The 136,280-nt window shown below is 53.9% G+C and overlaps 7 protein-coding genes across 21 annotated transcripts in view; 4 read left to right on the top strand and 3 right to left on the bottom strand.

The window, feature by feature from the left end:
* NDST1 (N-deacetylase and N-sulfotransferase 1) overlaps window positions 1-13,303 on the bottom strand; it is a 20,860-nt gene extending 7,557 nt beyond the window's left edge. Inside the window, exons 1-3 of the mRNA XM_066329173.1 lie at window positions 13,235-13,303; window positions 1,166-2,067; window positions 151-633 (exon numbers count right to left, since the gene is read on the bottom strand). Of these exons, the coding sequence (XP_066185270.1) occupies window positions 151-633; window positions 1,166-1,675 (993 nt within the window). The 5' untranslated portion in view covers window positions 1,676-2,067; window positions 13,235-13,303. The remainder of the gene's footprint in view (window positions 1-150; window positions 634-1,165; window positions 2,068-13,234) is intronic.
* A 4,866-nt stretch (window positions 13,304-18,169) lies between these two features.
* Window positions 18,170-21,108, top strand: RPS14 (ribosomal protein S14). The gene is made up of 5 exons (XM_066329181.1): window positions 18,170-18,327; window positions 19,491-19,641; window positions 19,942-20,103; window positions 20,272-20,348; window positions 20,997-21,108. The coding sequence occupies exons 2-5, from the start codon at window positions 19,493-19,495 to the stop codon at window positions 21,062-21,064; spliced, it is 456 nt and encodes a 151-aa protein (XP_066185278.1). The 5' UTR covers window positions 18,170-18,327; window positions 19,491-19,492; the 3' UTR covers window positions 21,065-21,108.
* Window positions 21,109-26,185: 5,077 nt separating this feature from the next.
* CD74 (CD74 molecule) lies at window positions 26,186-30,247 on the top strand. 3 transcript variants are annotated; one of them, XM_066329178.1, is made up of 9 exons: window positions 26,186-26,311; window positions 27,504-27,679; window positions 27,793-27,884; window positions 27,966-28,019; window positions 28,199-28,294; window positions 28,536-28,626; window positions 28,969-29,157; window positions 29,432-29,524; window positions 29,644-30,247. In XM_066329178.1, the coding sequence occupies exons 1-9, from the start codon at window positions 26,241-26,243 to the stop codon at window positions 29,646-29,648; spliced, it is 867 nt and encodes a 288-aa protein (XP_066185275.1). In that variant the 5' UTR covers window positions 26,186-26,240; the 3' UTR covers window positions 29,649-30,247. The 3 variants fall into 3 exon arrangements, with proteins under 3 accessions (XP_066185275.1, XP_066185274.1, XP_066185276.1); XM_066329177.1 differs by having other exon boundaries at window positions 29,641-30,247; XM_066329179.1 differs by lacking the exon at window positions 28,969-29,157 and having other exon boundaries at window positions 29,641-30,247.
* A 275-nt stretch (window positions 30,248-30,522) lies between these two features.
* Window positions 30,523-51,030, bottom strand: TCOF1 (treacle ribosome biogenesis factor 1). 11 transcript variants are annotated; one of them, XM_066329167.1, is made up of 18 exons: window positions 50,896-51,030; window positions 50,289-50,344; window positions 46,893-47,035; window positions 46,053-46,162; window positions 45,430-45,775; window positions 44,523-44,608; window positions 43,850-44,071; window positions 43,001-43,267; window positions 38,929-39,103; window positions 38,640-38,782; window positions 36,653-36,787; window positions 35,971-36,202; window positions 35,661-35,743; window positions 34,726-34,954; window positions 33,145-33,714; window positions 31,970-32,095; window positions 31,513-31,536; window positions 30,523-31,056 (listed from the first exon to the last, which is right to left on the bottom strand). In XM_066329167.1, the coding sequence occupies exons 1-17, from the start codon at window positions 51,004-51,006 to the stop codon at window positions 31,517-31,519; spliced, it is 3,054 nt and encodes a 1,017-aa protein (XP_066185264.1). In that variant the 5' UTR covers window positions 51,007-51,030; the 3' UTR covers window positions 30,523-31,056; window positions 31,513-31,516. The 11 variants fall into 11 exon arrangements, with proteins under 11 accessions (XP_066185264.1, XP_066185259.1, XP_066185262.1 ...); XM_066329162.1 differs by having other exon boundaries at window positions 31,513-31,549; window positions 31,974-32,095; XM_066329165.1 differs by having other exon boundaries at window positions 31,513-31,546; window positions 31,974-32,095.
* Window positions 51,031-70,981: 19,951 nt separating this feature from the next.
* On the top strand, window positions 70,982-73,762 carry ARSI (arylsulfatase family member I). The gene is made up of 2 exons (XM_066329157.1): window positions 70,982-71,301; window positions 72,358-73,762. The coding sequence occupies exons 1-2, from the start codon at window positions 70,982-70,984 to the stop codon at window positions 73,760-73,762; spliced, it is 1,725 nt and encodes a 574-aa protein (XP_066185254.1).
* Window positions 73,763-80,606: 6,844 nt separating this feature from the next.
* CAMK2A (calcium/calmodulin dependent protein kinase II alpha) lies at window positions 80,607-114,711 on the top strand. 3 transcript variants are annotated; one of them, XM_066329176.1, is made up of 19 exons: window positions 80,607-80,844; window positions 86,334-86,428; window positions 89,301-89,360; window positions 92,966-93,020; window positions 93,267-93,332; window positions 94,825-94,897; window positions 95,265-95,367; window positions 95,861-95,944; window positions 96,511-96,605; window positions 96,989-97,111; window positions 97,835-97,918; window positions 99,248-99,290; window positions 100,958-100,998; window positions 105,572-105,604; window positions 106,691-106,739; window positions 108,039-108,114; window positions 108,955-109,049; window positions 109,397-109,634; window positions 109,834-114,711. In XM_066329176.1, exons 1-18 carry the CDS (start codon window positions 80,783-80,785, stop codon window positions 109,627-109,629), a joined length of 1,470 nt encoding a protein of 489 aa, XP_066185273.1. In that variant the 5' UTR covers window positions 80,607-80,782; the 3' UTR covers window positions 109,630-109,634; window positions 109,834-114,711. The 3 variants fall into 3 exon arrangements, with proteins under 3 accessions (XP_066185273.1, XP_066185271.1, XP_066185272.1); XM_066329174.1 differs by having other exon boundaries at window positions 80,689-80,844; window positions 109,397-109,625; XM_066329175.1 differs by lacking the exon at window positions 105,572-105,604 and having other exon boundaries at window positions 80,689-80,844.
* A 2,325-nt stretch (window positions 114,712-117,036) lies between these two features.
* SLC6A7 (solute carrier family 6 member 7) lies at window positions 117,037-130,531 on the bottom strand. The gene is made up of 14 exons (XM_066328818.1): window positions 130,499-130,531; window positions 124,789-124,969; window positions 123,999-124,130; window positions 123,116-123,350; window positions 122,511-122,649; window positions 122,095-122,229; window positions 121,375-121,478; window positions 120,685-120,809; window positions 120,200-120,312; window positions 119,989-120,120; window positions 119,590-119,689; window positions 119,132-119,232; window positions 118,770-118,937; window positions 117,037-117,831 (listed from the first exon to the last, which is right to left on the bottom strand). Exons 1-14 carry the CDS (start codon window positions 130,529-130,531, stop codon window positions 117,616-117,618), a joined length of 1,914 nt encoding a protein of 637 aa, XP_066184915.1. The 3' UTR covers window positions 117,037-117,615.
* Window positions 130,532-136,280: the final 5,749 nt, after the last annotated feature.

Here is a 136,280-nt window from a genome sequence, read left to right as displayed (position 1 = left end):
AGGTGAGTAGAAGTGTCCCCGAGTGCTTCACAGAGGGGCTCTCAGAGGGACGGCGGAGGCTCTGAGGGCAGGAAAGTCCATCTCTGGAGCATCCCTGAGCAAGCACAAGTGTCCAGCCCTGCCCACCCAGCCAGCAGAGCAGAGACACACCTTGACATCTTCCACCTTCATGCGTGTGCCCTCCTTGCCCACAAAGATGTCATCGATGTCCACCAGGATGTAGCGGTCAAGGGGCAGAGACAACCTCTTGCCCGTCAGGAAGGAGACAGAGTCCACAAAGACCAGCTTGTGCAGCCAGAAGTTGAGGTTGTTGCCGAAAAGCACCCTCTGAATGCCATCGTGGAGGCCCAGGTCCTGCATCACAGTGGTGTGCAGCGCAGCGTCCACGCTCATGTGCGGGATGGACTCAGCTGACTTGGTCTTGGCCAGGAGAACGGGCTCGTAGGTGGAGTGGTTGGACTGGAAGACAGTCCAGTCCTCCCCGGGGAGCACACCCTTCTCCACCTCACTGGGCCGCGTGATGTAGAGCAGGGGCGACTTGGGGTTGATGCTGCAGTCCTTCAGCGCCAGGTTGGAGTGGAGGAAAAGTGGGAAGCCCTTCAGCTGGGCGCTCAGAAGGCTGTTCTCGTTGGCCTGCATGGGGAAAATGGGAGCTACAGGAGATGGTACACTGGGGACAAGGCAGGGGCTCACAAGGAACACCAACAACCACAGCGACCGATGGAGCACCTCATCACCCCTAGAGACTGAGGTTCTGGGTTCCCCCTTCCCCTCTGGAGCATGGGGTGCCCTCAATCCTGCTCACGTCCTATGTGCAAAGTGCCCCAAAGCTAGGAGCACTGGGCAGGAGAAGGGCTGCTGAGCAAAATACCTGTTCATGCTTTTGGCGAACCCCAGCAAGGAAAACTGCTGGAAAACAAGTGCTAAAAGCAACTGGACTGATCCCAGAAGTGTGTTTTTCTCCCTCAAAATCTCCGAAGGCCACACAGCCCTTCCAAAGGGAGAGAGCTAAGATCGTACCCTCTGCTAGAAGCCTGTGCCCCACACCAACTCATGCTGCCTGCAGAAAGCATGGGGAGGGCAAAGTCCCTGTGGGACAGCAGGACACCAGGGCTCACATCTGGCCTGGCCATGGGATTTTGGTTTGCCCCATGTACCCCCTTACCTTGAAGAAGCCAATGATGCCCACGCCATACTCCACACAGTACTTGTCCAGCAGCTCCCTGTTCCAGGCGTCCAGGTTGACATACTTGAGGATGTTCTCGTAGATGATGAGTGCAAAGCGTCCGCGGTCCTTGTCGGTCAGCGTGGGCATGTCCCCCTTCCCCGGAGCAATCTCTGTCCTGTATTTGAAGCGACTTGACTCCAAAATGGCCACAATCTCCTGGCCCAGCTGGGAGTAGAGGCTCTCCACGAAGACCAGCACCAAGGGGTCCGTGCGGGAGGAGTCGGCCACCTTGAGGGTCTTCAGTGGCAGCAAACGGGAAGGGGCGACCTTGGGCTCGTCGCAGTCCGGCCCCGCCACGTCCCCAGAGGGCTCCAAGCCCCTTTTCCACCCATATAAATAATAAGCAGAGACGAAAACACTGAGCAGGCAGAAGGCAAAGAGCAGGAGCAACACCACCTGCGGAGAGAGCTGCCAGATACCCCGCCTGGCCCTGGCCAGCACAGTCATCCTTGCATCCGCTAGGTGAGGTGGAGACCCTCTCCCTGCCCGCCCCCTCCCCTCACGATCCCCGGGGAGGGGAAGAAGCAACCAACCAACCAACAAAAAGTTAGATAAAATCAAACTGAATACTACTAATAAATTAAAATACTAGCAGGCCGCCAGTGCAGGCTCTCTCCCCTCCAGCAGCCGGGCGTCCCTCGCTGTCTGCTTCATGTCACCATGGCAGAGGCACCTAGAGTCCCCTTGCCGAGCCAAAATTCCTGTGGTGACGGCAGCAGCAGCAGCAGCAGCAGCTCCATGGCCTCAGTGGGGCGAGGGGGCGGCGGGTGGCCTTGGTGTGGTTGGTGGTGGCAATGTGGGCATGGTGGATCTCTGCTTCCCCGGCTCCACACGGCACCCTGAGAGGGAGAGAGACGTGGGATGAGAGGGCAGGGACAGTGCCAACGCTGCCGCTGCTATTTCTGCCAGTGAGACAGCCCCAGCAGAGTCCTCATGAGTTTGCTGGCATGCCAGGGCTTGCCACAAGAATGCCAGGAGCTCCTGATGGCGCCAGGGATGCAGCAGGAGCACAGCCACGCCATGGGATCCCAGCTGTGGGCACACCTGGAGTGCAGGTGCACCACCAGTTGCTATGGAGGGGAGCCCCCAGCCCCCTGTGAACCTCTGGTACCTCAAGCAGCTGGAGAAGCAGCCTCATTCCTCCCTGTGCCCAGGAGCCGTGCTCTGCAGAGGAGAATGGGGGCTGGAGTGAGCCCCCCATGGGCCAGCTCAGCTGGCAGAGAGGGACACAGGAGAGACATGAGGAGCCTGCCAGCTGGGCAGCTCAAGGCCAAGCCAGCAGCGCCAGCCAAGGTCACCGAGATGGGCATGTGGGAGTGTCCACGTGGAGCCAAAGGGACCTTGGGAATATTTTTGTCTTGCCTGTGAAAGGTTCATTTGAAAAAAGAAAAGGAAAACAATGAGCACTGCTTGCCAGAAGGTGAAGCTGCCTAGGGGACAGACTGATGAGGCCAATGTGTTTAAAGAAAAAAAGTGACTCACAGCACTGTCCCCAAACTCACTACCAGTGTTGGGGACAAGGGCAGGAGGCCCTGTTCCTCCCAAGGAGAGCTCCCTGTGCCCTGCCAGCACCGTGGCTGAGCACCCTCCCTGCTGACACCAGCCTGGATCCTAACAGGATTAAACGTGGCCGGCTGAGCGGCACTGTGGATTACAGGCTGGGGCTTGGCAGGGTAATCCTGTCATCCCTGCCCTTCCCAGCAGCAACTCCTGCTCCAGGCAGCGCTTCCCAACCCTGCCAACATGGCACTGCTTCAGCCAGGCCTGGTAGGTGCTGCTGGCAGCCAGTCTCCTTCCAGCCTCCATCACTGTCTCCTCCTTCACCATCTCCGTGACACACCAGAAACCTCCCTGTGCTGGGCATGGTGGAACAGCTGGGTTTATTGATTTGTAATTTATCTTTGTGCACATGGATGATCTCCAGGCACGACCAAGAGAGAAGCACCTTCTTTCCTTAGCCCTCCTGAGGTGTGTCCTGCCTGTTCCACCTCACTCATTCTGCCCTCCAGCATCCCTGAGACAACAGCCCCCCGCGGTTTTTGCAACAGGGCATTTCTCCAGGTCAGTTGATTTTAGGGGTGTGCTTGTGCAGGGGCAATCTCCCCGCCTAGGGATGCAGAGAGCTTGGAAGGCATTATCCAGCCTGGCTGTGCCATCCCACTCCCTCTCCATTTCTTTCATCTGCCAGGAGCAGCGGGTGCTGGCAGCTGCATTCCCACAGTGACAGGTGGGCAAATGGCAGCAGTGGTTTGATGCCAAGCACCAGAGCCAGCAGCTGATGGACAGGACTGTGTGTCCATCCCTGCACCACCCTCCATGAACCAGGGAAGAGGGCTCTGCACCTACATCACCTGCCATTTCCAAAGGCGCTTCATTAGTCCATTTTCTCCTAAGAGCTTTTCATTACTGGTACTTAATGACCAGACTTTGGAGAGAGCATCTCCGGCCAGACGCCGGCTGAGTCTCCCCAGGCTGCCACGTCAAACCTGCCCAGGCATGGGGTGCAGCCAGCACTGGATCCCCAGAGCAGCCAGGTGTGAGCTGGGACCAGGATGGGCAGCATCCTGCCCCAAGCACCTGCCAGTGTGGCAGGAAGCAGGCAGGAATCCTGCTCTGCCAGTTCACTGCCAGAGCAAACCCTCCATGGGGAGGATGCCAAGGGCTTTGTGGTGATGCTGCAGGTAGGGATGCCCTTGCCCAGGGCTCTCCTGGTGCAAGTGGGTACTGCCTGTATCCTGCCCAGCAAACCCCTGCACAGCCCCAGCAGTGGTGAGGCAGCTGACAGCTCACTGCCAGAGAATAAAGCAGTTTCATGCCCAAAAGCACAAAACAAGTCCTTGAGACCAACAAAAACGGAAACAAGATGGTAAAATTTAAAAAACCACAAGACCTGGCAGGGTGACAGCCGGGGTCAAACTTCCTTTTAACCTGATTTTTAGATGCTGCTCAGGTGCCTTTTAAAACCACAGTGGTTATTTAAGAGGCACCAGCTGGAAATGTCAGCCTGAGTCCCACACACAGACCTCAGGCCCCCAAAATCTGTGCTGGCAGGCTCCCATCACCAGGAGGGTGCTCAGCCACGGCTGCACATCAATGACCCCGGGAAAAAGAACCCTGGAAAACGCTCTTTTTCTCGTGGGTTTCTCACCAATGCCCTGGCAAAGACTCCACTGGAGAGGAGGCTCAGTGAGGAGGCTTAGCTACTGTGCTCTTAATCCGGCTGCCCTGACAAACACAATCAGGATCCAAGCAGCTTCCCAGCGTGGCTGGGAGCCCGGAGCACCCCGCGGAGCCGGATCCGACTCCAGGACAGGCAGGGAGTGCAACCAGGGGACAGGGATGCCCTTTACTATCAGCACCTTAAATCTAAGAGAGCTGCAGGAGGAAGGGAAAAAACGTTTGAAAAGCTTTTCAAAACCCACACCCTGGTGCAGTTTGGGGATGGTGGTTTCCCCCTGCCCAGAGTTATCTTCCACAAATACTGCCTGGGGAACCACTGCACCCCAGAAAGTCAGGGAGGCACTAGATGGGATGAGAGGGAACGAAACCATCTCTGTTAGTGGCTTACAGCACTCTTCCTTTAAATACCAGTGAGATTTTGCAGACATGCATTGGAAGGATTAAATATAAGCAAGGAAGTGCAAACAGATCCAGAGGAGAAGGAAGGGTCAGTGATCCCAGAAGACAACTACAGCAGGGTTTGATTTATTGAGGGGTGGAATAGGTCTGGCTGCAGGTGCAAGCAGTGAAGATCAGGCAGTTCATAAGTCCCATCTGTTGGATAAATCAACTGTCCCAAGCCCATGGCCCAGAGACCAGAGGTGAGCTCAAAACCACGGGTGTGACAGCAAGAAATTGCTCACACATTTCCCTTGCACCATTTGGAAAGGGCAGAAGGGGAGGAGCAGGCATCCACTGTCATGCAGAAGACACCCCAAGATTTTGTGCAAGAACCTCGGTCTCCAATTCTAGTAGCTCCCAAACCTCCAACATTCAACCCACAGAATGTGAAGCCACATCCTAAACATCACAGCCAGATGGACCACCCTGCTCCCCTCCTGCTGGCACCCTTTGGGTGGGCACCCCTGCCTCTCACTCCTCATCATTGCAGGGACAGACCCACCACTGCTGGGTAATCACCTCCTCACCACCATGCCAGCTCCACTTCTCCATGTAAGCCAGCCCTGGGGGTTAAGCATGGATGGAGGAGGATTTAGAGGCAGGATGCTAAATTGCATTGCACAGCTCAGTGATTTGCAATCACTCCTGCTCGCTCCAACACTTCCCTTCCCCTAACCGACCACTGCAAGGAATGTGGACAGATCAGCCCCACCTACACATCTGCTGCATCTCCCACTAGGAAGCAAAAGGCTACTGGAAGGTCTAAATTTGGCCAGGCTGCGAATCAGGCACCCAGCAGGCAGATAGTGCTGATCCAACTCCACCTTCTGTCTCTCCTGCACCTCAGGCACCCTCACCAGCATCCCCAGCGATCACCAAGTGGTGCCCTGCAGCCCTGGGAATCAGCACTACCTGTAAGAGACGCACAAAAGGCAGCCAAATTATTATTAATAGGTTTAAGTTCCCTCTAGAGGGAATCTCCTTCACTCACTGGTAATATTTAGAGGGCTACAGATCTAAAACCACTGAGCTAAGCACGTCCTTAGAGAGGAGATTAATGCCATCACATTATTCAAGAGACGACTGCAAGCTCAAGACAGGGGAGGTTGCTTTGAAAATGAAAAAGTAACTGGCATGAAAAAATGGCCTTTAAACACCCACCTCTGCACCGCTGCCTTTATCAGCTCTAAATGACAGTGATCCCCAGCTACACTGCAAATATTTGCAGACAGTTGGAAGCTGAAAAAGAAGAGAAAAGAGCTATCTCAGGGTGTGAAGGACCACTGTCTGTCCCTGTCTCCATCTCCTCCCTCCCCAGCTGGACCCACTGACCAAGAGAAACCACAATCAGGAGATGATCTCCTTTACTGTGGTGCATGTTGGTGTGATGATCCCATCAGGATGCTCCTGGAGCTGGGGCACAAGCCCTGTGCCACACAAAACAAAGCCATGCAGCCCAAGAAGAGAAACCCAGCCTAAAAACTTCAGCCACTGCAAAAGCAAGAGCTTCTCCTGGTGATCCCCATGTCCTGACAGCCTGTGTGAGCCTTTAGGATGGGCCCAAGAGACTTGGACAGAGGGAAGAGCTATAGAGACATCCATTTGCCTCCTGCCAAGCTGCAAAGCCTGGGTACAGGGGAGAAGGATGTGGAGTGGACAGAGAGGGGAAAACACAGAGAAGGACACAGAGAAGCAGAAAGGAGCTTGTCCCAGTCACCTACTTGCTGGAGGTTTTCTAATGCCAGATAAGGTGCATCTTAGTGGTAGATTACATAGGCTGCTTAAGTGCTTTGCAAACAGTAGTTACAGCCTACCAGGGAGAAAAACACCCTGCTCTGGGAGAGGGACAATCCCAGTGCTCCTTTCCTGAGGACACCAGCCTTCTGACTGTGCCCAAGAGCTGCCAAGTTAAAAATGGACAACAGCCCCAGCAGCTGACTTTGAGACAGGCAGTGACAGGCAGCCACTGGTGCTGCTCCCACTGCAAACCCACCTGCTCGGCTTCTCCCCTTCGTGCACAGGCTGGATATGACCAAACACAAGGGAGTATCAGGAAAACTCATCCATGATTTATAAGGTCTGGAGAATTTCCACCCCAGGAGGCCTACAGCAGGAAAATCCTCCCTTTTTCTCAGCTCTTTTTTGTTAAGATCTGATTTATAGAGCCTGGCCAGAAATGAGCAGTTGGAGCATCCACCTGGATTGCTGAACCAAGCTTCCCCTTGTCACTTCACTCCCCTCTGGAAATAAACCTCTGGCTTTGCCTGCCCACCACCTTCCTGCTCTTGGGGGAAAGAAACTAATATGAGCAATAAGCCCAGTGAAAGTGGTTAAGAATTTTCACTTTAAAAAAGTTATTTTTAGTAAAGTGTCCAGCTCTGGAAGAGGCATTTTTTTACCCAGAAAGCCCTGTTAGCACTTCAGTTTTACTGCAAAAGATAAAAGTAATGCTTTTCTCAAGTTTTCTTCAAAAAAACAAACATGAGAACAGCTCATTGCCTGCAGAGGGATGAAAAAGCAAGGTTCAGTGTGTGGCATGTATATACTGAATTTTTAGGGGAGAAAAAAACCTGAATAAATCTTTAAAAAATCTAAATCCCTAAAAACTGGCTGAGGTTTCTGGAAGCCCATGATTAAAACTTTTCATGGCAGAGCAGCTGGCAAGCCCAGTTAGTGGGTTTCTAAGACAAGTTCTAGCAAACCCATCCCAAACCCACATCCCAAGGTCCTGTCCCTGCTAATTCCCATCTCCCACCCCGTTCCCCAGCCCCATCAATGAGGCTGTACAGAGGAATCCTCTGCAGAGATCACCCCATTTCTGATCCTGGGGCACCAGTGGCTCCCATCCTCCTTGTCCTCAGCATCCCAATCTGGAAGAGCACCTCACCATCTCCCAACATCCACATGAAATCAGTCTCCTCCACAAACTAGGCCAGCAATTAGCAGCAGTCATTAGTGTTCCTATGCCCCAGGGACACTGGGGTTGGGCAAGTGATCCCTCAGCACTGATGATCCCCAACACCATCCCAACAAAACACCCCAACAGCCAGGTTATGGTTTGGGCTGTGCTACTGCAACCCCCCCAAAAAAAACTGAAGCCCTTCACAGGTGACTCCTCCTCAGGGGTATTTTTTGTCCTTGAATCCTTGGGAACAGCCTCAGAGCAGAGCTTAGGGAATTCTCCCAAACCTTAATTGAAAGAGACGCTTAACGAGGAGAGTTTCTTTTGTCTGTTAATTGAAACAGGTTCTTACCGACAAAACTCCCCATGAATTTTAAGTGGGTTCACAGGGGGAAAAAATCCACTCAATGAATCGTGTTTTCCTGCTTCGAAATGTGCCGTGTCGGTTCCTGTGGCTTTCCAAGCACCCAAGAGCCTTTCTGGATAATCAGGGCCTGAATCCCGAGTATTTTAAAAAGAAAAACGATGAGGGGAAAATAATCTCACATGCATTTTTATATTTTACTGCAGTGGCAGCCTGCCCTCTCACAAGCAGGTCACATAGGGACTCCTATCCAAAGAAAAAATGGACTGAAAGCCCCTCGATGCCACCTTTTACTGCCTTTGACACTTGGCTTGGCCAGACTTTCCCAGCAGAGATACTGGTCCTGCCACGAGTGTGAGGGTGGCACTGGATCTCAGAGAGCCTCGAGGCAGCAGCAATTCCCTGTGCTCAGTCATGGCAGCACTGTGAGCCCCACGAGATGGGCCAGCTGCTTCCTTTGCCTGACAGCTTCCCGAGTTGGTAGGAGAGCAGAGCCATCCTGCCACAGCACTGCCAGCTGTTCTGGGGAGCACAGGCTGCCCTGCGAGCGCTAACCCGGCCCCAAACCAGCACTTTTGCAAAGCAGAATCCATGAAACCACATCATGAACCAGCTCACACAGAGCAACCAACCCCTCACCAGTGCCCACATTCCAGAGAAAACCCTGCGAGGATGGAGCTGCTCCCTCCTCTCAGGAGTTCCCCGGGATGCTCCTGTCAGACCACATCCATCCTGCCTGATGCCCCAGTGCTTTTTTGAGCTGCCTCTGACCTCCAGTTCCCTGCAGTGTGCCAGGACAGACGCTGCCAGCAGCCCAAAGCACCCGCAGGGCCAGTGCTGGCAGCCAGTGCTGAATGAGAAGTCAGAGCAGCCCCTGCCGTGATGTGGGTGTGTCCCTGCGATGGCTCCGGGGTGACAGGTCCTTAGGGAAGGGCAGGGCAGCACACACTGACGCACAGGCAGAACGCTTCCAGGGCCAGCATGCTCCAAGGTCATGGCCGGGACAGGCTGGAGGTCAGATCTTTTATTAGACCAATGGATACAGTTGGAATAAGCGTCACATTTTGGCCGCGCAGGCATTTCTCAGGCCCAAGAGCACATCTGTTTTTTCCTAAAGGTATTAGTGAGGCTAATAAAAGACATTACCTCTGCATGTAAACTTTGTCACCCTTAAAATGTACCAGAGGTTGCAAGGCTCAGCAGCCCAGGGAAAACAGGAGCAGGAAGAGGCACAGAGCACAAGGGACACTTGCAAGATTTGTTTGAAAATTTGTTTTCATCCCCTAGAACAGCACTGGCAAAGGTGACACTTGCCCCCAAAACGCACAACTGCTGGCATCTGAGCTGCCTCTTGCCTCCCCTATTTCCAGATCCAGGTCTGAGGCTGCAGGAACCTAATGGCATGTCCAGGGAAAGCATGTTGCTTTGGTTTTCCTGCTCCAGCATCAGCCCTATCCTCTCCTCTCCTTCTCCTCTGCAGGGGCTCTAAGGCAGCAAATGCTTGAGGAACCAACCTGTCATGCCCCATCTGCACCAACTCCTTCCCTCCTGGCCTCAATCCCATTCTCCGACATAAATCCATGATACCAACAGTGTACCAGCACAGCAAGGGATGGATTAAGGCCAATGGAGGAGACTGAAAATGGCCTGAGCCAAGTGTCCAGACACTGACAGCACTCACAGCCATACTTCAGGACTGTGCAGTAATGCTTTTTAATGCATCCCCTTTTTTTAAGCGCTCCAAGCCCTGGGGCTGCAGGGCTGAACAAGGCCATGATGATGCAGACAGTGTTGGGAAGGAAGGGGAACACTTGGTGAGGTGCTGACAAGTAGCTAGAAGATATCCAGGTTTTGCTAAGAGACAGGAAGGACAGCCAGGAGAGCAGCAGGTTCCTCCAAAGTGCAGCAACATCCTACAGGCTGTCATCCTTCCTAAGCATACCCAGAGCTTTGGGGTGAGACACACATCTCCCTGGGTGGCAGAGGGAGATGAGCTGGACATCCCTCACTGTACATCCAACCCTCAGCATGCCCAAGCTCAGAGACAGGAAACATTTCTTCCCTGCTTTACATCAGAGAATGTAAATTCCAAGATATTTTTGATTCCTTGGCGAAAGCAGGACAACAAGGCATAGGTCCCAGAAGAGAGTCTTGATCTCTCCAGGACAATCTCCATTTCCACAGCTTTCACCAGATCAGTAGCAGGCTGAACTCAGGACATACCCACCACAAACATCAGGGCAGTACCTCTGGGGATAGCACCCATTTAGGGATCTCTTGACCTTCCTAAACCCCTTTGGGAAGGCTTGTGCCACCTGAAGGTAGTGCAGAGGATCCTGTCCCCTTCCAGGGGCAAAAGGCTTCAGCAAGGTCCTGCTGGTTTTGGGAAGAATGTGGGAACTGAGGTGCTCCCAATCCCAGCCCCCTGGCCGCTGGCTGCAGTCACATATGGGATTTATAGCTCAATATTGATTAGTCTTCTGCAAGCTCTGACATTACAGTCAGTGGCTTTTGCAGGAAAACAAGACGAATCATAAGCTACACGCCACCAACTCTCCGTGTCCACAGGGTGTGACTCCAGCCCTTCCAGGGGTCCTGCTCCTCCACACCTGGGGACAGGCACAGAGGGCACCATCTTCCACTGGCACCTGCAGACTGGTCACAGTCCCCAAGGTCACAGCCCCCAAGGTTTGTAGGATGGTCTCCAAGAAAGCAGCACCCCACTTTCCCTCCACCCAGGTACTCCTGCCCCTGTGTCAAGTTCCAATACCACCAACAAACACGTGACAATGGCACAAAGCAATGCCACCACCTCAGCCAAAATCACATAGGGAAGTCAAGGGCTGTCATGAGGTCCTGAAGTTGGAAGGGCTGGAAACATCAGCGAGACAGACTGGAAGCCCCTGTCTTCTGAGGCCATGAAGTAAAGACAAGACATAGGAACTTAGTATCTTGCTTCTCTTGAGTCCTAACTTTAGTCTGGCAAGCTCTACCCCAATAGCCAAAATAAAACCACAACTCATTAAGGTACATCTAGAAGGCAGAATCACACAAAAAAAACCCCAACCAATCCTTTTAAGCAAAACCCTCCATGACTCTGCCCCAGAGTACAGAGAGGCAAGAGAGCAGCTCCATCTCCAGCATGCAGTCAGAAGCTGGCAAAGATGGTGAGACCACAGCCCTCCATCCTCAGCCCAGCACCCAGAGATACCCCAAAATCAAACCTGCTTATAAAAGCCTGTGGAAGAAGACAAGCAGGTGCTGATGGTGACACTCTGCAGCAGGAACACACTTGGCTGTGCAATACTTCACCGTGACACGGTACTGAAGAAAATATTAATCATTCCCTCTTCATTCCAGCCTGGCTTTTGACTTATGAGGTGTCTTCTTCCTTCAGTTTGAATTACCACCAACAGTGTATTTAATATGTCCTGTTCTACAGTTCTGACAGAAAAACGGGGGGAAAACCCAAAACAACCTGTCAGGAAAAGTCTGTTTCCCTGTATGTTGGTGGGATGGATTTTCCAACCCCATCCAAACAAAATCATACCACATCCACCTGCTTCCCAAAGGCGCAGGAAGGGCTTTGTGTGTGTGAGCTTCCCTACCAGCATCCGTGTCCCATGCCAGCAGCTCCAGGATGGAAGGGACAAATTTGGAGGCTGCAGCTGGTGGGGTGTCATGGAATGTACTGGGGCTGGGCGAGGTGACTCTGGTGAGTGACATGGGGAGGTCTTGGCTTCCCCATACCCACACATGGATGCCCCAGGCATGGAGGGCACTGGGAAACATGAGCTTTGCCTTGACTGTCCTTGCCCAAAATGAACACTGACACAGCCAAAGGGAAGATGCTTGGCCATTCTGCCAGAAGCGAACAGCACTGAGGTTTATTTTCCTGCCATATCAAGCCCTGCACGTTTTTTCTATTGTTTAATTTCCTTCTTCTCCACCCACGGCAAGTTCACTCAGAAGAGAGGAACTTATTTCCTATTGAATTTGTCCTGGTTGTTTTATTTGGAAAAGGACAGCTTCCTCAGCTGTGGTCCCCATGTGCAGCCAAGGGGAGCAGGCACAGGGCTGCTCACCTCCCCATCTTCACCAGCCCAGCCCCAGTAAAAACCACTCTCGAGATATGAATTAACAAAGATGCTGCTTTGCTGCAGGAAGAGCTGCTGTTCCAAGGCTGCCGGTGACAAAGGGGCACTGCAAGGTGCCGGTTTCCCAACCCTGCAAGCACCGTTAGTGGGAAGACAATCATCCCCATGGTGTGCTGTGGCAGCAGCTGGCTGGGATCACAGGATGGGAGAGACTGGGATAGTACTGGGAGGGAGCACCAGCCTCGATGGGAAGCAAAGTCTTCCAGGTGATGGCAAAGGTGGCCCAAGCTGGTGTGGCTTCTGTGCCGCCGGGCATCAGAGGCTGCCCCATCTAAAGGGGACAGCCTGGCTGTGCGGTGGTGGAGGCAAACCCCAAAGTCTTGAGGAGATCATACACACAGCTAGACACGAGAGGCCCAGGAGCTCACCAGCGGCAGAGAAAATGCCAGGACCTCTTCCAGAGGGGGTGGTGAGGTGTTCTACAGGAAAGCCAGTCAGGCTGGGCGAGCTGTGCCATGCGCAAGGTGTGCCCCTCCAGGTGCCCTGGCCGCGCTGCCCTGGCTGCTCCGCTCCTGCACGATTTTAGCGACCACCGCTCGCACTCCTCGGGAGCGGGGCCGCCCCAGGCCGTGCTGCACCTCGGCCTCGACCGCTCCTCGGCGGTGCCCGGGAGCGGCGGGGCCAGGGCAGCCCCGGGCACGGCGCGGCCTCGCCGCCTCCTCCGAGCCCCGTGCGGAGAGAGCCCCTCGGCCTGGCGGGGCCGCGGGACGGCTCAGGGCGGGGGGCACCCCGCAGGACCGCCGCTCCACCCGGGCCGGCTCCTCCCGAGGGCACCGGGCCGTTCCGCCGCGGGGACGGGCGGGGGGTGCCGCCGTTCCCGGGGGACGGGAGGAGCCGCCGGGCCCGGTCCCCGGCATAGCCCGGCCGGGGCGGTGCGAGGCCCGGCGGTCCCGGCCCCCGCTGCCGCCAGCCCGCTCCCCCGCCCGCCCTTTGTCTGCTCCGCCGCCCCGTTCGGGCCGTACCTGCCGCCGCCGGGCCCGCTCCGCTCCTCTCCGCTCCGCTCTGCCAGGCCGCCGCCGCCCGCTCCGCCGGCCCGGCCCCGCTCGGCGCGTCCCGCCCGCCGCCCGGGCAGGCACCGCCCCCGCCGCCCCCCGCCAGCACCGCCCCGGGGCCGCGCGGGGCTCCGCCGGGGCCGGGGCTGGCCGGGACCGCGCTCAGCGCAGCGCCGGGGGCAGCGCGGGGCTCGGGGCTGCCCCCGCCACACGTGCCCTGCCCGGCGCAGCCCCCCGCTCCTCGCCCCCTCCGGCCCCCGGGGTGACCGAGAGCCGGGCGATAATCCCCTGGCGGGAGGGCTCAGATCCCCGTGCCCGGGGTGCCTGTGATGATCCTCGTGCTCGGCGATGCTCTCACCAGGCCCCCACATTCCCACTGTTTTCCGGGATGAGCACGATGGGGTGTCCAAAGGGAACGGCCCAGGCTGTGTTTGGTGTTACTGGGGTGTCATCTACACGGAGCCTTTTCATCCTTCCTCCAGTGTGCACACCCCCTTTGTGTCAGATTTTTAAATCTAGTCAGAGCTGAGGTCGTCCCCGGCCTCGTCCCTCTCTGCAGAACCCAAGTGTCATTTTAGGGTGCTGGTATCACGTCATTTCAGTTTTTCCTCCCTGACTTCAAGATAAGCGCAAAGGCCACATCCAAGTTGCTGGCTGGCTGCCCCCAACCTGCATGCACACACACAAAATTCCCTTCATTCCTCAGAGAGGGAGAAAATGAGCTGCTCTGCTCCTGCCCTGCCCTCGGAGGCTGCTGGGGACTGTGCCGGCATGTGGAGACACGTTCCCGTCCGGAGTTCATCACCCACACGAGCCGCCCAGGTCTGTCTCACTGTCCGTGTTAGAAGGGTTGTGGTGCATTGAGACAACCGTCAGGTGTCGTGTCCAGCTCATGGGGACAAGTTTCATGTCCAGCCCGCGGGGATGAGATGTGGCACAAGGTCTGCTGGGTTTGGTTTAGGCAGCATACTCTGGGAGAGCTTCCGACTGAACAAGAGTAAAGGAAGTAATTTCAATCAAATGGAACAAGCAGATAAATAAACAAAAGGAAAACAAGAAAGGAAATTGTAGGGAAAGAGACACAAAGAATGGCAGACTATTATGGCTGCAAATTTTCTGAGTGTTTACTGAAGTCAAAGACTTCATATCCTTAAACATTTCACTTCCCTCACAAGCATTTTCTCTGAAGATCCCTGAATATTTTGCAAATGCCAAAGTTACTTGAAAGCTCAGAAAACAAAAGAGGACAAACAGCAAGTTTTTCAACTGTGAACTGCTGTAAAGGGTATTAAAGGGATTATTTTTTTCAGCCTTAAATGATTTGCAAACTCAGCCTGAAAAAAGTATCTCCCCTGGGAACAGCATTCTGAGGCCATACTAACCTCCGCCAGAGGAGATTCATGCACAAATCATTGAGCAAAAAGCCAGCAGTGAGTAATCAAAGGCACACACCAAACTCCAAGAACAATCTGCAGAATCCACAATCTCAAGCGGTAAAGTTTTCCACTGAATAATTTCTTCTGAGAAAAAGGAATTTGTTGAATTCTAGGTCTGGCATTCGTGAATACTTTTTTTTTTTTTAAAGAGAAAACGACTCACTGGAAACAGCTGCTCAGAAAGGCACTGGGATTTATTAATACCAGCTCTGCCATTTTACATGAGTATCAGGTAGCTTTTTTTCTTGCCTGTCTTCTGTTTGCAAACACAAAGGAAACCAATTCTTTTCCTGCGTGCTTTAAGCTACAGGCTCTTCTTCAGCACATCTGTCAGAAAGCAGTTCAGTGGCTTTCCTCTGCATTGTTTCCAATTTATTAATCAACACTTCTAGCTCCCTACTGAGTTACAGCCACATTATGGTCCCCTTGAAGTCCATGGCAGCACTTCCACCAACTTCATTAGGACCAGAAACTAGCTCTTGAAGTCTCTGCCAACTCCTTAAGTGCTTTAACTTCAGCATTGGAGATTTCTGTTTTAATCTTCTTACGCCTGTTTCTGACACATCTTTACATATGTGCATGCACTAACTGCCCTTCTTGAAATTAAAAATATCCTTAAAAGCAAATGGAAAAGTTTGGGAATTTTTTTTTTACCTGTGACTGGTGCATTTGGGACCCTGAATATCTCTTTGCCAAAGCTGTTAGTGGAGAGATGCCATCTTGAGGGGGCCGTTAAAGAGCCCTAACTGCAGGCCCTGCTCTGTATCAGGCAGAGAGCTGGGGTTCAGCCTGCTGCAGGGGGGATTTTGGCCTCTTCCAGTTCCAGTTTCCGTTTCAAGGCCACCAGTAAGGCCACTGGTCCATGGCTCATGGGAGCAAGTTGCAGCCATGAAAAGAGTGATATTTGAGCACCAAAAATTCCTTCTTGTGGAAAGCCTGGAGCTGGGGCCTTTGCAGGTCAGGCCAGTCACTTCCCACTGACCCCTCTCAGCCTGAACCAGTTTACTCCAAGGCCAAAGCCCGGCAGGAGATGTTCAGAGCAGCATTCCCATTTGCCTTTTTGTTTAGTCACCGGCTGAGTTATGAAATCCGCCTGCAGCGTCACCCTGTCTGTGGGTTTCCCATGGGCTGGAGAGGCTATTACCAAAGAGCAGCTGGAATGTTAATTACCCATTAAGGAACTAAATCTGGGGGATTTCTCAAAGCAAATACACATCATCTCTGGCACTGACCCCACAGTGGCCTGAGCATCCTTCCCAGCCAGGCTGTAGGATGCAATCCTTGCAGCCCCTGCTGGGTGCCTCCCTTCTCATCCCAGCCAGGAAAAGCTCTCAGCGCTGTCCTCAGCAGCAGGGCAGCCTAGCTGGAGCTGGCATTCAAGCCCCAAGAACGTTTTGCAGGGCAGGCAGCTCCCTTGTAGACACACCAGAACTAGTGCAAGGCAAAGTGAAAGGGAAGAATGTGTCCTAGGGAGTGAAGAAAGCTCCATCCTGCTCAGAGGCTGACGGGACCAGGAGCAGTCTATCTCCCAGCAACTTTGAGGCTCAGGGCAGCACAGGATTTTGAACCAGTGGGTTAATTCTTTTAGCAGCACATATAGTTATTTCAGCCTGTTGCTCCTAAGCAGAGGCCTGTCCGTTTCCTTGCCTCTGGCTTGCAGCTGTTCCAGGGGAATATCCAAAGGCTCATACAGTCCTCATCGGAGGGTTGTCACAGGCAGCACCGCACATGTGGCTCCGTGGGGACAAACCCACCCTGCCTGCCTGTCTGTGCACCCCTCACCATGCCCAAGCTCCTCCTCAGACCAGGGCACCCACAGCACACACGTCCTGACACAGGCTGAGCTCTGCAGCACTCCCTGCTGCTGACTCTTTCCTTCTCCTTTCCTCCAAATCAGGCCCCAACCGCTGTCACTGGAGCTCCTGGCTGGAATTACAGCAGCTCTGCCAATGTATATTTTAAAAGTCTCTCCTTCAATATTCAAACAGGAAGATCCCTGATGCAGTGGCAAAAGTGTATCAAACACTGGAGCAACTGAAGGTGTTCCACGGGGTCAGGATACGGGTTACAGTAGCATCCCTGAGCAGAGAGCTTTCCCAGGGAAAAATCCCAGCACGGGTGGAGGCGGTGCAGGGGGACAGAGAGCCTTAAAGACCGAACTTCTTTTCCCTGGTGGCAGCCCAGAGGTTTGCATCCTGGAATACTTGGCAAGAGAAAGGAATGCATGGGAAATGTGGATGGGCAATATGAGCAAGTGGATGCTACCCTAAAAACATGTAGCACTCCACAGCTGCAGAGGTGATGGACTTGAAAAGGGAGGCAGAGGTTTCTGACGGGCCAGCACTAAATACTATCAGTCAAGCAGAGGTGCTGGACCCTCTCTGCAGATGTTTTCAGCCCTTTTGACTGTGCAGGCTCACTAGCAGCGCTGTTATAAGGAGCCTCCCTTGTCCAGCTGCTTCTGCTCCATCAGCCCAGCTCTGAGCACAGTTGTGGGCACAGATCTGAAGGTCTGTCAGGCGTTCCCTTGTGGAGACCCACGGGTGCTCCTGCTCTGTCACTCACACCCCAGCCCCGTGTGGCTCAGGGCTCTGTTTCCCTGAGGCAGCTCGACACCAGGTGAAGCAGCTGGAAGCAGGGCAGGATCATGCCCAGGAAGCATCTCATCAGCAACATAAATTCAATTTCATTGTGCCATTGTGATTTTTGGTGTTCCCCATCCTTACTCTCCTGAGCACTTTTTAAATCACTTGGAAACAGAAAATATTGCCTTGGTGGACCACCTTTATGTAAAAATATACAGATTGACACTCTCTTTCTCGAGGTGGAACAAACCACCTGATCAGGGAGGTTTACATCGCTCACGGTTTACAGCTGCAGTCTCTGCTTCTCCCATCACCTGCAAAGAGCTCCGGAGAGAATCACCGGGATTGAAACCTCTCCCATCAGCTTCTTGACGAAAACACGCCACTTACAAATATTAAACCACCACATACATTCTCTTGCGGGTGAATTCCCAAACACCTCTTTGCAGTCAGGACTCCCGCCGGAGCTCGGGGCAGGGACAAGGAGCTGCCTGGAGACCCCCAGGAGCCCTCACCGTGCTCAGCGCCGGCAGCGGAGCCGTGGGGAAAGAAAGGCCTGCATCCCAACCGGGCACTAACTGAGCTGGGGCAGAGCCGAGTGCAGCGGCGTAGCCGGGGGAAGCAGGATGCTTGCTGGAATTACACCCATTTCCCTCCAGCTGTTTTTAACCCGGTCCGTTTCCAAAGCTCTCTCAGGCCGGTTCTGTCTGGAGCGTTCTGTCTGTCCCACCCGCGCCTGGCGCCATCTTGGGGAGGACGCCGGGGACAGGCCACCGCCATCTTGGGGAGGTCGGGCCGGCGGGAGAGCTGTGTGAGGGGAAGGCGACCGCGCCATCCTGGGGAAATCGGCCCGGTTTGGCCCCGGGAGAGACGGTCACGGCTTGGCCCGGCCTGAAAGAACCGGGATAGGGATCGGGACAAAGCCCTGCGCCTGCGGCAGCGGACACGCCGCCTCCCGCCATCCCTTCCGGGTCAGGCAGTAACCCCCGCCCCCTGACCCCGCCGCTTCCTTTCCGCGGCGGCTGCCGGAGCAGACGGGCAGGTGAGTCCGGGCCGCGCCGCGCCGCATCCGCCGCCATCCGCCCGCCCGCGCCTCGCCGCGGCCCCCGCGCCCGCCGCCCGCCCTCAGGGGACCGGGGCCGCGCGGGGCAGCGCGCTCGGCGCGGGGGAGGCGCGCTCGGCGGAGCGGGGCCGTGGGCCGCGGGAGAGCCGCGGGCTGGAGTAGCGGAGCGCCTGGCTCGGGGTGCTGGGCCCCGGGCCGGCCCTTCCCCGGACCCTGAGCGGTCAGTGAAACGCGGCGCGTTCGTCGCTCGGAGCTCGATGGTGGTGGTACAGCGTGTGCTGCGTCTGCCGTGTCGGCCTCGCTGGGCTGGGGACGGCGCTGTCGGTGGAGCCCGTGCGCCATGGATGTGTCGAGATGGGGACACATCGGAGGGCTATCGGAGTGGCCGCGCAGACACTGGTGTAAATTGATGTTACAGTGCTCAGGGCTGTTGGTGGAGAGGGCACTGCCGAGGGTGAACGTGGGTTGTTTTGGGGTTGGTTACCTCGGTGCAGGGGCCGGACATCTCCCTTGTGCAGGGCGCCGGCTGTAGCAGGAGTTTGGCAGGAGAGGGCAATAGGGAACCGTTCTTCTGTGCTTCATGCACAAGATCCGCGGCCATCAAACCGAGCACAGCCCAGTGCTGCCCCTGCTGTCTCCCATCGCTGGGCCATAGGGGCAAGAAACTTCGCTGGGTTAGTCCCAAGAATGTGGTTGGGAGACCAGTAACATGTTAAAATTCAAGCTGGTACTCAAAAGGTCTGCAGACTCGGGACCTACTGACAGTACTGGGTCTGTAGCAGTTGTTTGGTTTGGTATTTTCTTTCCGTAAACCAACATAAACAAGGGGAAATGCTCAGCGTTGTTTGTTATCAAGAAATGAATTCCCTTGTGCACTGCTGTGTGGGGCCTGGGGACATTAGCTGCCATGAAGTGCAGCAAAAGAGACTCTACTAAACAGCTCTAGGTGATGACCTGTGTGCCAGGATACAGCAAAGCTGAGAATTCTGGGGCTTATAAGAAATTTACCTGTGTTTTGCCAGTGATAACTCATTTTCCTTGCTTGGTAGAAGGTTGAAATAGCAGGAATTTCATAAAATCCTTTAACAACGCTGAGAAGCTACCAACACTCATACCTCTCTTTTGTTGTTGATGTTGTTCAGAAATGGCACCTCGTAAGGGCAAGGAGAAGAAGGAAGAGCAGGTCATCAGCTTGGGACCACAGGTTGCAGAAGGAGAGAATGTGTTTGGCGTCTGCCACATCTTTGCCTCCTTCAACGACACTTTTGTCCATGTGACGGATCTGTCTGGCAAGTGAGTATGGGATAGGCATCACCTCGCTGCAGCACCCAGCTCCTTCAGGTGTGACAGTTGAAACTGGGTTTGGCAAGAGGTTCCACCAAAATCCTTGAGTTTCTGCCATGCTACATGCATGGTGCATGTACCTGAACTGGGTGGCTTGGTGAGCTCTTCTGCCCAAGATGGTGCTCAGGGTACTGTGTGGCTTATTGGTCTGGTAACGTTGGAGATAATAGGTTCTGACTGGACCCAGATTCTGGTTTGAGGGAAGAACAAGGAATGGCTTTCTTTTGAACATCACTTTTCCTGCTGTAGGGAAACCATCTGCCGTGTGACTGGTGGGATGAAGGTGAAGGCGGACAGAGATGAGTCCTCTCCCTACGCAGCCATGCTGGCGGCCCAGGACGTTGCCCAGAGGTGCAAGGAGCTGGGCATCACTGCCCTGCACATCAAGCTGCGTGCAACTGGGGGCAACAGGTACAGCAGGAGGGCTGGGACACTGATGGGGACATGGCTGTGGGGGCTGATGGTGAATGGGTGTGGTGTGGCATGGGGAAAGTGTGGCATTCATATTGCTGGCTGTTTTTTAAACTGTGTTCAGCTTCTGGGTCATTAAAGGGGTTGTTGGTTCTGACTCTCCTCCAGGACCAAGACTCCTGGACCTGGTGCTCAGTCAGCCCTGAGAGCTCTGGCCCGCTCTGGAATGAAGATCGGCCGCATTGGTGAGTGAGCAAAAAAAAAGGATTATTTAGGGAAATGAGCTTTGTAGGTATCTGTGCTACTTGATCCTAACTTTGGGGTGTTCTTCATGGTTGCTTAGATGGCACCAATGAAAGGGTTCTGTGTAAACAGATTGTTAAATTGACAATTCACCAGAAGGTGATGAGAGCAGGACTTGGAACCCAGGTTTCTGTGTGCAGAGCAAACCCTAGCTTGGAGCAGAATACTGCTGCTCCTCTGATGTCACATGGTTGTTCAGTCACCTAAAAATACCTTGCTGGTCTCGGTGATTCAGTAATAATGGAGTCGTCCAACTGTTAAAAGGAAAGTCCTGAACTTCATGGAGAAGTCACAAGATGCAGTGGTGGTGGTTCTGTAGAAAATTCTTCAAGCAGCCTGTGTTTCCTTTGAAATGCTATATCTGCTTGGTTTAAGTGGGATGGGATGTGGGAATTTTTGCTTGCTAAACATTAAAGCCCTGGGTACCCAGGCTGTGGCAAGTTCCCAAATACCTTCACTCCACGAGAGTTCTTTCTGCACATGTGCAGCTCCTGTGGTGTCCAGGTGTTGAGGTGCTGGGTGATGGCTGTGCCCAGGTGGTTCCTGGGGTACCTCTGAAGGTAACTGTGTTCTGGATTTCCTCCCTGCAGAGGATGTCACCCCCATCCCCTCCGACAGCACTCGCAGGAAGGGTGGTCGCCGTGGACGTCGTCTGTAACAGCGCAGCACCTTCTGTTATTAAAGCTCTCTAAAACCTCTGTAGCTCTGTGTTTTCTTACTGGGGCGAGCTCAGAAGCCAAGGGGTTTCAGTTTAATTCCATCCACTGATGGCTTGTGCTCTGGAGCTGGGCCTGTGGCTTGGAGGGGAACCAGGCTGGCTGATCCAAAGTCACAGGGGTCTTGGGCTTCATACAGCAAAAGCTGCTTTCAAAATGAGTCATTACCTTTGCGTCTCTTGGAAAAAAAAAAAAAAAAAAACAAAAACTGGACTGGGAGTGAGCAACTGCTGCGGGTTTTCTGCAAAATGTTGCTTAATGCATCACTTCCACTTTCTGTGGAAAAAGTCCTCTTTCTGCCTGGACGTCTGTTCCTAAGCCAGAATTTCCCTTGGCACAACCATAGTGCTTTATTTGTTATTTTATATGTGGCCATGGAAAACGTTAGAATAAACTTCCCTTACTGTCTTAAATGTGCACCATTTGCCCTTCAGATCACTGTTTTGCTGTACTTGAAGTGGTGTTGAACTCTGTGTGGACTTCATCTTTCTACCAGCAGAATGTTTCAGGATCACCAGCCCTTGTTCTTGTAGGTGACTTTAACCTACCAGACATCTGCTGGGAACTTAAATCACAGATAAGAGACAGTCCAGGAAGGTTTTAGGCTGTGTGGAGGACAACTTTTTGTTGCAGCTGGTGAGTGAGCCCACCAGGGGAGGGCCTATGTTAGACCTGTTGTTTACCAGCAGAGAGATGGGCTGATGGGAGATGTGGTTGGAGGCTGCTTGGCGCAGAGTGATCGTGAAATTACAGAGTTCCCAATATTTGGTGAAATCAGGAGGAACATCGCTAAGACTTTTCCGTTGGACTTCTGGAGGGCAGACTTTGGCCTATTTAGGAGACTTACTCAGAGAGTTCCTTGGGAAACAGCTCTCGAAAACAAAGGAGTCCAGGATGGGTGGGTGTGCTTCAAAGCAGAGATCTTGAGGGCACAGGAACAGGCTGTCCTTGTGTGCTGAAAGATGAGTCCACGAGGAAAACGTCAAGCCTGGATGGGCAAGGAGGTTTCAAAGGAATTTAGGAATAAAAAGAGAATGTATCATCTTTGAAAGAGGAGTCAGTTCTCACGAAGTATTTAAGGGGATTGCTAGAGCATGTAGGAAAAATATTAGGGAGGCCAAAGCTCAGTTCAAATTTAATTTGGCAACATTCGTAAAGGATAATAATTTTTTATTTTTTTTTTTACAAATACACTAACGGCAAAAGGAAGGGTAAAAACAACCTTTGTTCTCTACTGGATGTGGGAGGGAACTTAGTAACTGCAGATGAGGAGATGGCAGAAGTGCTTAACGTCTTCTTTGCGTCAGTCTTTGGTGGGAAGACGGTTTGTCCTCAGGAGAACTGCCCTCCTGGGCTGGTAGATGGTGTCAGCGAGCAGAATGGGCCCCCAGTTATCAGAGAAAGGCTGATCCACTTGGACGCTTATAAATCTGGGCCCAGATGGGATCCACCCCAGGGTGATGAGGGAGCTGCCAGATGAGCTTGGGAAGCCACTTTGTCTCATTTATCAACGGTCCTGGCTCACTGGTGAGGTTGCAGAGGACTGGAAGTTGGCTAATGTGATGGTCATTCACAAAAAGGGTGGGAAGGCTTCCTGAAAGGTGGTTGTGGTCAGGTGGGTGTTGGTCTTTTTCTCCAGGCAGCAATTGACAGAACGAGAGGACACGGTCTTGAGCTGCACCTAGGGAAATATAGGTTGGGTATTAGGAAGAGGTTTTTTACAGAAAGACTAATAAAGTACTGGACTTCTCTGCCTGGGGAGGTGGTGGAGTCACCATCCCTGCATCTGTTTAAAAGAAGATTGGATGCGGCACTGGTGCCATGGTTTAGTTGAGGTGTGGAGGACGAGTTGGACTCAATGATCCTAAAGGTCTCTTCCAACCCAGTGATTCTGTATGTTCCATGTGAGTTACTCTGTCCCAGGGGCCATCACTGTGACTGATTCCTGGGGCACATCTGGGGAAGCTCTACAGCAAAAATCCAACATAGGACCTTTGCTCTGGCAAAAACTCAGCAGATTCTGCTCATCTCTTGGTGCAGGGGAAGATGTTTCCACTCACTTCCTCCTTCTGCTGCCCACCCTGGTCCAGGCCTGTTCAGCCCTGCTGTTTTGTAGAGCAGATGTTGAAAGGAGAAGGTGTTTGCTCCATGGGAAGGTGGATTTACTCTATTAACCCTTAATCCTTGGAAGCTGGAGCTGTGCAGGTGCACACAGGGCTGGCTGAGCTGACACACCCAGCCCGTGCCATGTGCTGCCCTGGCAGTGCTGTGCCATGGGCAGGCTGCTGCCTGGGCTCGCTGCACAATTAAAAGGTAAAAATTGCTTTGATTTCTCAGCCAGCCTGACGTCTTTGAAGCAGCTTCCTGTGTTGATGCATAACCCCAAAGAGGAAATGATGAATGAGGAAGAGAAACCAAAGCCCCAGCACAGGGCAGCTTCCTGGCTCATGTCCTGGGGCTTTCTGGAGGGAAATGCCCTCCTGTCAGTGGCATGGATGGGTCTCCTGGCTCTTGACAGTCCCTGGCCTGACCCAACTGGCTTGTCTTGGGTGATTCAGTGAGGAACTGAATCACCTGCACCCCCCTGTAGATGTAGGTGGGTGATGGCTTCTGGGCTGCTTGGGTGGGCCATGCTGTGCCTGCACACCCTTGTTTGCCCACCCGGGATGCTCATCCTTTGGAGCCATGGGGCTGTTCAGGGGCTGTGCTCCAGACACAGTCAGTGGTCACTGGTGAGCCCTGTGGCTCAGCCTTTCCCTCAGGTTTGTCCAGGGCGGATCCTGTGCAGTTGAGGGTGTCACCTCAGGGTGGGTGGGAAATGGGGGTCTGTTCCTCAAATCTCTGTGCAGGGGCTGGGGGCCGTGGGCTGTGTTATGAGGCCCCCAGCTGGTGATGAATGGCTTCCTGTGAATGTCTGCTGGCTTATTCCACCTCACTGCCTGAAATAATTGCTCTGCTGGCCTGGTCCTCATCAGAGTTCTGAGATCACTCCTTGCTCCAGATGGCTTTTTATCCCAAAAAAACGACTTGTGAAGTTTTTGATGGGCAGCACCACATACAAAGTCGTGGGGTAACAGGGTGGTGACAATTCATTGCCAGCCTCAGGCGATGGAAGAGTGAGGAGGGTCAGACAGGATGGAAGCTGCTCTCCGAAAATGTCTGTGTCTTCCCTGGAAAATCAATTCAGAGTCTGAGAATACAGTGGGTGTCACAGCCCTGGGCAGAAAGTTGTGTGTGAAGCACTGAAGAGCTGACTGGCAGTGTCTGTGTGTGGAGCAGGGGCTGACAGAGCTGACTGTCCTCCTCCAGGCTGGAGCTCGGGGGGCTCAGCCTGCCTGGAAAGGGAGCTGTTTCCTGCCCCCAGGCTATCACCCACATTTGTGGTTTGCAGAGCCAGCCCAGCTCCATGGAATCGCTGGGGTTTTGTTTGTGAAGTTCCTCATCAGATTTTTCTCTGCTTCCGCTTATGGCTGAGGCTGGTCACAGAATGCACCAGGAGCATGGCCTCGAGGCAGGGATTGTGCCCCCAAAATGAGGAGCCTAGTGGGGGCTGAGGCTGTGAGGAAAACTTGTGGGTTCCCCAAGTCCCAGTGCCCATGAAAGGAGAGACAAAAAGTGTGTAAAAGGCTTTTGTGTTCTTTCCTTTCCCCCACCTTTTTTCTTCACTTTTTTTTTTTTTTTTAAACTTCTCTTTCTTCCCTTTTATCTCAGTTTCCTCTCCCTTTTTATTTTCTTTTCAACCCCCTCTGATGGTTTCTAAATGCAGCTTTGTTACAGGCCTGGGGCCGGTGTTGTGTGAACCCCTGGGTGCCCAGGCCTTTTTCTGCTGGGTTGCAGGGTTGGGACCAGGCTCCAGGCATCAAAACCATTCCCCTGTGTGGAGTTGCAGTTTCCCACCTGGAAACTGCATGTTTCCAACTTCCACATTTCCTCCAGAAACAGCATCTGCCAGGAGACCCTGCCCTACTTCCTGTAAATGCTCCAAAATGATCCCGTTGTCTGCTCTCCCAGGGCTGTCCTGGCAGCTGAGAGGCTCAAGACTTCATTAGGAAAAGAAATGGAGTCGTTGAAACAACATGTCCCTGCTGCTCCAGTGGGTTTGCCAGAGGCGCCTGTTGGGTGGGGTTAGGTAACACCTTTAATTCCACATTCACAGTTTCACTTTTGGCTGAACTCTGGCCGTGGCCATGCTGAGTCCTGACGCTGGAGCCATCTTGGTGCTGGGCTCAGTGTGACCCTCAGCCCAGCACAGGCATCGGGGTGTGTTACCCCTGGGCTGCTCTGGGACATTGTGTAAAACCACCAAAAAACAGCATTATGGGGTGGATAGCTGCTCCTGCCCATGCAGCACTTGCAGGGCTGTGGAGGGGCTGCAGACCCCTACTGCCCCATTTCCAGTGGTGCTTTGAGGTCACTCACCTTAAGGGGCTGTTCCTCCTCTCTTGGCTTTGGGGGTTCAGCCCCTGGAAGCTGCTGCAGGCAAAGCAAGGGTAGTGCCAGAAGGAAGGAGGGCTCGAAAGTCCTTTAGTCATCACCCCCTCAGCTTGAGAAGTGCTGGCCAAGTACCCACACACAGGGAGGGCCCAAAGTGACCCTCAAGGAAGGGTTTGAGCCCAGCAAGTGCAGCTTTTCCCCAGCAGCAGGGAAGGAGGGCTATACCCTACCACTGTGCCCCCACGGAAGGCCCTGGATGTGGGGGGTCCTCCCCATGGCATCCCCACTCTGCACCGCACTTCCTAACCCACAGGTTTCCTCTCACCTCCCCCATCCCACTGCCACCTCCCTTAGCTCACCTCCTGTCCCCCCAGGGCCACCAGAGCCTCTGGGCCCATGGCACCGGTGTCACCAGGCTGGGTACCGTGACCTGCCCGTGGCGTGGGGTGGGCAGTGAAGCCCCACTGGGCTGCCATGGGCTTCACGACTGTGTCCAGCATCATTTCTGAACTGGAGACCTGTGGAGCAGAGGTCTGCCTGACAACAAGTGATGCAAGTGCCAGCAGCCAATAAGACTTTTTATTTTTGCTCCCCCCTCGGGTGTCAGGGCAGGGTGGGGACCCGAGGGTATTTCCAGAAGCCTCGCTGGGAGGGCTCATTGCCTTCGAGGAGCCCACAGGAGCCATGGCTGAGGAGCAGCGGGACCTCATCTCTGACCGCGCCAGCGGTGTGCTCAGTGTTGGGGACACCCAAAGGTGCCGCTGCTGGGGACACGGGGATGGGGCGCATGGGGAGGGCGAAATGGGCACTGTGGGGACGTGGAGCAGGGGGCTGTGGCGTGGTTGTGAGATGGAGGGGGATAAAAGTCGGGTCAAGGGGACAAGGAGTGACTATGGGATGGAAGATGGGACGCAGGCTGTGGGAATGGGGCACTGTGGAGCTAAGAGGGCGGTGGAAGGGGCCAGAACATGTCTGTGAGGCAAGGCAGGGGCACGGGGTGGCTGTGGGATGGGAGGCATGGGGCGGCGGTGGGATCGGGACATCGGACTGCTGTGGGATAAAGGGAATTGGGTGGCTATGGGATTGGGAGGGCATGGGGCGGCAGCGGGATGAAAGGGGTCACTGCATCTCTGGGCCGCCGGGGACAAGGCATGGCGGTGGGGTGGCCAGGCTCACAGGGTGGGGCAGCGAGCCATGGCTTGAAGCTTCGGGGGAAGCAGCTTAGTGGGAAGGAGGCTGTGGGACAGGAAAGCTGATGACGCGGCCATGGGGCAGGAGCGGACCTTGGACCCGAGTGGCTTTGTGGGGCTTCTCCCCCGTGTCCCAACTCGTCCCTATGTCCCAACCCCCGCGGAGGAAAGACCCCGCGCCAAAACTTTCAGCCAATCGGAAACCCTGGAGCTATGACGTCATCAGTCACCAGGCAGACGCCCGCGCCGCGCGTCCCGGTCGGGACTTGTTCCCTGGGCGGGCTGGGTCCGCTGCTCCCGGGCAGCGCAGGCACCGCGACAGAGCCACATCCACCCAGCGGAGCAGGATCTGGCACTACATTTTAAAAAATTAGGTGCAATCCAGCATCCCATGAGTCGTGTCTTCTGCCCCATGGACCAGCGAAATTCCAAGTGGTTTCATCATCCCGCAAAAGGCGATGCCCAGAATGATGCTGTTCCCCAAAATCTCCTGGCAGTGGCCAGTCCCCACCCACGGGCCCTTCGGTCCCCCTCCCGTGTCCCCCACTTTCCCCGCCCCCAGTATGGGTTTCGGTTCCCAGTGTGGGGGTATGAGGCTCCTGCTGAGGTTTCACTTCTGCTCTCTGCGATGGAGGAATTTACATTTGTCTGTCTGCAACCCCCCGGGACAGGAGTGTCTGGGGCCGGGCGGGGGTGACAGCAGGATGTTACCTCCTGCTGCGGCTGGTTGGCTGAGCTCCCTGTCCGTATCCTGCAGGTGTGGGCTGAATCGCAAAGCCGCCTTCTCGACGCTGTCCATCCTGGTGGCCCTGCTCATCGCCGGCCAGGCTGTCACCGTCTACTTCGTGTACCAGCAGAGCGGGCAGATCAGCAAGCTGACCAAGACCTCCCAGAACCTGCAGCTGGAGGCTCTGCAGAGGAAGCTGCCTGCCAGTCAGTAGCCCCACGGGCACAAGAGGGGTGGGAGGTGGAGGGGAAGAAGGGATAAATCCCTCCTGGACCACCCAATCTGGTTGGTGCTCTTCAGAGTTCTCCTTCCTCCACAGATGCCAAGCCAGTGAATAAGATGAAGATGGCCAAGGCAAGCCCACCTCTGGTCATGAGCGTCATGCGTCCTGCACCCTTTGAAGACTTTTTGGTAAGAGAGATCCACCACTGCTTGGCACTGCCTGCTGCCCTCCTGCCATGCTCACACTGCCCCTTTGCCTTTTCTCTTGAGGTGGAGCCCCCTGCTAGCAACAAAACTGAGGACCAAGTGAAGCACCTGCTGCTGGTAAGGTCCCCTGTTCCACTCCACAGCTGCCTCCTGCACTGCTCTGGGGTCTCTTAGGGTGCTCAGAGCTGGTGGGAGCTCCTCACCTCCTGGAGCATGTCTGGCTGATACCAGCAGAGCTCCAACCCCAAGCCCCCAGCTCATTTTTCTTTGCCCTCACTGTGGTGGTTGCTCTGCAGCAAGCAGACCCCAGCAAGATGTTCCCGGAGCTGAAGGACAACCTGATGGACAACCTGAAGAAGCTGAAGCGCACCATGACTCACGTGGACTGGAAGGTCAGTGTTTTTTACTGTCATCCTGTCCCACCTACCTTCTGTCCAGGAGTGCTTTGGGGAGGAACTGGGGTATCCCTACCAGGATAAACAAAGCCTGGCTTTAGCCAGACTTAGCACGCTCCCACGCTAAGGAAGGGGATGGTGTTCACCACTTTCCCTGTCCAAGCCAGAGCTCATGACATGGCTCCCCTGCGGTGAAGTCCCCCCATGGCCATTAACATGCTGGATCCTCTCATTGCAGTCCTTTGAGTCCTGGATGCACAAGTGGCTGCTGTTTGAGATGGCCAAGAATGCCCAGTCAGAGGACCCCAAGGCAGTCCCAGCAGAGAAAGGTACTGGAGATGGGGCTGCTGAGCTGGGGAGGGTCAGAGAGGAGTTGGCATGGGGCAGCTCACAGGGAACCAAGCCCTCCTCCACTCATTGACCTATTTGTTCTGTGCGGAGCCCCTGTTTCCCATCACAGAGCATCTCTGCCCAGTACCTGTAGGGCATTTGGGGTGAACAAAGGCTGAACAGCTGAAGCCCCACACCCAAATCCATCCCTGGTTAGCCCATGAGCTTCAGAAAAGTCACTGAGCAGGGGGTTGTTCGCCTTTAACTGTTTCTGGATAGAATCTCCTGCTGTGCGGAAGGGCCTGGAGGGCTGACGGAGTGTCCCGTTTCTATTGCCCTAGTGCTAACTAAGTGCCAAGCAGAGGCCACTTTTGGGAATGATCAGCTGGGCCAATACCGCCCACAGTGCGATGAGAACGGCGACTACCTGCCCAAGCAGTGCTATTTCTCCACTGGCTTCTGCTGGTGCTGCTACAAAAACGGCACCGAGATTGAGGGCACAATGACTCGGGGAAAGCTGGACTGCCCCGGTAGGTTGCCAGGGAGGGGATGGAGAGGAAGGAGCAGTGGGAGAGAGGAGAGGTCGAGGCTGCAGGAAACACCCCATCCAGTGCTAGTATGCTAAGGCTGGAGAGGACCCCAAAACCCACAGGTAGTTGGAGCTGAGGTGTGCAGTCAGGGTTTTCCATGAGCCCCTCTTGCTCAGCAGTAGGTGCTGGCTCTCGCCTGCTGCCCTCAGAGGGATGGGGTGGGTCATGGAGCAGCCCTGGAGTCCAGCACTCAGACCCTGCCCTCCCCATGCAGGCACTGCTGCTCCTAGTGCTGCCACTTCCACCACAGATTCAGACGACATGATCTTCTCCGGGGTGGAGCTGCTGAAGCTGAGCCCAGCCAGAGGTGCGTCAAAGTGTCCCCAGAGTCCTGGGGACTGCTGGCGAGGGGGAGGTTAGGAGGGAGAGGGGGTTTGGGAAGTCCTTTGAGCTGTTTTACTACCTCCTCTTGTTCCCCCACAGGAGACTAGAAGAGGATGCCAGCAGTTGCCTTCAGCATCCCTGCCCCTTCAGCTCCTGCCTTTTTTCTCTATTTTTTTCTGCTCATAGATTGCTTTTCCAAGGCAGATAACAGTAGGCATCCCTTGGCACCCTTCCCCTACTGCAGAACATGAGCCAGGGCTGAGCTGCCACCACCATCAGACAAAGAGTCCCCTCAGAGGGTGGGTAGAGCAGGCTGGAAAATGATTTCAACCACATCAGATCCATAAATCCTGTTCTCTTTGGCTCGACCTCCAACAGCAGGCCAGGCAGCAGTGTAGCTCACCCCGGTGAAGAACTTAAGCTTCCTTACATCAATGAACATTTAAAGCAGCAAAATAACCCCCACCAGCTTCTTAACTGATCCCTGTAGGCTGGAACCCTGGTAGATAACTGGAGTAATGGGTTTTGATTGTGGAGTGCTCAGATTTGTACATAGAGATTCGCCTACAGCCTCAGCAGCGGGTAACCATGGGCAGAGGGGCTTCTGATTTTCCTCAATAGATCTGATTGTTCCTTTATAAATGATCTCACAAGCTAATAATCTCAAATAAACTTTTTGAATAAGAAAGCCTTCTAAGCAACTCCAGCAGGCCTCTGCGTGCTGTTTGCAGCTGTCCAAGGTTATAAATAAATGAAACTTAACAAAAAAGAGATAAAGAAAAATCTCTGCAGGCACTTGGAGAGCTGTATCTCCACCCAGGACTGGCTGCGTTCCTTGTCCCATTCCTGGCCCATCCCTTGGTCGATTTTATTTGCACCCTGGGGTCCCCAGACAGGCAGACACTGCGCTCTGCTCTCCCACCCACAACATCCTCCAGAGCCAGCCAGCCTTGGCCTCCCCTGAAAGCAGCTGAAGTAGAATCTGCTTGTTGTTTTTTATTTTGTATTTCATAAAAAAACCACCACAAAAACTGACTCTGCCTTGGCTGAGAACAGTTGCTGGACACAACAGTTCAGTGCAACTCCAGGGACATGATAATCACCACTGTCAGTGTTAGAATAAAATAGAAACCCAAGAGCTTTCTTTGTAGTAGCAAAAGGACTGACACCACAAGTCACAGGAGGAGGGGAAAAAGGTAGAAGTTTTTCTCAAAAATATAGCTCTGTGGTAAGAGAAAGGGATGGCTGGGTATCAACGAAAGGAAAAGCAGTTTATGCTCTGCTCTGGTCAAACTGCCTTCTTCAGTTCCATTCCATCTGGAGGGACTATAAACACATCTCTGAGCCTCAGCAGGGCAGGAGGAGGCACAAAGTTACACAGCTCTGCTCTAAAACTCACAGTTAAAAGAGGTTATAAATTATTTAAAAACAAGTTGAAACTCTCCAGGTGAGCTTCCTTTTCCTCTCTTCTCTTTGATCTTCACCCATAAATCTTTAATCACAGGAATGCGGTACCTTTGGGGAGAGGAGTTAAAAGTTAGGGATGGGGAGGAGGAGAACAGCCTTACAGCTGAGCAGAGCATGGGCAGAGGCATCTGGTCCACTTCCAGGTGGCTAAAACATCACCATCTAATCTCCATCACTTTTCAATGCTCTCTGTGGTCAGCAGGGACAGACTGACACTGCCAGAGGCCACTCATCTCTGCTGGTGACAGAGGTCAGCAACACCCAGGCTGGACATCTGGTTCTCAGCAGCTAAAGATTGAGGTCAGACATATCCAGAGAAGCCAGCACACGGCTGCACGACATTCCTCACACTGCTCCACTCCCTGGCCCTCTGATCCCAGGCCAGCCTGGCTTAGTGAGTTCTGAGAGGGCACACTGTCTTCCCAAAACTGGCCCAGGAGTTTTGAATGTGGCCAAGGTTACGCTGCTCAGGGTACCAATGGCCAGTCCCCACAGGCCATGTACCTTCTCACAATCTTTCAGGCTCAGCTCCTTTCTTCTTCTAAAATGGAAAGGGAAAAAAGTACATCAGTATCATTTGCACCACAAGAAACATCGTGTAGCCTCCCTATCACCCCTTCAAGCCCTTGGGATGGGATGCAGAAGCTGCCAAGCCCTCAGGAACTCCAGCTTCTGCTGAGTGAGATGAACAGACAGCTCGAGAGCAGCACTTACTCCTGAGACAGGACAAAGTCCTTTGCCACTAAGAGGGTCCCTGAGTCTGACCATTCAAGGGAAAGGAATCTCCTAAGGCAGCAATACAGGAACCAGCCCTTTGAGTCACTCTAATCCCAACCAAAGGTCACGGTGTCTTAAGGCTGGCCACAGTGAACTGTAGGCTTCCCTGTACTGCTAGCAAGGGTAGGATATGGCTCTGTTCCTTCTCCTGCTGAGGTGAGCATCACAGCCCAGGGTGTGGTACCTACCTTCTTCTTCTTCTTGTGAACCTCAGCAGAGCCATCTGCTACAGGCACCTCTTCCAAAGATGCCTTTTTCCTCTTCTTCTTTTCTTTTTCAGTCTTCTTCTTTTCTTTTTCGGGCTTCTTTTCTAGGAGTGGGAAAGAAAAGCCAACTAAGAGAGGGACTCTAGTACTGTCAGCCTCTGAGAGGGAGCACAGACTGGTATGAGCATCTTCAGTAAGTTTCTGATCACATCCAAACATGAGCAAGATTTCCAGAGCAGGAAGTGGGTGAAGGCAGAGCTCTGCCCACAGGCAGCTGCACCCAGGGATGTTTCCCTAAAACCCCTGAGCCAGAGCAGCTTGATCCCACCATCTGTGCACACACATGGGTGGAATTACACAGAATTCCCTTCTTTCCACCTCCTGCTCCCCACCTGCTCCAGGCCTGGAGTGGATGAGCACATGCCAGAAATGAGAGCCAGGGGAGCTGCTAACACAAGGGTGGACAAGAGGTTCAGCTCAGCACAACTGCTCAAGAGGCTCCACTCATCCCTGTTAAATAGCTTACCCAGGGGTCAATAGACAAACCTGTCTCCTCCAAAAATAAGGGCTGTGTTTCAGCAGAACAGAAACACCAACAGATGTGGCCCAGCCAATTCACGTCCCCTCCCCCTGCTTTTCTTTAAAGCCTACTAGATCCAGCCCACCAACTCTGATTTGCAAATACAGGGTGCACTGCAAAGAAAAAACAATTGCCTTTAGATTAGGGCAGAGAGCAGGGCATTACAGAACAAGAAGCCGTAGAAGGGTCAAAAGTGACAGGACACGAGCAAATAGCCTAAAGCTGAGCTAGGGAAAATTTAGGTTGAGTATCAGGAAAAATTTCTTCACTGAAAGTGTTGTCAAACAGTGTAACAGGCTGTCCAGGGCAGCAGAGTGGTCACCAACCTTGGAGACATTTCAAAGATGCGTAGATATGGTATGTGAGCACATGGTTTGGGGATGGGCCTCGGTTAATGGCTGATGATCTTAGAGGCCTTTTTCAAGCCACATGACTACGATTCCATGAGAGAAGCAGTCAAACAGGAAGCCAATGGGAAAAGAGGTGTTATTTGCAAGGCCCTGCACCAGAGGCTGAAGGTGCATCAGCTGCAAGTACCTACTGCAAACCAGGCCCTAAGTGTAGGATGCTTACTTTTAGGTGCTTTTTTCTTTTCCTTGCTGCCTGCCACCTTCTCCAGGTCACCATCTGCTTTTTTCTTTTTCTTTTTGGGTACTTCTTCATTAGCTTGCCCTTTCTGTTTCTTCTCCTTGGGCTGCCCCACAGCCCCATCCTCTCCTGTCAGTTTCCGTTTCTGAGACGTTTTCTGCTTCTTGTTCTCTTTGTCTTTGCTCTTGGGTGCTTTCACAGCCTTGTCTGCTGTGGAGGATGGTTTCTTTTTCTCCTTTTCTTTTTTCTCCTTTTTTTCCTTTTTCTTCTTCTTCTTCTTCTCTTCCAATCCCTCCAATGTCTGCACTGCAGGGACGTTGGCAGTAGTGGTGACCTGAGTTTCAGTCCCTGAGCTTGGCTGCTGTGACTGTGGGACAGAGAGCAGGGCATGTGATGATGCTGGGGTCACTTGCACCCCTGTTGCCCCAACACTCTTCTCTTTCATTGCCAGAGTTTTCTTCAGTGAAGAAGCTTTGAGGCTGGCATGACCTGTCTCTGTTTTTCCTGCCACCTTCTCTTTGTTGGAGGCTTCATGCCCTGAAGGGGGGTTGTTTTCTGCAGAAATAGACAAAAGAGAAAAGAAATTCAGGGAGCATTCATTACACAGACTAATCACAGGAGGATGGAAATATGAACAGGAGCATCTAGTTCTTCTCCCCTCAAAAAGCTAAACTTGTTGGCATGTGTAGAGTCAGAGAAAGATGTCTCAGCCTGAAGTGGGTGACAACAGCCACAAAAGCTTTGGCTGTTTGACAAGATGGGTGAGCACAGATGGAGCAGTCCTTCCCCAGGACACCATCCCCAGTAAGTTGGGGACTTCCCAAGGCAGTGGAGGTCCCAACACTGCCACGTGTAATCACCACCAATGGCTAAGCCCAGAGCCTCTGGGCCCTCACAAGCCCATACAGAGATAGTTCTGACTTCCTCAACGGACCTTTGCACAATATGACGATGTGCCCAAGGAAACAACAGACCCATCTGAACTTCTAGAGTGGGCCAGAGTTCATCTCAAAGTGCCAGGGTCACACTAGAGCAGAAGCAGCTTCCAGCTCCAAGTTTTATAATTTGCCAACAAACCAGGGAAATGGTGGGACATTTTGTTTCTTCACAAAATCTTGCTTGCTTCCCCTCCTCTGCTCTCCACGCAGCAGAGCCCACACAGCCCAAGGGGAGGCTTGAATACCAGCACTGTGCAGCAGATGTTGTTCAGGCAGTTCTTCAGGCAGTGTTTGAACCTTCCACAGAAGCCAGTAATGCAGTGTGCACTGGCTCCAGGGTGAGCCCTACCTGCTCCTGCTAATTACTGTGGTTAAAGCACATCTTGGAAGAAGCAAAGGCACTGAGCCTTGGAGGCAGCCAGCACAAGCAGGCTGTTGAGGGAGAAGGCTGTGCTGTGGCCAGGGAGGCCAGCAGACGGCAGCAGCACTCCATGCTGTGGTTCCATGGTAGACACACACTGGGAACAGGGCCCGTCCCAGTGACACCTTCCCCAGTGTCACCCTCCCATGCCAGCATGGCTCTGCTCCTGGGCAAAGCAAATTCCCAGCCTTGCCAAAGGAGACCCACCTGCTTTGTGGTTTGCAGCCACCTGGTTGTCATCTGTGTCAGAGTCACTGCTGTCACTGCTTGAGCTGTTGGCCAGAGCTGCTTTCAGGGAGCCCTTGATGAGGGAGTTTGCAGCACTCTCAGCTGCCTTCCCTGGCCCCACCTCACCTCCAGGCTGGGGGAGAACCGTCTTTGGTGCCTGGGGAGTTACTGGGGTCTTGGAGAGGACTGGGTAGCCTGCGAGAAGGGACTGAAACAGCACAGACACACTGAGGAGTCACGGCAGGGCAGCCTCCCACACACCAAACACGAAGCTCTGTCTCTGCTGCTATTGTCCTCATACTTCAAGTGAAGTACCCACCTTTGGAGCCAGCTCTGAGGGCCCAGGGCTACCAGGAGAGGGGCCAGCACTGACAGACATCAGCTGAGCTGACAGCCTCGAGAGCTGGTGGCCAGAGGTTCTCCTTTGTTCTTGCCTAGCAAGGCAGGCTTGGGGGAGGCTCCTGGCCATCAGCACACGCCCACGCACACTTAATGCACTGCAGATGTGCTGCACGCCCTGCACGTTACTTACAAAGGGAATTTAATGTCTTGGACACGGCTTAAGTTACAAACTAAAGTGGGGGAAAAAAAAAATCCCTGCTGTTACTGGCACTGTGCACCAGTTCTCCTGGTTTAACCCTTGCAAGGTACCACATCTTCTGGTCTTTTCTCCCAGGGGAGGCACCAGGACCTAAGGCCTGGCTGCCTGGAGAAGCATTCCAGGTTCAGAAGACTCTCTCTCTCTGCCTCCATCAAATGGCCTTGCTCACACACCACTGCACTGGGGAACCCCCACTTCTCTGGGGCAAACCCACCCAGCACCCCATCTGCTATGGCTGAGAATTGAGTCTCTCAGTCCCATTTGGGAGCCAGCTGCAAGACCCAAGATGATCCAGCCTGCTCAACTACCATACCTGTGATGCTGCATCCTCCTCCTCCTCACTGGACTCTGAGGAGTTGTGGGCTGGCTGGGTCACTCCTGGTTTCTGTAGGGAGCCTGGAACAGCAGAGTTCCTCCTGTTAAATCACTGCTACCTGGGGCTGAGCTCCCCCTCCCCAGCACAGGCACTGCCACCAAAAGCCCCTCTGCCTCCAAAAAAAGGGGAGTGCTCTGCCAGGCTGGAGAGGAGGAATGCCTCTCCAACCACTCTAAACCTGCCATGGGGTAACAGAAGGCTGTCCCCATCCCAGTAGCACCAAGAGCATCTTCTGGAGAGAACTGACCAGGTTTGGAAGGCTGCTTGGGAGCCTCCTCTTCGTCGCTGTCAGAGGAACTGCTGCTGTCTGAGGTGTCCTCTGCATGGGTGGGTGGCACAGTCTGGGTAGTGTGGGTGTTCTGTCCTGGCTGCAGGACTGGCTTTCTCGCCTTGGCAGTGGAACTTCCTGGGGTGGCAGTGTTGGCAGGAGGAGCTTTTCCCACAGGAACCCTTTGCTTTTGGCTAGAAGCAGTGGGGACCTAGGGAGAGAGAGATGCAACAGATCTGGAAGGAGGAAAAACTAACTGCTCAAATCCATGAACTATAAGCAGCAGCCCAGAGTAGGTGGGTTTGGACCACCTTGGCCTTCCTTCAGTTGTACTGCTCCAGTTTGTGTTACAAACAGCCCAAGAACCTTTCAGAGGGCCCAGTGTGCCCCAGCCCACAAGGGAAGTGGGCAGCTGAGGCCAAGCGGACAACTGCTTTCACAAAGCCAGCCAGCTGGGAGCCAGGAACAGCAAAGGTACCAGGCTCCTCTGCCTCATCCCATGACACGATAATTGTGGTTAGTATAGAGCAACCCCTCTCTCCTGGCTTCATGAACACATCCATGCCTCAGCTGGGGACATGGCACCAGCTCCAGAGCCCAGCAGACCCATCTTCTCCCTCTCCCCAGGAAAGCTCCCCACCTTAGTCTCCTCCATCACTACCTTTCCTGCCAGTGTGTTGTGCTCTGAGGCATCACTGCCCAAGCTCTCAGACACTCTGCTCACTGCAGGGACAGCAGGAGCTTTTGTCCTCTTCCCTGAAGACAGGGTGGCATTTGCTTTTGCAGCAAGGATGTTCTGCTGGGACAGAGTTTGAAAGAGATGAGAAAGAAAATCAAGACAGAGAAAACTTGGAGGGAAAAGATACAGAGACATACACCAATCCAGCACTAACTCCTAAGCCTTTGCATCATTTTCAGTGCAGCACCAAGATATACAGACCAGTTCTGCCTCCCATGAGACTCTGAGCAAGGCTTCTGGCACAGCCAGGAGCAGAAATGAGGGCCAGCACCCCTAGAGTGCCAAAAGCATTAGTTCAGTGCCCTAAAGGCACCTACCCTGAGGGTAGGCAGGGGAAATGTGCTGTGCTTGCAGGCTGTGAACCAGTACCCACTGCAGCAGCAGCAAGACTGCAGTTATAAACCTTTGCAGAGTGGGCACTTGGACTCCTGGATGCCTTTTACACTCTAAAAATCACACACCAAGAGTTAATTTGCAACAGACATAAATGAAGACAACAACCACAGGGAAAATCTGCCTCCAGGTTCACAAACCAAAACCAGATTAGGGGTCAAATTAACAAGACCAAGTTTGCTGCCTCACATTTGAAACCTTCCATCAAACTAAACATAAGAGGGGTTAAAAATAGAAAGGCCAGGGGTACGGAAAACAGGCACTGAGGACACTGAGGTTCATGACACAAATGCCAGCAGAGGGGGAAGGAATCATGAAGGAGCACTCAGCCTCCTGGTTTGTGTTACCAACAAGGCCACGTGAGAGCTCCCCCCCTCCAGATCTCTGACAAGCTGGGCCTTTGTGGGCTGACATTTCCCTCACACATCATCTGGCCTTGGGAAAGGAAAAGGCCCCACTCCACCATGCAGAGCTGCCAGCCCAACGTGAGCTCTGGGCCCTCTCACACAAAGCTCAAGTTACAGCAACTGCATTATTTTATACAATCTCAGTAATATAAACATGCTTTACTCAAGGACTGCTCAGGATGGCTGCCTGCCCATCAGCTGGAGAGAGAGAGCCTTTCCCCCGGCCACAGCCTCAGGCTGACATGGGGAAGGGTTTCCTGAGTGTTCATAATGTCCTCCTCCCAACAAAGGCATGTGTGGAGTCAGAAATGTGCTTGGCACCAAGCCCTGGGCTCAGAGCACCAGCAAGGCCACCAACATGTGAGGAGTAGCCATGTTCCACAGTCAGTGGGGTTTTTAATGTGGTTTCTTGGGCTCAAACTGCAGCACAAGTGCAAACACCCCCAAGACAGCTTCACAGCGAAGCAGCTCTGGCCCCAGGGAGCTCAGCCACAGCTGTGTGGGACTGGCATGGAGACACAAAGAGACTCCAGTGGGAGAGCTGGGATCAGCTCCATGACACTCAGGAGTGCTCACAGCCCAGACATGGGGTCACCTCCCTTCTCCAAGGCAGTGGCGTGGTTCCTCCAGCTGAAAGGCAGCAGGATGCTGTGCTACCCTTCAAGGCAGATTGTGCCATCCTCCCAAGGCTTGTGGAAAAGAAAACCAATGAACTTCATAGGTCTGTGAGGAATCAGGCAATGGGTTACCTTGGAGCTACACAGCTCATGGAAACACTCTTCCTGTAAGGATTTGGCTGCTTTTCCAGCCTAAATTCCTGGAGTAGAGCAGAGGGGACAGTCCCAGTGAAGGTTTGGGCTGTGTGTCTACTCATGTTCCTGTCAAAGCACTCACTCTCCACTGCTCTCACATACTGCAAGATTGCTGTGGCTGAGATGTGCACCCAGAGCTGGGGTCAGCCAGACCCACGGACACAGCCGAGAAAACCTGATCCAGCCAACGGGAGCCTCCTCTGCACTGCTCATCACCTGCACAATTTCCAACTCCTGAGACCTCCTGAGCATTCAGCACTAAAAGCCTAAAGAACCAGTGGGTCAGCAGCTCCTCACCTGGGAAGGGGGGACTATTTCATCTTCTGAATCTGTCTCCTCACTGGAATCATCACTGCTGTCCACAGCTGGAGGGGCTGCGGCTGGTGCCAAAGCTGGAGCCTTTTTCACGTTTGTTGGTTGAGGCACAGAATTGGTTTGCACTGCAGGAAGAGCAGAAGAGATTGTCAGTGTGAGAAAGAATTGCTCTCTGTGGCTGTCCAGGGCAGGAGCTACTCCATGTGCAGGGGAGAGTAAGAAATCCATAAAGTTGCAGGTGAGGGATCCTGGCTACTACCAGGCAACTTACCAGCTTGTGGAGGCTGTCTCTGTGCAGCAGGAGACTCCTCTTCACTGTCAGACGAGTCACTGCTCCCACTTTCTGAAACCTGGCTTTTCAAGGTGCTTACCACTGCTTTTTCAGGCTGCCCAGCTTTAGCAGCCTGAGTCAGGTTGGGAAGAGGCCTGGGCTGGTCTGATAACCTCTTGAAAAAAAGAAACACAGGCCCAGAAATGCAGTATTAGTACCAGTGTTGTTTAGGAGCTTAGGTGCAGTTTCAGCTCAGGTTGGGTTTTGTTTACCCTAACAAGAGCTGTTACTAACACTCACATCATCCTTGGTGTGTTATGAGTGGAAGGGGCTTCAGTCACTGCCTGGGCTGAACTGCTGTAGATACATCCCTCTGAATTCAGCAATTTCCTTCTGACAGAAAGCCCAAGTATGTTTTAAATCAGCACACAGCTTTTAACAGCAATTCTTTCTTGAGACAGACACTGGCTGAGGACAGGAGAAGCACTGCAACCCCAGGACTCCTACTCCAAGGAAGCCATCTAAGCACGACCTACCCACAGTTCAGGGAATCAGTAGGAGTTGGGAAGCCTTATGCCATAACACTTGCAAGATTCAGAGACAGCATTAGAGCAGCTACAGAGCTCAGTGTACACACAGGGCTGACACAAGAGTTGAGAACACAGGGCAGGAACAGACAGAATGTGACTCATCTTGGAAGCTGATTTGTCAACAGGTCTAAGAATTTAGACATCTCCAGACAGCAAAACACCTCTGACACTCACTTGGGCTGTGTCTTTCTGCAGCACTTGTCAACACACAGATGTTCCAGGACAAAACACAAGCCACCTTCCCTGCTATGTCAGCACCAGGAAGCCACAGTCACCTGTGCCTCAGATACACAACTGCTAGGCGACTCTCTCTCTTCCTGGCCCCTCTTCAAGTGCTGCAGATCCCCCTCTGCACACTGAAGGTTAGTGGTGGCAGAGGAGAGAAAGTGCCTGTGGAATGATCTGGGAATTTCCTCCCCTGCAGATATTCCCCAGGCTGGCAGTGCTCTGCACACGCTCATTTACTCCACTCATGGCTCATATCTCTGGGCTGCTCTGCCAAGGAGTACATTGTGTTTGCCAGGGCAGGCAGGCCCTGTGCACCCTGCATGTGATGCCAGCCTGCTTTGGTGCTCCATGAGAGATTCCTGCCTGGTTGCACCATCCCTGCTGTGCTGCTAATGCAGTGATACCCCCACAGCCCAGAGCAGAGAGCACCAGCACAGCCTTTCGGGAAGACCAATTCTACTGTGCCTCCTGGCACAGCCCTGCCATGGGCTGCCTCTGGGGCACTGTTTATCATCTCCAAGCCAAACACTAAACAGACAACAGCATCTGCATGTTTATTCCATTACAGAACAGCTCTCTGAATGAGCCAAGCACATTTTGACTCTGCTTAGAGAAACAGAAACCTCCACAAGTGCTTGGGGAGGGGGACCACTAACCTCACTTCTCTGTTTTGTTTTGATACCAGTGAGTCACAATCTCCAGAACAGAGGCCAGCTTTGCAGTGCTGAAGAGACACAAGTACTTGAAGCAGTCAGAAGAATTCACACACCCTGCTCTGAACGTGCTAACTCCTCTCTGCTGTTCTGAACACTGCTGTGCAAGGGAAGAACTTACCAAGATCAGAGCCCACTGACTTTTAAGCTCACTCTGTTTAAAGCCCTTCATAGCAACGGTCTGGCTTCTCCCTCTATGTGGATGCACAGCACATGGCTGCTCCATTTCCTAACTTAGCAAAGGAGTGGGTAAGAGCTGCCATGCAGGGGCATCATAACACAAAAAGAACATAACAGCATCCACACAGAAACTACCATAAGGATTACACAGCTTCAGATCTTCCTGGGAGGCAGCCACGGTCCATCCATTCACATCAGAGAGATGACAGCCTCAGGTGGGATCTGGCCAACAGCACAGCCAAGTTACACCCAAGCAGCAGGTAACACAGGCAGAGAGCTCCTGACAGCTTGACAGTCAACAGGTACTGAAGTAACTCAGAGAGGAGGAAAATAACTCAAGAGGAAATCATTTTTCCTGCTCCCTCTCCAGCCCCCAAAGCAGGAGCTGCCTGTGGCTCACTGAGTGTGATGACTCAGCTCCCGCACAACCCATCTGCCACTCGCTGGGTCCATTTGCATCCTGCAGCGCTGCATGACAAGAGGGGGAACAACACTGAGCCACGTGCTGGGCGCACGTTGTAAAATCACACTCCAGCACTGCCTGTGCGCCGCGGGAGCACCGCCGCCGTGCACCGGCACCTCAGCTGTGTCACAGCCCAGCCAAGGGGCAACTGCCACCTGCACAGGACAGGGAACAGGGTTCAAGGAGAAAAAAAAGAGACCCTCTGTCTCTTGGGAGACTTGGCCTCTCCCCACACAGCCTGCAGTCCAAGATTAAAAGTTGCTGGCACAACTTCTGCCAGCACAACCCACGCGGGTTTTCCTGGGATGCTCAAGGAAGACACGGGTTCCCAACACATGGTTGCACGTGTATCTCGCACCCACTCCTTGTAAACAGAAGCCAAAGCCTGTCTATAGAGGGCTCAAGTGCCACCTTTGGCTCAAAACACTCAGGAAAGAAACAGCAGAACAAAATTAGCAGTTCCAAAAGAAAAGCAGCGCACAGCATCTTTAAGGTCAGACTGTCCCCCATCACTGTCCTTTCCCCCCAAAATACGCAAACATCTTGTCAACTTCTTTGACTAAATATTCCTGAGTCTTCAGGGGTAAACATACCAATTAACCAGTTCAATTTAGGCATGATGTTCATTTTAATTGTGCTAATCCACCCCCACAGGGAAAGATGAAGCAGCTTCCAACGCTCTGTATCTGTTTGTATCTTGCACAGAAGCCAGAGGAAGTTGCAGGATACAGTAAGTCAGTGGTTAGCATATGCCCAAGTAGCAGATGGTAAGGGATGAGCTAAGAAGAGTTTGACTGAGAGGACAGGACTGTGGACACAGCTAAGCCCAATGGTTTATCTTCAGGCTTCACTCGTGGTCTCTGCCTGTAGGCTACAAACACACGAAAGAACAGCCTGTATGGCAAAAATAGAGCTCCCTTGATGACAAGCTCTTCCTTGCTGACTCTGGCTTTTGAGGGGTAAAATGTCAATTTGCAAGAGGGAAGATGCTGAAGCAGTTAAATCAGCAGGTAAAATTTGCTGCTGAAAGCTTCAATCAGCACTGGACAACACAAACCTACCCCAGCACATAAACTCTGCTAAATCAAACAAATCTCAGTGGTTTTACAGTGGGACCTCATGGCACAGCTATCAAATAGCTGTTCCTGTCACCTAGAGCTGAATCCTCACATATAATCAATCATGCAGGAAGAGAGCAGCACAGAGCCAACTGTGAGAGAAACGTCCCCCTCCACCCACCTTAGCAGACCAAGGGTAGGAAGACAAAAATGCAGAGCCTCGTTGGCTCCTGCCCATCAATAGTCAAAGGACCTGCTGACAAAGAGCCTCCCTGCAAGGACACATGAGGCTTTACTACCCCCTGTTTCCCTTCCTTCCTCGCAGACATTAAGGCTGCATCTCCAAAAGACTGCTTTCAGGGCACTTCCCAAAGGGCCCTGCAGCTCAGACTAGAGGCAGAAGGTCTCAGTACAACAATGTGCCTGGGAATGCTCTCAGGAAAGGATCTGCACCCCTCTGAATTTAGCAACCTGAGCCAAGTGTGAGCTCCCAATCCTTCTCCTTTGGTTAGGGAACTGTGACCAAACCCTGAGAGGAGAGCCAAGACCGACCTACCTGTGACCCTGCACACAAGGCCACTCCAGAGGGGCAGGGCACAAGTGAACAGCTGATATCAAACCAATTGCCTCTCACCTCCTCTGGTATAACTGCGTGAGAAGAGTGAGGCTGTACTTGCTTCTAAACAGAAAGATCTTCCTCTCTGAGGGACTGAGAAACAAGGTACTCCCTTGTGTTTCAAGGAGATCAGTGGCAGCATTTAAGGGATAAACACTTGTCTTGCATATCCCATCCCTTGGCAGTGGGCTGAAGTAACTGCAGTGGGCTGAAGCAGCACCTACCTTCTGGCTGATGGGCACAGGGAGATCTTCATCTTCACTGGCTGATGAGGCAGTGCCCTCCACTGGCTTTACACTTTCAGCAGGCTTCGTGGGAGCAGCAGTCCTTCCCTGTGAGGTTTTAGCCTGCCTTGGTGTTGTTTTTGGTGTTGTCTTCCCTTGGGACAATGGAAGTGTTTTTGCTGGAGCTGCTTTGACAGAATGTGATGCTGCTGGCGTAGATTTCACTGAGGATGGGACGGCCTGGGAGGATTTTGGAGATGGCTTTGTCTGGACAAGATATGAACAGAGTGAAATAAGGTTAAATCCCACAGCAGCATAATTCATTTGCTCAGACTGTAATCAAGGGAAGAAATTTCAGAGCCCCCTGGGAAAGGCAAACCCTGAAAGAAGATTAATGACTGGCAGGACACAAGGAATTCTTTCATCTAGCTTTCTTCATCAGCCTGCTGCTACTACCAGTCCCCTCCAGTGAGGTACAAGGCAGCACTTTCCACTCTCCACAGCACGGAAGCAGAGCTGCACTACAGTCTGACGAATTAGAGACTATTTATTGTAATTTATACCTGAGAAGCAAATTCCACCATGACAATTTGCCTCTTCAGGTGGGAAAAAAATCACTGTTTTTTTTTCTTTCATTTAAAAGTACTGGTGGATTTTTCTAAGAAAGGCACAATGGGCTGATTAAAGCTCAGAGCAAAGACATGGAGGTGCCTTTTAACACCTCACGCCTCCTTCCTCCCACCTCCAACATGACTTTGCTACACACTACTTGCAAATTTACAGAATTTTCACTGCAGTTCCTAGCCCTGAGAGGCACGCAAGGAGAGGGAGCATCTCGGAGACACGCACTTGGGTTACTAATGGACATGCTTCATCTTCACTGTCTGATGAGCTGCTGCTCTCTGAGGTGTCATGGGGCTGTGCAGCCCCAGGAACTGTTGTTGATGCAGGTGTGGCCTGGCTTGCTGCCAGCGCTGTTTGCTTCACTGCATTCTTCAGAGACACTGGAGTAGCAGGTGCACTTTTCACAGAAGCTGCGTTAGACTGCACTGTTTTCACAGCTGGCTTGGCCTGCAACAGGGGGAACAAAAGGGAATAGGAGAATCAGGTAACACCTTGGAAGAAAATGGTAGAAAGCTCTAACTGCATGGAATCTGTTTTAAAGCAAGCTACCTTGCTAATTTTGACCAGAACAGGCTTTTTCAGACCCATGAGCTGTGGAATATCTGAAGCAAGTCACTTTCTCCATGGACTGCCTGACTATATCCATCAAATTGCATACTAATCACCTCCTACAGATCCAAGTATCTCCCCCAGCTTCAGGCACTAGTAGAAACTGGAATAGAAGGGTTGGTGTCAGCAGGGTTTAGTGGGGCTCTCAGTCACATAGTATGTGCTCTGGTGATCTCACACACCCAAGGTAAGAGGTGCTGTCAGAACACAGCACTGTAGCATCTCCTCTCCTCTTCAGAAGAAGGGAAGTGATTTCCTAGAGACAAAGAATTCATGTTGGAGAGGTTACCTGAATGGCCGGAGTTGCCAGCTCCTCCTCAGAGGATGTGTCCTCACTTGATTCCTCACTGCTGCTCTCAGCCCCAGCTGCCAGCTCTGAAACACAAGCAAGGAGATGTCACAGCTGCCACTTGCTCTGAGCCCCCAGAACGTGATGCTAATGTGGCTTTTGAGTCAGGGAAGCAAAACAAGCCACAGAGAGGGCTAAAGGGATTTGCAGGGAAGAGTACCTAGCCTTGCTGAAAACATCAATGGCCTGTTGGGAAGAGCTTCTCCAGAAAATCGTGGCTCACAAACACCTCTCTAAGTGCAGGCAGAGATGGGAAATGCTTCCTGGCGACCCTCTGACCTATGGGGTGCTGCCCAGCCACACACAGCTCCCTGCAGGGGCACCCAGCCTGGCTGGGCCTCCTCTGGATAAGAGCCAAGCAGGATCATTTCCAGAACTTCAATGATCTATTTCTCACCATCCTCCCCCAACACACACAGACACACTTCAAAGCATTTAAAGATTTCCCTGAAGACTTCAAACCCCAAAATGAATCACTTTGCAATTGGGAATAAAGAGAAAACACTGTAGTGCCTTTCCATAAAGCTAAAAGTATCAGCAGCATTAGCACTGCACCTCCTCCGGACATGCTACACCATCAGCCCCAAGCCCTGGCTATGTGCTGGGTGCTGCCAGACATCTTAGCACAGGATCTGCTGCTTGAAATGGGAACAAGCACGCTGGATTCATCCCACGGAGCTCTGGAGCTGGCTGCTTTGCAGCGTTCTAGCAGCCTCCCCAAGGAACAAGCATCACTTTGAGCTTTCCAGCAAGGGAGCTGAAAGGAACATGCTGAAGGCACGTCTCAGATCCAATCTGCAGCAGAGCTGGAGCTCACACACATCTACACCACCCTGCAGCTCCTTACCCGCTTTGGGGGTTGGGGCCTTCGCAGTCGGCGTCTCCTGCTCCTCCTCGCTCTCGGATGAGGAGCTGCTGCTGCTGCTGGAACTTTCTGGTGCTTTGGTCGTTACTGGTGCTTTGTTTTCCCCTGCTTTGGACACAGCTGCTGTGGTGTGTCCAGGCTTCCCAGGACCAGGCAGTTTCTGGGCTTTAGCTGGGGATGGAGCAGCCGGGGCACTGGGCTGCTGCTTGTTAGAGAGCACAGTTCTGCCAGCAGCAGAGAGCCCTGCTGCTCTGCCTGCTGGGGCAGCAGGCTTGGGAGGAGAATGCAGGGAGTTGGCAGCCTTGCCACCCACCACAGCTGCTGTCACCTACGGGAAATAAAGGAAATTAGATGGCTACACACTAGATGAGGAGCTAAACTGGAGACAATGTACCTGCAACAGCAATATGGCAGCAAGGTAAGTCATAGAGCTCTTCAAGGCAGTGGTTGGGGGACAGGTATCTAAGAGAAGGCTTATGGCAGCATAGGAGGGTCATTTAAACATGATTTCCACCCCAGGACACAATTCTACACATGCTGAGGAGTCTGGGACAGTTCTGGCATCAGAGTACCACCAGCCTTCAAAGGCAGGAGCATTGCCTTACCGTCACTGCACCTTTCCCAGCTGGAGCCTCCTCTTCTGACAAGGATTCATCTTCCTCACTGCTGTCTATATTCACTACCGAGTTTGTGGCCAGAGAAAGGCTGGCTGCTGCTGCACAGGAGAGAGGCACAGAGCAGCTGTGTGAGTGTGTTTCTCACACCAACACAGACTCTGGTTTGCAGGAGGGCCCCGGCAGCAGAGCAGGGTCCCATCTCCACACCTGACCCAAGACCATGATCATTGCTGTCCCTGTGACAGACAAGTGCTTTGCTCCTCCACCCCATCCTCTCCCAGCCACCGAGACAGGGAATCTGTCAAGATCTGCAGTTTTCTAAAGGCTGGTCTACAGCAGCTCAGACTGAGACAAAATGTATCAGACACCAGTTTTTGTTAGACTCCACAAGCCAACACCTCCCACATCAGCTGCACCCGAGATCTATCCCCACCTCAGAGAGGGCACTGGTTTTCCAGACCAACTAACAAGGCCTTCCCTGACCCATGAAACAGGCTTGCCTCTGCTGGCCCAACACACTCCTGGGACCAACTAAAAAGGTGCTCCACAGTGGGCAGCAAGAGGCTCCCAGAGCTTCATCTGAGCAACAACACCCATCCCTCCCCAATGAATCATAACAGGTTTTTTCTAGCTTCAGCAGACATCTGTGCTCCTCAGAAACTCCACATGAGAAGGGGGTGCTAAATTAGTTGTCCTATTTTTCTATGAGCACAAACAAATAGCCATCACTTTACAAGCATTTTCTCCAGCCAACCAAGTTAGGCTGCTCCTTCCTACACAAGTCTCCAGCCCTACTCTGTCAGCTCCAGGGAGATAAAAGGCTCCTACCATTTGCAGCTTTCGCCTTCTCTTTCTCATCCTCTTCTTTCTCTGAGCTCTCAGAGCTGCTCACAGGATCAGAAACTCTGATCTTTTCTGGGATGGCTGCCTCCTCATCACTCACATTTCTTCTCTTGAAATTTGGTGGAGTTCTGAGGGAAGACAATGAGTGTCAAAATGGGGAAAAAATATCATGAACAAATTAGAATATAATTATTCATTCACTCGCAGATCAAGCTCCAGCCTAAGAATAGGCAGTGTAATTTCTCTACAGAGGAATTCCTAAGGAGGTGGGAAATACTTCTCTAACCTCCAAGGGACAGCTCCAGTCCTCAGCAAACTTCCAAGAGCAACATATTCCTGCAACACTCAAGAGAAATAATGAATCTAGATGATTTTTCTGTGCCCTAGGCAGATTCTTTCTCACATTAGCAGAGAAATAAAAACATACAAAGTCAGGCTGGTGCTTGATAGAAATCAACCTACAGAATAAATTCCATCTCCAGGAGGCAGATACAGCCTCAGAGTAAGTGTAGTCTCAGAGTAAGGGTAGATATCCCCAAAATACCAGGTCCTGGTATTCCACAGGGGCAGGATAAGCCAATCTAGAGGGAACAAAATGCCATTTGAACTTGGGCTCCCAAGTCAAAAGGCCAGGAAAGGCAGCTTGCATAGAGGTTTAAGAAAGGAAGTGGCTGGACCTACAGAAGATGTGTTAGAAAAAGAGGAGGAAGATGCCACCTAAGTACTAAACACTTAAGCTGCTCAACTGGGTTAAAACATTAAGCTGGAGAAAGATTTCTCCAGACTCTAGATCCTACCTGTACCAAAACAGATGATGTGGCTAAAGTTACCCATATTTCCATTTGAGAATTAAAGACAACACATTTGCATTATTATAAGGGTAACACTGAGTACACACCAGTGTGATTCACACCTTCAATGCTTCTATGCCCTGGGACACACAGTCATTAGAAGCAAATATCTTCACTTCTGGGGCAGTTTAGCTCATTTTATTTGTTCATCTGATTTAAAAACAAGATTAGTTTAACAATTTGACGAGTTAAGATTCTGCTTGGTGTCAGAGTGTTCTGGCAGCACAGCAGTAACAGCGAGTTTTGTGCAAGCAGGCTAAGCCAAAGGCTTAGAAAGTCCTGTAACTACTCCAATAATCCTTTTAATAAAGCAACAGGGCAGCCCTGATCCTGCAACACCATCCTGATCCAGTGGCAGCTGACAGCACAACAGAGACTGATGTGAGAATTTGTTGTGATTGACCAGGAGCTCATGAATACCCTGTGAGGGGAAGACAGGGTGTCTGCTAGTACTGTCACTGTGGCATTCCAGAACATCTCAGAGCTGCAGGGCTCAGGCTGATCCTAGGGCTGAGCTGGTCCAGCTTTTCCCAGCTCCTTCCACCCCCTCTCTACATCATCCAAGAGTAAATGCAGCTCTGGAGGGAGGCCACCCCTGGAACTGTGTCCTAGGGTGACTCTATGATGCTTGTACCCCCAGTTGTCTGCTCTGTTTGTGCTGTATATTGAGTTCTGTGCCTTTGAGACTGGATTTAAGAACGAAGCAGGGAAAGAAGCGTGGAGTTTGTTTTGAGAAAACAGCCTTCACTTCTCCTTCTTCACTCTGTTCCTCTGAGGCACGAACACCAGTGGGACTGAAATCTTTTTTGCTTTTAGTTTGTTTAGCTAGCTGAGGTAAAGAAGCTTCCTGGATTGGGTTGGGGTTTTTTTGTTTTGGTTGTTTTTTTTTTTTTTCATTTTTCTTGGGACTGTTTAAACCTGCACTGGACTGAAAAACCTAGAGGACGCCAGGGAGCTCACACCTGCAACCCACTGAGGCCTGGACTGATAAAGAGACTGAGAGAGCCAAGCTACACCCATGGCAGGGACTTTCTCAGTTTGCCATCTCACTCCAGAACAAAAGGTTTTGTTGCTTCATATTATTCATTCTTTAAGCTTGTGGGTGCTTCGTTTGTTAAACAAATAGTCTTTTCCACTTTTCTCTGAGGAAGTTCTTCTCCTGCTCCAGCTGTGGGGAGGGCCCGTTTAGGTTTGCTCCCCACAGGACACATATTCAGGGGTTTTCTCCCAAATTTGCTCTAAACCAGGACAAACTGCAAGTCTCAGCTTTAGGCTCAGTCTCAAGTTTCTGGAGAACAGTACCAAGGACAGCCTTGGTGAGAAGGGCAAGAGCCACAGGGTAGATTAAGGAAGAACATTTTGGGGCCAAAAGCCTATGAAGCAACAGGATTTGATAGACAGCTCACTCACAGGAGCACTCCAGGATAAAACTAACTACTGGCCAACACATCCCTCATTTTGACTCCCAACCAGGCAGAACTCAGACAGACCAGGAATAACAGATGTCTTTGTGAGGCAGGACCAGAACCAAAGGGTGACACTGAAGGAAAAGGAATGAAACCTGATGCAAATGCCCTGCTGCCCCTCAAGTTTAAAAGCAACAGTGTCTGGGAGGGTTTGCTGCTGCAGGCAGGAAGATCAGCACGTGGGAAGGTCACCACCGGCACCTATGAGAGCAACAAACTGAAAGAAAGGAACTAAAGCCCTATTTATATACTGCTACATCTTCATCTAGATCCAGCCTTTCTCCTGCTCAGGTATGGAGGACAAGAGCAAGGCAAGAGGCATAAAGCAGAAAACACCTTAGAAAAACTCTCCCCACACTAAGGAGATCCTCACTCCAGTGCTCCCAACTGCACAGATTCCCAGAAAACTCAGCACTGAGGCTGCCACAGGCCTCTGCAGTGCTGCACTCCAGCATCCAACCAAAGCAAGCACAGGGTGGGTGCAAATATCACAAATGGGAAGGCCCCCTCCTGCAGACCTTTAAAAGGGGGATAACGATGCAGGAAGGCATTTGGAACATGTAAGGACTTGAAAGGACAGGCTGAAACCAAGAGATTTCCTCTGAGTCAGATCATCTGTGATCTATGCCAAAGTTTAAGTCCCTGCAAGAGCTTTGGCATTTCAGCATCTGCTCAACTTCCCTGTTCTCAGGTCAATAATCCTGCAAAGCACGTGGCTTTAAAAAGAAAGTGAAACAGAACTGGAGAACAGATTTGTTACAGTAAAGCATGACTCTGAGCTCCACAACACTCCAGCATCAACCAGCACAAGCAGCATCAGCTGCTCAAAACTAAAGTAACAACTTATCTCCAAGCTCAGGAAATTTTAAACCAGCATAATCCTGAACATCTGAAATGAATTGCTCTGAAACCAGAGGTTAGGAGAAAACTCTGCTGAACATAGTTATCATCGGAAATCCTCTGACAACACGGAATTCCAGCAAATAAAAATCACACATGCCATGCATCCTAGACGTTAGCACAGTCTGGAATCTAATTGATACTCACTCCCTCCTTTGACTTACTTTTCCCAGTGAGTAAAGATGTCCTCGAGAGAGGTCGAGAAGGAAGGGAGCAATTTCTGTGAAAGCAGAGCGAACACCAGTCAGGCACCGGGCCCGTTTCGGGATGTGACCACCACACAGAAGCAGCGACCGTGGGGTCCATCCAAGCCTCCCCAACAGAACGGGACCGTGTCTCCCTGCACACACCTCCCGGTGAATCCCTCCCACTCCCCGCCCCGCTGCACCCAGGGCCGCGTGTTCCCCCGGAGACTTCTCGCGGAGCAGCACGTGTTCAGAAAGCAGCAGCCCCCCAGTACTCTACCGGAGTACCGGAGGCTCTACCGGGCGGGCTGCCAGCCTTCCCCCGGCCAGCTCGGGGACGGGACAGCCCGCGGGCGCCGGGAGCACCCGCTGGATGCCAGGACACCACGTGGATACAACCCGGACCTGCGGGCCGGCGTGGAGCCACGGGCCCGCGGCGCACCCGGCACCCACATGGCGCTCCCGATGGTCGGTGAGGGCGCAAAGCGGGACCGGGCCCTGCAGCCCCGCCGAGGCCCGCGTTCCGGTACCGCCCCTCCCGCGCCCCCACTGCCTCCCCCGCGGCCTGCGCCCGGCCGCCCATTACCTGCCCGCTCTGCGCCTGCAGCTCCCGGGCGGCCCGCGCGAAGCCTCCGCGGAGCAGGTGCTGGTGGATGAGGGCGAGCAGCTCCCGCCCGCCGCCGGCGTCGGCGGCCATGGCGCGGCCCGCGTGCCGCGCGGAGAGACGGCACTTCCGCTTCCGCCCCGCGGCCCCATGGGAAACGTAGTGCCGGGAGTGGCCGGGGGGCACCACGTGAGGGGGCGCGGCGGGGAGGGTTTGTCACCTGTGGGGGCTGTCGCACCGCCCCGGGGAGAAAGGGGGAAAAGAAGGAGGGGACTATTCCGTGGGGTTTCCCGTGCCGCCTCGGTGGGAGATGGGGAGAACTGAAAGGCAGAGGCGGGGTTCACCCCATGAGGTTCTCTCACACCCCCTGGGCTGGGGATGGGGGACAAAGCAGAGCGGGGGTCACTTCACGGCGGTCCCGCATGTGGCTCTGGCAGGGGATGAGTGAGCAGGGAAAGGGCGGTTTCCCCATGGCGGCTCTGTCCACCGCCCTGGCGGGAGGTGGAGGAGAACGGGAAGCGGGGCAGTCCCGCCATGGCCGGAGCTGGGCCCCTCACGGCCCCGGGCAGCGATGGCGGCCAACAGAGAGCGGCGGGAGGGAGACGGTGAGCCTCCCACCAGCGGGGGTGGCACAGCGGGGGCCGCTTCAGCAACACTGTGTGTAGTTATGTTTCAGAACAGTCTTCCCTAAGATTCTTCCACAGTGCTCTGAAGCTGAATCCTCAGAGCTGATTTAGTGCTGAGTGGACTTTGAGCTGCTCAGAAAAGCCACTCTGGCGTTTTTGGGGCTTAAATAAGCAAAGGGCCAGAGGAAAGAAGCTGCTCCTGATGCAGAGCAGCTGTTGGAGAGGGGCCTGTAATGGAGGGGCTGCCCCACTGCCACCCCCCACCCCCTGCTGATACTTTCCAGGAAAAATCTGGCTCCCATCACTTTGGCAGGGGTTTATTTTTGGAAGGTTTAATAACGTCCGTGGTGCGCCTGTCGCTCATTCAAAATACAGACCCTTTATTTGTATTCGTAGGCAGGATTAAATATAAAAACTGGCCTGGCTCCAGCTGGCTCTTGCACCAAACGTCTTTGACACCAGCATCGTCCAAGGCTGTAAAGCCACGGTCCAGGAGGCAGTTTTACAGCTCCTGTAAATGAATCTCAGACCTGGACAGCCCTTTCTGGGGCTGTCCTCCCCCTGCTCGAGTGGTCACTGCAGCCTGGTGTAAATGTGGCCTCAGCACCTCCCATGATGGCGTGGTTGGACCGCGATGGTGTCCCAGCACAAGTGTGCCTGCTCTGAGGTGACCTGAGGCACAAAGTCTCAGCTGGTGGCCTGGCTTGCAGCCCTGGTTCTCCTACCTGGAGAGGAAAAGCCAGATGAAGTACCCCAGGGCAGAGAGCAGAGAAGGGCTATCTCCTGGTGAGGCTGTGGATGGCGTTGAGAGGACAGAGACAGCCTGAGGATGATGTTCATGGCCTCTGAAAGTGAGGTTTGGGTGCAGATTGAGCCCCTGGAGCCCAAAAAGGGCTCTGCTGCAGGGATATGGATGAACAGCTTTGGACCTACTTTGACATGGTCTGGAATGGCTTTATACCTCCAGGAACTGCTCAGTTTGCTTTGTTTACTTAAAGAAAAAAAACCCAACCAACCAACCAAACAAAAAAAACCACAAAACAAAACCCACCCAAATCTGAACACTAACCCAGCTCCCACCAGCAGCCTGGTGATTAGAGGAGCTGCTGCCCCGGGTTCAGGGTCTCTCCTGGCCGGCAAAGCTCTCCAAACATTTTGAAATAAATGTCAAACTATTAATGGAGGCTTGTGTGGTGCGGGGAATTGCACAAGCACTGTTTGGAGAGGTCTGGGAGGAGGGTGAATGGGACATTTAGCACTGGGAGGGTGGCAGGTGACCAGATTAGCAAGTCATCAAGATGCCATCAGAGAGACAAAGGAGGGGAGCACGTCCTGCTAACCTGCAGGGAGGGGTGGGACAATGCAAGGAAACCCTCAGGCCAGGTACGGGCAGGAGAGAGGAGCACAGCCCTGCGGGGCAGGATTGGAGATGTTCTGCCAGCCCAGCTTTTCCAGAGCCCTCTGATCTCCGTGCCGAGGGACGACTCCTTACAGGGTGCCTGGGGAAAGCATTTGGGTGCCAGGAATGCAATAAGCCCCTGCTCTGCTGCATTTTCAGGCTTCCCCTCTTCTCCCGTGGCTCAGGGCACACATGCACTAGAAAGCATAAAGGCTTTGACCAACTTCAATAAAGCATGGAAGGGAGGAAGATAGATGGGCACAGATGGGAGGAAACGCTTTCAAGAGAGACTGCTTGAGAAAGGCAAATAGAGGATGTTAAATCTCTGAGCATCCATGCACAAATGGCTTAAAAAATTGACTCCATTTTCCCTCTGCCCCCACCAAGTATCTCTTCACCAGTCTGCCGTAGTTCAGGGTCACCTGAGTCCAAAGCTTCATACCCTCAAACCACGAATATGCTCCACAAATCACAGCGCAGGACTCGGGAATAGCACAACCCACTTGAATGAAGAAATCTGAAAAAAATGATATGTATGCTGCACCACAATTACAGATAGAGAAGGTATTTGAGGTGGTTAGTAAACATGTCAAAAAATAAATACAGCTATTCAGTCAGCAAACAGCTGCATGATTATAACCAGGAAAATCTACCCCAGCCCAAAACCAGCAGAGACCCAACAACATGCGCTTACTAAGAAGTGGTATTTTTTTTTGCGTGCGCATTTTTTGGAAGGAGGTTGAAAGTATTTTGCCCACTCTTTATTTTAGGAAGGTGAAATGTCCCTGGTGGATTTCAAAAGCCAACCTTTCGGGTATGTGTTCTCCATGCCAAGACACTGAGTCACGGAGAGATTGTTGGAAGTCCAGACAGGGGATAAAACAGCTGTAATTGAGGAGCCAGCTCAGCTGTGTCTGCTAATAACCACACAGCCCTTCCCTGCCCTCAGCCTTCAAGCTGAGGTCTTTGCTTGCTGCCACTTTCACAGGCTCCCTGGTTATTGGTTGGGGTCAAACTTGTCCACACCTATTCCTTTCTGAATGACTGCTTGTGTCCCAGCCAAGCCTGGGGTCAGCGAGTGTGAATGCAGGCTGGGAAGCACTGTCCTTCGTGTTTTTCCCAGCGGGAGCTGACAGCCCCCAGACACGTCTGCAGGACCCTTGGCCTTTGCTGCTCTTCAGGTTAATGTCAATGTCCACCCCGGCATGTCATGTGTTGTAGCAGTGTGGGACGTGTCTCAGGTCAAGGTCTTGCCTTTTGTTTGGTGCACATGGGGTTGCTGATACCTGTTGAGGGCTTGCAGAATGAAGGGGCTCTGATCCGTAGGGATCATGGGGCAGGATGGTACACAGCACATGGGAAGGTCCCAGGCTGTTTGCCCAAAGAAGATTCTGCCTCTGGCTGCTGGTGTTTACACCACAGTGGCGGAGCAGGGACAAGAGGAAAGGTGCTCTGGTTGCACCTCAGTTGTGGCAGTTCCTCATCCAACAGGTTTCATGGCTGCTAATTCATCCAGAATGTGAAATGCAGGCATGATGCTCCTGCCTCACTCCAGAGCAGGGTGGGATGGGTGACCAGGGACAGGACCCTTGTGACCCCCAACAAGTAACTCTGATGTGTCTCATGGGTCAGAACATTGGCTGAAAGTGCAAGTCATGTTTAGAAGGACTTCATGGCCCAGTTCAGAAGCTGAGCTGAATTTTCTGAGCTGTCAAAAGAGCTTCAAGCCCTCTGCCTCCTGGAAAGAGCCCTGGGGGCACCACCTGGACTGAGCAGAGAAAGGAATATGGAGGAAGTGGAGATGGGGCAGGACAAGGCAAGGGATAGATGGAGATGAAAGGTGTTAAGGGATAGTGAGGAGAGAAGGCAGGAGCGTGGGCAGAGAGAGGCAAAAAGGGAGCATTGAAGGGACAGAGCAAGGGGTTCTTATTTCCAAGGGAAGATGAGTCAGGGAAGAGAGGTAGGAAGCAAAGGAAAATCTGAGGAGGGATAGAGAGGCAGAGGAAATGGTGAAATTAGCCTGGGGAGATTTGCTCAATGAGGCTCCTGGTTGGGCAGCTCTGGGTGTGGAGGGGATTTCCAGGTGCTGCTCGGCAAGGATTTGAGTCACAGTAGATCTCACCATGTCTGGGAAATGTCCTGGCCTGCAGCCGGGAAGCGCCTGAGGCAAAATTGTCCATGGCCAGTGCCACTGTCCTCTGCCCAGCCGGTGGTCACAGGCTTTGCAAGGACAAGGAGTTGCTTTGGGAACAGTCTGACTCAGGAATCCCGTTTCATTTCCCCCCCTCTTTGTTTTGCTGTTCTCTCCCCCCTCCTCCTTTTTCTTTGTCTGCTAATGCACAGCAGATGGGAGGAAATGCCATTTTAAATGCCACAGCATCCTGATGAAATGCGATGGGTTATGGCAATCTCGGATGAATCATGGCATTGTTTTGTGCACACAGCCCTGCTGCTGCTTGGCCTCGCCTGGGCAGCTTTCTCCCTCCAGCTTTGCAAGTACACTGAGGGTTGTTCAGGCATCCCCAGGTTGTCCAGGTTGTTCAGCCTGGTGGCAGGTGCCCTCCCCGACCTGGGTGTCCGAGTGACATTCATCAGTTTCACCAATTTCTGGTGGGCCAAACCAAGCCCATGACACTTTGCCAGTAGTGAAAACAGCGTTTAGTTTTGAAACATCCACTCCACATTGCCTTTGGGGACTTCAGGGGTTAAATGATACTCAGTTCTCATGTTATGTTTATAGGATTTTTGCACAAGGTGGAAGAACAAGATCAAGGGAACCTGACCTGGTGAATCACAGCCCTCCACAGCACCTCCAGCTTACCCCTTGGCCCCTCTGGAAAGCTGTGTCCTCACACCTGCCACCTCCTTGGCCCCACAGCCAAGATGGACTCACAGAGCCAAACCTGCGGGCTGTGATGTGGCCACTTGCTGTTGAGGCTTTGCTTGGGGTGATCAGATCATTTCCCTTAAGCTATGAGGCAGGCATCAAATAATATTGACTCACTCTCTGGCAGCTTGCTGCCAGATGAGAAGGAGCAGCTAAGAAGTGAAAAGAAAAATATTAAAATATATATACACACATATCCCAACAGCTCCATTGCTGGAACCCAGAGCGACCCAGCCCTTTTAGTTTCAAACTAATTAACTGGGGGGGAAAAGTCACCTCTAAGCCTGTGGAATATAAAGCAGTCTTTTAAATTTGGTAGCTGAAAGAACAGATTTGAGAACTCCAACGAGCAGAAGACGTGACATTAACATTTCGCTGCAATATGCTTAACAACCTCGATTGGAAGTGTCTCTCTGGCTGTGTCTCACTGCCTGTGTGTCTGCTGGCGTGGCAGTTATTCAGCCCTGGCACTGAACATCAAGTAGCATTAAGCCATTTAATTTCTCATTTTTTTGGGAAGTAGATCCAATGTACATCGATGCAGTGAGCAGAAGGGCCGTTATTATTAATCAGCCCCCAGCCCAGCCCTACTTTCCTGCAGGCTCTTGCTCTCCTTTGTAAACCTATCCCTGTTAAAAGGCCTGGCAGCCTTGTGTGCAGCTCGGCCAACACCAACAGCCACAACAGCTCTGCTGTGTTGATCCAGGACTCGGCAGCTCTACCTGGGAGGAGAGGGAAGGGGCTCTGTTTGCCTTCATGAAGCCAGGGATCTGGGGTATTATTTTTCTCCCACTGGGCATCCTTTGCTGCTCCAACTGGAGTCCGAAGGCTTGCGGCAGGAAAAGGAGGGAGCAGGGGGAGGCGGGGGCTGCTTGTGCCAGGGTGGTGCTGGGGACCTGAGCTGTGGTTTGTGTCCTTCCAGAATCCTGAGCTTCCTCAGCTCCATTCTGACCGAGCAATACTCTTACTCCTGGTTAAGTGCCACAATTTGAGACTGAGAAAGGAGGAACCAGCCCTTGTTTTTCAGCAGTGAGCTGCCCCACTACTGTGGCTGCATCCTATTACTTTGCCTCAGGACAGTTGGCTCTTGCTTGTGCTCCCACCAGACCAGCAGCATTTGTCTCCTCAGCCTGGCAGTCTCTGTCCCACAGTCCCTGACCATAACTGTGGCCAGCTGATTTGCTGTGAATTTCCCCTGTGTAGAGTCTGGGAGGCTGGGAAAGAGATGAAAGCTTGCTGGGAAGGCTCAGCAGGATGGATCACCCAGGGGTGGATCACTGGGAGGAGCATCATTGTGCAGCAGCTGTCCCACCACGCTCCCCGTGGCACCATCCTGGTGGGACACAACCACGTGCCAGCAGTGGAGATGCAGCAATCAGAAAACAGGGTAAAAAAGAGAGAGAGAAAAATGTAAGAATTTAGGCCTCTCTTTCTGAGGATTTCTGCTTTGTACATTAGCATCCCTTCCTAGTCCCCTTGTTCCTGAATGTGGCTGCTGGGCACGAGAGAGTGCCATTAACGGGCTCTTGATGTGTGTTTATTTCGTTTAGCACATCCTGAGAGCCGTGGTGAGAGCCTCAGAGACATTCATTACGCTGATTGCTTTCCCTGCTTATGAAGATGGAAAAAGCCACAGTGGTTAAGGGAGTGGAGTGGACAGATGCCAGATGCATTAGTGCACTGGGCAGTCATGGAGGACTCCTTCCTTAGGAGTTTTGCCTCAGGAGGAGGAGAGTTGAGAAGAACACGGCTTCCCCAGGACCTGCACTCATGGACCAAATGGCTGTGGGTTGAGGGGGGACCCCACAAGGCACATGACACCCTGCAAGGGTCTACCCTGCTCTGGCAGACCTCAGACTGAAGGCAGGGGAGACTTGTGTGAGCATGTCCAGCATGAGCCTTTCCTCATGTCACAGTGCTGCCAGCCCTTCCTGATGGTTGTGGCCTGAGCAGCCAGGGGTGGGCAGGGCAATGGTCCTGCTCACAGCATCCTCATCCTCTAAAAGTTTGAGTGCTCAGCCAGCCTGGCTGTTTGCAGCCCAAACCCTCTGACCCTGCACAGGCCACAGAAGGGTGGGTGGGTCACCCAGCACAACCTCTACTCTGTCAGCACAAGCTCTGCCTGTTCTCTGCCAGACAAGAAGGTGAGCAGGATGGAAAACTTGTGGTCCTGGTACCCAAACCTGTCTGCTCCTGGGTTTCCCAGGTGAACTGTGAGGAACTTTGCTTCTGCTCACGTAGGACACAACACCACACTGGCTCCAAGCACATTCTCCAGATTGATGTAACTTTGATGTACCAGAAAACCTCAAGTTTTAAGGCAGGAGCAACATGTATACATGTACTTGTGAAGAAGTAACATGTGGGGGGACCAGATTTGGACCTGTACTGATGGGAACAGCCAAGATGGGCTTCTGTAGCAACATTCTCACTGCTTGTTCTCACTGCCTTGCTGAGGGGGCAGCATGGCCAGAGATGCCCGTTTATCTTTGTATGACAATACACAGGAATTGCAAACAGATTTTTGCCTTATCTCGCTCGAGGGTTGTTGCAGTACAAGGATTTATTTTGGCTTTTCTGCCAAAAAAATGTATGCAGAGATTCCACCAAAGCACATATATATATGTTTCTCTTGGAAACAGAAGAAAACCATTATCCGAAAAAGCCCTGCACTGTTATTAATCTCTGGGGCTTTATCCAAGTTTCATTAGGAATCTGGACATACTTGAAATGGCTTTCAGATAAAGCTGAATGAATCTCCCTCTCCCTCAGAGGCTGATGTGGCTTAATTTCCTAGCTGAGATTTGGGTGGGTTGGGAATTGGGTAGGAGATTTTCAGCCACCTAAGCCGGGAAGGAGGGAGTGCCTTAAAGCAACCCAATCTGAATGACTTGCAGGCACTTTCAATGGCTTGCCGGGATGAGCAGGGATATCTTGGTTGCGGGAATCTCTTTCTTGAACTTGAAATTGCCTTGGAGACTCCATGGGGCAGGAGAGCTGAGAGAGCCAATGCTTCGGGGGTTGACAGCTTCTCCTACTCCTTTGGAGCAAAAGGCCAAAGCAGGGATGCTGGAATAAGGAGGATGCTGAAGGCACTCCCCCTGCCTTCCGTGGACCAGGGGTCCTGGATGTGGCCACCTCAAAGCCACAGCAAGCCTGCCAGCCACAAGAGGGTGACAAAGTGCCATCCTGTGCTGTGGTGGCCCTGGACAGACCCAAAGGTGTCCTGGGCTGGCAGAGGACAGCAATTCCCTTTGGCGGGCAACCAGAGACTCTTGGAAAGTCCTTGATGAAGTCCTGGATGGGAGAGAGTGCTGGCTGGAAATGGGATGCTGGTACTGAGGAGTTGGGGATTTTTTATTCCACCTAGCTTTAATTAGCATCAGTTCTGGCATCATCAAACCATTTTTGTTGCCAAAAGGGGAGAGAATTCCCCAAAATTGCTGTAGCAGCCAGGGAGAGAAACCTTGCCCTTGCTCCCCCTTGGTGGTCTAATGTGAAACCCATGTTTTATAGTAATTCTGGAAAAACAGAGAGCTGCTCCATGTCTGTCTTTTGTGCTCATGGAGAGCTTGTGGCCAGCCAAACCTGCACCTCCCAGTGCTCCAAACATGCTGAGGCTTGGAGACACGGATTGATGGAGGAGGTGCCTGAAGTCAGACAAGGTTGGGATGGAGGTGCTTGGTGCCACTGGAAAGGATGCTCCAGGAGCATCTGTGCCACCTGAAGGGATACTGAGAATGAAAGATGCTCCTGTTCCTCTTCTTTCTGTCCCCAAGGTGCCAGTGTGTGGTCACCCTGGCCATGTCACACCTCACAGGATGCAGCCTTCAGCCACGTACTGCTGGTTATCTTTTGGCCCTATGGGGACTCTGTTGCTGGTCCCAATCCTTGTGCCCTTCCGTGGGGAGAAGCAGTGGTCCCTTCTGCCTCTTCTGTCTCCCTCTGAGACAGTAGCATTGCCCGTGGTGTCATGTGGTCAGGGACCGGGGAGCCTCCTGCTGGATCATCTTTGCAATTCTGCTTCTAGAAGGACAACCCGTGCTTCTGAACAGCTGCCCGGGGCACTGTCCAAGACAGAAGATTGAAGTGCTCTGGGAGTTTTCCAAGGCAGAATCTCATCCTCCCTCTGTCCCAGGAGGCTGGGGCAGCGGGTGTGGGCTCCACAGCATCTCTGGCCTGGAGCACCAGCCAGCTCCCTTGCAACTTCATCTGGGCGGCGATGGGAAGAACCCGCGGTGCAGCAGACAGGAGGGTGGCTCTGCCAACCTCTGATCTTATCTGCTGCTGAGAGCGGCTGGTGGGGGCTGGCCCTGCCTCCCGGGAAGGTCGGGCTGCCCGGCCGGAGGGCTGGGCAACATTTTCCCACGGAGCGTGGATTCGTTTTACCCCTCAGACTATTGCAGGAGCGCACGTGTGGATATGGTATATTGGGATGTATGTTTGCAAATCCCTTCACTCCCAACTGTTGTTTATGGTGTTATTGGTAAAAAGAGAAGGGGACAAAGGGGTGATTGCCCCCTAAGTGCTTAAGGAGGTGCACGTGTGGCAGGGACATGGGGTGATGTGAAGGAGGGTGTGTGCCCGGGTAACACAGGCTTTTTCTGGCAGCTGCAACTTCTTCGCTGCGCTTACACTCCAAGGAGATTCTTCCCTGTTCTCTTTAAATACTAGAAGTAATTAGAAGCTGCTTATGAGTAATTGCTTGGACTAAGCAGTCTGGTTTCATTTAAGTGGTCGGTATGAAATGCCTGATGGTTTGGTAAGGAAAAAAGTAAGAAAGGCTCTTTTAGGCTTGCAGGAGCTGCCATGGGGTTAAAACTCACCTTTCCTCACTCATCTGGGACTGTGAAGCCCTCCAAGAGGGAGGTGGGAGAAAACATTTTCTCTCACGAGAAGGGTGGGGAAGGTGGAAGAGGGGCTGGTTATGCCAAAACTAATGGGGCCAGGGTTTTCGGCGAGGAACAGCTGGTCCCACGATTACCTTCAGTCCCACAGCAACATACAGGAACATTTTCTGCCACTCCCCAAGGCAGAACTGTGAAAGCCTAAAGCCAATGTTAACGACCCGCTTGCAACACGCTGCATTTTACCGACCTCAGTGAAAATTGTGACAATAAATCTGCCTCAGGCTCCAGTCGTTAAGTTGTCCTCAATACCACAAAAATCCCTGCAGATTTCATGTTTACTTTGGCCCTGCAAACGCCGTGCTCTGTTACAGTGTTAATGGCAGGGAGATTTTCGGGGCCTTGGACGCGGCGGCGCTGGTTTGGATGAGCCGGCGGCAGGGAGCGGATGGAGGGAGCGGGCTCCGTTTGGAGCGTTCAGCACATTTCATCAGCTTATCCGATCCGTAGGCAGATGAAACAGTGCAAGTCAGGCGGGGTGAGAAGAGATTTCCCAACAGGGTAAGCAGGCATTTGGAGACAGGAGGAGTGTGGGAACTGCAAGGGAGAGGAAGGTTTGGGACCTGGGGCTGGGGAAGGCTCTGTTCCCTTCTCCTGGCAGCTCGGGCTGAGGGGCTGGACCAGGTGTGTGGCATCCCCTTGCACGAGCTCTGTATTTATCCCACTCCTCGTGCTGGAGGCACATCCTGAAGCATCCCAGAGACCATCCTGGAGATGTGATGCTGAGGAGCTGGACCAGGGCTGACCTGCGCAGCCATTCCCATGTTATCCTCGCATCCCTGGGCTCTGGTCACCTAGCAACTGTGCATCAGATCGCAGGCAGCCTTAAATAAATGGTGTTCAGCAGGATCATGAACCCTGCCGGGCCCCACATCCACATCTCCACTGCTGCAGCCTCGGCTCTGGCAGCTCTGCAGTCACCAGCACAGTCTGTCATGTGCTGCCAGGGCAGCTACATAATCCGTGCTCATGCTTTCCCCTTCCCAAATCCCCTCCATCATCCCGGATTTAAGCCAGTCCTGTGGCACCTGGCACACTGGGAGCTGCTTTCAGCATTTTTGAGAATCAACTTCTCCCAGCGCAGGATCCCAACCCTGTCTTGACTTGAATCATGGGACTGAGATACATCCCCTGTTTTCATTTAGCTTGGTGTTTAGGGGAGCTGAATATGGGTTATACCATTCCATTTATAGTTTTAGCAAAGCATGATTGGATTTTGTTCCAGTCATTTTTTATCTTGACTAAAATGTTGGTTTTGAAGACCTATTATTAGCAATTTTTTGTATAGCTTCTGGATTACTGCAGATAATCATGAATCACCCTCTGCAGTATTGATATAGGTACTCTAATCCTCCCAACAACCACCCTGTAAGTTATGCCTGCGATTACAGGCAGAAAACCTTTGATGGTAACGGGTGGGATTGGAATATGGGGATGGTGCTCCAGATCCAGTGTCTGCAGAGCACACTTCTCCAATGTCCTTGTGTGTGACAGGAGTCCTGGTACACATGCTGTGGTTCAGCTCCAGCTCCCAGTTCCAGCCTGGGACTTTGCTTCCAGCTGCCTGCACTGGGGTGAACAAAGCTCACCCTGACCCATGGCTTCAGGAGGACGCTGCTCCAGACTCCTCTGCTTTGGAATGAAGTTACTTGCACCCATCATAAAATCTTAGAATAATTAAGTTTGGAAAAGCTGTCTAGGATCATCGCATCCAAGCATTAACCCAGAACCGACAGTTTCACTTCTAAGCCATGTCTCTAAGCACCAAATCTACATGTTGTTTCAACACTTCCAGGGACGGTGATTCCACCACTTCCCTGGGCAGCCTGTTTCAATGCTTGACTACCCTTTCAGTGAAGAAATTTTTCTCAACATCCAATCTAAACCTCCCCTGGCACAATCTCACCCTGCAGAGTTTGTCTGCAAATGCCATGTGCTGCCTCTGAGGAATCACTCTCGGAGTTTTCTGTTCGAGTGAAATACTCCAGTGTTCTCCTCAGTTAATTCAGCTGAGAGAAACTGGGGATTTTTCTCATTATTCTGCTCTGTTTCCCATTCAGGAGGGAGGAATACAAGCTCCAAAGCTGAATCCTAAATTTCTCTGTTGACAGGGCTCACTGCATGGCCAGGAAAGGAAGCTCTGCTTGGCTTTGGGCATGGCTGATACAGCATCATGGTTGTCCTGGACCTCTTCTCTGCTAGTTTAAGGTCCAGAAGGTGTCTTGGTTTAAACCAGGACCTTCTGGTTTGACTCCTCTTGGGAACCAATAGCAGTAACAAGGCTGCTGTGTTACAAACCCAGGGCGAAGGGAAACGTGGGTGCTCAGCATTCAAAGCTCCATTCCCCCGTATCTTGCTTTCCACCCTGCTAAAATATCTGTGGGCACCCTGGGCCTTCGAAGAAACTTCAAAGGAGGCAGCACACCCTTTTCTGTTAGCACTAAAGACTGATGAATAATAGAGTGGACCCACCCACTTGTACTTTAATCTGTCATGTTCTATGGAAATTAAGCCTTTCACTTACAAGAAGGCAATTTGTGCTCTTGGCATCCTGGGCGAGAAAGAGCTCTCATCTCCTGCTGGATTATTGATACCTTTTGTATTAAGCAATGCAGTGTCTAATTGGGCTCTTTGCCTGTTCTGAACCACTCCCCAGACAGCGCTCAACAGCACAGAGACCTTTGGAAAGGAGAGGAGCGGGAGCTTCCAACGCCGGTGCCTAGGGCTTGCTGCTGCCTGCAGGGATGGGGTGGGCAGAGAGGAGCTGCGGGGTCTGGCCGGACATGCCCCCTGCCTTCTTCCTGCTCCAGCAGCGCGGTTGTGGACAGCCTTGATGTAAAACTCTTTGAAATGCCCCTCCTGAGCTTTCCGACTTTGTCTCCTTTGCCAGGATGGAAAACGACCCTTGGTGCTGGGGAGCAGCGGCATGTCTGCCATGGTCCCCCAGAGCGCTGAGGAAACATCCTGGATAAACAGGCGGCCGTTTGCCCGAAGGGGGCACAGGTGCGAGCCCGGCTGGCACGGGCAGGTGTGTTTTCCTTGCGCTGAAGTGGGGTTATAAACAAGCAGGGCGCTGAGGCCATCCTGCCCTGCCCTGCTGTGAGCTCAGCAGTGAGAAAAGGCTCCTTGTCTGGGGCAGGCACCTGAGCCAAGCCGGGGAGTGCTGGGCTTCATCCTCCTCGTCCTTCATGCCTTGGCTCGGGGCAGCAAGCAGAGCTCAGGGTGGGCACCCTGCCCACCAGCCCTCGCATCTCCTGCCAGCCCAAACCCACCAGCTGCCTTTGAAGAGGTCACACCTGAAAGGGGGGATGGAATTTGAGGGCAGGCAGGAGCCAGGGGGGCTGCCCAGCCCTGGGGAGAGGATGGCCAGTCCCCCGCTCTGCTGTGGCTTGGGAGGAGAGCCAGGACCCTGGTGGGGTATTAGGAGGACATGGAGGGACTGGGGCTGCTCCCATGGACCAGGAGTTTGCTGGGTCTTTGCATACCTGATGGCCATGGCTGCTCCAGGAGGGAAGCCTGTTCAGGGGCTCCACCAAAGGTGCCAGCTTGCAGCCTGGAATGGCTTTGGGATGGGGAGACATTTGCCAGGCGTGTGCTGGGAAGAATTGCTCTTTCTTTCCCAGCCCGGGTGAGGCTGAAAGTGATGCCAGCACCTTGCATACTTTAAGGAATGAGGAGTTTCTGTGTCTCCCATGATAAATCGTGTCAGGAATGAAGGTGGGGGAGTCCAAAATCAATAAGCTGGGGAAGCCAGTGTCAGGGTCACATGGCAGTGCTGCCAGAAGCCAGCTATGCTAAATGCTTAAATCCTTCCTTCCGCTGCCTTGGGACCTTTTCTGCTTCAAAGAGAGCCCTCGGAGGCCAGGGAACTGCTGATTCTTTTTTTATACATTTTTTTTTAGCAGGGCTCAGTCCATCTGGAAGGTGTGTTGGTGGCAAAGTAAAGTCCACCCCAGGAGCCTGAGCCATGAGAACCTGACAGGACCAGGCCCATGTGCCCACATGCTCTCTGTCTTCTATCAAACACTGCCACACCCGGGCAGGTTCCTCATCTCCAGCCTGTCCTGTCTGCAAAGCCAGACTTGAGTTGCTTCCTGTCACCCTCTTTGAAATGTGGGGATCCACATCTCAACACATCCCTGGTTCACAGCAAAGGGAATTCTCCATCCAGACTGTCAGGCCATGACGTGAGTCCTGGGGCTCTGCCGTGAAGCTCCAGTGGGGAGCACCTCACTTCAGGGGAGAGCTGGATTTTGGGCTTGAGAAGAGGAAGCAGGACGAGGATGGAGAGCACCCAGGCGATGTGGAAAGCTTGCCATAAGGCATGGGAAGGAGGGAGCAGTGCCAAACCCATGGGCTCCTCTCCAGCTCTTCAAAGCAAGTCGTTAGAGAGAGGAGAGGAGAAGGCGGTGAGCTGCAGTTTCCCAGAGGGTGGAGAAAGGCAAGGGAAAGAATATTATGTGAAGGAAGGGAAGCTGATGGACTGAAGTCTCCTGAATGAAAGGGAAGGAAGAAAACAAACATGAGCAGGAAGGCGTAAAAGTCATTTCACAGGAGGATTTGCAGAATCATTGAGATGCATCATCACAGTGACCAGAAACAGAAGAAAAAATCCTTCCCCTAAGAGGAACTTTTCTTATTCAGGGCTTTTATTTCCTATTTTGCTGGTACTGCAGGACCCAGAGAAGAGGAAGGGGAGCAGCAGTGTTTTGATGGGGAACAAACCCTGGCCAAGCCCAGCATGTGTTGTTAGAGACTATGGTTTACATTAGAAAATACTCTAATGCTGTGCTACGGCATCCAAGTGCATTTTGATGGTGATGATTATTTTCAGCTGCTCAAATGGTGTGAAATACAGGCAGGGAATTTACAAAAAAAGACCATGTGGATTCCAGAAAAAAATCCAGAGCCCCATCAGAGGGACAGCTGATGCTCTCTTCTTTGCTCCATAACGTGCTACCCTGGTGTCTTTGGCATCCTGTGCCACGGCGGCTGCTGCACCGCTCCTCATCCTTTCAGCAGTGATCAGGGTTGCATAACCAGGAACTGATGCAGATTTGCTGTTTTCTCCTCCTCTGGCTCCAGCTCCCAGAGAGTGAATTATGGTGTGTTCAAAAACCTCTGAGTTCCCCCAACCCAAACCCTACCCCTGTAATCTGGTCGAGGTCTCGCCGCAGCGGTTGTCATTAGAAAATTGGTTTCTATCCACAGGGTCCATGTGGCCAGAGGCAGAGAGGTGCTGAGCTCTGTGTGGGAAAAATGAGGTCCTAGAGAGGTCAAAATAATATGGAGGGCTGGTGGGGAGGAGGCAGGTGCTGGCACTGCCTGGCAGAAATGCTGCTTGCCTGACATGCAGCAGGGAGGGAAGCTGGTCCTTGGGGATACCCCTGGAGGATAAGACACTAGGGAGCAAAGAGTGCTCATGACAGGGAGAAGTCCAGGACAGAACCATTCACCAGGTTGAGGGCATGATGTCCAGGACCACCTGGAGGCTCCCAAAGTCCATGGAGAGGCACTCACCTCCAGCCCAATTCTCTCCTTGGCTTGGGACTGGCAATGCCTCCAGCCTCTTTCCTTCACCACAAATTACCTGGCCAACCCCTTCTGTCAGCCTTTCCCCCCCCTTTCTAGACAAAACAACCTTTCCCCATTCCTGGGACTGCTCCCTTCTTCTCCAGACTTGCCTAGGCTCTTTCATCATGCCAATAAAAGAGTAAATGCATCACACGTTGGCCAGGGAGAGTGGAAACCCTTAAACATCTAAGAGGCGAGAGCGACAAGAGGTGTTTTTTCGAGGCTCCCTGATGCCCTGTTAGGTCAAATGTCTTGCTCTGAAGCAGGAGAGAGGGGACTTATTAAAAACCTTTCATTTTTCTGATTTTTAAGGTCCTGTTTCAGCAGGCCGGAGGCCGAGGCGTGAGTGGGGCTGTTGAAGGGGAAAGGCAGTGAGCTGACGGCGTGCAAACAGATTGTGCAATATTTGCCTTGCACAGAGCTCCCATTGTAAAGCCTGGGAGTTCTGCTTCCAATAAATCCCCTGCCATAATGCCCCATTGATGGCAAGAGAAAGGCGGTATTGAGGGCAGAAACAGCTATGGCCTCAGGAAGGGTTAAAAAATAAAGAAACGGGGGAAAAATTAAAAAAAAAAAAAAAAAAAGAAAAGAAAGATTTGAGGCTTAGTTTTAAACTTTGCTGTGTGGCCCTCGTGGCAGATCGCAGGCACAGAGAAATATGTGGAGCCTGTTTGCATAACCCCATTTGCAGCGAGCACTTTCGGAGCCAAAACGCAAGTGCGGCCGGAGCCGGGGGGCAGTGGGGAGAAAAAAGCAGGAAGGGCTGTGTTTATTTTCATTCTTGCCCCAGGCCACATAAAATTAATAATTTAAAAAATAAGAAAAAAGAAAAAGTAATAATTAAATATTTGGTCAGAGAACCAGCTGTGCAAATGTGAGGAGCTGTGCCAGCTGCAAAGACATGGAGGGACTTGGTCCAGGCACTGGGTAGGGTTTGATGCCTCACAGGCTGTGTTCCTGGGTGTAAAAGCATCAAAAAGGAGCATTTTGGGTGTTGGCTGGTGACTTTACCCTGTCTGCTGAGTGATTCTTCAGCATGGGGAGCTTCGTTCCAGCTGGGAAGGGTCTGCAGGCACCTGGAAAAGCTGGGCTGGGGGGCAGGTGGGTGATGCTCTGCCCACAGAGCTGCTGCCAGCCCCACATCCAGCACCCAGCACGCTTGATGGGCCTCCCCAGTGCCCTGAACTGGTAATGCCACTGCAGACTAGGCTGGGAGGGAGATTCAGTGTCTTTTGTCACAGCGGCTGATGTGACAGGGAAGAGCAGGGCTGTCCTTGCCAGGGTAGATGCAGGACCAAGCAGGCAGGGTCTGCTGGCTGGCTCAGCAGTCATGGCTGGGCCGGCTGCCAGGGGAAATCTCCCCATTGTGCAACATGCTGGAGCTCTCCAAGGAAGCTCCTGGCTCCTGAGACATCTTTGAGTGAGGCTGGACGAGTCACTGCCTTGAATTAAGAGCGGTTGAGGGGTTGCCTGCAGGCCCTGAGTACTTTTTCCATCCCTAGACCTTGTGATGCATTAATCACTCTCAGAGCAGCTGTGCAGACAGCTTAAATCGTCCTGACCCCAAAACTCCAGACTTGTCATTTCTTCCTCCTCCTCCCTGCTAGTCGCTCCCTCCTCCTGCCTCCTGTCCTGAAACCAGTGGGACTGGTTGCAGGGTCCCATTACACCCCATTTCCTGGGATTCTAGAGTGTTTTCACTTTACTCCTTGCTGCTGTTCACTCTTTTATCATTTCTTGGAGGAGCACCCAGAAGGTGTCCATGTGCTGCTGCGACCCAGCCAGCTGTCCCTGAACCTTCTGAGCAAGGTCACTGCCAACAAATTCACTATTTATTCACCCTTTGGCTCTTGGAAAAGCTCCCTCAGCTGAGTTAACCCTGCTGTTTCCTCCCCAGACCTGGGGCCAGCTTGGACCCATCACTGATTTAACTGAGCTGCCTGCCCTGGCTGTCACAGAAGGTCCCCTCCCCATGTCAGCATGTGCCCACATCCCTGCTGCCACCTCCTTTCCTCCTTTCAACCCTCTGAGCTTTGGCCACTACAGAAGCTTAAACTCAGAATGAGTCTCCCAGCCTGTGCTTCCTCATCCTAAGGGTGTGAGCTGGATGTGACCCACCACAAGGCTGTGGAGCAGCAAATCCACACACCCAGGAGGTGCTTGGCTCTGCTCTTGCTCCTCAGAGCTGGGATCCAGCCCTGTTCCTTGTAGGTGGGCTCCAGACCCATTCCTGTGGCCACACATCCCTTCTGCTGCCCCCTCCTGCACCTCCCTCCTGCTCATCCTCTGGCCCCAAGCAAGACATAGTTTATCAGTGATCTGTGTTGCCTTGAGCACAATTCCTCTGCCATGTCTCAGGCCTGACATCTTCAATTTCCTCTCTCATCTGTAACACTCACCCAAGTGGACCATTATTTATTATTTGGAAAGAACTCTGATTACAGCCCCTGGCGATAACTCTGTGTCTGGTTTGGGGTGTGTACAGATCCATGTGTACAGGAGAACACAGGACCCAGGAGACAGGATCCCCCACCTCTATTTCCCTTCAGCCAGGTCCAGGTTTTTTCCAAGAGGAGGATACTGTTCAAAACTAAAGGTGTTGGGGAAGAAAAGGGAGGCAAGTGGTGGGAAGGAGCGAGGGAAAGGGAGAAGAGAAGCGGGCGGAAAAAATGAGAGATGAACCCCTGGGGATTAATCAAACCTCACTGAAGGGCTTAGCCCAGCCCTTCTGAGCTGTTGAGCAGGGGTTCCTGCCAGCAGGGAAAAGCACAGAACACAGTTATCCATCCCTGCCTCCTGCTCCCGTCCCCTGCACCCCTCCCTGAGCTCCTGCAAGCCCCTGAGCCCTGGCTGAAACTGGCTCTGTCCTGGTCCCATCCTCTCTGCCTGTGTTTAAAGCTAAGGAGGGAGAAGCCCATCCTCCCTTTGCTGCTCCTGGCAGTCTCTGGGAGTGTGGAGCCTGGTGATCCCTCCTCCCCACTCCTCCATGTGTCCTAGGGTCCTAGGGAGCAGGCTGGCGTGGGGCAGGGGGACACTTGGGGACTGGAGGGTCAGTGAAGGACAGGGAGTGTGGGAGGAGCCCAGGGAGGGACCCAGAGGAGGGGATCTGGGAGGGGGACATGTAGGGGTCCTGGAGCCATCTGTCTCACCTGCTCTTGTGAGCCAGTTGTGAAGGCAGAGCCCTCCCAGACCCCCAGTGAGCCCCCACCACAGCCCTGCAGTTGCAAAGGGGCTACTGGGCTGCCCACTGTACTAGGACTCCTCAGGTCCCCATCACCCTGGGACTGCTGCAGCCACAGGACTCAGCTCCCAGCTCTGACAGGGGTGGGTGAATTTTTGTGCTACCAAAATCCCCCTCCCTGGGCCATGTCCTTCGCTGGGAAATTGTGGAGGGACAAGATGCATACCAGGCATGAGGGCTTCCTGATGTGTGATGGATGCTGGCCCTGCAGAAGGAATTGCACAGGGCCATTGCTCATCTCTGCCAAAACACTCCCTGAAGTATCAGGGCACTGGCTCCCTATCCCAGGACCCCAAGCTCAGTGCAGGACCCCTGCACTGGCAGAAGTCTCTGTTCCCACCAACCCTTGCCCCTGTCTGGCTGTGACAATGGCCCTTTGCTGCCCCAGTTTCCCTGCTTGGAAAGTGGGTGCAGCAGCATCCACCACTCCCTAGGGCTCTGCAAGTCCCCGGGTGGTTTTATTAACACTGGGGGTGTTCAAACAACTTTTTACAGCTTCTCCTTGTTCAGGATTTATTTGGATGGTGATCCTGTCAGTGTAAGCAGCTGGTCCCAGCAATCCCTCCCAGAGATCCAGCCCTTCCGCTGCCCTCCCGGGTTGGATGCTGCGGAGGTTTCAGCTGAGCATCCCACCAAGGGTCCTGATCCATGTCTCAGACACCTCCGTGCAGCAGGGAGGGAAGAATCGATGGGTCAGGGAATGCCACGCTTAGGACCCTGCGTGCTCTGGGGCTTCCCAGCGTTTTGCTGGAGCTGCGGAGCTGGGAGGGGCCAAGCCGGCGGCTCCCCATAAACCTGGCGGCTTAGACCAACTCCTGGACAGATGTTGGGACTCTGCCTTGGAGCGGAGTTTGGGAAAAGCGGAGGGCGGCTCTTTGCCCGGAGAGTGAGGAGGAGAGCTCGGCACCCCTGGGCTTGAACTTTAGCACCCTCTTCCGCAGGAGTTTAAAGACGAGGATCGTCGTATCCCGAGCGAGCCGTCTGGATAGCCGGGCAGGCGCAGGGCTGGAGCAGACGGGAAACCAGCAACTTTCTCTGACGAGGATTTTGTGGAGCTCTTCATAAAGAAATAACACCACGGAGCAAACCCCGGGAAGCCAGGAAGCGTTTCCAACGCTCGGGACGCTGGTGAGCGGCTCCGGGCCGCCGCCAGTCCCTGCGAGGAGCCCGTCCTGCCGTGCAGATGTGCGTGATTGGAGCAGAGCGAGGGTTATTTTCCTTTGACTGACGGCGACCCAGCCCCGGCGGATAAAGCTCTTTGTGTGCACGCGAGTGTGCCTGGATGGAAGCTGCTCCCGCAAAACCAGCCGCGAGGCTTGCAGGGAGCATCCCCTAGGTCAGGGAGCCCTCCTAGAGGAGGGGGAGACCTGTTTTCGTGGCTCTGAGGCAATGCTGGGACAGTAACTCCCTTGGCAGGCAGCACGGTGCTTCGGGATGGCCGTCTATGCCCTCACGGGTTTCTCGCTCGTCAGCCTGCTCAGCTTTGGCTATTTATCTTGGGACTGGATGAAGCCCAGTTTGGTGGCCGACGTGGCCACGGACCCCATGGAGAAACCACTGCCTCCCACCTTCACCAGGCCACCCCACATCATCTTCATTCTGACCGATGACCAGGGCTACCACGACATTGGCTATCACGGCTCAGATATCCAGACGCCCACGCTGGACAGGCTGGCAGCAGACGGTGTGAAGCTGGAGAACTACTACATCCAGCCCATCTGCACCCCATCCCGGAGCCAGCTGATAACTGGCAGGTAAGCCACTGCCTGCTCACAATCTACTCATGCCCCCTTTGGTCCCTTCTGTAGGTCTGAGGGGCTTAACCCCAGCTTGCTGTTAGACCGATGCCCTGGTGTATTGGCAGAAGATGGAGATCCTCCTCTGGATTTCTCTAGAAAGCTTCCTGGGTGAGCAGTTGATTTCCACACAGGATAAATAGTAGCACATGGCAAGAGCAAAAATTGCATGCTGCTGGGTAATGGACGTCACTTTGGGAGAGGGTGGTCTCTAGTTAGGAGGTGTTTGGTGCTGGGCAAGGAGCTGCATCCCCAGGCAGTCCCTGACACACTGGCCCTTGGAGATTTGCTGTGAGGCCCTTGGTCTGTGCTTTCTCTGCTTTTGTGTTCAGTGCTGCACTGGCCAGTATGGGCTGGCTGTCACTCCATTGCCCTCTCCCACAGCAGCACAATCAGATGTGCCCTTATCCTGGGCTATTCTGACTTCTAGGATTGGTGGGGCTTTCTCTGGAGCAGTGAGGTGTGGTCCACACTCACTGGCAGGAGCAGGTAGGACACCAATCCCACCAGTCCACCTCCTGCTGAGGAGTGGGCCCCAAGGAGGTGCCTATGGATGTGGTCACCTACTGCCTGGGGTGGTGGAGCCCACCAGGGTCCAAGCAAAGGCCTCCCTTCTCTCCTGATGGTTCATGAGGGGTCCCGGACATCTTTGTGGTGTACAGAGCAGGGGAGGACAGGGATCATGGGGACATTCAGATGGGACATTATGAACCCACGTGCTGCCCAGCCCTGACACAGCCCAGCCACCTCCCTAGGCTGGCAGCAGTGGAGACAACTGCTGGTGGCATTTTTGTGAGATGCCTACTGAGCCTCTCTCTGTGTTCTTTGCATCTGATTTTGGTTCTTACAGATGGATGAGGAGCTCTCTGTCCCTGGCAGGAGCTAGCTTCCTTGGGTTGGGTGACATGGAGATCTGCATTTGTTTGGGGTCTCTAACACATAAAGTGCCATCACATCCTCACCCAGTGCTGCTCCTCATCACCGTTGCTTTCTTCTGGCTCTTCTTCCTGGCAGGTACCAGATCCACACAGGACTGCAGCACTCCATCATTCGCCCTCGGCAGCCCAACTGCCTTCCCCTTGACCAGGTCACCCTGCCACAGAAGCTGCAGGAAGCCGGCTACTCCACACACATGGTGGGCAAGTGGCACCTAGGCTTTTACAAGAAGGAGTGCCTGCCCACTCGCCGGGGCTTTGACACCTTCCTGGGCTCCCTGACAGGCAACGTGGATTACTACACCTACGACAACTGCGACGGGCCGGGCGTCTGCGGCTATGACCTGCACGAAGGGGAGGACGTGGCTTGGGACCAGAGCGGGAAGTATTCCACCTTCCTCTATGCTCAGCGTGTCAGCAAGATCCTGGCGTCCCACAGCCCCAAGGAGCCCATCTTCATCTACGTGGCCTTCCAAGCAGTCCACACGCCCCTGCAGTCCCCCAAGGAGTATATCTACCGCTACCGCTCCATGGGCAACGTCGCCCGCCGCAAGTACGCGGCCATGGTGACCTGCATGGACGAGGCGGTGAAGAACATCACCTGGGCCCTCAAGAAGTATGGTTATTATGACAACAGTGTGATCATCTTCTCCACGGACAACGGTGGGCAGACCTTCTCTGGGGGAAGCAACTGGCCACTGCGAGGTCGCAAAGGGACGTACTGGGAAGGGGGAGTGCGTGGCATTGGTTTTGTCCACAGTCCCCTGATCAAGCGCAAGCGTCGGACAAGCTGGGCACTGGTTCACATTACAGACTGGTATCCGACTCTGGTCAGCCTGGCCAGGGGCAACCTGAGCAATGTCCAAGGCTTGGATGGCTACGATGTCTGGCCTGCTATCAGTGAGGGCAAGGAGTCTCCACGGACCGAAATCCTGCACAACATCGACCCCTTGTACAACCACGCCAAGTACGGCTCCTTGGAGGACGGCTTTGGCATCTGGAACACGGCTGTGCAAGCTTCCATCCGGGTTGGGGAGTGGAAGCTCCTCACTGGTGACCCAGGTTACAGCGACTGGATACCCCCGCAGACCCTGACCAACTTCCCAGGGAGCTGGTGGAACCTGGAGCGTCTCACTGATGGCCCGAGGAAGTCCGTGTGGCTCTTCAACATCACCGCCGACCCCTACGAGCGCTACGACCTCTCAGAGCAGCGCCCAGATGTGGTCAGGACCCTGCTGATGAGGTTGGTGCACTACAACCGGACAGCCATCCCAGTGCGGTACCCTGCCGAGAACCCCCGGGCTCACCCAGACTTCAACGGCGGTGCCTGGGGACCTTGGGCCAGTGAGGAGGATGGGGAGGATTGGGAAGGCAGCCGGGAGCCCCTGAAAAGCAGGAACAAGAAGAAGAAGAAGTGCAAGATCTGCAAGCTGCGCTCCTTCTTCCGCAAGCTGAACACCAGGCTCATGTCCAACCGAATCTGACAGGACACTCCGCCAGCATCCACCCATCCTGGCCAGGGGGGAGCTCTGGACTGCAGTGCCATGGGGTGGGAGTGAGGGAGAAGGACAGGCAGGGAGGCAGTGCTCTTTTGCTCTCTCTTGCTCCATGGTTCACTCCAAAGCACTTCTCCTCCCTGGCTGGAGTGGTGGCCACAGGGAATTACTCACAGTGGGTGAGGAAGGTCGATATGGTCTCTGCTGCGGTGCTTGGTGGTGGTGAATGACTGTGCTGAGCTGCGCTGGCCCTGCACAGCTGCTTCCAAAGAGAGAGACCCTTTCCTCAAGGATTCTACACCATTCATAAGCTATGAGTGTTGGCCATAGGAAGGGCAGGAGGAAGCGGGGGGGGTACTGCCTTCACATTAACCCTCACTATTTCCCTCTATTTACTCCTGGCTCTCAGCCTGCTGCCAAGCAGCTGCAACCTTTGCTCTTGCTCTGGGAACTCGAGGGCCTGCCCTAAACCCAAGACCACCTTGCTTTTTCATGGAGGGTTGGATTCCTGACTATGGATTCAGACCTGAGATCAACATGGCTGGACTAAGTCATGCTGCTACAGTGACTTCATGGGGCTAAGGCTTCCCCTGTCCACTGGCTGGGGGCGCCAGGAGCAGCCCTGATGAGGAGTTGTGGCCCATGGAGGATGCTCTCAGTGGACAGGTGGTTTTCTTTGGCCTCACATTTGGCCCCAGGCTCTGGTGGTGAACTCCACATAGGTCAGCCACCCAGAAGAGCCTTTCACCCAAAATTTGCCTGGACAGCTCCCTCATGTACAAGCCTCTAGGCGCCCCTGTTCCTCCCTATGAATGCTACACATCCAGGCTGCCAACCACTTGGCACATCTGCCCCTTCCCAAAGCTGGAGCTGTCCCTGTCCCCACATCCCATTGCTGAACCTGGGGCAGAGGGAAGATCTCAAGAAGGTCTCTGCAGAAGCTGATCCGCTGTTTTGTAGCTGCAAGACTTTGAAGCCACGGTGGAGGACGGGGTGGTGGGGATGCCTCCCGCCTGCCAGCACCGTGCTGCATCCCCTCTCTGCAGATGGGCCCTGCTCTCCCAGCAGTGCACACGTGGGGAGGAAAAGGAGGAAAACACCTCCCCATCATCCACTGCCATGAGAAGCCAGCCCATCTGATCACCAGGGGCCAGGGAAGCCAGCAGAGCTCCAGGCCCCCGCGCCTTCGGCGGGGTGCGAGCGCGCATACGTGCACTCGCAGGAGAGCTGGCGAGGATGGAAGGGGGTAAATAGCTTTAAAATCGTTTTGGATGCATGGTGCATTTCCATTTACACAATGTGTTTTACATTTCTCCCCACAGGTTTCTCTTGGTGCAGCGTGTGTAGGCGAAGGCCCTGCTGTGAATTTTGAAAATAGTTATTTTTGTCTCTGGAAAATGAGGCCCGTTAGGACTTGTCAGCTCTTGGATGAGCAGTGTGGGCTTTCTTTTTTTTTTTTTTTTTTTTTCCTTTTCCCCCCTCTCTTTCTCCCTTGCAGAATAACATTCATTTAAGATCTGTCATTGAAAGATGTGACAATTGGCAGCGTGCACACTGAATACCTTTCAGTGCGCTTTCAAGCCCTGTGTGTGAGAGAGGGATGAGGATGGGAAGAAAATGCAATGACATGTTTGTATTTTTTTTTCCTTACTCTTAGCTGGATTATTTGGAGGTATTGGGATTTTCTATAGAAACAAAGGAAAAAAAAAAAAAAACCCAGCTGACAGCAAGGCAGAAGAGAGGAGGCCTCTTCTTGTAGAGCTGGGAAGGAGTTTGAAAAGCTGGAGTGTGGCACTGTGTGCGCCAGTCCCCGCTGCTCCGTGCACGCCCACCACTGTGCCATCCCACCCTGTTGGCTCCCTGCATCCCTGCAGGCATATCCCAAGGACAGGTTTCAGAGGGGACTCAGCTCCTGCATCAGCCCCATCTCCATCCCTGCTCCTTCAGCATGTTGCTCCAAGAGGACTGGTTCCCATGGCATCACCTGCGTGGAGGTGAGCCCCAAGAGGACACTCCACATCCTCAAACTACCTCAAATCCGCCAGCCTGGTCCCTGGGGATGTGCACCACCAGCGGAGCTGCAGCACCGGCTGCCACTTGGCAAAGCCAACCAGTTGCTGAAAATAAAGCAACACTTTGCTGAAGAAGAGGAGGCTGCTGCAGGCAGAGCCAAAGCCAGGAGAGAGCAGGGGGTGATGCTGCAGGGGCTTGGGAACAAATATTGGCTAAGGGAGAGTTGGTGCTGAAGGGAATGGGAGAGCAGGGCTGGTCGTGGGGTGGTGACAAGGCTTGGGAAACGGCTTTCATTTCCATATTTATATAAATGCATCCAAGTTTAGTCCTTCTTTTATTTTTTTTATTCAAAAATGGAAATTTCCATGAAAACATGCTCAGTTTTTCTCCCTTCCCTTTTACTAACATCCCCATGAAAATATTTGTCTGGCCTCACTTCCTTTCTCTAGGTTTGGGTCTGCTGGGCTGATGCTGGGTTTGCAGTCAGCCTGGCCACAGTGGTGGACCTGCTGTCATCTGTATTTTAATTAAAAAGAGTTGGATTCTGAATCTTTGCAAGAAGAAACAGCTGAAGAAATATCTTCGTCCCTGAAAACAAAGAGGAGAAGTAGTCAGGAGCATCTCTGGGTGCTTGGAGAGAGCAAAGCCTCCAGCCCAAGGACAGCAGTTCACCACTGATTCCAGCAGTGCTGTGTCTGAACATTGGGCTGGGAATGGAGATGCAGCTGCTGCCACGTGTTCTCCTCAACACAGCAATGTTCATTAATGGTCTGTGCTGTGAAAAAATGCAGCCATGTGCCAAAATCCCATGTTTTCAGAGAGCTGAAGTCCCCTGGGGTTGTGTGTGTGTGTTCTGGCTGCCAAGGAGTTAATGCAGCTGGAGAGATGCTCAGGCGGTGGAGTTCCCTGCACCCGGGAGATGTGTTTCCACAGACAGGCTGAGGCTCCCTTCCTTCCCAACCTCCCTTCAAAGCACCTGGCCAGCCCCAGGCAGCTCCAAAGCCCAGCAGGAGCTGGGCATAGGACGGGGACCTGGGAGGGACGGGGCAGAGGGATGCATCTGGGGCCATCAGGGATGGAGGCGTGGTGGCTGCCTCTGTCGGCACGGACTGGCTGTCTCCACCCTGGCTGTTTCCATCCTGCTGGCTGGAGCGAGTGGGAAGAGGATGGGCTGGGAATGAACGGAGTTGGGATGGGATAGAGATGGGGAGGAGGATAAGAGGAGGGTGGGGCTGGGCGGGGAAGAGGAGGGGAGTGGGATAGGACGGGGATGGAATAGGGATGGGATGCATCAGGCAGGACTGGGGGTACGTCAGAGCCTCTCCAGCCCCACACGCAACTCCCAGCCGAGAGAGGCAAGCCCAGTATCGGGACAGGGGATGGACATCCCAGCAAACTGCCCCAGTGGGCGAGTGGCAGAGCACCGTGAGCATGTCAGAAGGAGTTCTGCATCAGGGGCACTTGTGTCCTTTCTCATGCCAGTGATCTGAGGACGTGTTGTTCTGCAGGTTCCTCCCACTCAGATCCACCGCACGATGGTTCCAGGGAGCCACATGGCACCTACTAAGTGTCCCCAAGTATCATGGACATGTCCACAGAAGGGTCTTTGCTTGGGAACCCTGCTGTTGGGGAGTGGGTGGCACTGAGGACACCCTGTCTCAGCCAAAAGCAGCTTCCTGTGGTTGCAGGAGCAAGTGCTGGGCCCGTAGGGACAGGGCACGTTTGCAAACACAGCCCTAAATGTAAATCAGCTCTCTTCACCACAGTATTTATAATCTTATCTAAAAATAACCCCAAATTCAGCTTCCCAGAGGACAGCAACTGAGCATCCCCCAGACCCCAGCTTGCATGAGAAACTGTCCCAGTAATTTTGGGATCTCTGCAATATGTAATTGGCAGCCCAGCTGATTTGGCGTGCGAGGCACTGCTCTAAGTCCCATCCTTTGGGAGCAGGGGCACCTGCTGCAGCCCCCTCAGGACACGTGGATCCCTCCTGAGCTGCCCATCCAGCATGTTTGGTGTTCAGCATCCGACTTTGAGTGCCCTCACTGGGGCAGCCCCGTGCTGGGATGCAGAAACCAAAGCTCTGCAGGGAGAGCTGGAGCAGGGTGTGGAGAGCAGGATGAATTTTTGGAGAGGCAGCCTAGTGATGGAGGGGAGCACTGGGGATGAAGGTCTCCATCAGGTGGCCAGACCCGAGCACGGCAGCAGGAGAGCAGCATGGCTCCCAAAGCCCTGCAGGAGCAAAACTTGGGGTGGCTGGGAACAGAGACACCCTAAGAAAATCCTGAGGCCTCTAGGAGAAGGCTGAGACTACTCCCCTCTACAGGGGAACCCCCAGCCCAGGGATGGAAGGTTCCACCCAGAGCTCCTGCTCCCCTTGGTTTGTCCCCGGGCACCCAGGATTGGGACCACACAGCAGTTCCCGCTTGGGAAAACATTATCAGCAAAGCAGAGCATGTTCAGCACGCAGAAGTCTGACACCCCCTTAGCCTCAGAAGGAAAAATGTCGAGTAAAAAAAAAAAAAAAACAACAAAAAACCACCACCAAAAAAAACAAAAACAAAAACAAAAACAAAACAACAAAAAAAAACCCACCAAAAACAAACAAACAAACAAACAAAAAACCCAAACAAAAACCTGAAGAAAGGGAGAAACTTTTCCTGGAGAGCCGTGTCTGCCAGGCAGGAGAACCCTGGGGAGGGAGGCAGAGTCCTCATGGAGGGGTTTGCCATCTCCCCCTGCCCAGGTGAGGGATGTGGGGTGTCAGGGGTGCAGCAGGGGCCCCGCGGGAGAAGGAAGGAGCAGATCCCTCCTCCGGGCTCCAGGAGCATGCAGAGTCACGCGTGTGGGGTTGAGCACGTGTGGCAGTGTGGGGGTGGGCACGGGGAGGGGGCAGGTCACATTGCGGAGCTCACGGGGACACGAACAGCAGCGCGGGTGGGAGGGAAGTGGGAGTGAGGCAGGGGCACAGAGCTGCCCACGGGCGTCCGTGGGGTCTTGGGAGTGGGGGGCTTTTGCTCTTGCCTCTAGAGTTCCAAGGGGCTGCTGGGGGCTGGCAGCAAAACGCTGGAGGAGGAGAGCACTCCCACAAACGTCCGGATGCACCGGCCCCCATGACAGCCCCACACCTCCTGGCACAGCCCTGGGGTGGGAAATGAAACCCCTTTTTTTGTGGGAGCATCATGGGGAGGAGTTGTGCACATGCCTGGAGGCATTCTGGGGACCATCGTGTCCCCAAGGCACAGATGGCACATGATCATTGCCTGCACCTTGAGTAAGGGTGTCTGGTGTGCTCTGCCCATGCCAGGGCATGGCCAGGGTGGGTCCGGAGGTCATCAGCCCTTGGGGACTGTGGCCCCATCCCTGTGCCCACCCATGGCTGGGAACCAGTCCCTGCTCTGCTGCCAGAGTCCCCTGGATGGGACCACACAGGAGCAGAAGGCTGGATGCAGGGATGCAAGGTGGGGATGAAGGTGGGTAATGGTGCAATTAATGGAAAAGCCATTAGACCTTTCTCCTCCTCCCCCTCCTCTTCCTCACTCCGCCACTTGCTGTCCTCCTCCACTTCCACCTCCTTTCTTCTTTCCCTCTCTGCTCCTCCTCTCTCCCCTCTCAAAGATTTCTCCCTATTTTTGTCTGGTTAGAACCTTTATTTTTTCCTTTTAACCCTTCCATGGCAGCCTGAAAGGGAACTCAATCCATCTCAGCTGCCAAAGGCAATGCCCTCCCAGCCGGCACAGGGAGTCCCCTCTGTTGTGATGAGGGTCCTGCTGCTGCAAAATCATCCTGGAATGGGACAAAAGCTTAGTAGAAAGCTCTTCTGGGGGAAGTCAGCAGGTGGAAAGTGCAAGGGGTGATGTAGACAGAGGGGGTGGTGCTGGATCCCTAGTGAGGGCTGATGGAGACTCAGAGGGAAACCCCTTCCCTGAGGTTTTGGACCTCACAGCTCCACTTCTATTGTGCTTTTTGTGCTTTCTTACGTTCAGCACAGCAGAGAGACGACTCAGCAACAAAAAGTCCAAGGACTGGGGAGCCAGACCTTCTTCCTATTCCCACTTTGAAACTCCTCCCTTTCTACCCTGTCTTGGGCACCACAGGGACACAGCACCCCAGGACACAGCCTTTTCGCTCCCCTCTAGCTGTGCTTCAGGCCAGGCTGCTTGTCCCTCTCTTGGGGGGGACCCTCAGGAGCTGCTTCATGGGAACCCCAGGGCCCTTGGGGGGATGTGGTGGGCAAAGGGGGGAGTGGGGAGCTGCCAGCCCCCCCTACAGTGTGATTGGGGCCAGCCCCTCTGGGGACCCTGGCTGAAGGCAGAACGGTGTGGGGACCTGGGGACCTGCCATGGTTTCTCCAGCTTCTCCTGACACACTTCTGCTCCATCTGCTCCCTCCCGCGGCAGTGTGTCCCCATCCCACGGCCGCCAGGGCCCCCAGGAATGCTGCTGCAGGTACCAGCAGGGCCTGTATTTTTTTTTTTTTTTTTTTTTTTTTTTGAGGGGGGGTGTTAAACAGTTGCTGGGGTGACAGCATCCTCCTGCAACATGGAAACCACGGTTTCCATGGAAACCTTTTTTGCCCCAATTATTTTACCACTGCCACAGCCTTTAATTTGCCTTTAATAGTTATATTTTAGATACCCCCCCTCTCCCTCTGCAGCAGGTGGGTGACCCCCGGGCAGCCCCCGGGCTGGGTCCCCAGCAGGGCCCTGGTCCCCACGGAGGGCGGCGGGTTTGGGAAGCAGTTGCCCCGGCAACAGAAACAGGGCGTTTCTGGCAGCGGTGGTCACCATGGGGACGGGGATGCTGACGAAGGCTTGTGAAGCTGAGAAGACAAATTGCCCTCATCATTATCTCTGGGCTTGTCAATCAAATATATTCCCTTATTTACCTCAGCGAGGAGAGAGCCCCGGGAGCACACGGAGAGGGAGGGAGCGAGAGGAGAGCTGCTTGCCCCAAATTCCGCACCGGGAGGGAGCATTTCCAGCCCCTCGGGATGGCCACCATCACCTGCAATCGCTTCACTGAGGAATACCAGCTCTTTGAGGAACTGGGCAAGTAAGTTGGAGATGGGGCTGGGATGCTCAGAGCGGGGCTGTGCCCTGGCTGGGAGAGAGACTCAGCGGTGCTGAGAACTGCTGGAGATGAGAGAAGGGAGATGGGCATGGAGAGAATGCAGAGGGAATCAGATAGGGCACGCGAGTGAGGATGGGGTTCCCAGCCCCAGACTTACTTCTCTGTCCCTACCTGAGTTCAGGGGCTGCTGATGGGTGTTTGGCTGGGTCCTTGGGACACGCCAGAGCTCTGGAGTTACCTGGGTAAAGCTCAGCTGCCCCTCTTATGGAAAAGCTGCTCTCAGAAAAGAAGGCTGCTAGCTCCCTTGGGAAGTTCCCCAGCCGGGCGGAGGTACAGGACAGCTGAGGAGGAAAGCCAAAGCAGTGGGCACCCCTCACATTTCTTTAGGGAATTTATCTGTGTGGATTCACTGGGCTTGAAACCTGCAGAAGCTCCAGTCTGCCTGGCAGCCCCCAGAGAATCCTGGTGGCTTTTGGAAAGATCCAAGATATTCCCCAGCCCTGTCCCAGTGCGGGTGAGGCACAGCCCTGTCTGACCCTGCTTTCCTGCGCGGGAGGGCTCAGCTCCTCTGGTCCAGTTGTATTTGCGTGTGCCTGGATCAGTGCATGTGTGTGTGTGTGTGTGTGCAAACAGAACTGCCTCTGCACAGCCAGGGGATCCTGGGGAGTGCTGAGCACCCCAGGGTGCAGCAGGGGATCCCAGGTTCCCCATGTGGAGGGATGCTCCACGTCCCACCCAGCGTGTGGCTATAAAACGGGTGCAGGAGTGAGCAGACATGTGCCTCTGTTTTGGTTTCTGTGCCTTTTTTTTGGAGCTGGTGTGTAAATCTGGGCCGTGTGGCTGCCGTCCCTTCGGAGTGGCTGGCAGTGGTGTGGTGGGCTCAGGGTGCCTGTGCTCCAGGGGGGAAGCTTTGTCCATCTGTAGGCACAGGGATGCTCCAAACCCACAGCCCCGCATCGCCAGAGCAGCCTGTGCTTGAGTGTGCCCACATGCACGTGGGCAAGTGAAATGGGGGTGAGGGAGAAGGGAGAGGGCAGAGATGGGGAAATGGAGAGGCTGAGACAAGAGGACTTTGTGCTGGCTGGGCTGAATGCTGCTCTGAGTCCCCAGCCAAACTGTGGCACCGGGGTGCTACTACAAGGTGCAGCTCCACGGAGGCAAATGGACCCTCCACCCCATCCCAGGACACTCGCATCCATCCCTGTGGCATCAGGGTGACAGAGAGCGGCTGGTGGACAGCAGGGGATTGTGTTGGAGAGCGGGTCCCTGTGGCGGGGACAACCTCAGCTGGCACTGCGGGCAGGGGGATGGGCATCCTCTGGGGAACTGGTGGCAAGGCGGGATGTGGGACCTGCTTTTTCCAGCCTTTTCTCAGCTTTCAGGGCTCTAGGGTTTTGTGGTGGTGGCAGGGGGTGGGCAGGTGAGGCAGTGGCTGCTCGTGCCTGTGGTGAGGCTGTGGGGCTCTGGTTGGGCAGAGGTGGCTGTGGGGATGTGGAGGGGAGTTCACAGGCCAGGAGTGATGGGGGACGACCAGGAGGGCTCCTGAAGCTATCTGGGTTGCGATGCTTTGCTGGACGGGTGCTGACTGGAGGGCTGAGCACTCAGGCTCTGGGGCTGCCTGCATTGCCCAGCACTGTGGTGTAAAACCAACTGGACACATGCATTTTAACAGGAATAAAGGAGCGAAGCTGGCGCAGCCGCTCACCAGCCCCTGAGAGAATTGCCCCGACCACCCCAGTTCTGGGGTGATGCAGGGGCAGCAGCCCCAGCTCAGTGCACCCCACAGCTCTTCCATCCACTCAGACAGGCAGGTACAACAGCAGCACTGAGGTGTTCCCGAGCTAGGGGCTTCACCAGCTTCACCAGGGTGATGTGGGGCTGGTTGGGGATTTTCCACTGGGATGGTTTCCAGCACATCCTGGCACATTCAAAAATCAGCGGTTTCCCACGGGGAAATTTTTGCTTCATGGGTTCAGAGAGGGAAATGAGGACGAAGTGCTGCACCTCTGCTCTGCTGCGGCAGCTGCTCGCGCTGGGAAGTGTCGTTCCTCCTCCGGAGAGATGCTCCCGGTGCCAGTCGGGGTGGGTCTGTCCTGGCAGGGCTGGCCAGAGCAGCTCTCCCCGCACCAGACCCTGGTAGGGAGCAGCGTCCTGCAAGGATTCAGAGCAGAGAGGGTCCATCTTGAGTTCGCTGTCCCCAAGGGACTGGGGTGGTGTTTTGGGGGGAACACGGTGTGTCCCCAGCCCGGCTGGCAGGGCGGCAGGTCGGGGTGCCAGGCTGCTGCCCCCACCCTGTTTCTCTGCCCTTTCCTCGGCTCTCACCCATGCTGACAGCCGGGCAGGTGGGGTTTGAGATGCCGCACATCGAATGGTAGCACCACGGTGATGCTTTGGGGGCAGGCAGAGATGGGGAGGGAGATCTGCAGAGTGTGCCCGGCAAGACACAAACCCTTGGCACATCCCTGCGCCTCCCAAGCATGGGAGGACATCTGTCCCGAGCGGGGGACACGGAGCTGGGGAAAACCCACTCCTGCGGCAGCCCCCGCAAAGCTGAGCAAGTGCAGGGCTGCTCCGATCCCCCACGCCTGCAGGAGGGAATGGGGCGGAGGGCGGGGGACAGCGGGGGGGACAGGGAGAGGATCCTGCCCACGGCCCCCCGGAGTAGGACAAACATGAAGTGCAGCTCCATCGGCGCCTCCAAAGCCGCCCCCGCAGCAGGTTCAGGGAAAGGCTGGAGACAATTACCGTGCCGAGCCGTAGGATCAGCCCCTCCGCTCCCGGAGCTGCAGGAGAGGGGGCTTATTAAAAAGGGAAAAAAAAAAAAAATGGAGGAACAAAAAATCCCCAGCCCACACTCTTCTCTCTAGAAAGGAGATAAAATGCCTCGGAGGAGGAGGAGGTGTTGAAGAGAGGGAGGGCGGCAGCAGCACAGCCGGGCGCTGGCAGGGAAGGTGTGAAAAAGGGAGAAGCGGAGCATCCTGGTGGCAGAGCCATTGCTTGAGCTGGTGGGGAGGGCCGTGGGGACAAGGCATGGGGTCATGCCTGGCCTAGGGACCCAGGGACAGAGGCTGCAGGGCTGGGGCTCAGCAGTGCCAGAGCTCAGGGCTGCAGAGACAGGGCTTGAGCTGGACTGTGGGTCCCTGTGCCGGCAGCCAGCCAGGTGACAAGGACATGGTCTGTACCTATGGTCCTGCAAGTGATGTACCATCCCCTGCTCAGACTGGGACACACTGTCTCATCCGAGCCAGGCAGAGATGGGGGTCCCCAGCTGTCACCAGGGTTGGGGTGATCCCCATCCAAGGACCCAAGGTCGTGGGAGCAAAGGGACATGCCAGGACTATGCCAGGGAACAGGACATGATTCCTTCCTTCCAGAGGGGTTTCTTGCTGCTCAGGAGGGCTGAGTTCCCTGCCTGGCTCCCCCGAGCACTGCCTGCAGTGCTCTATGAGCCCCTGGTGTAGAAGGGGATGCTGCCTTTGCCATGAAGATGCTGATGGAGCAATAGGGGGACGTTTTTTCCCCCTAGGCTGGAAAAATCCCACAATGGGACTGAGTAGCAAGGGAGCAGCCTGGCACAGGGAGTAGAGCCTGGCTGGGTGTCAAATACCCAAAGTAGAGGATTCTTGGCCAATGCAGACCCACTGAAGGACCCAACTGTAACAAGGATGGGGGTACGGCAAGCGTGCTGTACCTCTGGGTATCCTGCACCTGCATCCAGTGTACCCACCCTCCAGGCACATAGGGGTTTGCTTTATGCTTTAGAGATCACAAATAGACATTTGGTTTCTGTTAGGAAGGTCTGGAGGAGCCAAAAGCCAGGAATGCAGCTGGGGGAGTGGAACTGCCATTTGCCATGGCTCCCCGTTTTTCACTGTTCAATTCAAATAAATAGATGAGCAAGTGGCTGTGGACACTGGGACCAGGAGTGACCATCAGTCCCCAGCCTCCAGTGGATCTAGAACACCTCCAGCCCTCCAGCCTCATGCCTCATGCTGGGTTCTGCAGTGAAACCCTGAGCTGGGTCAGAGGGACATCCCTGCTTGCTGCACTCTCTGCTGCAGACTGTCCTGCCACTGCAGAAACATCACACACATCTTCAGGAAAAAAAACAAAACAGAGAAGATGAGTCCCAGGGATCCACAAGAGCCCACAAACCCTACACAGTGTGGGGTTCCCAGCAGGATGGAGAGAGCGAGACCACAGAACTGCCAATAGCCCTGGTCTGCCTACCTATGGCAAGCTGGATATGAAACATTTCGCCCACCCTTTCCAGTTAATTCCTCCCCAGGATTCAGGGATATTAACAGCTCAGCTCTTTCAGCAGCCAGGATTAAATGGCAGGACGGGGAAGCTGGGAAGCACCAGGATGTTTTCCCCCAACTCCTGCCTGGCACGTGCCGTGAGCGATGCTCCGCACGGCAGCACTGGGTGCGTGGGCTGCCAGCTCTGCTGGGGCTCCATCCCCATCCCTCCACACCCGCTGCTCGCCTGCTCTCCTAAAAATCACATTCAAACCCAAATTGCCTGTCTCCACCCACCCCCGCCGCTAAAATCAATTAGCCGCCGCTCTCGCCAGCCCGCGGCCTTTTATTCCTCGGCAGGGAGTTGGAGTGGGGTGAAGGGGAGTGGGGGAAGGTGGGGCAGGAGGTGGGATCGCTTTTGATAGTTGTTATTTTAGCGATTGGAGAGGTTTGGCAGGAAAGGGAACCTGGCACAAAGGTTGTGCTCAGCAGGGCTGGAGAGTGCAAGTGTGTGTGATTGCAGTGCTGCAGCTCCCAGCATTGTGCCGGCACCGGCAGTGCCATGAGCGGGCAGGACTTGAGCTGTGGGGTACCAGGGCAGACAGGAGTCTTTAAGTGTCTCAAGCATTTGTACTCGCTCACCTCCCAGACCCCAGGAGAGCTTTGCACGTTGGCTCATGCGTGTGCAAGGTGCAACAGCATCCATCCCTGTCCAGCTGGACTCCATCCTCACAAGGTCCCCTGGGCTGTGCCTGCCCAGTTTTTGCAGGGAGGGGAATCTGGTTATAGTCACAGCTGCCAAGTCCTGCTGTGACTGAAAGGTCTAGAACAGGCAGAGCCACACAGACTGAAGTGGCCAAGAGCTACGTGGCAGCTGCAGCCATCACAGTTTCCCTTGGGAACCAGTGCCCCCAGTAAATCACTGCCCCTTCCCTCCTGGCAACAGGTAGGGCCAAGCCAGGAGGAAGAGGAGGAAAAGTGCACGGGGCCTGGGGTGTCCCAGAGGAGCACGGAGGGGAGAAATCCACATTCATCTCTAGGTCTCCTCTCATCATTCCTCAAGGACAGTAGTGCAGGGAAGCTGGCTGAGATCTCTCCATGTTTTGCCCGAGTCCCTGCCCCAGTCAGCACCTGTCCCCATCCTTGTCCCCATGCTGTGGCTGTCCCCCACCCCACAGCCACCTGAGGGCTGAGCTGTGCCCGTTCACCTCTGGCTTCTTCTGTTCCCAGGGGTGCTTTCTCCATTGTCCGGAGATGTGTGAAGGTGTTGGCAGGACAAGAGTATGCAGCCAAGATCATCAATACCAAGAAGCTCTCTGCTCGAGGTAAGTACTGAGGGTGTTTTAGGGAAGGCATGAGGTGAGCAGGGCTCATGTGCTGGGGAATTTGTCCCCTCTGCATGGTGCTGGGATGATGCCATTGGTGTGCACTGAAGTGAGGGGGTCTTTGATTGCAATGGGAACCTCCTCATCCCATCCTGTCCCAGCTGCAGCACACACTGAGCTCCTTGATGGATGGGGTGAACATCCCGAGGAGGTGCCTTGGTGGCTGCTCCCCACATCCCATCCAGTCACATGGATGCATCTGCAGCCTGGCTGTGCCAAGGCTCAGGGGAACTCCCAGACCCAAATCTGCCAGAGGACCCCATTTCTGTTCCTGAGACCCCCCCACCACCCTGCACACACATTGCAGCAAAATGATGGTTACAGCCTTGCAACAAGTCAGACCACTGCCAGCTTTGAGCGCAGGGTGGCACAGTTATTTTGGGAGCATAACTTTCTGAGAGGGCCCGTGCTGACGCCCCATCCCTGCTCTGGGGTCTGTAAGTTTTCTTACTCATATACCGACACCAATGAAAGGGGAACGGCCCTTCAGGTGGGGGTTTGACTTCATTTCTACCTGGAAATGGGCCCTCACCCCTCGCTGCCCTCTGCTCTGGTGGAGCACATTGGCTGTTTGCTGCTGGAGGAGGAGCTGGCCGGTCTGTCCCGGTGAGTCTATCCTGGCTGCTCCTCAGAGTGAGGCTGAGATGAGCCAGCACAGAAGTCATCAACCAGCCCTTGCCCCAGGCCAGGGACCCCTCTGCCCCCAGGCACCTGGCAGAGGTGATGAGGTGGACTGAAAGGATGAGGCAGCAGATGCCACGTCCCCGCTCGGGCTCCTCCCTGGCTGTCGGGAATCAGGATGTGTGCCGGGAGGAAGCACCCTGCCAGGAGGGTTTAATTAACCTCCCTCGGTGTCTCTCCCAGTTCCACTGCTGACCTCCGAAGGCAAAATTTAAATGCAGAAAAGAGTGACAAGCTCCTTTCTGACCTGGAATTAAACCAGTGTGTCGCAGTATCTCTCTCACAGTGCTGCCAAAGCGGCACAGCACCGGCACTGAGCCCCTCAGGTCCTCCAGCGCTGACCCCTGCCCCTCTTCAGGGATTTTCTTCCTTCAAAGCCAAAGACTGGGCTCTGGGCAGAGTGTGCAGTGCTGGGCTCAGCCCTTGGCTCCTGCCCGTGTACCCCAGCTGGCAAACGCCTCCCAGTTTTCAGGGCTGCCTGGAGCAGCAGATTGAGCCACCTTCCCTTTGCTCCGTTCTGCCTCCGCTCGCCTCCTCCGGCAGTTTGCCCCTCTCCTTTCTCTCCTGGGGTTTTGTGCTGGCCCTGCAGCGCCCACCCGTCCCCTGGAGAAGCTTCACTGGGGTTACTTTAATGGTCTGGAACCCCCCATTTCTGCAGTGCAGGGAGGATGGTGCTTCCCCAGAAACAAAGGGCAGGAAGGAGAGAAGTGGGATGAAGGTGAGAGAAGCTGTAAAACATCCCCAGTCATGGTCTGTTTCCTTAGACATCCTCCTGGCTGTCAACACAGGGGGTCAGGAGGAGAGATGGTGGAGATTCTGGAAGAAAAATGGGGTTTGGGTGTGTGCAGGAGCTGGGTTTGTGGGGTAGGAGAGGCTGTAATCCACCTCCCCAGAGAAGTGCTTGCCCCGCTGGTCACACTGTCCCTCCATCCCATCCCCATCATCTACCCCACAATGGACTTTAGCTGTGAGAACAGCTTGAACTCCAACCTCTCCTTGTCACCCTGTCCCACCCTGGGAATGTTGTCACCCATCAGGGGAAACAATGTGGGGAGCTGAATGAGGCCACCAAGGTTATCTCAGCCTTCAGCTCACAGAGTACAGGCTGCAAAACTCACCTCAAGCCCCAGGGTGCCTCTGGGACAGGACACTGGGCTCTGGGGAAGGCTGCAGCCCCACAGAGAAGGGGCTGCTTCGCTTTCACGTCTCAGCGGTTGGAGACGCCCAGGTTTGGTTTGATGCAGAGCGAGACTCTGGGGTGTGAACCTGCAAGGTAACAGTGATAGCACTGAGAGACAGCAGCCCTAATTATATCCTCGCTTGTCCTGGCTGCTGAGCTCCTGCACAAAATGCCTCCAGTCAGGCACCTCCACGCAGGGTGGCTGGGTCAGGTGCGAGCAAGGAGAGAAGCGCAGAGGAAGAAACAAAATGATTTGCAGATTCATTCTGAGCTGTCCCAGGGCGGAGGATTTTTTGGCTCAGCTCAACTTATTTTGCCCAGAGCTCTGTTGTCTCACATCCCCAAACCTGCTGAAAGCTGGGGAGTGGGACCTGTGCTTCCTGTTTGGAGACAGGCACCAGTTCCGAGATGGGGTTCTGCAGTGTAGGAGAGCAAATCCCCGGTGTGGAATGGCTGACGATGGCAAGGGGGAGTGAAGCCCATAGCTCCATTTCATCCTGACACCTCTCACTGGTTCACTCTGCCTTCAATTGCTCAAATTGTACCGTGTGGGGCCAGAAATGTCCTGGCTGATTGCCTTGTGCCTGGATGAATAGGAGAAAAAGGAACAGCGCTGCCAGCAAGGATAACCCAGACAAATCCAGGATATTTGGGAGGTGATCAGAGATTGTTCAGCAAAGAGAAGGGAGAGGGGAGAGCAAGGGATCATTCCAAACCAAAGATTGCCCAAGGCATAAGTGCCTGAGGGGCTTAGCCAGAAACTGCATCTGTGCTGGGATAGTGCCCATTGGGCTCTGATGCTGAACTTATCCCAAAATCTGTAACTCTAGGAAAAAAAAAAAAAAAAAAAAAAAGCTGCTCTGACCCCCCAGGTTTCCTGCGCCAACATCTCCTCTGAGAGCCGCTGATTCCCTTCCTCAGATCCTAATTTAGGGCCGCTGCCTCTTTCAGATCACCAGAAGCTGGAACGAGAAGCCCGGATCTGCCGTCTCCTGAAGCACCCCAACATTGGTGAGTGCACCCTGGTGATGCTCCATACCTGGCTCTGCTGCCCACTTGCTCTCCCATGTCCCAGCCAGGGGGTCTCCATCCATAACCCAGCCCTGTCTGCAGCAGCATGGACAGTTTGTCCCAGAGGCTGAGAAGGGCTCGGTGCCATCCTGCCTGGTTGATCTGCAGAGCCATCCCTCCTCTTCCTCATGGGAAACACCATCTTCAAACGGGGTCATGGGGAAAAAAGGCCCCCACTGGGCATAGGGGGACTGAAGTAGGTCCAGACTAACCCACTTGGCCATAGCTCCCTCCGGGAGAAGCAGAGCCCCGGGAGGCTGCAAGAGGCTATTTTTACTGCTCTCCCCCCGCTCGGGTGCCGTATTCCTCTGCATGCTCCAAAAAGCGGCTGCAGCTCGGAGCAGCAGCAGCAGCAGCGCGGGGCGTGTGGGAGGAGCGATGGCGGGGGGGAAGCGAAGACTTTCCCACCGACCGTCCATCTGAAAGTAGCCTCCTTCGGAAAAGCTGTTTCAGGAAAACTCCTGAGCCCCTGCAAAAGACAAAAATAGGCCAGAAGGAGAGAGAGAGAGAGAGAGAGAGGAGGGGAAAAAACTGCAGTAAAAAAAAAAAATAAAAATTCCCAAACTCCATCCTGGATGTGATGCTGATGCAGGTTCTTGATCCCTCTGAGGATGGTCTGGATGAACTCCCTCTTCCCTCTGCTGTACCCCAGGATGTACCAATCCCAGTGAGATCCTGCAGCTTTGGGGAAAGCCTTTGGTGGTTTCTGCAGCCCTCTCAACCCACAGTCGGGAGCTGGGAGGGTTCCCCTGTGGCTGAGCTCCTCCCTGGCCCCCTCACTGCTCCGGTGACCTGGATCCATCCTTCCCCAGGAGCTGCTGCAGCAGATCCAGGGAGCTAGATCCGGGGCCACTGGGACGAGCCGTGTGGCTCCTGTCCCATAAATATTTCAGTTCCAAAAAAGACTGTCAGCTTCCATCTGTCTCGGGCACACGGCTGCGTGACAGGTCCCCCTTTCATTGTCGGGGCGCCGGACCCTGCAGCATTCCCCAGCCTCTGCTCCAGCAGGACCAGGAGCTGTCCTGCAGGGGTCCCTCGGGGCGTCCTGCCTCCTCTTTGCACCAAAAGACATGCTGGGATTGCTGCGGTCTGAAGGAAACACAGTGCGAAGTGTTTGAATAGGAAGAAATATTAAACCCGGAGGAACTCACTGCATGAGACCTGCAGGATGGCACCTGCAGGTTCCCCAGGTTCCCGGCTTGGCCACAGATCTTTCCCACCACTGTCTTCCACCCTTCCCTCTCCATCACCTTCCCATGGGGCTGGCAAGGTCTCTGAGGACCAAAACACCTCACCTGTCCCTGTCCTTGTCCCCTGTCCCTACACAACCCCTCGCTGTCTGGCTGTAACCTGGCAGGTTCAGAGCCGCAAAGGCTGGAAGGGGTTAACAGCATGAGATGCTAACAAACCCAATCTGCTGCTATTTATACTCAGGAGGCTCTTCTCCACCCCCCACCCCACACCCTCTTTCCTTTCACCCCCCTCCACTGCTCCTGCTGCCTGGAAACTTGGGCTCGCAGCTTCCCTTCCGTGCAGCAAAGGCGGCTCCGTACCCACACAGGAGCTGGAGCGAGCGGTGCCACTGCAGAGCAGCCTGGCGTGAGGAAGAGGAGGCAAAACAGCCCTGTCCGGCCCTGCCCAGGGAGTAGCACCCCGGCTGCCCAGGGCTTTGCTGTCCCCTTACTTATTCCCTGCAGCAAAGTGGGCTCCTTCCATCTCCCATGAGAATGACGTGCTGCAGTCGCTCAAGGAGCCAACCTGTGCTCTGCACTGTGCCTGCTGGAGAGCCTCACGTGGAAAGCTGTGCACGGGCAGTGAAGGGCAGCCCCAGGAACCTACAGCACATCCACAGCACTGGGTGATATACTAGGGAGAGTTGTTTCCATTCAGGGAAGTCTTGCTTTATTGGGAAAACTTTGGCTGCACCTTGCTCTGGAGGTTGAACCCCTGGTACTTTGATTCTCATTCCTGAAGCTGTGTCCTGCTCCTACCTTGGCTCTCAGCTCTGAGCTGGAGCGGTTTGGCCAGCATGGAGCTCTCTGACTATGGTCAGTAACAGATACTTGTAGGATCCAGCTATATTTAGAGCAGCTGCTCCCTCTTACACCTTCTTGGCTCCTGGCAGCCACAGGCTTTGGGACTTCCCCAAGCAGGGAATGTATCCGGACCATATGCTTATGGTTATGCTGGCCCTATCCACACCAAACTCACCTAATCCCCCTGAGAAGACTTTGGCTTCTGTGGGATTGCAGGAGTGATACCCTCAAATCCCTCCCAGGCGAGATGAAACGGGAGGAAATATGTTTCTTCCAGCAGAGGAAGGCAGAAAAGCTGGGGCTGTATGTTGGAGAAAAACGGAGCAGACACAGATGTTGAAGCACAGGGGATGTCTGCAGAGGCCAGCAGTGGGGAGGGATAATTGGGGAATAAGATGAGCAAATTGTGTCAGTAGTCAAGACCAAAAGAGAGACAGAAAAGATACTGACCAGCCCACTGGACCTTGTTTGCTCTGTGCCCTGGCCAGGTGAGCTGACGCTGCTGGCAACATGCGCTTGGCAGCTGCTGGATTGGCCCACAGAGCTTGGAGACAGGAAAAGGACCAGCAAAGTGGTGATTGCTGGCCTGGCAGATAAGAGTGACACAGTGCAGTGTCTGTGCTCGCTGCTGGGGTTGTTATCTCCCCTGGCTCACACTGAGTCTGGAGGATGTTTCCATACAGGGCTCAGCTGATTTAGATGCAGTAAAAGGGGCTAGGAGTAAAAACTCCCACAAAATCTCTCACCTGAATGTTTCTTTTTTCCTCCCTGATTCCCAACATTCTCAAATATGCTGAAAGTTGTATCAGCCTGAAACCAGGTGTGAGAGAGGGAGCATTAAATATTCATAGCCTCAAGGGAATCAAACAAAATACGAGATGGGGGACAGAGGATGCTGGACAAGTCTCTGTTTATCCACCCTACCTGCTTCTGTGCCTGTCCCCTTGCTGCACACCTGCCTGCTAAGTGTGAGCAGGGATCAGAGCCTGAATAACCAGCATGCAGCTGCAGGGTGACGGGTTTGTACCTGGCAAGGGGTATGCTGAATGGGACAGGGCAACAGGAGATGGGGAAATTCATCCTGTGGAGATTCCCAAGGAGAAAAGGAAGGTCATGAGCAGAAAATAAAAAAGCCCAGTGGGTGCCAGAGTTGTCAGCTCAGCTCCCTGCTGAGCTCTCACTCTGCTTGGGCAATTCTCCTGACGAGACTGGGGACACCCATGCCTGCAGCCTGCCCAGTGCCCAAGATAGCCCAGCAGCTGCCTGGAACCCTGGCCAGGAGCAGCCCCGGGGCAGTCCCCGATTTGGATGTGATCTTTGAGCCTTGCACAACTGCCTCAGGCTGGGGTCATGGCTGGGGTCCCCCACCCAGCCAGTGGCAATTGCTAGAGAAATAGCCCTGCTGTGCCTTTCCTCAGCTCCTGCTCGTGCCCAAAGGGGAGCAAAGGCATTCCCAGGGAGCAGGGTGGGAGCCAGGTGTACCCCATAACCCTTCTGTCTCTGCTGCAGTGAGGCTCCACGACAGCATCTCTGAAGAGGGACACCACTACCTGATATTTGACCTGTGAGTAATGGTTCACTGCATCCCCTAACCCAGGGGCAGCTCTGTGCTTCCCGCAGAGTGATGTGACCTCCACCTCACCTGAGCCCCTTCTGCAGGCTGGGTTTGAACCAAACTCGGGTCCCCCAAGCTGGGCAGAGGGCGGGTCACCCCCAGTTCTCCTACCATGCATGGTGCAGTGACGTTTTTGGGGGGCTTTCCAGGGCTGAGGGTGCTGTCAGTCAATCCAGTTCCCCCTGTTCTCTGCAGGGTCACCGGCGGGGAGCTGTTTGAGGACATTGTGGCCAGGGAGTACTACAGCGAAGCGGATGCCAGGTGAGCCAGGCTGAGGAGGGGACAGGAGGTGTCCAAGTGTCCCCTTCTCCCACAAGCTGCTCCCTCCCCAGGGTCCTACATGACTGGCTTCCTGCAGCACCAGCTCATTCTGTACTGGGAGGTGTTTTACAGCCACTCTGCAACACATACTCATAAACCAGAACTGTGGTGCAAAAAAAAAAAAAAAAAAAGAAAAAAGAAAAAAAAAACCCACCCGAAATGCTCTTTCTAACTCACTCAACTCCTGTGCCAAGAAGTGCATGTGCTGCCATAGGACTGGTTTCCACTTTGAATCAGATGGCTCCCTGCCATTGCCCACAGCATCCTCATTCCCCAGGATGTTGGGATAGCCAACATCTGACCTCACTGTAAATGAACAGGGTGTTGGGGGCTCCCTGGTCTGGGGGCACCAGGGCTCCCCAGGCTGGCAGGGAGGAAACCCAGCACCAGGCTGGTGGCCAGTCAGGGCCATGATAGCACAGACACCCTGCAGATGTCACTCCTTCCCCTGGGAGCTGCATTCCAGCCATCTGCAAGTGTTTCTCTGCCATTTGCCACTTGAAAGCACTGAGGAGGAGCAGTCAAGACAGGCTGTGCTGGAGCTCTGCTCCCTCCCATACTCCCACTGGCACTTTCCAGGTACCTTCTGCAGAGCCAGTTCAGCCACCCCTTTGGTCCCTGAAGCTTATCTAGGGGACAGTATTAGTCTCATTCTTTTGAGGGGACATGATCTGGCCCTCTCCAGTCTCCAGATATCACCGTGCCTCTTGGCTTTGCCCCCAGGCTAAGCATAGCCTGTATGTATGTCCAAGGTGGTGAAAACTCTACACTGCCTCTCTGCACGGAAATATCCTTTATTTCTAGGCAAAAAAACAATCTCATTTAATGGGCTGCCTGCACTGAATCCACTTACAACCCATCCACTTATTAGTGTCATACAAATAAAATAAAATACATGTAAATAAAGACCTTCTGCCTTGCACACAAGCTGCTTTGGAGCAGAAGCGATCAGTGCCTCTGTCTTTTTCCCTTCCTGTCTCCTGCACACAGCAGAGCTGGAATGTAATGAACTAGACACAAAGCAAGCAGACGCAGCAGAGCCACCTGCATTAGAGGAGAGCAGGGAAATGGAGCTGGAGCAAAGGTTGCACAGAGCACATCTGCTCTGCCTGGGTTTGGAGACCAAATCTTTGCTGGTGTTGTGGTTCCACTGTTGCTCCTCACTACTCCTGTGGGGTCCCTACAGGCTCAGCTGTGTCCCCTAAGCTCCTGCTCACCATTACTTGGTGTCCAAAAGCTCTGTTGGGTTCTTACTGGGTTGGAACTGCTCCCACAGGTGTGTGGGTTCTGGTGGAGGGGGATGCTGAGCTGTGCTGCAGGGCTGCTGATGGGAAGCGTGATGGGGAGAGGGGTGAAATGCAGCAGAACAGAAGAGTCTGACAAAACTCTGCCTCTCCGGCCACTTGTGTGAGCTGTCTCCTCTCTCCCACAGCCACTGCATCCAGCAGATCCTGGAGGCCGTCCTGCACTGCCACCAGATGGGGGTGGTTCACCGGGATCTGAAGGTAGGAGCTGCAGGGAGAGTGCCCGTGGGAGGACAGGGGACCCCATCTGTGATGCAAAGTACCGTGGAACAATGCCCGGAGTCCTTCAGGGCTGCTGAAACAGCAGCGAGGAACACGTGTAGGGCTGCAGGAAACCCACAGAGCAAAAACCAGCTCCGGAGTGAAATGACTCAAGGGAGGTGGGGTAGGGAGGTCTTTGCAGTCTGTTATCCCCCAAGGTTCCAGGGACAAAAGAACAAAGAGCGGGACAAAGCAGTTAGGGAGCACATCCAGAGCTTCCTCTCCGCTGTGCTGGGAAGCTCCCCCTGCCAAAAGCAGAGCCCCTGAGGGGTTTTCACCCCTCTCCAACCCCCATCTCCTTCTGCAGCCCGAGAACCTGCTGTTGGCATCCAAGCTGAAGGGTGCTGCCGTCAAACTGGCTGACTTTGGCCTCGCCATCGAGGTGGAGGGGGACCAGCAAGCGTGGTTTGGTGAGTAGGACTGGCCTGAGGTGGGCTCTCCTCCAGCCCTCCTTGGCATCTTAGTTCAGGGCGGCTCCAGGACCATGACCCCGGGGTTCTGCCAGAATCCCAGCAGCACCAGCCCCGCAAGCACTGTGGATGAGCTGATGTGGAGCAAACAGCTCCACAGGGGCTCTGCGGGTCACCGAGGTGTCCTGCTGAGATGGACAAGCCGGCGACAGGGGCAGACCAGTAGGGGAAAGCCTCTTCCAAGCGCTCCAAGTGCACAGCGGAACATTCCAGCCTTAGGCACCATCTGGAGTTTGGCAGTGGCAGAAAAGCAGAGTTTGCTCTGCCCTCAGGAGGCACAGAGGTGTCTGGAAGGAGGCTGTCTGTCCCACCGGGTCGGGATGTGGCAGCACTCCCGGCTCTCGCTGTGCCCGGCCGGGGAGCAGTCCGTGCTGCTGAGCCGTGCGGGGACAGGGGCTGCCTGACGGCCGGAGTGACGGGCTCTCTGTCCCAGGTTTCGCCGGCACCCCGGGATACCTGTCCCCCGAGGTGCTCCGCAAGGACCCGTATGGCAAAGCCGTGGATCTGTGGGCTTGCGGTAAGTCAGAGCGGAGCTGGAATGCCGGCAGCGGGCTGGGCTGAGCTGGGCTGGGCGGGATGAGGCAGGCTGTTCATCCAGCATGTCCCAAATTGCAGTGCCAGTCGCATCTCAGCGTGGAGATTTACCCAGGATGTGGCAACACACTCTCTCCCAATGCAGTGGCATACTTCTCTGAAGGATCACCCCCCTTGTTATGTACCCAAAGCTCCCAGTCAGGCGAGATGCTGCCTCTTTTCCCTGTGGTGCTGGTGGAGTTAGGCAATGCCTCCGTGCAGTTGCAGCCATAGGGGAGCCTTTTTCCATCCACGATGGGCAGGAGGCATCACCCACCCCTGCCAGGACACCCACTTTGGGCTCTGCAAGGTGGCTGCCAGAGCCTTGAACCCCTCCAGGTGCTGAACTGGAGCCACCAACAAGCCTTTTGCTCTTTAAACAGCGAGCAAATCTTCATGTTTCCCTAATTTTTGTTTCTCTACTTGAGTTTCACCAGTCCTCAGGCTGTGTGTGCTTCTGCCTCCAGTAATGAATTCTCTCCCACTGATCCCATCTCCTCTCCTGGGCAGGTGTCATCCTCTACATCCTGCTGGTTGGGTACCCACCCTTTTGGGATGAAGACCAACACCGACTCTACCAGCAGATCAAGGCTGGAGCTTATGATGTGAGTGGGTTTGTCTTGCTGCCCGGATTCACAGTCTCCTTTCTCTCCTGCTGTCCCTGCCTCGCAGCCTGCTGCTCTACAAGAGCAACCAAGACAAGTTCAGACAGATGGGAACAAGTACTTTCTTCTGCCCTGGTTGCAGATTGTTGGCCTCACTGCCATGCCCAGGCACACACTGACATATTTCAGGGCCACTCTGTGGGAGATACAAGTCTTGTCCCAAGCCTTCCAACATTTTCTTCCACTCCTGCTCTTTGGTTTCCTATCTGGCAGCTCTTTCCAGTGGCTACCATTTCTCCAACCTGTCCCAAGCTGCAGGAGAAGCAACCCAAGTGCAGAGAGGATCTCTGCCTTCTCTCACCCTTGTCCCTTTGATTTGGCAGTTCCCCTCCCCTGAGTGGGACACGGTCACTCCTGAAGCAAAAGATCTCATCAACAAGATGCTGACCATAAACCCATCCAAGCGCATCACGGCAGCGGAGGCTCTGAAGCACCCCTGGATATCGGTGAGTTGGGGGTGAAGGTAGAGAGATGTGGGGATTTGCAAGTGGGGGCCATCTCATTGGGCATCACTTGTTATCAGAAGTGCTGCCAGCTCTTCTCTCCATTCCGGGAAGATGGTTTCCTGGCATGGTTCCACCCAACGCTCTCACAGCAGCATTTCCCCTGAGGTTTTACAGCAGGAAAAAAGCTTGTGAATGTAAACAGCATGTTCCTGGGGGACCTGGTGATGGGAGGCACATGCATGCTCCCTGCCCTGGTGGGGACAGGCTGATTTCTCAGTGTCACGCTGTGCTTTCTTCAGAGGCAATGGGAGTAGGCTCGTGTTTATCCATCCATGCACCCCAGCAGCAATCCCTCCACCCTTCGCTGCATCCCACTGTTTCAGCTGCTGGTTCTCACTCTGAATCAGATCATAAAGGCAGGAGGAATCTGTGGGCTTAACCACACACGTGCAAACCCTGAGCACATTGCTAAACATGGCTGGTCAGTCAAAGGGTTAACTCAGGGGGCAGCCAGTTCTCCACGCACCCCCACCACCAGAGCAGATCCTGCTGACTCCAAAGCTTCCATCTCCCACTGCCCATTAAATTTTTATCTGCTGCTGCAGCCAGCTCTGGCCTGTGCCTTGGCCATGGGAGATCATACACGTGTGTGAACATGTGAGAGCCAGGCTGGGGAGCCCCTTCCCCTCAGCACTGCTCTGAGCCAGCTCTCTCTCCCTCCAGCACCGTGCCACCGTGGCGTCATGCATGCACAGGCAGGAGACGGTGGACTGTCTGAAGAAGTTCAATGCCCGGAGGAAGCTGAAGGTAACTCTGTCCAAGCTGGCTGCTAAATGCACCATCAGGTCCTTGGTGGGCTTGTTCCCTGGGTGGGAAACGACAGGGTGGTGTCCATGGGCACTGGTGTGGGGGTGACGGGCATTTGCGGGCCCCCATTGTGAAGAAGGGGAAAGAGACTGAGCGAGGTGACAGCTTCACCTAGCTGGGCTTTCCAGCTGCTCAAAGAAAGCCAGGTTGAAGGAAAGCACTGAGTCAACACTGGACACTGGGGTGAGGACTTTTCCACTGGAGCCAGTGTCAAGATAGCTTCTTTCTGGGGCTGGACATGGGCCTGAGAGGCACAGTAAGACCCTTTGCCTGATGGCCAAGGCACTTTGCAGCCAAGAAAGAAAGTGATCCACAGACAGACAAAAAACTCACCCAACCCAGCAGCCTCACAGCCTCTCCCTTCTCCGATGCTGCCATGCACCACAGCCTAGACCTCTCTGCAATCTCCATCTCCAGCTTGAGCACGTCCCTGAGGCACCCATCTCCTGGGTGCTGCTCAGCCTCAGCTGGCAGCAGGGTGCTGGGAATGAACTCTGGAAATCACAGTGCCTCCTGCAGAGCGGGGTGAGGCTGGTCTGTGCCACAGCCGGAGCCATCAGCGCTGCAGGCCTGAACACAGCATGGCACAGAGCAGTACAGCTGCAGGCTACTAACAAGATTATCAAGCAAAGAAACTGGCTATAAACTATTATTACTTTTCAGCTAGACAAGTAATCAAATTAGTTCAGGCATACGCTTCAAAATAGTAATCCATTACTGTAAGCAATTAGTCCAAAGTAATCTCATTATACACTTAGCAACTAGTTAGTAGACTCAGCTGGAAAAGGAGAAGGATTTTTACAAATGTTGTTTTGTGGTGGTGATCTTTGCGTGGCTCCCATGAGCAATCCCTGCCCTGCTGCTCTGAGCTGGCACAGCTTTAGTCACAATTAAATCCAGTTCCACTCCCAGTGGGTCCCCTTGTTGCCAGCTGCCAGCCCCAGTCAGTGGGGTTCTGCTTCATCTAGGACAGGGTAGTGTGAGACTGAAAAGTGCCCTGCAGATATTTAATATCCCTTTAATCTCAGAGGGAAGGCAGTTTTGGAGAATGCAACCCAATGCCATGGTGCTGGGGATATGGAGTCAGGTACTGAGAGCTGCTTTTGATGGCAGGAAGAGAATATCAGTCCGTGGGCAAGTTTCCTTCCTTCCAGTGGCTGGGGGACAGGTGCTGAGCAGGGCTTTCCTCCCCCAGGGAGGGGGGGAGCAGCAGGGTGCAGGGGGCCAGGGTCCAGCACACTCTTTCCTTCTGCTTTCCTTGTCTTTCAGGGAGCCATTCTCACCACCATGTTGGCCACCAGGAACTTCTCCGGTAGGTGCTGTCTCTGGGACTCATCTTCTTGTCTTACAGGATACCCAGGGCAAACCTGTAGGGTCCCTGGAGAGCTGGCTTTGCCTCGAGTCACAGAGAGGCTGAGGTTGCAGCCTTGTTGTGTCTCTGGGGATGTGTGGCTTTGGGTGCTTCTCCAGGAGAGGTCACCTGGCACCTCCAGGCAGACTGCTGGCATGAGATGCAAGAGAAAAAGTGTGTGGTTGAGGCTCAGTGATCCACAATGCTTTAGGGTTTGGAGGTTTGTAGGCACCCAATTATCTGGCTTGTGCAGGGATGGGGATGTGGGTGCTGGGGAGAGCAGAGCTTAAGCAGCTGGTTTTGTGACATCCTGGGGATGTTTGTGGCTCAGGGAGAGCATCCTCTGCATCGGGAGTAGGGAAAGGCCCCTGGTGCCACTGCAGGCAGATGGCAGCAGGATCTCACAGGTCTCTCCCCAGGCAGGTGGGTGCTAATCCTTGCAGGCTTCCCCACGATCTTCCTGCCTCCCTACATCCCGAGGGCTGCCATGGCGACAGCACCGAGCATGGCAGCCCAGCCCGTGCACCAAAAGCCCCCATGAGAGCTGTTCCCTCTGGGGACACCTCACTGCATATGGGATTTCACAGGCGATTCCCCCGGCGTGGAACCAAACGGAGCCATGCGACTGCAGAGCTCACCCGCCCGCTGTCACCTCCAGCCCTCCCCAGCGCTGGGGACGGCCCTGCAGCGGTGCCGGGGCTGGGACACACCAGCCGAGCCCCGCACGCTGCTGAGCTGGCTGGTGGCAGCTGTTTGGGGTTACTTGGGTGTTTCAGGGCGCTTCACTGACGCTCCCCGAGTGCCAGGTGTAGCAGGTGGGCAGGGGTGCCAGGGCAGAGGGCTGTGGCCAGGGCTGGTATCTGCATTTGTCGTGGGGGGATCGTGCTGATACATTTAGCACTTCGTGGCGGGCGCTGGAGGAGTCCAGCAGCTGGCGGGATCCGGTGTCAGGCCCCACGCCGGGAGAGGCGGGCGGGAAGCACCAAACGGCAGGAAGTTCCAAAGCATCTCTCCCGGTGCTGCCCGTCCCCCGCACGGCCCCAAGGGCCAACCGGGCCCCCCACGGCAGGGCTGGTGGGCGACAGGCACCGACCCCGGCCTGCGCTGGGGCTGCGGGGTGGCTTCTGCAGCCCGCGGGGCTGGGGCAGTGTCGGCAGCGGTGGGTGGGCACAGGGCAAGGCGCCTGCTTTTCATCCTTGTCAAAATGCGGGCTCGCAGCTGTCGGGCCGGCGGGCCGGCAGCACATGATCCCGGCAGCATGGGGCTAAAATTAGAGGGCGGCAGGCGGGCAGCCCATTCCTCCACATCGCACCACGCCGGGTCAACAGCAGCGCCCGGCCAGAGCCCGCCTCTGCCGGGCAGCCCTGCCGGCCCCCTCCTGCCGCCCCAGGGTCTTGGCGTGACGTTAGGACACGGGTCATGCCCCTGGCCAAGAGCCACTGGGGTAGGACAGGACAGCGCTGGCAAGGTCGCCCCTGAGCTGCCACGGGTTGCACCGGTGATTGCTGGAGAGAAGACGAGCCCTGGGGGTCCCGCCGCCCTGGCACCCGGCACCATGCTGCTCATCCTCGCCCTCCTGGTCTTCGTGCCCTGCCTGGCTCTGCTAATCTCCTTCCTCCTCTCTCCAGGAGGCAAAAGTGGTGGCAACAAGAAGAATGACGGCGTGAAGGTAAGCTCAGCCCCGGTGCCCTCCGCTGCCTTGCCCCTGTGCCGGCGGGGCGGTGCTGGGGCTCTCTGTGCCGTGCCGGCGGTGAGCGTTCCCGTGCCCTGCTGGCGCTGGGGGTCTCCGTGCTGTGGTCTCCGCGCCGCGCCCGCGGTCCCTGCGACACCCTGCGCTTTAAAGGGCAGCTGTCGGCTCGGCTGTCCCGGTGTGTCCCCGTGCCGCCGCCTGGGCTCCTGCCAGGACAGGCAGCGCGCAGGAGGCTGTGCAGCGCAGCGGGCGAGGGGAGTGGGCTGGTGCTGGAGGGTGCACTGCGGGAACCCGCTGCTGTTTCATTGCCGGCAAGATGCATTTGTCCCTTGCTGCCCCCAGGAAGGGGGAGAGGCAGAGGCTGGACCAGGACAGGGGACAGGAGGAGGCAGCTTTGCAGCCCATGGCTCTAACAGCAGCTATCTAGCGGGATGGGTAGCCTCATCTCCTGCTCACTCATCATCGAGGTTCTGCTGCAGCTGGTGAGACTGGTCCCAATTCCTGTCCCATCCTGTCCCAAGGGCTGGTGTCCTGCTGGGTGACACATGGGTGTTTTTAACCCCCTTGGCAGTGCTGCTTTTCCCCTGTGCCCAGTGCAGACAGCAAAGAAACATGGTGATGCTTCGACAGAGTGAATGGCTTGGTGATGCTCTAAAAACAAGCTGGTGCTTGGTGGATCTTGTTTCTTGGGCTGCAGTGCCTGCAGGTTCATCAGCCCCTCCGACATGGGGCCACAGCTCTGCTCCAGGACAAGGCAGCTCCAGGAGGCAGCAAATTTCTGCTGTTTCTGGTGACGTGGAGATGTGGTGGATAGCAGTGGTTATTGAGCTCTGTCAAACTCCTCCTGCAGGAAGGAATGGTCCATGCGAGGGTCTTTCTCTCCTTACCTGTTCCCTTCATGAATACAATGGATCACTCAGCAAGGGAGAGCTGGCGTGGTGACATCCTTCATCGTGGTGACATCCTCCATCGTCAGGCAGAGCTTTGGGAGCCCGACTGAAGTGTGGCCACTCTCCTTCCTCCATAGAGGTCCTTTGCTGGGAGAAACTACAGAACCTTCTCCTGCCGTTTTGCAGGGACCCAACTGTTGGGCTGTGATGGGTGCAGGGTTTTGGAAGAGCAGAGCCCTCAGCCAGCTCCTTCCTTCCTCAGTATGAATGGTTGGTGAAGCCGGAGGTCTAGGGATGGTGTGTGTTTCTCTCACTCTTGCCAGACCCAGCAGCTGGGACAGGAGAAGCCTGAAAGGACTGAGACCACGCACAACCCTCCAAACCTGGGCTCAGCTCCACAAGAGACCATTCTGGCCATGCAGTGTTATTCTGCAGCATGAAGCTGATGGCCTGGATGAGTCTGAGAGGACACTGCTTTGGGCTGTCAGGATATCATGAGGCTCCGAGGACAGAATTAATAGGGCTGGTGTTGGCAGATCCCATGGTAGTCACAACACCCCATGTGCCAGCCACTGCTGGTTTGTCCTGTGCTGCTCTGAAGTCCCTGTTGCTTCTGAGAGTCACTTAAGATGTGACACCACAGGTAGAGCTGACTTGATACAAGTTGCTGGAGCACAGGGGAGACCAAAAAGAAGATGCATTTTTAAGCTATTAAAGGAGAGATTGCTGGATGAAGAGGCTTCATCAGGCACAGTCCTGAATCTAATTTTCCAGCTGAAAGGGACAGCTTTAAATTTCTGTATTGTGGTAGACAACCATTTGCCAGCCCAACTTGCTAATGATGCTCCCTGTTGGACTTCAAAGGAGCTTTGAGGGCAGGTATTATCCTGGGAAAAGAGGCACTTCCTATGGTAGCAAAATAGCTTGTTTGGGTCAACAGCCTTCTAGCTCTTCACTGAAACTCAGTGAGGAGAGTCGGGTTTCAGAGTGGGATCAGAGAGGCTGGTTTGCATCCCCAGCCATCAGCCCTCACTGGTGAGAAGGGAGCAGATCATGAGGTTTCATTCCAAGTGCAATCTACCCACCAGCACTCATCTGCACAGTGTGGACAAGCTCTGAGAATGAATTTGCTTTTTTATTGCCCTCTTTTCAACAAGTAAAGGGGAGACAGCTTGGCTATATGGCCAGAAAGGTGCGGGAGGAGAAGACAAGGTAGAGACAAGCTCACTCCCAACAGCTTCCTTGCATTATCCACCTTCAGCATAACCATCCCCACTTCTCATTCCCATGCTCAGCCTGGGGGAACCTGCAGCATAACTCATTCAGGGGGGCATGGGGAGGCTGGGTGTTGTGGGTGAAGCTCTAATGGCCCACTGGGCAACCAGCAGATGTTAGGACACTGCTGAGCAGTGTTAGCTTCTTTAACGGGCTGGAAAAGCAAGGTAGGAATCTGGAAGCCTGCCTTGAGTGGTTGGCACGGTGGAAAGAGAATGGTGCTGCCTGTTCAGAGTGGGGCCACGTGGTGTGGGTCACTGTCAGAAGAGTTGTGTACCCACTTGGAGTAATGTGCTGGACTAGACATCCCCACAAGAGCAGGCAGATCTCAGGCAGCCACCCCTGCCTTTCCTGCCCAAAGCCGTGATGGCGGGCAGCAGGCAGCTGGAGCTGCCCTCTGGCTTGTCTGCACAGCCCTCCAACACCAGCACGGTGCCAGCCCAGACTCAGAGGGCTCAAAATTCACCCTCCTGAGGAGGTTCCTCACCTACTAAAAGCATTCCTGGGACCAGAAATCCCCCTTGAGCCCCACTCTGGGATCCGTGGGAGGTCCTCTGGTCCCAGCAGCTATGATACTTTCACTGCCCTGTGTAGTGTCACATCTCGTCCCATTGTAAACTGATGGAATCACTGCCCCATGTCACATCCTGTCCCGTCCTAAGCTGATGAGCTCACTGCCCCGTGTTGCATCCTGTCCCTGTATGTCCAGACTCGACGCGGTCACTGCTTTGTGTTGCATTCTGTTGCGTCTGAAACTTCTGCAGTTTGCTGCCCCGTCTCACGTCCTTGGGTAGCAGAAGCTGTCAGTCCTTCCTGCAACAGCCCAGCTCCAGTGGCTCCCTTTCTCCGTGAGGTTCCTGACAAAATACCACAGCTCACTCTGCCCTTTAGGACATGGGGCTTTTTTGGTGAAGGAAGGGCAAGAGTTGACAGATGGCCCAGTGCCTAAAGGGGTTACAGGAGTGCTGGAGAGAGACTTTGGACAAGAGCATGGAGTGATAGAACAAGGGGGAATGGCTTCATACAGATAGAGGGCAGGTTTAGATTGGCTCTAAGGAAGAAATTATTTGTTGTGAAAGTGTTGAGGCACTGAGACAGATTGCTCAGAGAAGCTGTGGGTGCCCCATTGCTGGAAGTGTTCAAGCCAGGTTAGATGTGGCTCTGAGCAACCTGGTCTAGGAACTGGATGTTCTTTAAGGTCCCTTCCTATCCAAACCATTCTGTGATTCCATGATTCTACAACCCAGTGAGGAAGGGGAAAGCAGCAGTAGTAGAGGGGAAACTCACTGAGGATGCTGGTGGGAGCCAGTTAGGATGTGAAAGGAGCAATGAGGGGGAATGGATATCATCAGTTTTTATGCTGTAGTCCACCCACACACCCTAATGGGTTACTCCATGGACTTTTCCAAGAGATTTGCGGTGTGTGTGCTCTTCCCTCTGCAGAGCAGGCACAGCTGGTGCCTTGTTAAATATGCTGGTACAGCACTTTGTCATTTGGCACTGCATATTGTGATTTCTGCACGTTGGTATTCTCTGACGCACACTGGGATTCATTCCCTGGGAGCCAGAGGTGCAGAAAGGGTATGATGAGGTCAGCATGCATGTCCCCCTGTCTCCTAGCTAAATTAAAGATGGAGACAGGGAGCAGAGTACAGTAAGGAAGGAGAGTCCAGAAGTAGTTTGGGATTGCAGGCAGAAGAGTGGATAGGGGGTGATCCTACCCAAAAACCTTAAAGCCTAGTGGTAGTAATCAAAGATGGAGATAAATGGGCATGTCTTCTCTTTGGAGTCCTGATTTAAAGTACTGGAGCTGTGCTCAGGACTGCTTCCCACGCTGTGGGGCTGCCTTGAGGCCTTAACGCCTTGCTGGCCTTAAACCAGCCAGCTTAGGACTGGTCTAGTTTCAAAGCTAGAGGAGTGTCTCCACACCAGTCAGTGCCATCAGCAGACGCACCCCGAGCAGATGCAGAGAAGTCAGTACAGCATGCACACGGGGCACAGGGCTGTGGTGAAGCTGCCTTAGCTTTTCAGTATCCCACTTCTGTTCCTGTGAGCTTGCCAGCCTGACCGTGGGCCACCAGAGTGGTCATTGACTCCTAGGAGATTCCCTTTTGGACTGGCCAGGTTCTTGGGATGAGCAACCCCAGAGATTGTGGCAGGTCAGGAGAGAAAAGTGCTGGCAGGAATGTGGGGAGGGAGCTGGCGAGCCACCACCAACACTGCAGCCAGCAGCACATCCCCACAGGAGCAACGAGTCCCTCTGCGCCTTTCATTTGCCCATGAGGACCAAGAAGGGTGGCTCAGGAGCTGCTGCCTTTCATGTGCTGCTCTCAGCCTTTCTCACTCTGTGTCTCTTCCTGTTCCATCTCTTCTCCTTGTTTTTCCAGAAAAGAAAGTCCAGTTCCAGCGTTCAGTTAATGGTGAGTGTCCTTCGTCTTCCTAAATGCCAATATTGCTGGGCCTCTCCACATGTTCCAGCTTCCCCCGTTTTTGGAAGTTACCTCGGGGTAGGGAAGAAGGGACAGCGGGGTTGGAGGGAACATCCTCAAAGCCGTATCACCCACAAACCCCATTAACAGGGTTGGTGCAGGCCCTTGCTGGCCACCAGCTGGTGGGAAGCCAGCCCTGGTTCTTGCTGATGGGTTCTCATGCCGTTTCTCCCAGTTCTCCTGACTCAGGTCTGCAGGCTGCATCGGTCCAAGGAGCCTTGGAGAAACACCTTCCATGCCTCTGCGGGGACTGTATGGTCATGGGACACCTTGCCAACCTACATCGGGGTCTTCTGGGTAATACACAAGCAAGGCTCTGCTGGGAAGAGCTAGCAGAGCCATTGCTCTAGCTCCGCTAGCAGAGTTGCCTTGATGAGGCTCCCGGAGAGAGATGGGGGTCAGTACCCCTCTCCCCCCAAATCTGTGTAGTGCTCAGCTGTTTCTTGAAAGAGCTGTGTCTCAGCCTTCAGTGGTCCATGTGGGTCTTGGAAGCACTGTTTTATCGTACATTTCTCTCCCTACTCTGCGGTCAGTGTGGTCTCTCTCACTCCTGCACAGTCCCCTCTTTCTCATCCCAGCTCCTCCTCGCTGTTAATTTGTACATCTCTCTCTTTATTGTACAGTCAACATGGTGTCTTCCACCCCTGCACAGCCCCTCTCCCTGCCCCTCCGGCAACGCTCCTAGGAACCCACCACATGGCCCCTGGACCTGCCCCCATCTCTGTCCCCACAGGTGTCGGTAGGAAAGGCAGCGCCGTTCCTACGAGACCCTCCACAGCCCACCTCTTGTGCCCTTGGCGACAAGGAGTGGAGGTCAGGGAGGGCTCTGCCAGTGCTGCCCTAGAGCTGTGGTTGAGGACAGGTTGGACCTGCTGGCGTTTTCCTTGGTTTCTGTCTGTTGGCACAGTTGAGCGCTGTGGGGTCAGACTCGGGGGGCTGTCGAACACACGAGCACCATCTGCCACGGGGAGAAGACTCTTCTCACCACCCCGTGTCTCCTCTCTGTTCTTTGCTCAGGAATCTTCGGAGAGCACCAACACCACCATTGAGGACGAAGACACCAAAGGTACCAGTGGGGACAAGTGGGAAAGTGGGCAGGTTGTTTTGGAGGGGTGCCTGTGGGTCTGGCCACCCCTCACGAGATATTTGTCACAGCAAAAACCACTACCATCAAGCTGCCTCAGGGCCCCTCAGAAACTGCTTTAACTCCTCAGGTGGTTTCGCTGTCGGGTTGCTGACATGAGCAGCTGGGGCACTGCTGGTGAGGAGTGAGGCGCTCCCATGAACAGGGATGTTCCCTGAAAGCAGGTGTGGAAATGGCAGAAATCTGCAGGGACAGCAGCCTGGCTGCTCTTTTAAAATAAGTGTCCCTTTGGGAAAAGCCTCCAGGGGAAATTCCTGTCTGCCACCCGCCTGCCTGCCAGAGGCAGCTTTCTAAGAATAACCCAGGGAATAATTTATTGGTGTTAATTTGTAAAGTCTCTCCATGAAGTGATTTCACAAAGCAAGATGGACTTTGGCCTGACATGGGAGCTAATGGGACAATTTGTCCTCCTGGAGAGGGGTTCCTCGAGCCTGGATGTGGAGGCAGGTGGTGCTCAGGAAGTGGTAGGGTTCCCTTGCCTTTCTGAACAACTCCTAGGAACACGCTGCCTCTTCTTTCATTGATCACAATGCAAAGGAAAAAAAGTCAAGCATGATGCCAATTTGCGTTTGAAGCAGAGCTTGTTGATAAGCCTGGGGTTATCTCTGACAGCTCCTCCTGCATCCCTGGGAGCCCCAAAGCTGCTCTTGCAGCCCATCCCTTCTCGGATGAACCAGTAGGGCCTGGAATCTCTGGCAGCAGCTGCACAGTTCTGTGCCCTTTGCAGGGTCCCTTCTTGTATCTCCTGGGGTGGTTGCACATGTCACTCACCTGTTCTCCTCCTTTCTGAGACCCTCTCCTCCCATTTCAGAAGGAGGTGAGACCATCCTTGGTCTAACTTGCCCTAGCTGGCCTCTGCTGTGAGTTCCTGGGGTAGAAGGTCCCAGCTTAGCACAGCATTTCAGCCAAGACCAGCCTGTCCCAGTTTTTGGGCTGCGGGTAGCTTCCCACTTGGTGATTAACATTTCGGCTTTTTAGGAAATTACAGGCATTTTCAGTTTTGCCCCGACTTTGAAAATCAGGAGATGAAGAGCCCTTTTCCTCTTGAACCTCTCTCTCCCCAGTTGCTCTCCTGCTTTTTCCCCATACAGTTTCCAAAGTCCCACCACATCCTGTGGTCTGTTTCTGATGAGACAAAGATCTCTCACCAGTATGGTAACACCAGCACCTATTTCTGGTTTGTTTTATCCTTTTATTTCCCTTTTCTCTTTAAACCAACAGTACGGAAGCAAGAAATCATTAAAGTCACAGAGCAGCTGATTGAAGCAATAAGCAATGGTGACTTCGAGTCCTACACGTGAGTGTGCCCAGTGCAGGTTTGGGCTGGGTGAGGGCTCAGCCTTCCAGGCCGGGGTCTTTCACCCTTACAGTGCTGCCCAGGAGATTTTACTGCTGCCCCGGGCAGGGTGACTAGGTTGATGTGGTGGGGGAGAGTGGAGACCATTCAAGAGAAGAAGGAGACATCAGTTTCCCAGCCTGATGCTGTCTTTGTGCTCAGCTGGCCCACGGTTCTCTGTTCTTACTGTCATGGATGAGCCCAATTTTTGGTTTGCAGAAAGAGGAATAATTGTAAACATGACTTATGGTGAAAGAAGTGCTTGTATCCGTGGAATCCATTATATCCAGATTGCCACAGGCTGCTCTGAAGCGTAGATGATTTGTGCTTGCTGAGCTGATGCTGTTCAGAGTACACCTCTTCTGTATCCAAGGCTGATTTAATTAGTGATGTCTGAGTGAGTGCAGGTCATCATCCCTGCCTCAGAGGATCGCAGTAGGGATATTTTGACACAGAGCAGATAATATGACATTAATAATAACATTTTTTCCTGATGTCTTCCTTTATTGTAAAGAAGATGACAATGTTTGAGGAGGTTTAATTGCAGAGAGTGAATGATGGAGAAGACATCCTGCTTTGGTGGGGTCCTGGCTACAGTCAGTGGACAGGAGGGGGGAGGTGGGTTGGGCAGAATGAGGAGTTGAAGTCAGATTTTTGTGAGAATTACTCACTGGTGCAGACACTCCTCAGCCTCAGGCTAAGAGAGACATCCAGAGCAGGAGGCATTTGAGTTCTTCAGGCTCTCATGCCAGAAGTGGTGAGATAACCTTTCCCTTTTCTCTCCCCTTCCTGGCTCCCCAGGAAAATGTGTGACCCTGGAATGACTGCTTTTGAGCCTGAGGCTCTGGGCAATCTTGTGGAAGGCCTGGATTTCCACCGATTCTACTTTGAAAACCGTAAGCAGCTCACTTGCTTTCTGAGGGACACTTCCCATGTGCCTGTCTTGATCTCCATCAGTTTGCTGGAGGGAATAGGGTTAGGGTTGCTGTGGGAGCATCTCTGGCTTATCTGGGAGATCTCAGCAGGAGGTGTTGGGTCAGCTGGGGCCGGATGTCTGTAGAGGAGTTGTTGGGTTAGCTGTTTTTTAGATGGAACCAGCCTGAATCCACCTGTACACCGTTTACTCAGCCCCATCAAGCAGAGAGCTTAACACAAGTGTCTCCCCACATTGCTGCCACACTGAGCAAGAGCCACCCAAACTGCTTCCCCTGCCTAAATCTGCTTGTGCTTGTCCCCTCTCCAGTGTGGTCCCGGAACAGCAAGCCCGTGCACACGACGATCCTGAACCCCCACATCCACCTGATGGGAGACGAGTCTGCCTGCATTGCCTACATCCGCATCACGCAGTACGTGGACTCTGGAGGGATCCCCCGCACTGCCCAGTCCGAGGAGACCCGCATCTGGCACCGCCGGGATGGCAAATGGCAGATTGTTCACTTCCACAGATCTGGCGCGCCCTCGGTCCTACCGCAGTAAACCCTGTGAGCCCCCGGGGGTAGGGCACAAGGGATAGGGAGGGCTGGCTGTGGGCTTGTTCAGGCTCACAGGATGTGGGATCCTGCCCTGAGGATCTGTGGTGGGGAGATGGCTGATTGCTGTGAGATAGCAACGGGGAGAGGGATGCTGTGCCAAAAGGATGGTCAAAGCAAATTCCGGCTCTTCCTGGTTTGTGTTTTGCAGCTGAAGCGTGGCCCTGCCCGTGTTGGGTTTGTCACTGACTGACTACCAAGGGGAGACCCCCTCCGACATGTTCACCTACGGGACTTTGGCTGTTGGCTCTGCTGCTTGGTTCCTGCTGGAATAACCCCTCGCTTCTCACCGCACACACACGACAGCCCCGCCAGTGCAGCACAAGCATCCCATCAAACCTCCACCCTGCCGGGGTCATGGCGCTGGGCCCCCTCCCTCTGCATGAACCAGAAAAATAGAAACCATGAACTTCAACCCAAGCATCTGGCCGGTGTACAGGCCCCCCTCATCGGCTGCATAGTGTTGGTGGGCCTCCTCACTACCCAGCACATCTCCTGAACTGGGCTCAGACTCATCATCCACCTCCATCCTCACCTCTGCTGGAAGCCCTCCGAGGAAGAGGGGGGCAGTTTTGAGCCGCTCTCTGCTGCATCCTCCCTGCGTGCTGGTGGATTTTGCTTTGCTGCTATCAAGATCCCTGTCTGCTGCCATGACTCCTGCCTGCTCCCACCTGAGTTCCTACTTCCCAGCAGCCTCATCCAGGGAACTGCAATTCAATCCATTTGCCAAGTCCATTTTTCATGCATACCTGTGCAAGAAAGGCCATGTTTGGATGGGTGAGTAAAGACTATCTGTTCATTTTCCCTTCCCAGCGCAGGCTGGCTGCTTCCAAGGAGAGCAAGTAGGTTTGCACCCTGGCTCCAGGCAACTGCTGTGCCAAGAAGAATGCTCTCCCTCCTTCCTCCCTTCTCCCTTTGGAGCAGACTGGGGATGCTGGGAGAAGAGAGGAGGAGAATGGTGACTACTCCCCAGTACCACATCAGCACAGACGGGAGCTGGGGCTCTCCCATCCACGTCCGGGCAGTAGCATTGCCCCTGCACCCTCCTCCTCACCCACCACCCAGCCTGGATCCTTTACCCCAGCACCCACCCTTGCCCCCCACATACAGCACTGGCATTCCCTTGCTCCCGACTCCCAGGATGGGATGGGGGCAGCCAAGCTGGCTGTTGGCTCGGGGCACAAACCTCCATGGCCCTCGTGACTCCTTCCAGCGACAACAAGGAATGCAAGCTTTAGTGACAAACTGCAGAATCTGATTGTGCTTCAACGAAAACAAACAAGCCTTTCGCTGTCTTCTCCTTTGAGCGCATGCCTTTTTATAGGGAAAAGAAACCAACCTACCGTGTATTTCGTAACTTGATTTTGAGTATTTGCTGAAATGGATCTTTATGTAATAACTAGAAACATTCAACTGTTTAAGTGGGGAGGGAGGGGGGATTTTCGGGGGTTGCTGTTTTTCATTGCGTTTACATTTGAAGTGGGGTTGTTCTGCCATGATGCTCGTGCCAGGGGTCCTGCCCCCTCCTCACACCGTGGTGGCTTGTCCCATTCTGTCCCACAGTGTTGGGTGGCAATGGCACCCACCTCCAGGGGCACCCATCTCCAGGGGCACCCACATGGCCATGGCACCTTCCTGCACCCCATGGGTCTTCCTGCAGGGCAAACCACAGCAGTGGCTCTGGGAGTGCCACCAGCATGTGGCTTTCAGGACAGAAGACATGGCTGGGAAGGGGAACGTTGGTCTCACCTCTGTGCCATCAGGCAGAGGTCCAAGGGTGGGTATTTTTCTGGCAATTCTTCCATTTCACATCCTCTTTTTTCTGACTGGAGCCTCTTCACTCACTGAAGTGAGGCTTCTGCAGCACTGCTGCCCCGGGGTACTTTCTAGCTCCACTCTCTTCGTCTGCATGGTGTTTAACTTTCTAGACGGTGCGTGTGTTGAAAAACAAAGAAATGAACAAAAACTGCTTGTTTTGGACCTAAAAAAAAAAAAAAAGAAAAAGGAAAAAAAAAAAAAAGGAAAAAAAGGAGGAAATATTTCCTCCATGTAAATTCTGAGCGTGTATTTTGCATTTTCTGTGGTTTTGAATGCTTTGCTCTCTGTTGAGGCAGGGACGGCCACCATGCCAAACGCAGCTGCATCCTTGCAGACTGCAAAAATATTTTCCCACTGGATGGAGGGGAAGAAATCTAAACTGCTGGGGCATGGACAAGCCCTGAGAAGTGTTTTGGTGTGTTCCTCTGTGCCAGCAGTGTGATGGCTGCTGGTAATGTATGTAGGAGATGCCTTTTTGGGGGCAAATGACAGAGCTGATCCATGGGTGCCCATGGGGTTCCCCATGCCTTTGGTGGACCTGTGCACCATAGGCTTGCAAGAGTTCCCCAAAGCAGGGAAATCCATGCAGGGAAAGGATTAGCTTTTAAGGTAGAGTTTGCCTGTTTTTACAGATCTGTTTTACTTCCTGTAGTCATGTAGTGCTGAAGTTTTGTTTTAATTTTTAAAGGAAGGACTCAGCTCTTTCACAGTTCTCTCTCTCTCCAGAGCTGGCTCTGAAGCCAGCTGTAGTCAGTGTCATCCACCTTCTGATGTCCAAGCTCTCCAGGTGTCCAGAGGATTTTTGGGAATTGGTTTAAGGTGGATGATGATGGAGGATATTGTATCAGGGCTCTGCATGGGGGCTGAAGGGCAGATGCCATCTCAGCCTGGTTTTGAAGCTGATAGCTGTGGACCTTGGAAGGGCTGTGAGGGTGAAGCTGCTCCAGCAGCTGCTGGAGAAAGGACTGGGACTGGGGGTCTGGTGGGATTCACTGGGAATAACAGATGAAATGTTGGGGTAGATACAATCTCCTTTCACTGAAAACCCAAAGTCACTTCTAGGGAGAAGCATCTTGGCTCCCAGGAAGGCTTTGAGGTGTCTTCTTGGAGGGAGTTTCTCCTCCTTGAGGTTTCCCTAAGGTCATTTCCCCAGGAGGCAGCTGGATGTCCTTGCACCACTTCGTTCCAAGGGAAGCAGAGTCTGAAGTTTAAACTCATTATAGTCTTCCAGTCAAGCTGCAGCCTGACCAAGGAAGACCCAACTTCCCAACATGCCCATGCTGGCAGCATTAAGCACCTGCACTTTAGGGGTCTGTCCTACCTGGTGTCTCTGCCCCAGCTTCTCTCTTCTCCAGAGTGGGTTCTTGTATCTCCAGAGCATCTCAGCAAGCTCTGATGGACCACCACCTTTTCTTTCAGTATCCGTGGAAAACATCTGTTTCTGTCTTCCTTCACATTTGCTGATTTCTCCTAAACTTGCAGGAAAGCTATATAAATACGTTTCCACCATTCTTCTTTGGCTGGAAGAGCCAGTGATGCTGCTGTTACATCTCTGCTTTAAAGCTGTTGACACTGTCCCTGACACATGGAATCGGGCATTGTCCCAACAATCCCACCGTGGTTCTGGGAATGATAACGTCCAGGGATGTTCCTAATAAGCAACATGGACAAGATCACCTTGTTGGGATAGAGTTTACCACCATGGACCTCCTGTCCCATTGGCCTCAAGGCTGGAGGTCAGGCTATGGCACATTTAATTTCCTGGCACAAGACAGAACTCCTCTCATCTGGTCTCCTGGTGCCTGGGTGAAACCAAACTCGGAAGTCCTCCAAACTCATCCTCTCTACCACCTCTTCCACACCACAGGAGATGTCTAAAGGGAAGCACTTGCTGTAGTGGGGTCAAGCTCCCAGCTCTGCAGGTGGGCTTGGGAGCCGCCTGTTTTCCCTTCCTGGCTGCCAAGGTCCACTGGCAATATCATCATTTCTCACATCTTGCTGATGTGTCCCCTCTGGAAGACAAAGAGGCCACTCCTGGACCTCTGCTCTTGGCAGGAGGAGCAGGCTCCCTCCTCCTCACCCTAGACAGGCACAGCTGGGAGACTTGTCTTTCCCCCCCAAACCCACATGAAATGCCCCTTCTGCCAGGCACCAAATCCTTGTCTGACCCCAAACCTGTCTCTCCTCCCATGGATGCCCCCATGGATCCCCAAAAGCTGGAGCAGGCAGCAGTTACCCACTCCCACTTGGAGCTCTCAGAGGGCTCTGCAGCCTGTGGTGGGATTGCAGTGCTGTGTGTGAGACCACAGCCACACACCCCATGGACCAAGAGGTGTCTGCCAGTAGGAGATCACAAAACCTCCTCTGACCACCCCAGGAGACAGCCTGACCCTTCTTCCCCACCATGGGATGGGTTATGGTGTACCCCACACTCTTGATGCTGCACAGATCCTCCAGCCAGCAGAGACCTTGCCCTTGCCCATGTCCCAAGGTGCAGGTCCCATCTGTATCAGAAGGGAAACCCAGACGTGAGCAGGCTGTGGGGACACCAGAGCAGGGGCTGGTGGCCGCTCTGCTGTCAGATTCGTCTAAATCTCCTTCCCTATTGCAAGTCATCGACAGGGAGTGGGAGAGAGGGAGCAGTGGAGGGGACTGTATCAAGTGGCTCCTTCCTTCTTTGGATTTGTCCCTTTTTTCTAACTGTTGCACAATTTTAGGGCTTTTGTAACATTTTTTGGACAAGCAGGGAAAATAGGTTAACAGTGGTTTAAGGAAAAAAAAGAGATCTATCTCTCTCTTATATATTATATATATATATAAAAAAATATATACTTACAGGAAATCTCTATGGAAATATTTATTTAAGATGATTGCAAAAAAAAATATATTATAATTAAGAGTATACTGAGCTTTGTCACGTAACAAAACAATCGAGCCCCGGGGAGGGGTAGCTGCCTGTCCCCTCGTGTCTGTTTGTCCGTACAGTTGCAGCTGAAGCCTTTCTCTTCTCTTTTTGTAAGTGCACTCGAACTGTTGAGCAGTGTGACCGTGTTGGATTCAGTGGGAACTTGGGGAGGGGGTGGGGGGAGGATTGATTTTGTTTCCTTTTCCTTTGTCTTTTTTGAACCTGCGGCTGTGAACAGAATGATCACTGCTCAAATGGGATGCTCTGTTTGGGGAGGGCAGTGGTGGGGGGGACGGGGAGCAGGGTGGGTGTGGGAGGGAGGGCGAGTGTCAGTTTTATTCTTGGTGTTCAAGTGCAATAAATAGCTACCAACTTCTGAGCATGGAAACGGATGATTCTCCGTCACTGCAGTGACTCAGACCGTCTGCCACCCCCTTGTCCCTCCCTCACCATACTCCTGTCCTCGAAAGCATCAAGGCTGGCACCAGGCCTTGGGCAGGGGCTGCAGGTATCCTGCTGCCTGCAGGATGCTGGTGCTCTGGACGCTGCCCACTCCTGCCCACTGCTCATTGCAATCCAGCTCTTTTCCTAGGGACAGGGCTCTGGGGGCTGCAGGTGTCCGAGAGCCCCAGGGGTGCTAAGGCTAGGTGGGGGGTGGGGGTCCCCACTGGGCAGTTTGGGAGAGTTTAGAGGAAGCTGGTGCTACTGGGTGAGGGGTACAGGACCTCCAGCCAAGTCCAGGGAGGGTTTGGGGGGCTCCCAGGGACACCTGCTGGGCTTTGCTCATGCAGGTGGGCTGGTACCTCAGTGGCGCTGGAGTCAGGCTGCCACATTCCCTGTTCCTGCTCCACCCTAGGCCCTGGGGTGGCCCTTTGCCCCCCTCTCCCTGCCATCTGCCCCGGCCCCGGCAGGTGTCAGCACTGGAATGTTCCCGCTGCTGCGCCCCTCCCCTAGCCCTGGGCAGCCACGCGTGGTGCAGGACACGTGTCCTCTGGATGTGCCACTGCCTCACTGCCTTTTGCCCTTGGTGTCCTCCCTCACTGCCAGCTTTGGCCTCCCAACCACATCCCTGGCACAGCCTCGGCTCCTGCCCTCCCATCGCTCTGCAGCACAGTGCTGGGTGATGGCAGCTACCAAAGGAGAGCCCTGAGGATCCCAGAACCACAGTGGGGATTTGGGGAATATGGCAGGACCCCATGCAGGTAGGAAAAGCTGAGAAACGTGCAGAGACTGGACCATCTTGGTCAGCCCAGGACAGCTTCAACTGCGTGCTGTGGGAAGGCATCAGGTTCTCCTGGTTCTTCTGGCACTTTGTGGCTGGCAGTGACATCGTGAGCACCAGAGTCCACCACTCCACACAGACCCCTCTGTGTGCCCCTCCGTGGGCCAGCCCAGCCTGAGCTCCCTGGCCAGCACCCACAGTGATGGCTGGGCAACACCGTGACCTCCTGAGGCCTCCTGCTCAGTAAATAGTGTCAAGGTTAGAGCGAGGGATTCATTGGGGCCATAAATGTTTATGGCAGGCCCTCCCCGCTCCCCAGCCGCCATGGCCTGAACTTTCCATCAGCCACGCTTTTATGGCCGGACTCTAATGATTAACCCGGGGCCAGCAGCCCAAGGCGCTTCACAGTTGTGCTGCTGGAGCCCCACACACCTGGAATAGCTGGAGCTGGGGGACCCCCATGGCCCCCCACGGGCTGCAGCCACGGTGGAGTATGGTGAGGAGCATGGGGAAAGCCTTCAGTGGTCCTGCAGGAGAAAAGGAAGGGCACAGCCACCCAGAAATGAGCTCAGCATCCTTGGACAAGAGGAGGTGAGCAAAGCAGCAGGACGAGGTGTAGGAGCTGATCCTACACTCTTGGAGTGGCAAAGGCAATAATTAAATCTCCTGTACTGTAGGGAAAGAGGAAGACTGCAGCTTCCTGACAGAATTCATCCTGGAGTCTCACACCACAGTGCTAGACCCAGTGCACCAGGAGCACATCCACAATCCAGACATAGACCTTAATTTTTCTGTTTGTCCTATGCTTTTGTTTTTACCAGGACAAAGATTTTCAGAAAAAAGACCAGGAGGAGCTATGCCGCTCTAGATGTGCATGGGGAGCCCTGGAAGCTCCTCTAGATGTGTCTTTCTTCCATACTGAAGACCCCCCAGATAACCCAGGCAGGAACTGTGTCACACAGCACTGTTGCTGGTGAGATGATGGCACATGGCAGAGGGCACACATGACACTGGAATAATGGGGACTGGCAGCATCAGGTCTAAACAGCCCCATCCAGGAGTTTGCCAAGACCCTCAGGCCAGCAGTGTTGGCAGGAGCTGGGACATGGGCTGGTCTACCCCAAAATCAACACAGACAGTGAAACCCAGCCCTTCTCCTTTCACTGGGAAAAGCAGCACTCAGGGCTAGAGCCACACCTTGGATCTCCCTTGGCAATAGACACAGCTCTTGGACACTGGGTCCAGCTGAAATCTGTCCCTGACCTCCTGCACACATGAGGGACAGGTTACACCATCTCTTCCCTTCCTTCAAGTCACCCCAACCCTGCCAGGCACCACAGGGAAGAGCCACCCTCACCCACCAAGGTCTTTGGGGGATCTACAGCCTGGTTTGTTTATAAAGCCTTTTCTTTTATTCTTCTACTTGTTTTTAACTGCTCATTTATTAGGTTAAATTGCTTTAGGACACTGATTTGTGCTGGTTTTGCTGGAATATGTGGGATCAGAGCACTCTGGCACACGCTGTCCTCGGGGCATGGAGGCTCTTACAGATTCTCTCACATGTTTATGGGTTATTGGAGTAAAATACAGACAAACAGAGAACAGATCAATACACAGGAGCTCCTTCTTCTCCTCCCCACCTCCTGCAGCCTGGACATCCCTCCACCCTGCACATCCCTGAGAGGGGACAGCAGGGCTGGGGCTGCGAGTGGGAGCGGGACAGCCCTGATATTTCAACCAGACAGTGTCACACAAACACATGGACTCATCACACAGTTTGTCACACTGAACAGAAACACATCGGGGGCACCAAGACAAGCAGCAGCTCTGTCCTGGCAGGGCCAGGGTGGTGATGAGGAACCTGGCAGGGTCAGCAGCTCCTGACTACTCCTTGAAAGACCCCTCCCAAGCTGTCCTGAAGTGCTGCAGTGCAACCTGTGCAAAATGGGAGGTGAGCTCCCACCCAGCCTACGGGACACTGGGTCCCCTCATATCATGGACTCCTCCTCGTCGTCCTCCTCCATCTCGTGGTCCACCTCGATGGCCGTGTTCTCGTAGCTGGTGATGCCCCCGTATTTCCTCATGTGGACCATCAGGGGTTTGGGGGACTGGCTGCCAGCCAGGCTGGCCACGTACACCCCGGTGCGGTTCTCCTCCAGGGACGGGCCCCAGTCCATGGCCGGGCGGCTGGCCTGCTGCACCCGCTGTGAGGGAACAGGCAGAGGGAGCAAGGGCACCCTGCACCCTACCCTCCCCAGGCAGCACCCCACCCTGCAGCTCACCCACTGCTCCCAGTGCCCTGCCGGCCCCCAGGGACTGAAAAAGCAAACCTCAGTGAGGATGAGATGGGATCAAAAGCTCATCCTGAAACCTTTTGGGAAGATGGTTTTGTCTAAGTGTCTTGCTGTGGGCTGGGGAGGTGCCATGGAGTGTGGGAGCTGGTGGTGAGGGCTTGCAGGAGCAAGGAGTTATTGTAGGGCTACAGCCCTGTGCTGTGAGGTTAGAGCCACTCAGACAAGTGTTTAGCCTTGGCCAAGGTGGCTCCTGGCCATGCTGTGTCAAGCCAGGTTACAGCCAGCAAGTGCCCCAGCTGGGGACTGCTACCTGGAGAGGGCATCAAGCTCTGTTCCTCTGCTTTTAGCAGCCTGGTGAGAGCAGTGAAGGGCTGGGAAAACTGTGAGCAGTCAGCAGCGCTGTAACCTGCTCCTGGGAGGAGCCTTTCAGTGCAGGGATCCCATCTGGGCTGCCTGCACAGGCTGGCAGCTGCCTGCCTTGCTGTGTCATTGCTCTTGCCAAGTGGGTGCAAAGTCCCAGGTGCCCATGGCTGCCCCATGCTGGGGACAATGTTCCTCCTCACAGGGCACAGCAGGCTTGTTTTGGAGTGCGCATGCACACTGGGCTGCCCCTTGGGCAGCAGTTTTACTCAGCGCCTGCTTGGCATCACGGGAAGCAGCAGTGCAGGAAATGTTTTGGGATGTGCCATCTCTCACACCCCGTGGGCGGCGAGGCGGAATGGGGACACACACTTCCAGGAGAGAGGACACAGAAACTTCCAGAGGATACTGACTTGGCAGGGGCTTGTGCTCACTGCTGCATATTTCTGGGGTGCTCCCCAGCAGTGAAGGGCCCCAGTACCTCCTACCTCCCACAGCGTCCCTTCTTCTTGGAGCACAGCCACCACCATGCCCATGGGAATCATCAGGCAGGAGAGGACGCCCATGAGGATGCCCAAGACCTCTGCCCAGGTGGGGAAGCGATAGTTGCCATACTCAGAAGGCTGGTACTTGACAATGTTATACACCAGCAGAGCCTGTGGGATGGGAGGAAAGTGAGGTCATCCCAGAGGTCTCGTGTTCAAAAAAGGCCTGGAGATGATGGACACCTCCCAGAAGAAGGATGGTCTCTGGGGCAGGAGATGCCAGCAGAGTAACTTATCGCACTGGGAGGTCACCCAGGGATACTGGCACCACCATGGTTTTCCAGCAGCTCAAGCTGAGCAGTTACCATCATTGTTGCTGGGGATAGGATCATCCAGCAAGCTCTGAAGTAGGGCCCTGGTTTGAATCCCAGCATCATGTGGATATCTCGGCAGAACCTCTTCATGCCTGCAGGATGGAGAGGGAGTCAGAAGTTTTGATCCTTCCCCCAGAGCCCTGTTCCTGTATCAGGCTGCCCTGCACTGATCACAAGCAGCAGCTCGTATCCTCTGCAGCAGTCTCCTCCCACCCATCTGGGAGATGCAGGAGTGGGGCCCAGCTGGTGCTGCCTGAAGGACCAGGCTCAACACCACAGTGTGTCTTTGGAGAGGTGAATCAAGTGATAGCCAAGAAGAAACAGTGATGGGAATGGAGTTTCATGTTCCACTGTGAGGCTGTTGGTTTCCCTACTGCTCCCTGTAAATCCCTCTTTTCATACAGACAGCACATCCTTCCCTGTGACCCTGTGGGGACAGTCCCCCTTACCATAGACACGTGTCACCACAAGGCAGGTGGTGATCACCACCACCATGAGACCAAAGCCAGCACTGTAGTCATCCAGTAGAACCAGCCAGTACATCCCACCCTGTGGAGAGAAAGCACAGATGCCAGCATCTCCAGGACCATCATCCCAATAAACCTCCACCCATGACTTTCGGGGACCCTGGGGAGGACAGCAGTCAGCAGCCTCAAGAGACATCAGTCTCCTTATGGGGTTGGTATAGGAATGGAACTGTGTCACTCCCCTTGGCCCTCACACCTTCTGGCAGCCCAGGCTGGTCTCTCTTTCACCTGGTTATCTGATATGAATACACATGTGAAAACTTGTCTAAAATGAGTCCCTGGTTGGTCCCCACAATGGATCCATCCATCCCACACCCATACCTCTGTTGTGAGGATGAGCCCCATCAGGAAGAGGGCAATGCAGATGACAGCTGAGAAGGAAGCTTTCTTTGGCCTCAGGTAGTAGGGGAATTCATCTGTCACTGCCGTAACGATGGTCTCCATAAATGCAAACTGCATGCACGGGAGGAGAGAGTCCCTGAGCCCTCAGGCTGCCTGGAGTCCACAGCGGTCTCCTGGGCTCTGTCCTTACCTGGCTGTCCAGCCCCAAGGTTAACAGCATGAAGAAGAACAGGAATGACCAGAATGGAGAAAGGGGGAGCATTGTCATGGCCTGGGGGTACACCACAAATGCCAGACCAGGACCTAGGGGAGGCAAAGGACAGCAGGGTGAAAAGGTGGTGACAGAGATGGGCGTGGGGGGATGGAGGAGAGGAGAGCTCAGCAGAGCAGCACCATGGCAGAAACTTGCCAGGACTCTGGCAAGATGGGCAGGAAGGGTCCTGTGGCAGAGGGTGGAGAAACAGTCAGCTCCTTGCTCAGACCTTCATCAGACATCATTTGTTACTCAATATTTACACCACAGGAACTTGTCTGCCCCCTTCCCTCCCCCTGGCCAGCTGAACATCCACCTTCATCCCTCATGCTGACACCCTCAGGTGTCTTCCATCCTGGAAGAGATTCTCCTCACATGCCCAGGCAGAGGGAGAAGGGGAAAACATCTTCATCTGGCCTCACCTGCTTTTGCTACCTGGTTAACAGGGACCCCAAGCTCCTGGGACATGTATCCCAAAACAGAGAAGATGGCAAACCCTGCCAGGATGCTGGTGATGGCATTGCCCAGGGTCACTATGAAGGTGTCCCTATGGAGAAGGAAGAAGATGCTCAGAACACGCTTGCTCCTTCCCACCCCACACCAGTGCACAGTGGCACTGCCAGCCCCAGGTGCCACAGTAAGGTGACCCAGTGACTGTCCTTCAGGGCCTCTCATGGCAAGTGCTTTCCAGGGTGAAAAAGAGCATGTATTTTATGGATAATACTGTGGGGTTCCTCCAAAGCTTTCTGACCCCTGTGGATGGGATCAGACCAAACATCCAACACCCATCTCTTCCAGTGAACTACACCGGATGCTGGGGACAGGGCACACATGCACATCTCCAGCCTCCAATACCCTCAGCTTTCAGCACCTACAGCCCAAAACTTCTGAGCTGTCTGCTCTGCCTTTGGTGCTTAGGAGATTTTTTTTTTCCCACAGATCCCTCTGTTCCTCTCAAGCCTGTACAGACTGCCAGGTATCCCCTCAGTGCAAGGAGCAGAGCAAGGTGACTGTGCTGCACCTGGTGCTTCTGCTGGCTTTGAACCCACCAGTTCAGGTTTTCACAGCTGCCCCCAACCCATAATTTTTACAAGAGACCAGCTGACTCCCACCTGTAGATATTCTGATGGAAGGTGTTGTACGAGGCGAAGGTGAGGAGGCCCCCAAAGCCCACCCCAAGGGAGTAGAAAATCTGCAGGGCTGCCTCAATCCACACCTGGGGGAAGGAAGCAGTTCTGAGGAGAGCAGGAGTTTGGAAACCTCCACATGAGGAAAATGGCATCAGAAATCTGCTTCCCCAGAGCCCTGGGCACATCTTCCCCAGCACTCCAAGCATGCACAGCCTATGGGGTATTTGTCTTTCCTTTTTAACACTCACCACTCGTAGTGGCTCAGCTGGCTAATGGAAGGGCTAATAAGAATGTTTTAGGGCCAGCCCAGTGTGGCATTAAATGCCCCTGTAAAACTGGGTGGTCTCTTGATGGCCACCACTGCTGACTCCTCCACTTGCTGGGATTTCTTGAGAACAACGAACAGTCAAATCCATCACAGGGGCTGGGATGACCCTGGTACTCAGGAGTCTTGGTACCATCCCATCCATGCAGAGCTATTCACACAAGCATGGAGTGGGCACACATGTGAAGTGGGGACACATGTGGCCCAGACAAGATGTGGGACAAAGATTTTTGGTTTAGGAGTAACCACGAGAGCTTTAGGTTAGGGTGTGTCCAGAAAAGACACCTGAATAAGAGAACTGCCTCTGTTGCATTCAGGAGGTGTCAGGAGAAGGTTCATTTTTGTGTCTTGAACAAATTGCCCAACATCCTACTCACCTTGGAAGACAGCAAGTGATCAAACTGGGGTGTGAGGTAAAACTGGATCCCCTTCCAGGCCCCCTCCAGGGTCACGCCACGAATGAGCAGCATTACCAGGATGAGGTATGGGAAGGTGGCAGTGAAGTACACAACCTGTGGGAAAGCAGAGCCAGCTGGGAGAGCTGGGAATGAGAGCACGGCGTGAGTGCTGCCCCCATGCCCTGTCCCTAGGGTGGGACACATCACCCTGGGGTCCTCAGGCTGCAGCAGGGCCAGTGTGCCAGACCTGCTGGTGTCTGAGATGCAAGGCTTCCCCAAAATATCCTATACCCAGCAGATGCTGTTTGTGGGTTTCACTTCCCAGAGGTGCAGAGTCACATGCACTGGTGAGCATTGCTGTAGGCACCCCCCAGAGGAGTCCAGCCAGCCCTTACCTTGCCAGAGGATTTGACTCCCTTAAGGATGCACAGATAAACAATAGTCCAAGAAAGGAGCAGGCACAGACACAAGTTCCAGCGGATCCTCCCAGGATCCCCAATCCCCGAGCTTCCTTGGATGTGCAGGACATACCGGCTAGAGAGGAAGGAGAGCTGCTAGTGAGCAGCCATGGGCTGCCTTCTTCCAGAGGCCCTCTGACCCTAGAAATACCTCTGCTGAAAAATAACCTTGTCAACAATCATGGGCACCGGCAGCTCCTTGCCAAGGAACAGTTGGAGTGATTTCTCCACCATGTATTAAAGAGCTTAGAAGAGATGCTTGACATCCCGAGAGCAAATTCCCAGCCATTCCAGACGTGGGATGCATTTTAGTCTAGCGTATCTTCAGGCCAACAAGGCAGCGCTAGAACATGGACACCTCCCACATCCCAGTGGCTAAACCGAGTTGTCACCCACAGCTGAGCACACGAGCCCATGGCTGCACCCACCCCACCAGCCATGAGTGATTCCTGCAGCGTCTGTGCTGTGAGACGTGCAGCTCCTTCACTCCTCACCCCGTCCCCAACCACCTCCCCACGGCTGGGTGGGGCTGACCTCGTTACCTCCAGTACTCCTCGCTGGGGCTGACGGTGTTGCTGATGTTGACGGGGAGCGTGTTGTTCCCCGCCTTGATGACGTGGTGGTCCAGGCACAGGTCAGTGTTCCACCAGTTGCCACAGTGCTGCCAGGGCAAGTCGCTTGTGAGGGATGCAAAGAGGTAGAAGAGAACGTAAGCAATGATCATATTGTAGTAAATGGCCACCAAGGAGACGATGAGGATCGTGCCCATGCCAACGCCTGAAGGAAGGAGAGGGTAAAGAAGGAGTGAGCTGGAGCAGAGCGAAGCACATCCAAAAGCAGGGACAGACACTGCACCTCAGCAGCCAAATGATCAACCAGTCCAAGGTGCACCTGCTGGGGGAGCCTCTTATTGCCATTGTAACATCTGGACATGCCTTCTCTGTATTGATGATCAATTGCTCCATACAAAAAACTTTACACCAGCTTAATGTTGAGAATAAAAGTATTTGATTTTTTTAATGCTTTATTTAAAAACTTTTAAATTTATAAACTTTTTATTTATAAATTTCTAAATATAAATGCTTTATTTTTAAACTTTTTTTTAATGCTTTATTCTTACCTTTGTTTTTAACAGGTATTGCTTAGCTTTCATGCTCTATTTCGTATAATAGATGGATTAATAATTTTCATACCATTTTTAGATCTGGTCATGTCATCCAGAGCCCAAAGACTGCTAAAAGACAGACCAATCTCAAGCATATCCTGCAGCTACTAAAACAGCTAATTCAACATTCCAGCCTGCCACACCTTCCCCCAGGTTCTTTTGATTCTAACAAGAGCTTTGAGGATCGTGGGATGCTGCTGGTGGTGCATGTCCCTCATCAAAGAGCTCTTGCAGAGGTCCCTCAGACTTCACTCACGCACCTTTAAAGAGAGGGCTTATCTTCCAGACAGCAAGTGGCCCTAGGCTGGAGAACTGGCCAAGTGACAGCTCCATGAAGAAGATGGGGATCCCACAGATGGCCAGCATGATGAAGTAAGGAACCAAGAAAGCTCCTGCAAAAAGAAAAATAAATCCTGAAAGTAATACAGAACAAACACCCAAAGCCCAACTGTGGCAGACAATAAAGCTCATTCAACATGTGTGGTTCTGAGGGATCTACACCAAAATCAGGAAGATAGGGAGGAGCAAGAGCTCACTGTTAGTGCAGGAGAAAGGGGCTGTGATTCACCTGGTGCTGTGCTTCCCCTCTGCTCCCAGCTTTCTTTTCACTTTGAATCCTTCACAGACACCACGAAATTCTCCAGTTATTATTGCTCTGGGAGAAGCTGAACTAACATTTTGGGGCTCTTGCATTGCAAAATCCCTCCTTTGATAGCTGGGAAGTGTTTGCTGACCCTGCTGAGTCCTGAGTCCTGGAGGACACCAGACCAAGAAGCTACTGGATACCAGAAGAGCTGGTGTTTGTTTCACCATGGAGACAGGGGTTTTTTTCAAGGCCAGGAATATAGAGATGGGCTTGAAAGTCCTTTCCACTCATGGGTACAGCTGGTTAAAGCCCTAAACAAGTATGGGGAGGGCAGGAGGAGGCTTCACCATGCAACAAGTGCTACTTTCCAGCCCCAGGAAGGAGAAGGGACATTTCCTCAGGGATATTCTATCAGCCCAGGTCAGTGGGTGGAAGGCTGACTGTTCCAAAGGATGCCCAAATACCTCCTCCATTGGTGTAAGCCCTGTAGGGAAACCTCCAGACGTTTCCAAGGCCCACGCAGTATCCGATGCAGGAGAGGAGGAAATCCAGCCGCCCTGTCCAGTTCCCTCTGTCCTCGGGGCACTCGGAGCCCAGGTCCCCATCCTGGCTGCTGGGGCTTACCAGGAGATCTGGTGTCACTGGCTGAGTGAGGGACCAGGGTATGGGAGTGGGCAGACAGGGGTTGAGCAAGGAATAAAAAACAGAGAATGAAGAATGGGAGAGAGAGAAGAAATGCCAAGATTTTGCAAGTGAATTTGTGACCCCAAGCCACAGTACTGACACTTGTCCCTTGGGAACACTCTGTCCCAGCAGCTCTCTGTTGCCCACCTCAGCCAATGCCCTGCTCTGCCACTGAGCAAACAAAAAGGATAAAAACAATCCCACATGGCTAAAGCTGAGAAAGGTAGGATTGTCCCAATTCATTTTGGGAAAGTTCACCAGGACCCAACTCTCAACCCCAGGTTCCAAAGACATCCTTCCAGTAGGCCACAATAAACTTTCTGGATCTCCTGCAGAATATGGGCATGAGGACAGAGGGAGAACCACTGTGCTGTGTCAGGGAGTGTGACACCCAGCCGCACGTGTGCTGCCATGCCAGGCACTGGCTGGCTGCCATTAATTGCTCCGGGCATTTTTCACACTTTTCCAACTGCCAAAAGCCTGCACTGTGGGAATTTAGTGATACTCCCAGTTGTCTCTGCTGAGAGATGAGAGAGCTTCTTCCGGAATGTGCTCTGGATCAATGGAGCATAGGCAGGGCATTAACTCATTCCTGTTCTCCCCACTGCCTCAGCTCTGCAAGTGGAAGCGCGAGTCCTGCAATCCATTTGGGTTGGGGTGATGCTCCAGGAATGCACTTCCATGTTTGTGTGGGTGTACATCAGGTTTGCAGTGAGGTGTTTAGTCTGAATTCCCCCAATTTCCTTACCTGAGGAGAGCGGGGGGAAGCATCCCCACTGACTCCAGAGCTGAAAGCCTGAGCCAGCAGCTGCTGGATGACATCCCATCACAGATAAACCCACAGCAAAACCAGGCAGAACAAAGGGGTGGAATGAGGATCCTGTCCCTGTGCCACCGTGCGTTGCTGTCCCCTGGCATGGGCGTTGATCATGCTTGTTTAGAGGCACAGGAGGATTCTGGTGTCCCTGCTGACAGGGCGAAAGGGCCAGGGCAGGAGGAGCCCATTTGGAAACCTTCTCTTGGGCTCTCTCAAGGAAAAAACCAGCCATCTCCCTGTCCTTATCCATAATCATAGGGAACAAACCCATGGGATGTGGTTGAGAGAGAGGGACCTGGATTTGGAGGGCTCAGCCAGGAGTTGCATGTCTCCTGTACCAGTGTACGCTGGTGCTCAGAGCCTGCAGCAGACCCCAGTCCTCAGGAGGCCAGAGCTGGCTGGTGATCAGAGCTCAGTGCTGCCCTTTCATGGCCTCAGGGAAGGTGGCATCCCTCTCCCTCTCCTCTCCTGCTGGACCGGAGGATGCTCCTGCTGCTGGTTCCCATGGAGACACCGAGCCATGATGCTGAAGGAGAGGGCTGCCAGCTCCCACCCTGCACAGGGTGCACCCCAAACCCCAGCTGCTGGCACTGCAGACATGCTGCTTGCAGTCCAAAGGCACCAAACACAGAGGCAAACTCCTCCACATCCCCACTTGGTGCACAAACACCTCGAGGGGCAGGAGAAGGGCAAACTCTTCCCAGAGCCAACCTGAAACGTGCAGGTCCAGCAAAGCTGTTACACCAAAATTCTCTGTGAAAAGCTCATCTCTGCTGGATGCCACCATCTCAAGGCAAGGGCCAGAAGAAAAAGTCACAAAACCACAGGCTGACAAGCCAAAATATGACCCAAATGTGATATTGTTGCTATAAAAGTCTCACTACCTGGCAGCCCTCCTGCAGTTGTTCACAGCTCTGTGGTTTAGCAACACCTCCGGGCCATGGCAGTGCCTGCTAATTAGCCCAGCACACACAGTGTGTGACCCACAGCTGTCTGTGCTTGCAGGGGATGGACAGGCTGCTCTCAACTCCCTCCCAAAGATTTCAGCAGCTAAAACCTGTATTCACAAAAATCCCTACCAGGTAGGGGCCATCACAATTGGGCAAAATAACGCTTCCCAGTCCATCACACAGGCTGGAGAGCTCTTGTTTTCCAGGTTTGAATCACAGAAAACCAGCAAGCAGGGATGCTGGGAGATCATGAAATCCTGTTGCCTAATTCCTGCATCTCTGTCTGAATCCTAAACACCTGCAGGAGGGCACAGGTAGACCTGCAAGATCTCATTACATGCGGGTGCCTGTCCATGAGATGCAGCACAGAAATCAACACAGAAGCAACAACAGGAAATGAAAGGAACCAATGGAGCCTTTTCCGAACTGTAAATGGCCTGCTCCCCATCTCAGTCACCATTTCAAGGGCCATGGGATGTAGTTTGTCACTCGTGTCTCAATAATGACTGCTCCTCTTGTTAATATCTTTATCTGGAACTATACAGCTCAAATTTAGGACCACGGAGCAGAAAGCAGACACCACTGAAGTGTGAGATAAACCCAAAAGACAATGACAGTTGTCCCCCTTGGGCAAGCTGAGGAGATACAGGTCAGGGATGCTGCTGGAAAACACACACAAAGGCAGCTCCCTAACTGCAGTGCTCAAAATTCCCCCAGATCCCAGCCTTTCCACAGAAATCACAGAAAAACTGGCCTATTTGCCTGACTTGAAATTAATTACAAAGCACAATATTTAAGGCTTCCAGCCCACTTTTGTCCCAAATCACAGAGGGAAGCACACCTCCCTTCTTCTGACTGCTGGAAATCTCACACACCAGCTTGGTTCTAGGGGTTTTTTTTAGGATTAATGCTCTCTTTCAGCCTCTGTCATAACAAGAATTCTCTTTTTTAGCAGCAGCTGAAGTGCTCCAGTGCTACAGCATTGCTCTAGTGCTTTCCACCATCAGCTGCCATCCTTCAAGCAGGGCTCCCATCTCACAGTTATAAACAGATGGGGGCTAACAGCTCCCTTGGCAACCACGGCCTCTTTGAACACAGCATCACTTTCCATTATTCACCAAAAGATGCTCCCAAAGAAGTCAGCAAAGCAAAAGGTCACTGAGAAGAAAAAGCACTTTAGTCTCTGCCAAGATGAGAGCTCAGGTCTGTAAGGAAATGGCTTCGTGCTAATTATTTTCTCTAAACCAATTTACTTAAACCAAAACTCAGCTGTATCTGAGCGAAAGAACTCCAGCCAGATCAAAGGTATGTTTTCATCCTATTTTGTCTCCATTCAAGCTGGCATTGTGGGGTTATTTTGTCAGTGTTTTGTGCGTGGCTCACAGCCTTTGAGCAAGAGAAATGCCACCCAGCACCAGATTTCTCCCCTGCGGATCTGAGCACAGTGAGTCTCTAAAGTGTGAGTCACTTCAGATTAGTTTGAATTGCCTGTTAATCTCTCAGAGAAAAAATCTTTAAAAAGCATAAAAATTAATTCAGATGTAATATCACTTTGAAAGTGAAATAAAAACAGCACTGCTGTGGTGAGGAAGAGCCCCTTAAAGGGCTGAACTGACCCTGGGTGACCCCAGCCCAGGATCACAGCCAGTGCCTGAGAGGGAGCAAGTGGATGGTGAAGCCAGCACAGGGAAGATGGGGATGGCTGAGGCTGAAGCAAACTCATTACAGCAATGTCCAAAGGGTAGAGAGTATGCCCAGATACAAATGTTTGTGGTTTTTCATCTGAAAACCCTGGGGAAGTTTTGAGGCTGTTTGTGGCAGGCAGAGTGGGGCAGTGGCACAGGTAGGAAGATGCTGCTCAGCAGCCTGGCCAGGAATGGGAAGGGGCAGCAGGAACCATGGCTCCCACCACTGGCTCCAGTGGGATTTAGTCCATTTCTACCAAATAAACCCCAAAGAAAATAATCAAATAAATGAAAACAACCATTCAGCTCTTCTGGAAATACTATTATGCAAAGACCAACCTGAAACCCTTAGAGCCTGAGAAAGGTCTTCTCTAACCAAAAAGTATTTTCATATGTCTAAAATATGTCTGATAAGAAGGTTTAAAACTCCAGTTCACCAATGGGAAGTGGATCACTATGAGAGGAAGAGGAGGCTCTCAGGGTCCTGGGTGGGTGCTGCAGTGGGGATGAGCACATCTCTTCATCAGCCACCACCAGCTCCAGGCAAGCCTAATGCCAGCACTGGACACAGTGGTCCTAAGGGGGCTGTGAGCACCAGCTCCTCCATCTGGAGCTCAGCAGTAGTATTTTTGGGTAGTGAAGGATGGAGGGCTCTGAGCAGCACGGAGAATGGGGGAAGTAACTCCAGAGACATCTGCTTTCCATCCCAACTGATCACCACGGGATGAAATGAATTCCTGAATAAATGCTAAAGAGGGTCACCAGCATCAAGTAACTCAGAAAGGCATTGGAAGGGGCAAAGACCACTTTTAATGGATCTTGCAGCCACAAAGCCATCTGGAAAAGCAATTTGTAGTAAGGAGGAAGAAAGAGAAAAGCCAAACGATGCCTCCAAACAAACAAGAGTGGAGAAATAGGCTGTCAGGGCCTGCTGGCTGTCACCAGGATACTGCTGGGGTTTTTACGTCATTTCCCAATATCCTAGGAATTTCCTGGCAAGGACAAAACTCTCCTGGGTTTTCATTCATCTCAACAGAGAGTCAACCTACCCTGTGTTCAATGGGCATGGTTTGGCACAGGGTGTAGCTGAAGAGGCTCCCAGCTCTGGGTCACTGCCCGGGGTGCTCCAGGAAGGGCTGATGCATTCAGGAGCAGCACATCCCCATGACGGAGTTGTGGCTGACACCATCTCTGCCACCCTGCTTCCACTGTGTCCCCAGAGAAAGGATTCAGTCCCCAGTCTGCCACCCTGCTCTGCTGTGTCCCCAGAGGAAGGACTCAGTCCTCAGCGTAGGGGAAAACAGGAATTCAGACTGGTAAGAGCAAAGTGGCAATGGAGGGGAGCCTAGAATGGGAAAGCCTGACAGCTGGGTTAAAAAAGGGTTCCAGCAGGATGTAAAAAGGGTTTGTAGCTCTGCCAGCTCTGCCCTGAACCCAGAGTTCAGCGCCCAGCTGACCCCACATCACCCACACCGCTTTCAGTCCCACGGAGGAGGATGAGGAGGCAATCCGAGCTGCAGGTGGGAAAGGCACTGCCCAGCCTCCTGCGCTCATCCCCGGGAGGGACCCCGAGCCCGGGCAGTCCCGGGGCTGCTGGAGCAGCGTCCCCGGGGTGCCGGGCTGCAGAGAGCCAGCTCTGCCCCCGGTGCCACCCACGGCGCCCGGGCAGACACAACATGAGTCACCCACGGCCGGCAGCACCTGCTGCCAGGGGACGGTGGGCGGCAGCGGTGCCTGCTGCTCAGGAGGAGCGGTGGGCACGAAATGCCCCATCCCGCTGCCCACGATCTCGCTTTGGCCCCGCGCACCAACACGATTCCCTAATATCCCACTAAATGCGTGCTGGCTCCCCACGAAAGCTCCCGAGGAAAGATGCAGGCGATAGGCATGACTAGCCCGCTCCCTGCTCCCAGCCCGGGGTTATCTTTGCTCCCTCTCCCAGCCCCCGGTCCTCTCCTGGGGTACCCTCGCTCCTGGCTGTCACCTGGCACCGGTCCCCTACTCCTGTCCCTGGGGTGTCCCCGCTCCCGGCTCTCACCTTCCGGAGATGCTGCTGCCGAACCTGCTTCATCCCAGACCCTGTTGCTATGCGCTCCCCGCTCCGACACTTTGCGTCTCGCTCTCTCCGGCGCTGGGGAGGGCGAGGGGGGAGCGGGGAAACGATGGCCGGCACGGAGGGGTGGGCACCCACCTGCTGCCGGGGAGAGCTGGGGACGTGAGCAGAGAGGCTGAGGGAAAGGTTTGCCTTGAGTGGAGGATGGCTGCGTGCGGAGCAGGGAGGGAGGAGGGAGGTCTGTCTGTCAAAAGCACTCCTGGATGGGGAAAGGGGGGCTCCAGGACCTCAGCCCCCCAACCCAGGCAGTGAGGGAGAATGGATGCTGCCTAACTCACGCCACAAATGCATCAGGTGTCCCGAGAGAAGGACCTGACTTTGGGGTCACTCTGTCACTGAGCACCCCATGTAGTGATGGCAGCAGATGCCAGAAGCTCAGAGCACCTTCCTGTCTGGCTCTGAGATGATTTCCCTGTGGTAGGACAGAGCTGGAGCTTCAGCAGATCAGAAGTGATCATTCCCCGTGACGCCTGAGCCCAGCCCTCAGTCCAGGGGAGGGGGATGCTCCACAGCCATCAGTCTCTTTGGGCAAGACCAACACATCCCATCACTCTGAGGGCAAGAAAAACAGCATGAGCATCTGAGCCCAGCATATCATGGCCCCAATGCTGGAGCACAGGTCACGTCTCCAGGGTCCAGATGTCCCTGTTTGAGTCAGCAGTGGGATACTAGAGCCCCAGTGTCCAGGGAGATGCTGGCTTTTCACCCTCATACTCAGTCAAACTCCCAGTGAGGTGGCTGAGCTGGTCTGTGCCTTCTCCTCCCACTTTTATGGTGGAAATGTCTCCCGTGTGTCTGGGAGAAAGGACAACCCCACACGCCCCAAGGTCAGTGTGGGACCAGGACAGCTCCAGACTCACAGTGGTACCTCTTTCCCATGATAATATCCACTTGTCCATCACTTCATCCCTGGACTATGCCCAGTGCTCTGACACTGGATGTGCCCGTTTTCCTTGCAAGTGCCCTACAGGCTCCAACCTAAGCCAGACCTCTGCTCAGATGCCTTGTTGAGGTTGAGGGTGAGTTGGCAGCACTGGGGATGAGGAGGACAATGACAGGGCTGGAACAGAGAGATCCCAGCCTGCCTGATGTAAAAACAAATCTCCAGGACATCTAATGGGATTTGTGCTCCTACAGCCCTCTAAGCACTTCTGAAAATTCTCCCTGAAAGGAAAGATGTCCTCAGCATAAAGACATATTTCTGCAGGAGTCCAACACAATGAAGTGGCTCAGCATTTGCACAATGGGTCTTTCAGAGCTAATATTTACCTGGATTTCCCAGGGAAAGGAGGAAAGAGCCAAACTACATAACCCAAGAAACATCTCTTTTCACACACTCACAGCTTCCTCAAAAATAGAAGTATCTTTAGGAATTCACTAAGGCTGGTTTTACCCACCTTGGACTTGCCCACCACTTCTCCCTCTCCCAGATGCTTGCTGGGAGTGCTGGGCCTGGAGCTGGCCAGGCTGATGGCAGGGGCTGCATCAAGCACTGTTCCTACCTCAGCCTTCATGCAGGGCAGGGATGCTTTGTTTGCCTTTCATGCCAGTGCAACCTGAATCAGCCTTTTTAGGCTTTTTCCCTTGAGATCCCCCTAAAGAGAGATTTCCCATGGCCACCTCCATGTCATGGGACAGGAGAACCTGGTGCCACCTTGTTACAGCTGTCCCAGCCCCATGTCACCAGCATGGACTGATCTCTACATAAACTATTCCTGGGCAGACTTCATAGCCTCATCTTCTTGTGCCCAGGGCAGTATTTTTCATTAGAGACACCCAGGGCTGATGGTGCCTTGAAATGTCCACGTTGATACCGCTCCTTCTGCGATGATCTGTACCTGGAAATAGCTTTTCTGGTGCTGCTCTGTAGCATCAGCAGCTCTTCATTGCCTGGGGTCACCAGGAAGTAGATGTCCCACCGCAGGCACCCGGGATGTTCCAGCTGAGCTTTGCAGGGCTGGACTGGATCAAGTCTTGCATTGCCCTGGAGCTGGCAAGGAATGGAACAGCACACACCAGAGGCAGTAATAGCCAGAAGGAGCAGTGCAATCTAGAGACCCCCAAAACGCCAGGAGAGGACAGGGGTGTGCACAATTGTCCCCATGCCCCAATCCCCAAGGGGCTGGCACTAGGTAGCACACACAAGGCTTGCAAACATTTTCAGCAAGTTTTGTTTTCTCCCACTCCACCTCTGAGCCATCCCCTGGAACACCAGGTAAACTTTTCCCTTCTCATGGGCCGAAGCAGAACACACATCCTTCACCCCAGTGCAGCACTGATAGACACTGACATTGCCTACTCTCTGTGACACTGGAGGGCATGGAGAGGGCAGAACACAGGCTGGGGAAACACCCTTGCCCACCCTGCCTGGGCAGCCCACACACATCCGGGTGGCAAGAAGGGAGAAGGTGGCTGGCAGCAGGATGGGACTGTGCCCAGATCCTCGCCGCAGACACGAGGAAGGCGACAAGGCAGCGGTGCTGTGGTTAGTCACTGCTGGGAAGTGTGCCATGCTGGAGGCTGCTGGCAGGACGGGCATGCTCGGCCACCTGCTGTGCCTGGCTTTATTTTGATGATGGTTTCGGGATTTCTCCAAGGAGGGGTAAAGCTGGGCTGTGGGAGGTGATGGAAAGTGCAGAGGGAGGAGCAGGAAGAAACTTGTAGAGGACAGCCCTCAGGGTCTCCTGGCTATGAAGGCAAGCTGCCCCCATAGGGGTCAGGTTCCATGTGGGACATGTGACTCCGGAGACAGCTGCTGCAGGTGCTAAAACCAGGTGTTCATCACCTGCCAGGGGTGAAACCATCAAGGTGACACGTGTCCAGGAGGTTTGAACCAAAGGTTCCCAAGCTGGTGGGGACATGGTGTCCACCAGCCCGTTTCCTGGCACAGGGAGGGCCCTGCATGGTCCACCCATCCCTGCCCAAGTGGCAGGTGCAGGGCACAGGGGAGGATGTGGGAGGGGGAATGGAGCAGATGCATTTCGTCACCCGGTCAAGGGGCGTGTGTGTGTGTAGGGGGAAGGGGTGGCTGGGTGTGTGGGCGCATTTATTGCCTCTTCCCGCCAGCGCCGGCTCCCTGTGCACACACGGGTGGCAGGGACCCAAGGGCACAGCCCACGGCTCCCTGGACTTTTACCCTGCTGTGCAAACAGGCAGGCACCAGATTAGGGTATCAGTTGGAATTTCATCCTGTCAACGGCACCCGCAGCCTCTCTGGGCAGGCAGTGGAGCATCTTCCCTCTGTCCCAGCCCCTCGTCTCCCTGCCAGCCACCCAACGCTGCAGGTGAATTTGGGAGATGCACATTTTGCCCCCACCAGGACTCTGTTTCCCTCCCCACTGCTGGCTGCAGGCTACCCCTTGCAGACAAGAGTGATGCCCAGTGCTGGGCTGCCATCACCCTGTCCCCTGCCAGGGCAGGATCCCACCGCTGGTTTCCATGTGGCAATTGGACATGAAAGGTATCCAAAAGTAGACATTAAAGGCATCCAAAGCCCTGTGAGGGAGGATGAGTGTGGGGACACCAGCCCCCACCATGGGGACCATGCTGGAGCCTGCACACAGAAGCAGCTCCAGATTCCCCAGTCCAGCCTAGCTCTTCAGGCAGGTGCCTGATTCAGTCTCATCCTTTTCCTATATGGCACCAGCTCCACTGCATTTACATTCCCCTGCCTGTTTTAGTTCCTGATACCCACTTGCAGGGGTGCATGAGGTCGTTCTCCTGTGCCATGGACAGCCTGGCACCATGCTGGTGAGTGCGGGGTCACCCGGGTGCAGCAGTAGGTGCAGCAGTAGGTGCAGCCTCTGTTGCAACTGCAGGAACACTTTGGTCTGTCCCTCTCTCAGCAATGCCACCTCATCCTGTTCCCACTCCTCCATCTCCTCCACCCACGAGGACTTTATGCTGCTTTAGGTGTCCCTCCACAGCCAGCTGCCCTGCCCTGGCACCTCAACACACCCCATGCAACACTCGGCACTGGGAAGAGTTTTGGGGTGGGAGGAGCCATTTGGGGCAGGGATTTGAGGGCAGCCCCTTTCTCAGCGTTCTGCTAGATGAGGGGAATTCTGATGGGATGGAGAGGGGAGAGTGTCAGGCACCGATGCCAGCTGTCCCAGGCACTAATTCACATCCTCATTCTCTGTTTATTCATCTTGGACAAGGAGGATATTCAGCCCATCGACAGCCATAAAATGAGATTAGAGACCAGGAGGCGCCAATGGGAGGTGGCCACATCCCTGGGCAGCTGGCCTTGTTCTTTGGCCTCTGCCAGCCCAGCAGTGGACTCACTCTCTCCCCTCTGTCTCCAGTGCTGCGAGTTTGCAGCCATCGTGTCACCCAGCACTGCCATCCCTCTTGGTGCCAAAGGAATGAGACGTGGCAGTGCCACGCCATGATATGAGCCATGCCACTTCCAGCAGTGCCTCTGTGGGACAGGCACACCGTGTGCTACAGGGACAAGGCTGCTGCCTCAAGACACGTTTCCCAACCCTGGCTGTGCCCAGGAGCATCGGCGCCAGTGTGACCCCAAAGCCAACACCCTCCCCTGCCACAGCACCACGGGCCAGGAATGACAGCAACAAACCTGTGCCACACAGGATCCCTGCTTGTTTTTATTTTCATTGATGCCTAAAAAATAAAAAGGAAAACCAGTTCTGCCTTATATACATAAAAACTGAGCTGAAGTCCTGAGTCGATGCAAACATTTGTCCTCGTCATTGAGCGCACTTGGTAACAGTGGCCGTGGGAAGTGTCACTGGCAGGAGGGAGACCCAAAGCCTTTGGGGGCTGGAGCAGATCAGTGAACACAGTAGGATAACAGGGACACACTTGTAAAAGCCACAGCACACCTGGAGACTTTGTGTTCTGGGGGCTGGCAGTGGACAGCGTGGCCAAGGGATGTGAGGCACAAGCAGTGTCAGGTGGGATGTGAGAGTTTGACTGGGTGGTCCTCAGGCAGCAGGGACATGTCTGCTGCTCTATTTTCCCAGGGCTTAGAAAGAAAATGAGAAATGTCTCACAAGCCACTATGCAAAGCTCATGCTCACTCATGCCTGTCTTGGTCTTTGGAACTGCAGCTGAGGAGTACATGGTGCAGCCCTGAGAAGGAGCCACAGACCCTCCTGTGTCCCAGCTGTGTCCCAGCTGTGTTCCAGCTGTGTTCCAGCTGTGCCCCACTGGCCTTTGGGGTTGCTGAGACTGGGCTGTACATTAACCTGGGCCAGTACAATGGTCAAGACTCAACAGGATGAAGGGATTTCTCAGCTGCACTTCACCAGTAGGAATGGATGGGGTTTAGCTAACTGGCCTAGGGAACACAGTGGATGAGAGGGAGTGCAGTGCATGGAGGAGCATAGAGACAGGGAGGACAAAATCTGTAGTCCTGTAATCTGTAGTTTTAAAGAAAATAGGAAAAGAAATGTTTCTCTGTCTTTCTGAAAATCACCTCTCCATCACTTAACACCAAGGTACATGCCAGTAATTTCTTGCATGCCTGAGGAGGCCCCTGCCCACCTGGCAGCAACTCCTGGTGCCTGCAGTTACTGTGCTCCCTTGGACAAGCACCCAAAGCTCTCCCAGTATTTGCCCCTCTGGACAGCCTGGGGCTGGCTCTTGGACCCTGTCTTGACGGCAAAACTTTCTGTTCTCCTTCCCTTCCCCATGAAAGGGCTCAGTAGGGGGGTCTGCCACAAATTGCCTGTGCTGGGCT

This window comes from Sylvia atricapilla, chromosome 14 (genome assembly GCF_009819655.1).
Source record: "Sylvia atricapilla isolate bSylAtr1 chromosome 14, bSylAtr1.pri, whole genome shotgun sequence".
Lineage (NCBI taxonomy): Eukaryota > Metazoa > Chordata > Aves > Passeriformes > Sylviidae > Sylvia > Sylvia atricapilla.
Note: the sequence above shows the minus strand (reverse complement) of the source record. Positions and strands in the feature narration are given on the sequence as shown.

What these genes read in the sequence shown, in the direction of transcription:
- RPS14 (XM_066329181.1), top strand. Translation starts at nt 19,493, where the DNA reads ATGGCACCTCGTAAGGGCAAGGAGAAGAAGGAAGAGCAGGTCATCAGC. An exon ending in GTGACGGATCTGTCTGGCAA is followed by an intron (nt 19,642 to 19,941) that starts GTGAGTATGGGA and finishes TTCCTGCTGTAG; the next exon opens with GGAAACCATCTGCCGTGTGA. An exon ending in AATGAAGATCGGCCGCATTG is followed by an intron (nt 20,349 to 20,996) that starts GTGAGTGAGCAA and finishes TCCTCCCTGCAG; the next exon opens with AGGATGTCACCCCCATCCCC.
- CD74 (XM_066329177.1), top strand. Translation starts at nt 26,241, where the DNA reads ATGGCTGAGGAGCAGCGGGACCTCATCTCTGACCGCGCCAGCGGTGTG. An exon ending in AGTGTTGGGGACACCCAAAG is followed by an intron (nt 26,312 to 27,503) that starts GTGCCGCTGCTG and finishes CGTATCCTGCAG; the next exon opens with GTGTGGGCTGAATCGCAAAG. An exon ending in CACCCTTTGAAGACTTTTTG is followed by an intron (nt 27,885 to 27,965) that starts GTAAGAGAGATC and finishes TTTTCTCTTGAG; the next exon opens with GTGGAGCCCCCTGCTAGCAA.
- TCOF1 (XM_066329161.1), bottom strand. Translation starts at nt 51,006, where the DNA reads ATGGCCGCCGACGCCGGCGGCGGGCGGGAGCTGCTCGCCCTCATCCAC. An exon ending in CTGGGAAAGGTGCAGTGACG is followed by an intron (nt 45,776 to 46,052) that starts GTAAGGCAATGC and finishes TATTTCCCGTAG; the next exon opens with GTGACAGCAGCTGTGGTGGG. An exon ending in AGGAGGATGCAGCATCACAG is followed by an intron (nt 34,955 to 35,660) that starts GTATGGTAGTTG and finishes GTGCTGTTTCAG; the next exon opens with TCCCTTCTCGCAGGCTACCC.
- ARSI (XM_066329157.1), top strand. Translation starts at nt 70,982, where the DNA reads ATGGCCGTCTATGCCCTCACGGGTTTCTCGCTCGTCAGCCTGCTCAGC. An exon ending in AGCCAGCTGATAACTGGCAG is followed by an intron (nt 71,302 to 72,357) that starts GTAAGCCACTGC and finishes TCTTCCTGGCAG; the next exon opens with GTACCAGATCCACACAGGAC.
- CAMK2A (XM_066329176.1), top strand. Translation starts at nt 80,783, where the DNA reads ATGGCCACCATCACCTGCAATCGCTTCACTGAGGAATACCAGCTCTTT. An exon ending in TGAAGCACCCCTGGATATCG is followed by an intron (nt 97,112 to 97,834) that starts GTGAGTTGGGGG and finishes CTCTCCCTCCAG; the next exon opens with CACCGTGCCACCGTGGCGTC. An exon ending in CCGATTCTACTTTGAAAACC is followed by an intron (nt 109,050 to 109,396) that starts GTAAGCAGCTCA and finishes TCCCCTCTCCAG; the next exon opens with TGTGGTCCCGGAACAGCAAG.
- SLC6A7 (XM_066328818.1), bottom strand. Translation starts at nt 130,531, where the DNA reads ATGAAGCAGGTTCGGCAGCAGCATCTCCGGAAG. An exon ending in GGCTCATCCTCACAACAGAG is followed by an intron (nt 119,690 to 119,988) that starts GTATGGGTGTGG and finishes TTCTCTCCACAG; the next exon opens with GGTGGGATGTACTGGCTGGT. An exon ending in TGTGGTGACACGTGTCTATG is followed by an intron (nt 119,233 to 119,589) that starts GTAAGGGGGACT and finishes TCCATCCTGCAG; the next exon opens with GCATGAAGAGGTTCTGCCGA.